The sequence below is a fragment of the Lissotriton vulgaris genome, chromosome 1_1, assembly GCF_964263255.1.
Source record: "Lissotriton vulgaris chromosome 1_1, aLisVul1.2, whole genome shotgun sequence".
Lineage (NCBI taxonomy): Eukaryota > Metazoa > Chordata > Amphibia > Caudata > Salamandridae > Lissotriton > Lissotriton vulgaris.
The window spans coordinates 1,294,279,989-1,294,424,167 of NC_141685.1; the positions used below are offsets into that span (position 1 = coordinate 1,294,279,989).

Here is a 144,179-nt window from a genome sequence, read left to right on the forward strand (position 1 = left end):
AGCACAGCAGAAGAGAACAGGGAGTAAAAGAAGGATTTGGGGTGGAAGAGAGCAGCAGATCCACACAGGATAAGAGAACAGGGAGTTAAAAAGGAAGCGGGTGGAAGAGAGCAGCCGGTCAGCAGAGGGCTAAAAGAAGAGAACAGGGAGTTAGAGAATGAGGCGGTGTAATAGAGCAGTAGATTAGTACGGGAGAATAGAAGAGAACAGGGAATTAGAGAAGGAGGTGGATGGAACAGAGCATCAGATCAGCACAGCGAAAGAGAACAGGGAGTTAAAGAAGAAGATTGGGTGGAAGAGAGCATCAGATTAGCAAAGGAGAAGAGAACAGTGAGTTAGAGAAGGATGCGATGTGGAAGAGAGCAGCAGATTAGCATAAGAGAACAGGGAGTTAAAGAAGGAGGTGGGGTGGAAAAGAGCAGCAGAACAGCAGAGGGCTAAAACAAAAGAACAGGGAGTTAGAGAAGGAGGTGGGTGGAAGAGAGCAGCATATCAGCATAGCATAAGAGAACAGGGAGTTACAGAAGGAGGTGGGTGGAAGAGAGCATCAGATCAGCATAGCATAAGAGAACAGGGAGTTCCAGAAGGAGGTGGGTGGAAGAGAGCAGCAGATTAGCACAGGTGAAGAGAACATGGAGTTAAAGAAGGAGGTGGTGTTGAAGAGAGCAGCAGAAAAGGACGGGAGAAGAGAACAGGGAGGTAGAGAAGGAGGCGGGTTGAGGAGAGCAGCAGATCAGCACAGGAGAAGATAAAAGGGAGGTACAAAGGAGGCGGGTGGAAGAGAACAGCAGATCGGCACAGGAGAAGAGAACAGGGAGTTAGAGAAAGAGGCGGGTGGAAGAGAACAGCAGATTAGCACAGGAGAAGAAAATAGGGAGTTAAAGAAGGAGGCGGGATGGAAGAGAGCAGTAAATCAGCACATGAGAAGAGAACAGGGAGTTAAAAAGGAGGCGGTGGAAGAGAGCAGCAGATCAGCACAGTAGAATAGAACAGGGAGTTTGAGAAAGAGGCGAGTGGAAGAGAACAGCAGATTAGCATAGGAGAAGAAAACAGGGAGTTAAAGAAGGAGGCGGGTTGGAAGAGAGCAGTAAATCAACACATGAGAAGAGAAGCGAACATGGAGTTAGAGAAGGAGGCAGGGTGGATGAGATCAGCAGTTCTGCACGTGAGAAGAGAAGACAACAAGGAGTTGGAGTTTGTTGAAAGAGAGAAACAGATCAGCATAGCAGAAGAGAACAGGGAGTTAAAGAAGGAGGTGGGGTGGAAGAGAGCAGCAGATCAGCACAGGAGAAGAGAATAGAATAGGGAGTTAGAGAAGGAGGTGTGGTGAAAGTGAGCATCAGATCAGCAGAAGTTAACAGAGTTAAATTGCAATGCAATATGTTTCTCATTTAGAAAGTTTAAGCTATTGCTATTGTAAATGACCAATTTTATTTTAATGTTTTGTTGTGGAAAGTAGTGAAAGTAATTGCTTTGTCATTTACAACGCTAATAGTTATAACTTTTGCAAATGTGACACCTATAGCATTTGTAATGCAATATGTGTTATATTTATGTGACTTACATGTATTGATATTACAAACACTGGTTTGGATTTGGAGGGTGGAGTTGGATTTGGAGGGTGGATTTGGAGGGTGGAGTTGGAGGGTGGAGTTGGAGGGTGGAGTTGGAGAGTGGAGAGTGGAGTTGGAGCTTGGAGTTGGAGCGTGGAGTTGGAGGGTGGAGTTGGCTTTTGATTTGGAGGGTGGAGTTGGCTTTTGATTTGGAGGGTGGAGTTGGAGGGTAGAGTTGGATGGTGGATTTGGATGTAGGATTTGGATTTGGAGGGTGGAGTTGGAGGGTGGATTTGGAGGGTGGAGTTGCATTTTGAGTTTGAGGGTGGAGATGCCTTTTGAGTTTGAGGGTGGAGTTGCATTTTGAGTTTGAGGGTGGAGTTTGAGGGTGGAGTTGGAGTTGGAGGGTGGAGTTGTAGGGTGGAGTTGGAGTTGTAGGGTGGAGTTGGAGTTGGAGGGTGGAGTTGGAGTTGGAGGGTGGAGTTGGAGGGTGGAGTTGGAGTGTGGAGTTGGAGGGTGGAGTTGCATTTCGAGTTTGAGGGTGGAGTTGGAGTTTGAGGGTGGAGTTGCATTTTGAGTTTAAGGGTCGAGTTGGAGTTTGAGGGTGGAGTTGCATTTTGAGTTTGAGGGTGGAGTTGGAGTTTGAGGGTGGAGTTGCATTTTGAGTTTGAGGGTGGAGTTGCATTTTGAGTTTGAGGGTCGAGTTGGAGTTTGAGGGTGGAGTTGGAAGGTGGAGTTGGAGTTTGAGGGTGGAGTTGCATTTTGAGTTTGAGGGTGGAGTTGGAGTTTGAGGGTGGAGTTGCATTTTGAGTTTGAGGGTGGAGTTGCATTTTGAGTTTGAGGGTGGAGTTTGAGGGTGGAGTTGGAGGGTGGAGTTGGAGGGTGGAGTTGGATTTGGAGGGTGGAGTAGGATTTGGAAGGTGGAGTTGGATTTGGAGGGTGGAGTTGGATTTGGAGGGTGTATTTGGAGGATGTATTTGGAGGGTGTATTTGGAGGGTGGAGTTGGAGGGTGGAGGGTGGAGTTGGATTTGGAGGGTGGAGTTGGATTTGGAGGATGTATTTGGAGGATGTATTTGAAGGGTGTATTTGGAGGGTGGAGGTGGAGTTGGAGGGTGGAGTTGGAGGGTGGAGTAGGACGGTGGAGTTGGAGGATGGAGTTGGAGGGTGGAGTTGGATTTGGAGGGTGGATTTGGATTTGGAGGGTAGATTTAGAGAGTGGTTTTGGAGGGTGGAGTTGGATTTGGAGGGCGGATTTGGAGGGTGTATTTGGAGGGTGGAGTTGGAGTTGGATGGTGGATTTAGATTGTGGAGTTGGATTTGGAGTGTGGATTTAGAGGGTGGTTTTGGACGGGTGGAGTTGGATTTGGAGGGCGGATTTGGAGGGTGTACTTGGAAGGTGGAGTTGGAGGGTGGAGTTGGATTTGGAGGATGTATTTGGAGGATGTTTTTTGGGGGTGTATTTGGAGGGTGTATTTGGAGGGTGGATCTGGAGGGTGGATCTGGAGGGTGGAGTTGGAGGGTGGAGTTGGAGTTGAAGGGTGGAGTTGGAGTTTGAGTTTGAGGGTGGAGTTGCATTTTGAGTTTGAGGGTGGAGTTGGAGTTTGAGGGTGGAGTTGGAAGGTGGAGTTGGAGTTTGAGGGTGGAGTTGCATTTTGAGTTTGAGGGTGGAGTTGGAGTTTGAGGGTGGAGTTGCATTTTGAGTTTGAGGGTGGAGTTGCATTTTGAGTTTGAGGGTGGAGTTTGAGGGTGGAGTTGGAGGGTGGAGTTGGAGGGTGGAGTTGGATTTGGAGGGTGGAGTAGGATTTGGAAGGTGGAGTTGGATTTGGAGGGTGGAGTTGGATTTGGAGGGTGTATTTGGAGGATGTATTTGGAGGGTGTATTTGGAGGGTGGAGTTGGAGGGTGGAGGGTGGAGTTGGATTTGGAGGGTGGAGTTGGATTTGGAGGATGTATTTGGAGGATGTATTTGAAGGGTGTATTTGGAGGGTGGAGTTGGAGGGTGGAGTTGGAGGGTGGAGTTGGAGGGTGGAGTAGGACGGTGGAGTTGGAGGATGGAGTTGGAGGGTGGAGTTGGATTTGGAGGGTGGATTTGGATTTGGAGGGTAGATTTAGAGAGTGGTTTTGGAGGGTGGAGTTGGATTTGGAGGGCGGATTTGGAGGGTGTATTTGGAGGGTGGAGTTGGAGTTGGATGGTGGATTTAGATTGTGGAGTTGGATTTGGAGTGTGGATTTAGAGGGTGGTTTTGGACGGGTGGAGTTGGATTTGGAGGGCGGATTTGGAGGGTGTACTTGGAAGGTGGAGTTGGAGGGTGGAGTTGGATTTGGAGGATGTATTTGGAGGATGTTTTTTGGGGGTGTATTTGGAGGGTGTATTTGGAGGGTGGATCTGGAGGGTGGATCTGGAGGGTGGAGTTGGAGGGTGGAGTTGGAGTTGAAGGGTGGAGTTGGAGTTTGAGGGTGGAATTGGATTTGGAGGATGGAGTTGGATTTGGAGGGTGGAGTTGGATTTGGAGGGTGGAGTTGGATTTGGAGGGTGGAGTTGGATTTGGAGGGTGGAGTTGGAGAGTCATTTTGGATGGTGGATTTTGAGGGTGGAGTTGGAGTTTGAGGGTGGAGTTGCATTTTGAGTTTGAGGGTGGAGTTGGAGTTTGAGGGTGGAGTTGCATTTTGAGTTTGAGGGTGGAGTTGCATTTTGAGTTTGAGGGTGGAGTTGGAGTTTGAGGGTGGAGTTGGAGGGTGGAGTTGGAGTTTGAGGGTGGAGTTGCATTTTGAGTTTGAGGGTGGAGTTGGAGTTGGAGTTTGAGGGTGGAGTTGCATTTTGAGTTTGAGGGTGGAGTTGCATTTTGAGTTTGAGGGTGGAGTTTGAGGGTGGAGTTGGATTTGGAGGGTGGAGTAGGATTTGGAGGGTGGAGTTGGATTTGGAGGGTGTATTTGGAGGATGTATTTGGAGGGTGTATTTGGAGGGTGGAGTTGGAGGGTGGAGTTGGAGGGTGGAGGGTGGAGTTGGATTTGGAGGGTGGAATTGGATTTGGAGGATGTATTTGGAGGATGTATTTGAAGGGTGGATTTGGAGGGTGGATTTGGAGGGTGGAGTTGGAGGGTGGAGTTGGAGGATGGAGTTGGAGGGTGGAGTAGGACGGTGGAGTAGGACGGTGGAGTTGGAGGGTGGAGTTGGATTTGGAGGGTGGATTTGGATTTGGAGGGTAGATTTAGAGGGTGGTTTTGGAGGGTGGAGTTGGATTTGGAGGGCGGATTTGGAGGGTGTATTTGGAGGGTGGAGTTGGAGTTGGATGGTGGATTTAGATTGTGGAGTTGGGTTTGAAGTGTGGATTTAGAGGGTGGTTTTGGACAGGTGGAGTTGGATTTGGAGGGCGGATTTGGAGGGTGTACTTGGAGGGTGGAGTTGGATTTGGAGGGTGGAGTTGGATTTGGAGGATGTATTTGGAGGATGTATTTGGGGGTGTATTTGGAGGGTGTATTTGGAGGGTGGATCTGGAGGGTGGATCTGGAGGGTGGAGTCGGAGGGTGGAGTTGGAGGGTGGAGTTGGAGTTGGAGGTTGGAGTTGGAGTTGAAGGGTGGAGTTGGAGTTTGAGGGTGGAGTTGGATTTGGAGGATGGAATTGGATTTGGAGGGTGGAGTTGGATTTGGAGGGTGGAGTTGGAGGGTCGTTTTGGATGGTGGATTTTGAGGGTGGAGTTGGAGTTTGAGGGTGGAGTTGCATTTTGAGTTTGAGGGTGGAGTTGGAGTTGGAGTTTGAGGGCGGAGTTGCATTTTGAGTTTGAGGGTGGAGTTGCATTTTGAGTTTGAGGGTGGAGTTTGAGGATGGGGTTTGAGGGTGGAGTTTGAGGGTGGAGTTGGAGGGTGGAGTTTGAAGGTGGAGTTTGAGGGTGGAGTTGGAGGGTGGAGTTGGAGGGTGGAGTTAGAGAAAGAGGCGGGTGGAAGAGAACAGCAGATTAGCACAGGAGAAGAAAACAGGGAGTTAAAAAGGAGGCGGGTGGAAAAGAGCAGCAGATCAGCACAGTAGAATAGAACAGGGAGTTTGAGAAAGAGGCGAGTGGAAGAGAACAGCAGATTAGCATAGGAGAAGAAAACAGGGAGTTATAGAAGGAAGCGGGTTGGAAGAGAGCAGCAGATCAGCACATGAGAAGAGAAGAGAACATGGAGTTAGAGAAGGAGGCAGGGTGGATGAGATCAGCAGTTCTGCACGTGAGAAGAGAAGACAACAGGGAGTTGGAGTTTGTTGAAAGAGAGGAACAGATCAGCACAGCAGAAGAGAACAGGGAGTTAAAGAAGGAGGTGGGGTGGAAGAGAGCAGCAGATCAGCACAGGAGAAGAGAATAGAATAGGGAGTTAGAGAAGGAGGTGTGGTGAAAGTGAGCATCAGATCAGCAGAAGTTAACAGAGTTAAAATGCAATGCAATATGTTTCTCATTTGGAACGTTTAAGCTATTGCTATTGTAAATGACCAATTTTATTTTAATGTTTTGTTGTGGAAAGTAGTGAAAGTAATTGCTTTGTCATTTACAACGCTAATACTTATAACTTTTGCAAATGTGACACCTATAGCATTTGTAATGCAATATGTGTTGTATTTATGTGACTTACATGTATTGATATTACAAACACTGGTTTGGATTTGGAGGGTGGAGTTGGATTTGGAGGGTGGAGTTGGATTTGGAGGGTGGAGTTGGATTTGGAGGGTGGAGTTGGAGCGGGGAGTTGGAGCTTGGAGTTGGAGCGTGGAGTTGGAGCGTGGAGTTGGAGGGTGGAGTTGGCTTTTGATTTGGAGGGTGGAGTTGGCTTTTGATTTGGAGGGTAGAGTTGGATGGTGGATTTGGATGTAGGATTTGGAGGGTGGAGTTGGAGGGTGGAGTTGGAGGGTGGATTTGGAGGGTGGATTTGGAGGGTGGAGTTGCATTTTGAGTTTGAGGGTGGAGTTGCATTTTGAGTTTGAGGGTGGAGTTTGAGGGTGGAGTTAGAGTTGGAGGGTGTAGTTGGAGTTGGAGGGTGGAGTTGCATTTCGAGTTTGAGGGTGGAGTTGGAGTTTGAGGGTGGAGTTGCATTTTGAGTTTAAGGGTGGAGTTGGAGTTTGAGGGTGGAGTTGCATTTTGAGTTTGAGGGTGGAGTTGGAGTTTGAGGGTGGAGTTGCATTTTGAGTTTGAGGGTGGAGTTGCATTTTGAGTTTGAGGGTGGAGTTGGAGTTTGAGGGTGGAGCTGCATTTTGAGTTTGAGGGTGGAGTTGCATTTTGAGTTTGAGGGTGGAGTTGCATTTTGAGTTTGAGGGTGGAGTTTGAGGGTGGAGTTTGAGGGTGGAGTTGGAGGGTGGAGTTGAATTTGGAGGGTGGAGTTGGATTTGGAGGGTGGAGTCGGATTTGGAGGGTGGAGTCGGATTTGGAGGATGTATTTGGAGGATGTATTTTGAGGGTGTATTTGGAGGGTGGAGTTGGAGGGTGGAGGGTGGAGTTGGATTTGGAGGGTGGAGTTGGATTTGGAGTATGTATTTGGAGGATGTATTTGGAGAGTGTATTTGGAGGGTGGATCTGGAGGGTGGATTTGGAGGGTGGAGTAGAAGGGTGGAGTTGAAGGGTGGAGTTGGAGGGTGGGGTTGGAGGGTGGAGTTGGATTTGGAGGGTGGATTTAGATTTGGAGGGTGGATTTAGAGGGTAGTTTTGGAGGGTGGAGTTGGATTCTGGCTCCCCGATGTTAGCTTTTCACACTGTAATGAACATTACACTATTACTACTACTATTATTACTACTATTGTCACAACAGACACCCATGTTGTTTTCTGCAGGGAGCTCCTTCCACCATCAACAAATATTAATGAGGAAAAACAGAGCTGAGCAGCCGGCACAGCAGTGCCCCTCATGCTTCAGATGAGGGGGTCACTGCACTATACAAAAGTCTGCCCCCTTGCGAGGTCTGCCAGCCTGACACGCAGGTCTCACATCTGGCTACTTACAGCTGCTGAAAAACTTCTAAAAAGAAAAAAGTCCAAGTTTCGTGATTTCTGCCGGGTGCCCTGTGCTTGTCTAGTGTTTTATGAAATACAAGTCTCAATTTTGGAAAGTTTTGAAAATTGTTATATTTTCAGTAACGTATGACGTTTTATTTCTATGCCAAGTATTTTATTTCTGTGGATAAAAGCGAGATCTGATTAATATTCTCGGGCTCTAGAAGTGACAGGTGCTATAATCTTCTCCCTGGTAGAGTCAGACCGCTGCACAGAGTAACTCTTTTTTTTGCTTGAAAGGGCTAATCCTCTCCTAATGAACAATAAATTACGATTGATCATGAAGTGTCCAGATATTGTCAACCACGGCGAAAACTGCCTGCAGATGGCAGAGTAGTAAAGGGATGGGGGAAGCATAAACAGGAGGGAGGGGGAAAAGCGAGACACAGCCTGGCGGCCATGAGAAGAGTGAAGTAGGGGGCAGGGGGAGTGGATGCCTGAAGTGAAGCTGCTGGCGGCACCACCCTGGGGAAGCAATAGATGGCTGGCTTTGATGTGGTGATGCAATGGGGAAGCCTGTGGGGAAATGTGTGTGCTTGTGTGCTTGTCTTCACGTGAACTGTTAGATATCTGCCTGAAATTCTCCGATGGTTTGAGAACTTTTTTGGCCACTTGAATTCTCCCCTATTTACATTCCTGCGGAATGTCAGAGGCTCGACCTAAAAAGGCTTAGCACAGGGGGGATAAAGGCCTAGCAGCGAGTACATAAATTCCAGTTTGATCTAAATAACTTAACCTAATTGTTCTAATCAGCAATAACAATAAATTACTTCACATTCACGAATAGTTAAAACCAACAATAAAAATTACCCAAATATTCAATATTAAATCACATCCAAATAAAACTATAAAACATTATAGTTTTATTTGGATGTGATTTAACATTGAATATTTGTGCAATTTTTACTGTTGGTTTTAACTATTCCTGAATGTTGAGTAATTTATTGTTCTTGCTGCTTAGAACAATTAGATTAAGTGATTTAGATCAAAACGGAATTGATGTACTTTGATATCTAAACATTCTATTCGTTTTTTTAATGCAAAATTTAAAGTTTTTTCATATCTAGTATAAGCCTATTTTGTAACTCTGAAGAGAATGAATTAGATTTTTTTACATTATACAGTGTTTGGTGTTTAGCAACAACACATACATGTTTTGTGGCAAAAAAGGTTTAACTTTTTCAATAGAAACTATACTGTACGGATGGTATGACTCACTGAATGAGTGTTAAGAAAAGGGAGCTTTTCCATTAGGGAAGCTACCCAAATTCCTGACACACTCTATGGCCACGGACTGCTGGCAGGCCCGGACTGGCCGTTGAGGGCACCGGGCAATCCCCCGGCGTGCCGCAAGGGTGGTGGCCGGTTTTGAGCCCCTGGGGGCCGTTTTTGTTACAGGGCCGTTTTTGCAGTGTTGCTGCAAAAACCGCCCTGTAATAAAAATCGGCGGAAAACTGGCCCTGGCAAAGAGCGCGGTCGCACTCCCATTCCCCCGGTGGGGTCGGTGGAGGGTTTGGGGGGTCACGGGGGGCTCTGCGGGGATTAAAGGGGGAAAAGTCAGTTCAAAGCTATAAGGCTTCAAGAGTAAATATATTGTTTTTGTCAACTATTGGTGTCATCATCTAATGAGTCAACTAAGATGTGATGGCTAGTTATAATTTTCGTATGTGATCATTTAATGTCTGTGGCTTAAACAATACTTTTAAACGCAGGCGAGTGCTGCCTGAAATTCGATTGATCCAGCCGGATAATATTTGTCTCCAGGAGACTCATATTCCATGGGCGAACAGGAAGGTTTTGATGGATTTTGGGCATATAGTATTGGCGGCCTCACAACAATCCACTATGAATCGGGGGTAGCTATATTGGGGCGGCAGTCGATTGCTACAACGGGAAAGACTAAAGTTGATAGCTTAGGACGATGGGCAATTGTTGAGTGCATTATAGGGAATGTTGTTGCTACGATATGCACGGTATAGGGTTCAAATATTGACGATACCGCCGTTATGGAGTTTTTTTAATGTTGAGCTGGCTCTCTGGGGTACACCGCTATTCTTACTTGGTGACTTTAATATTCATGGTGAGGTGATCACTTGGGACTCTAAATTTAGTGGCTATGTGGGTAGGAAGCCGAAGGTATTTAGAGAGCTACGGCAATTATTGCTTCAACATGGGCTGATAGACGGGTGGCCCTTGGCAAATGCAAGGGATCCAGGCTTTATTTTTTTTTCTTCCTCCCATAAAAAATGTGTGCGGCTAGAGTACATTTGTATACCTATTTATCTTGCGGTGGGTCCTCGGATGTCTGTAATGCCACGTATTATATCTGATCATGCCCCGGTTGTTATAGACATGCCTTTGCTTAAAATCCAGCGTATGCAACGGACATTCTCATTTAATAAGAAACTCCTTTCGGATGAAACTTATGTGCGTCAAGGTTTAGATTGGGCCCAGCAGTTTTTGGATTTTAATAGGGGCTCTGCCTCTTATGCAATGGTATGGGACTGCTTCAAGGCAGGGTTACGTGGGGAAACATGTAGCTATGACTGGACTCAACAACGCAAACAAAAAAACATAACTGAGCAACTTCTACTTGGTTTAACAAATGCAGAGCGCGAATTGATACTGGATATTAGCATGCATCGGGATAGTAGTGCATCACAACATAAAGTTTCAAGATGCAAGGCAAAGATTAATGGGGTGTGGAGCCATGATATAGCATGCCAATATGAAATTCACCGCGCTGAGAGATATGAGTATGGGGAGACTGTGGGAAGATGTCTAGCCCAAAGAATGCGGGGGCGTCAGACTGCACAGCGTATAGCGTCTGTAGAAAATAGCCAAGGTGTTCTAGTTAAGTCATCGGAGGGTATTCTCCAGGTATTTCACGATTATTATACAGAACTTTATACCCAAGAAGTCCTTTCTCTTGATTCGATTGATCAGTTTGTTGATAAATTTGACCTACCTCAGCTGGACTCCATATATAAAGAAGAGCTAGATGCGCCTATTACAATGCAAGATTTACAAAAAGGGGGTGGTGATGAACAGAGTGTCTGAGTTAAACAGACCACTCTTACCCAGTCCAAAGATCAGGGCTTGATCCATCACCGTTATTTATCTCACTGCCCCATCCCAGCTCAGAACCTGGCTATATGCAAATCAGTCTGTCCCTGGCCCAGTGCATCATGGGAACAGGGCAGACTAAACTACCAAGCCAATTCTTCACCAGAAAGGAGACAAGCTACCGGGGACCGGTTTCTGGCATTTCAGCCTTCTTCGGCCCGGCTTGCTTGAATCCTGATGGAGCAGTGAGAAAGGGACTCATGTCTGAGTATACCCTGCCACACCTATAGTGGCCAAAAACGATTTACAAAAAGGGGGTGGTGATGAACAGAGTGTCTGAGTTAAACAGACCACTCTTACCCAGTCCAAAGATCAGGGCTTGATCCATCACCGTTATTTATCTCACTGCCCCATCCCAGCTCAGAACCTGGCTATATGCAAATCAGTCTGTCCCTGGCCCAGTGCATCATGGGAACAGGGCAGACTAAACTACCAAGCCAATTCTTCACCAGAAAGGAGACAAGCTACCGGGGACCGGTTTCTGGCATTTCAGCCTTCTTCGGCCCGGCTTGCTTGAATCCTGATGGAGCAGTGAGAAAGGGACTCATGTCTGAGTATACCCTGCCACACCTATAGTGGCCAAAAACGATTTACAAAAAGGGGGTGGTGATGAACAGAGTGTCTGAGTTAAACAGACCACTCTTACCCAGTCCAAAGATCAGGGCTTGATCCATCACCGTTATTTATCTCACTGCCCCATCCCAGCTCAGAACCTGGCTATATGCAAATCAGTCTGTCCCTGGCCCAGTGCATCATGGGAACAGGGCAGACTAAACTACCAAGCCAATTCTTCACCAGAAAGGAGACAAGCTACCGGGGACCGGTTTCTGGCATTTCAGCCTTCTTCGGCCCGGCTTGCTTGAATCCTGATGGAGCAGTGAGAAAGGGACTCATGTCTGAGTATACCCTGCCACACCTATAGTGGCCAAAAACGATTTACAAAAAGGGGGTGGTGATGAACAGAGTGTCTGAGTTAAACAGACCACTCTTACCCAGTCCAAAGATCAGGGCTTGATCCATCACCGTTATTTATCTCACTGCCCCATCCCAGCTCAGAACCTGGCTATATGCAAATCAGTCTGTCCCTGGCCCAGTGCATCATGGGAACAGGGCAGACTAAACTACCAAGCCAATTCTTCACCAGAAAGGAGACAAGCTACCGGGGACCGGTTTCTGGCATTTCAGCCTTCTTCGGCCCGGCTTGCTTGAATCCTGATGGAGCAGTGAGAAAGGGACTCATGTCTGAGTATACCCTGCCACACCTATAGTGGCCAAAAACGATTTACAAAAAGGGGGTGGTGATGAACAGAGTGTCTGAGTTAAACAGACCACTCTTACCCAGTCCAAAGATCAGGGCTTGATCCATCACCGTTATTTATCTCACTGCCCCATCCCAGCTCAGAACCTGGCTATATGCAAATCAGTCTGTCCCTGGCCCAGTGCATCATGGGAACAGGGCAGACTAAACTACCAAGCCAATTCTTCACCAGAAAGGAGACAAGCTACCGGGGACCGGTTTCTGGCATTTCAGCCTTCTTCGGCCCGGCTTGCTTGAATCCTGATGGAGCAGTGAGAAAGGGACTCATGTCTGAGTATACCCTGCCACACCTATAGTGGCCAAAAACGATTTACAAAAAGGGGGTGGTGATGAACAGAGTGTCTGAGTTAAACAGACCACTCTTACCCAGTCCAAAGATCAGGGCTTGATCCATCACCGTTATTTATCTCACTGCCCCATCCCAGCTCAGAACCTGGCTATATGCAAATCAGTCTGTCCCTGGCCCAGTGCATCATGGGAACAGGGCAGACTAAACTACCAAGCCAATTCTTCACCAGAAAGGAGACAAGCTACCGGGGACCGGTTTCTGGCATTTCAGCCTTCTTCGGCCCGGCTTGCTTGAATCCTGATGGAGCAGTGAGAAAGGGACTCATGTCTGAGTATACCCTGCCACACCTATAGTGGCCAAAAACGATTTACAAAAAGGGGGTGGTGATGAACAGAGTGTCTGAGTTAAACAGACCACTCTTACCCAGTCCAAAGATCAGGGCTTGATCCATCACCGTTATTTATCTCACTGCCCCATCCCAGCTCAGAACCTGGCTATAAGCAAACCGGGCCGAAGACGGCTGTAATGCCAGAAACCGGTCCCCGGGAGCTTGTTTCCTTCCCAGTGTAAGAATTGGCTTTTGTAGTTTGGTTGCCCTGTTCCCATCATGCACTGGGACAGGAACAGACTAATTTACATACAGCCAGGTTCTGAAACTGGGATGGTGCAGTGAGCTAAAAAACGGTGTTGGATCTAGCCCTGATCTCTTGACTGGGTGAGAGCTTTCTGTTTAATTCAGAGACTCTGCCCCTCACCACCCCTTGTTGTAAATATTACAATGCAAGGGCTTGAGACTGCACTTAAGGACTTGGCTCTTGGGAAAGCTTCTGGCCCCGATAAACTTCCTTTAGAGATATATCATTTGTTATTTCCTATTATTAAAGCTGATATGTTGGCGACATTTATTGCCGCTCAAGCCGGACACCCCCTCCACCGTGGGATGATGCAAGCATAATTGTATTTAAAAAAAAAGACAAGCCCCCGCATCTTCCTGGGTCTTACCGACCTATTTCACTTATCAATGTAGATGCGAAATTATACTCTAAAATCCTTGCGAACCGGCTGATTCAGGTCGTACCTGCATTAGTCTCTGATCAACAACATGGCTTTCTCCCTGGTCGTGGTACGATCAACCATATACAGCGAGTTATCGCAGCTTTGGATTATGCTGCTGCAACTCGTGGGAACGTTGGTTTGTTGTTTTTAGACGCCAAAAAAGCGTTTGATCGCGTCGCATGGGCATTTTTATGGGCAATTATGGATAAAATGGGGTTTGGACCCCGATTTATACACGCTATACAAGTTATGTACAGACGCCCCAGGACCAAGATCTGTTTGTCAGGCCAGGAATCAGCATTTGTTAATATTACTCGGGGTACACAGCAGGGCTGCCCATGTTCGCTGTTATTGTTCGCTATGTATATCGAACCACTTCTACAGATGTTGGCGACATCTCAGCATATACAATCTATAGTGCTGCCTGGGGGCAGTATATGTGTGCTAGCATATGCTGATGATGTTGCTGTTATATCATCTGATCCAGAATCAGCATTACGCGAGATTGAAAATTTAACACAAGAGTTTGGTAACGTGTCGGGGTACAAACTTAAAATTTTGAAAACACAGGTCATTTGCTCTACAGGACTTTTCCACAATGACTGTCGTGTTACCCCCGAGGCTAAATACCTTGGCATTAAAATCAGGCTGCCGCTTCAAGTGCTGGTTATGGTGAATTGGACAGATATACTGCAATCTGTTAAAAACCAGCTAGAGAAACTTGAATGTTTACATCTGTCGCTGGTTGGGAGACGCAATGTCTTAAAAATGTCTATTCTGCCTAAAGTGCTGTACTATTTCGGAAAATTATTTCTTTGGGACGTATCAATTTCTATACTCCCTGTGACTCTACAGAACTGTTTCCTCCAATATTTTGGGATCGTACGATGCGTACATGGGGGGGAGAAAGGCATGGTGTCTCTTGGTTCTATGGTTAAAGATGGTACAATGGCTACATTTCATGAGTTGAAAGATAAATATACTGTTTCTCAGCACGACTTTTTAAAGTATTTACAACTACGTGATTGTGAGAAGTTGGCCTGGTATATGATTCTCACTAGTTCTAGTGATCACCTTGTACCATGCCAAGCAACCCTTATGATGATTGGTTGTAAGTCAACCTTATAGACCAGCTATCCTAGAGGTAGCGTGGACAAAGCAGTCTTAGGCTAAACCCTGTAAAGGCATGTGAAGCAAGCTGTTTTACCATATACAATCCCCTTGAATACCAAATGAAAGGACACCACACAGATATATATTGAAAATATATATATAAATATATATATATTTATTTACTACAAATATCCCCTATACTCTTTATGAGCACGGAAGCAAATGCGTTAAAACAAAACACTGTTTAAATACACAAAAGTTGCACAATATGGATAGGCCCTAGGGGCCACCTAAACCATATACTAAAATAGTGGTATAAGTATCACTAATCAAAAAGGAAGTAGGCCGAGGGCCTTGGGAATGGCTGGAGCTGTTCGGGACTAGCAGTGACTAAGTCGGGAAAGGCCTGCGGGACTCGGGTGCAGCGCTTAAAGCACACGCATGCACCAATGCAAAGGTAATGGTGCGTAAAAAGTACAAAGTTACTGAAAAGGGAACCTTCCGGATGACCTAGAACCTAGCAACTTGGAACATAGACACTAGAGGTGTATTGCTACACAGGAGCACCGGAGTACCAGGGTTACCTCACCCACAGGAAGCGGGTGCATATGTCTCAAAGTGTGTCGGGTTTCGTCGCGCTGGTCTATGGAGCCTGTAGATGAAGATGCTGCAGGCGGGTCGTCGAGGAGAGTACCGGTGGATCCAAGGGTGGATCTGAAGAGGTGAACCTGAAAGCAGAGGGGACAATGTTCAAAGTCACTAGCCAGTGACTACTGTGGAACCAGGATGGAACCAGGCGATGCCGGGTGCAACCAGGCGAAGAAGTGAAGATTGTCTCTGCAGCCACATGGACACGAAGAGGTCGAGGACTTCCAGGCGTCGGTCACAAGCTGTCCCACGAAGGCTCTAGCTGATGGCGGTGTCGGCTTCTTGATCGGAGCAAACAGTCCTTGGCTAATGCAAGCCACGCAGGAAACGATGCAAGCTTCTCACTCGGACCAGCAAGGTGAGAGGGGCCGCTCCTTTTTACAGGAGCGAGGGCCAGTCTGGAGCAACCAGACCAGTGGTGTTGATTTCGGATTTCGTCGCCAAGATGGCCACTAGCCAATGGGCCAGTAACCGGGATGATGCATCGAGTGGCAAAATGCAAAAGGGCCCCACACAGATCGTGGAGATGCTGGGGGGCTGATCTTCGGTGCAGATGCTGCTCGGTGGTGGGGCTTCTCAAACTTCAAAGCACAGCGTCGAGGGTGCCTCGTATGCTGCGCAGTCAGCTTCTCGTGAATCTTCCAAGATGGCCGGTCCCACGTCTCTCGGTGCCTCCACGGGTCTCCTCTTTTCAGGGACTGTGGATCGGGCTCTGAGATGTCTGGGGATCCGGGTCTTGTCGGGCTCTGGGCTCGGGCTCCGGCGGGAGGCAGCAGCAAAGCAGACATCGAGTTGCTGAATGGTGCCTGTATTCACAGGGTGGTCACTCCTTGGCCACAAGGGAGATGCTCTTCAGTCTTCTGTGCAGCAGAATGTCGAAGTACAGTTTTTTTCTTAGTTTCAAGTCGAGTTCAGGATGATCTGAAGTCTTGGGACACAGCTCCTACTCTTATTCCAATTCTAGGGGCTGGATCACCTCCTAGGTCCCTCCTCTGGGTGGGACCAGGAAGGGGGTGGTTACACCCCCTTTCCTTTGTCCAGCTCCGCGCCAGGAATGGGGCTGGAAAGCCCCAGCACCGGTTTGGACTGGCTTATGCACAGGGACACCTTGTGTGCCCCAGGCATGTCTCATTCTATTCAGCCCTGTCCTACCCAATACACAAAATCCTGTCTGGGGTGGTGCTCGCACCTCCCAATGCAGGAAACCCTTTGTCCAAGCCTCCCTTGCTGGAAGGACTCCCAGCAGCAGGAGGTCAGACTTGTGTCTGTGGTGGCAGCATCCATTTTGTGATGCTGAGGCTCGAGTTAACTTTAACCGGGGTTCAGGTTATGTACATGTCGTGTCCCTCTAGAAGGGTCGAATGCTACCCCCGTCGCCAGACTTGGAAAGGGGGTAGTATCCCAATTCGTATGACACCTTACTCGACATGTTTTGATAAAGCCAAACCAAAGTTAGCAAGTAACCGCGAGGATTATAATGCACTTAAGAGTATATGGTATGGCAATATCCCGGAACAGCTAAGGGAGTTGTTCCCGACAGCTGCAGACAGGCTCAGCTCATGCCAGAGCACCATCTCACATGAAACCAAGCACTCTGCCTCCAGGATTGTCGAGTCCTTTCATAGGAGTGGCTTGTAGGTTAACATGTGTCCAGATAGGTTAGATATAGGTATACTATATCTAAGTAAGAGGTGATTACACTAACTTACCCCAGCTGATTGATCAGCCAGTTGTGTCAAATATGGAGGCCAGGCCAGGGGTGGCATAATACATGCTGCAGCCCCTGGTAGGCCTTGGATACACCTATGCCCTGGGTACCTGGGGTACACTGTTACAGGGGCCTATAAGGTGAACCAGATCCAATTCTTAATGCACCTAGAGTGCATTGGCATTAATCTAGAGAGGGAACAGCAGGCTGTGGGTCTGATTAGCAGGCCCACAGCCACATTAAGTCATAAACCAGTGAAGCAAAAAGCAAACATTTGGGGTGACCATAGGATAGCAGACCCTACTCTCCTACACAACCCCCCCCCCCCAAACACAGGGACATTAGACTAACCTTGACCAGTTGTGTCTTCATGTTCTAAGTGGAAGTACCTGGAGAGACCATCTGCATTACCATGGTCAGTCCCTGGGTGGTCCTCCACTGTAAAGTCCATCCCCTGTAGGGAAATGGACCACCTGAGTAGTTTGGGGTTTTCATCCTTCATCTGATTAAGCCATAAGAGGGGCTTATGGTCGGTCTGAATCTTGAAGTGAGTGCCAAACAAGTATGGTCTCAACTTCTTCAGGGCCCACACCACAGCAAAGGCCCCCCTCTCAATGGCTGACCAACCTTTCTCCCTGGGGTCAGCCTTCTGCTAATAAAAGCAATGGGCTGGTCTTGATCATCTACATTAAGTTATGAAAGCACAGCTCCCACTCCCAACTCAGAAGCATCTGTTTGGACAATGAACTCTCTTGAGTAGTCAGGCCTCTTCAGGATAGGTGCAGAGCACATGGCCTTCTTCAGGTCATCAAATGCCTTTTGACAGTTTACTGTCCACTAAACCTTTTTGGGCATCTTTTTGGATGTCCGATCATTAAGAGGAGTCACAATGGACCCATAGTTCTTAACAAACTTCCTGTAGTACCCAGTCAGGCCCAAGAAAGCTCTGACCTGAGTCTGGGTAGTTGGAGGGGACCAGTCCTTGATGGTCTGGATCTTACTCTCCAGGTGTTGAACGTGGCCTCCGCCTACAAGGTGGCCCAAGTACACAACCTTACTCTGTCCTATCTGGCACTTTTTGGCCTTGATAGTGAGGCCGGCCTTTTTCAGAGCCTCTAGCACTTCCTTCAGATGGACCAGGTGATCCTCCCAGGTGGAGCTGAAGACAGCAATATCATCCAGATAAGCTGCACAAAAGTCATCCAACCCAGCAAGGTTTAGGTTTAGGTTTGTTTATTGTACAGTTAATAAAAACTCAAAATTATAAAACGTACAAATTTTAAAAGGTCAGTATCTTCATTAAAACAAGTAAAGTGCAGTAGTTCAAATGTAAAAAGTCTCAGCTTTAGTTGTATATGAATCTGTGGAGTTTTCGTGGCCTTAATACTTCCACTTTGATGACCATGATAGCCAGGGGTATTTGTTTTGTTATTATTTGACTTTTGCTAGAGAAGACCCTCTGGTTTTTTCGTTTAGTCTTTTGGCCACTATCTCAAAGTATTTTGTTATTCTGCAGTTTAGCTGAGTTTCGTCAGGGTTGAAACAGAGCATCACGGCCTGCCTGCAGCTCGTTATGCCCTTCTGGTTCCATAATGCTCGTAGCAGGGTGCGCCTTATGTCCAGGAGGTTTGTGCAAATGCAGATTATGTGTGTAAGGTCCTCTTTCGCAGAAAGACAGAGGCGGCATTGATTTGCGGGGTTTTCCCTTGCCCATGGCGCCAGGTGCGGAGCTATAGGAATTCTGCCCATGCACATGTTAAGAAACTTCTTTTTTGTCTTTTGTGTGAGGCCCATCGTTAGGTAGTCTTGTGGTTTTAGAGCGCTGTAACCTTTCAGCACCACCCAACCGTGCGCTCTCTTAGCTAGGGTGGCTTTGTCCTCGATTAGTGAAACCATCTTAGTGACTTTTGACACCACTTTTTTGAAGGTACGAGGGTCAGTTGCCGACTCCCATAGGTCTGTAAGTCCTAAGACCTTCAGTGAATCCATTAAGTAGGTCCTTGCAGGTGAGTTGTCTCTAATCGATAGTTCCGTCCATAGATGGGCGTTTAAGGACCCTTGGTCCGCATCTCTGATTTTCCGCCAGCTTTTTAGGTATGCGCCTCTTCTCTCGACCGCTTGTTTCTGCAGACCGAATTCTAGCCGAATTTGTGCTGGTGATGAGTTGTTGGGGAGATGGAATATTGCCCTGTATGCTCGACTGATGGTATTGTCTAGTGTTGTTGCGTCTTTTCCTCTCATGGCCTCGCTGCCGTAGGTGAGCATGGGCTGTAAGCGAGCTTTTAATACCTGTAGGAGAGGGCCCAGGGACCGGTCTGGGAGTACTTTCTGCAAAGGTCTTATCGATAGATGGAATGTCGTGCCCTTTCGGCGAATGGCATCTAGTTGTTGTTTGAAGGAGCCATTGCCGTCTATTATGACTCCTAGGTATTTGTAGAAGGTTACCTGGTCTAACCTCTGTCCGTTCAGGAACCATGCAGGTTTCCGTTTTTTATGGTAGTTTATTGTCATTACTTTTGTTTTGTTTAAGTTGATAGTTAATGAGTTGGTTTTTGAAAATGCATTGGTTTTATTGAGGAGGTGTTGAAGACCGATAGGGGACCGACTGATGAGGACTAGGTCGTCAGCATATAGATTTGAAAGCGTGATGTTGCCTAGTCTTGGGGCGTGGGATTTGACTGTCTCCAGTTCGTCGGGGAGGTCTGCGAGAAAAAGGTTAAACATCGTGGGAGCTAGGACGCAGCCCTGTTTCAGGCCTTTACTGGCCTTGATTTGTCTCGAAAGATGCGTGCCAGAACCCAGCTTGATCCTGACCCAGGTGTCGGTATATAGCATTATCAGCTGTTGTAAGAGTGGGCCTGGAATTCCCCATCTGTCCAACTTCCGCCAGAGTTTTTGCCGATCCACATGGTCGAACGCGGCACTGTAGTCAATGAAGCACGTGAAGAGTGCCCCCTTAGAGGTTTTTGCAGCGTCGGACAAAAGGGTTAGCGCCATGATGTTGGTTGAGGTGCCCTGGCCGCTGCAGAATCCAGTTTGGGTTGCTGCGATGATGTTTTTTTCTGTTGCCCAAGATGTTAATTCCTCCAAAATGAGGCCTGCATAGTATTTGGCCTCTGTATCGATGAGGGCAATAAGACGATAGCTACTTGGGTCGTTCCTGGCTCCCTTTTTGTAGATCGGGCTTATTATTGAGCCTCTCCAGGATGTTGGTATGCTGGCCATTCCTCTTATTGCGTGAAATACTGGTATCAGAGTATTGCACCAGAAGGCTGGGTCTTGCTTGTATAGGATCGGCGGTATCCCGTTGGGACCGGGGGCCCCCTCGAGTTTGCCTTTCAGGATTAGTTTCATTAACCTGTCTGGTTTGACCTGGGGTAATACTTCTTCTCCGTGCGCAGTTGGGTCCAGTATGGGTGAATGACCTCTAGCCTCGACTGGGTTTTGGTCCTTGATTGGTTTAGACCTGCCAGCTTGGTTCTCATTGTGGGGGAATGTGCCCAGTTTGTTGAGGCTCTGATACCCTGCGTCTGACCTCTCTCCCCCTTTTGGCTTCACCACTGCTGGATCCGCTGTGTTGAAGTGAGCTGATAGATGAGTAGCCCAGTCAGATTCGGAGATGTTGGAGTCAATGCCTTTGTGGCCTGGTTGTTGGAGACTATGGATGATCTTCCAGAAGCCGGAACTATTCTTCTGTTTGGAGTTGTGGAGGATTTTTTCCCAAAGGTCCTCATTTAGTTGCCTTTTTCTTTCCCAGGTCTTCTTTTTTAGCAGTGCTTTTAGGTTGCGGAGGTGCTTTTGGGTGCCCTCGATGTTAGGATATTTTCGGAGTTCTTTGAGGGTCTTTTTTATTTCTTTCTTTATGTTTTTTGTCTCTGCAGTTGTTATTTTGCCGTATGTGATCCTGGCGATGTTATTGCCTTTTTGGGTTTTTATCTCTGTTGCGTGTTTGACTCCTATTTTTTGTTTGAACTGGATGTCTGATGTAGGATTATTTTAGCGCTATTTAGCAGTTCCTCGGGCTCGGTGGGTTTACATCTTATTCTTCTGTAGTTGGTGGTGTATTCTGTAGCAAAGTATCTTCTTGGAACTGCTTTATTCATGCTGGTCAATTCAAGAGTGGATTCTAGCGGCAGGTGGTCGCTTTGGGTGCTGTATCCTATCTTGAACGAGCTTATCTTCTCGTACAGTGGGAGAGATACGAGCATGAAGTCGAGGTGTGAAAAGGTGCTTGATGAGAAATAAGTCGGTGCTGGAGGAATGTCCTCAGTGAGTCGTCCGTTGAGCACTCTCAGGTTTAATTGCTCGAGATCTTGTACAAACTGGGTTGCGGTTTTGGTGTATCTGTTTCGGGGGGGGGGGGAGGGGGGGAGATTGGCTTGGGATTTTCCAGATGGTATCCATTTCCTTTGTCATATCGTCCGTGGTTTTTTCTCTGAAAAGGTTAAGGTTAAAATCTCCTGCCACAAGTACGTTTTCCATGTCCCCCTCGGCCATGAGCCTTGTCAGTTCTTTGATGAGTTCCCTTGACCCTGATTTTTTGTGCTTTGGATGAATGTATGTGTTTATGACGTGTAGCTGTTGAATGACCTGTTCGTTTTTAACTGCAAATGATATACACTGTATTCGGTTTGGTGGGGTGATGTTTGCTCTTTTTATTTCCGTTGCGCCGATGGTAGGTATTGAGGAGAGTATTGCGAGTCCTCCTGAGCATCGGCCATAATGGGAGCCTCTGGTTGCCGGATGGGTCAGAGTTGTATAGCCTTGTAAAGGGATGTCATTTTGTTCCCATGTTTCCTGAAGTAGGATCAGGTCAAAACTGTCTAAGTAATTTTGTGTGCCTGGGTCGTCCAGTTTGATTGAGAGGCCATTAATGTTGCAACTGCATATTTTGATTTTAGTGAGGGTGGCCGTTGGGTCGGGTGCTAAGGGTGGCACTTTTTGTCAGATGGAGTCTCCTCCAGGTATAGTACGTTTGATTTTAAGACTGCGTGATGTTGTTTGCTGAGTGGAGGGCTTGTGAGAAAACGGCGAATATTTGTCAAACCCTGGGGAATGACTAAGCGCTCCTTTTAGTATTGATTTGGCCGGTTGAGTGAGTTCTTGATTCCTTTCTTCAAGGAGCAGAGTGGGGTAGGGTGGCTTTTTTTCTGCTTCGAGTTTGATTCCCCACTGTGAAAAAATGGGAGATTCTTCCATAATTAGGTTTTCTACCTCCCTTGTTGACCATGTGGTCTTTGTTGTTTTGTTTCCTTGTGGGTGGGGGGCTGATTGAAATTCGAGTGTTAGCAGATCGGAGGTTTTTATGTTTTTTAGTTTCTCGATTGAATTAATGAGCTTTAAAATATTGCCCCTGTTTAGAGTGTCCACTCTTCCTCTGGAGATGAATTCTGGAATGAATAAGATTGTGTCCGTGTCCTTTTCCCCCAGGGGAGATGTTTGCTGATGCTTTTGTTGCTCGGTTTGGGTGTTACCGTGTGGTTTATGAATGTACGCTGTTGTTGTTCTGCTATTCAATGTCCCACCCTCCGGTTTCTCCTTTATCTGGCTGCTTAACGAGATGTCAACACTTATTGATCGGCGGTTCTGTGTTGTTTCACTGGTGCCGGTCTCATGTTTGTTACAGGTGCATTTTTCATGTTTGTTACAGGTGCATTTTTCTGAGGAATTTTTTGATGTAGCTTCGGTTTGGGTTGGATTGGGGTCCTCTCGGGGCTGTCTGCTTGCTTCCGGGGTTGATTGTGTTGTTACCGCTTGATAGGCCCGTTGCTCTTTTTGTTCCTGTCCTGGTGGGTTTCCGGTTGTCGGTTTAAATGGTTGGCCGACAGGGTTCTGTTCTAAGTAGGGGCTGGGGGCCTCTTTTACAAGCGCGAGGGATCCTATTCCTACTTCTGCTGGTGTCTTTGTTTGTAATGAATTTATGGGTGGTAATGGGAGATTTATAGGTTCCTTTTGGTGCTTGCTGTCACCTGGCTGCTCCTTGTCCCTCGGTGTGGTGAGTTGACTGGGCTCTTCTCTACTTTTCAATTCTGTTGTTTTCTTGTTCCGGCCCTTTCTTTTTTGCTTACGTCGGGCCCGTGCGTTAGGTGGGATCTCCAGTTCTTCAGCTTGTCCTCTTTTGAAGATGTTCCGAGGCAGTTCTTCAGGTGAGCTTGTTATGGGTGGGGGCAGGCACCACTGCGTGATTGTTTTTATTTTGTGTGGTTCTTTGCTGTTTTCTGTTGCCCCTTTGAGGTGAGGGTTATGGGGCCATCTCGTTGGTGATGGAGATTTCGCTGAAATTGGTTTTGTTACTGACTTATCATGCCTTTCGATTATTGAGGGGGGCTTTGTGATATTTGTTTTTATGTCCTCCAGAAGGTTTCCCAGCATCGTAGGTAGAGATGATAGTTTGTCAATGATTGGGGAGCAGATGCAGTTGGTTCTTTCAATTTGAATAAGGTTAGCTGACTCCTGTCCTCTTTTTATTAGGCCGTTAAGGTCAGCTAGTTTTCTGTCGATCCCCATAGTGGCCTCTGCTAAGCTTTGTAGGACTGACAGTTGTAGATCGAGTTTATCTGATTGATACTGAAGTGCCGTTGAGGTTAGCTGTGCTGTATTGAGTAGGGTTGCCCAGAAGAGGTTAGGGGGATCTCCGGTCCCCTCTGTTGGGAGATGGGAGTTTTCTTCGCTGTTACCATTGGTGGGTCCTGTGACGTTGTATGTTGCCACTAACTCGCTCCATTCTTGAGATACCAGGAAAGACATGTCCCTATCTGGGGAGCTTTGATCCCCTCTTACTATGTGTGGTGGCGGGTTTGCAGGGTCAGGTTTTGGTCCCGGTGTGTCGGGAGCCTCAGTGTGGTTTTGAATTATTTGTGCTGTATGGGCGATGGGTGCTAGTGGAGGTACTGATTCTTGAGTTGTTGGTACTTCTGCCGCCCCTTGGTGTGTGTGTGGGGAGGAATTATTTGGAGATAGGTGCTTTTTGTTGCTATCCGGCCCCAAGGGCCCTGGCAGCTCTGACAGGTGTTTCCTTGGTGTGTCCTCCTTTAGTGAGGGATTTATTTGTCCATCACTGCTTACGTCCATCACTGCTTCCCTTAATTAGTTCCTCTGATAGGGGGGCTTGGCTGGTGGTGCCTACTAGTGACTCCTGCCTTCTGGTTTCTATTTCCCCATTGTCCCCTATGCCTGCTTCGCCTCCTACGTCATTCATTCTTTCCCTTTGGGTCGGAGCGTTGTGAATTTCTGCTACTGAGTAGCTCGTAGTTTGTGAAAAGGCGTTATTTGCCTTGGCGGGTTGTAATGGGGATTGGAGGCCTGTTATGGAGTCATTCGAGGAGAAGATGACATTTCCTGGATTTTTTAGGAAGGCAAATTTAGTGTAGATTTTCGGCTGAAAATTGTGTTTTGTCCCTGTTTGCTGACCCGCTACATTGAGTAATTGGTGGGTGTTTTTCCTTTTGTTACTTCTGGGTTGTTCTGGAAGTTGGATTGGGCTGTGATTGTTGTCCTTATCGGATTGTTGACAACCGGTTTGCGGACCGTCGTTTATGGTAGTGTTGAATTCATTCCTTGTTGTTTTGTCTTTTTCTTTTTTACTGTTGGTAGCTCGCTTATTTTTTTCCGGTGATGCTGAGCTTGTAGTTGTGTTGTTTCTTTTTCTTTTGGCTGGTTGCTTTGTTGGAGGTCTCCGTTCCCTGCCCGACCTCATGGTAATCCAGTGAGTTCCTTCCAGGGGCTCAGGAAGTCACTCTGTCTCTCTGTGCCTCCATGTCTTTGGCGCCGAGACTGTGGTGCTGCTGCTTCTGCTGCTATGGACCGATGTTCTGGTGCCCGTTGGCGCTGCAATGGTTTTGCGTGAGTTGCAGCGTTTCAGGCTTCTTGGGCTTCTCTGCTGCTGGTCTGAGACGCTTGCTATAGGTGGGCTGTTTGCGTGATGTTGTGAGGGCAGTTGACTGTGGTCTATTGCCTTCTCCAGCAGCTAATTGCAATGCTTCAAATGCTCAGCCTTGGGGAGGTGGGGCAGAGGAGTCTATTACAGGTGCCTGCCGCTTTGGAGCCTCAGCTTCCAACCTCCTGCCTGTTGTCTCCTCGCTCGCTCTCACTGTTCTTTGCTGGCTTCTCTTGCTCTCGCTGTCTGGTGGGCGCCTTTAAGGGGGGAGTGTGGTGGGGTGCGGGAGAAGAGTGAGGATGGAGGTAAAGGAAAAAGTTATTGCGTACTCACTCTCTCCACCGTGGTCGCGCTCACCGCTGCCAGTGGTCGTCAGATTGGTCCCCCGGATGATTTCCAAAAATTCCCTGGAACTCCAAGACCAAGTTGTACTCTCAGCCGCCCGCCTTTACTCGCGGGCAGATAGGTTATGTCAGCTCTGCACTTAATGTTGGCTGCTGTTTTAGATGGCAGATAGCAGATGGTGCTCAGCTACTCTGCTTCACTGAATTCCAGGTCAATCCTCTGCTCTGGCTCTCTGCTGCTCTGCTGCTCACGCTCACGCTGGCTCTGTTGCTGGTTGCTGCCTGTCTCGGTTTGCTCGCCTCTTGCTTTACGTGGCTCGAGATTCACAGCAGTAGGAGAGCTGAGGCAGGGGGCAGGGCGGGTATACCAGGCTGGGCTGCTGGACTGCCAGCAGCTGGCTGCTAAACGCGGGCCGCCTCGAACTCGTGCCCCCCGCCTGCCTGCTCCTTCGCTGCCTGGCGCTTGCCGCTTGCTGGGAGCTGGGAGCTGGAAGCCAGGCCAACAGCCTGAGGTTACTCCGGGTGTCCCGAGCCCCCAGGTGCGCGAGGTGAAGGTTCCCTGTCACTTGCTCGGGTGCCGGCTCCTGGTGCGGCTCTCCCTTTCAGCGCTCCCCCTTCAGCGCTCGGGGGCCAGGTTTCCACTTCCCCTCTCAGTGTTTCCACGGCCTCGGCAGCAAAACGGCCCGGCAAAACGGCCAGGGGACTCACCAGGGGGGCAGCGTGGATGCGGACGAGGCGTCAGTTCAATCCTGCTGCGCCCCCACTATCCCGTCTTGCTGAGCACCGGGAGCCTTTTACCGGGTTACGGGGTGCCGGTCCGGGCCGGGAGGGACCTTGAGGGAACTCTGGGCGAGGGTTCTTCTCGCTGCTGCTGAGTATGGCGACTGGCGTTCTGCTCGCTTCTGGAACTGCTCTCTGCTGCTCTCTGCTGGCCGACAATGGACTTGATTCACCAACCTTTGGAAGGTGGCAGGTGCATTTTTCAAACCAAAGGGCATCACCACAAATTGGTAATGTCCTCCTGGGGTAGAAAATGCAGTTTTGGCCTTGGATTCCTCAGCTAACCTGATTTGCCAATAACCAGCTGTCAGATCAAATGTGCTCAAATATTTGGCAGAAGCCAACTTGTCTAGGAGCTCATCTGCCCTTGGAATAGGGTGTGCATCTGTCCTGGTGACAACATTGAGTCCTCTGTATTCCACACAGAACCTCATCTCTCTCTTTCCATCTTTGGTGTGAGGTTTGGGGACCAGAACCACAGGGCTAGCCCTCTGAAGGCTCAATAACACCTAAGTCCAGCATCTTTTGCACCTCAGTCTTTATACAGTCCCTGACATGGTCAGGTTGCCTGTAAATCTTGCTTTTCACAGGAAAACTGTCACCAGTGTCCACCACATGGGTACACCAGTTAGTCTGACTGGGTGTCAAGGAAAACATATGCCTATATGACTGTAAAACTTGTCTCCAGTCATTTTGCTGATGTTCAGTGAGGCTGCCATCTAAGGCCACGCCATCAACTGAGCCATCTTCAGGGTTCTGAGTTAACAGGTCTGGGAGAGGGTCACTCTCTTCCTCCTGCCCCTCATCTGTAGCCATGAGCAAGCCCATGTCTGCCCTGTCAACATATGCCTTCAATCTGTTGACATGGAGCACCCTGTGGGGGTTCCTGGGAGTTCCTAGGTCCACCAAGTAGGTAACCTCTCCCTTCTTTTCAACAATGGTATGGGGTCCTGACCATTTGCCCTGGGGTGCTGCTGGGGCCACTGGCTCCAACACCCATACTTTCTGTCAAGGCTGGTACTCAGTCAAGACAGCATTTTGGTCATGCCAAGCTTTTTGTAATTCTTGGCTGGCCTCAAGGTTTTTGGATGCCTTCTCCATATACTCAGCCATCCTGGAGCGGAGACCAAGTACATAGTCCACTATGTCTTGCTTGGGCTTTCTGAGAGGTACCTCCCATCCTTCCCTCACCAAACATAGGGGTCCTCTTACAGGGTGCTCAAACAACAATTCAAAGGGGCTGAAGCCAACCCCCTTTTGTGGGACCTCTCTGGTAGCAAACAGAAGGCAGGGTAGAAGGATGTCCCATCTTCGCCTGAGCTTTTCAGGTAATCCTTTGATCATACCCTTCAGGGTCTTGTTGAACCTTTCAACAAGCCCATTGCATTGTGGATGATAAGGAGTGGTGAACTTGTAGTTGACACCGCATTCCTTCCACATAGCTGTTAAGTATCCTGACATGAAGTTGGCACCTCTATCAGATACTGCCTCCCTTGGAAACCCCACTCTGGAGAAAACTCCAAGTAAGGCCCTGGCCACAACAGGAGCTGTTGTGGTCCTAAGGGGAATTGCCTCTGGGTACCTGGTGGCATGGTCCACCACCACCATTATGAATCTGTGCCCAGATGCTGTAGGGGGATCCATTGGACCTAATTATCAATCCCCACTCTTTCAAAGGGAACCCCCACCACAGCTAGTGGTATCAGGGGGGCCTTTGTTGTGCCACCTGCTTTGCCACTGGCTTGGCAGGTTACACAGGAGCGACAACACTCCTTGGTATCTTCAGACATGTGAGGCCAGTGAAAGTGAGGGACAAGCCTGTCCCAAGACTTATTCTGGCCTAGGTGTCCAGCTAAAGGAATATCATGGGCCAAGGTTAGAAGGTAGCCCCTAAATTGCCGAGGTATAACCAACCTCCTGGTTGTACCAGGCTTGGGGTCTCTACTCTCTGAATAAAGGAGCCCATCATCCCAATACACTTTATATGTACTTTGAGCATTCCCAGCAGCCTCAGCAGCAGTCTGCTGTCTGAGGGGTTCAAGGCGAAGGACAGGTTAACTAAGCCTGCCCCAAGTCTGCCCTAGAAGGTCCCCCTGTCCCCAGAAACTCAACCTGATCAGGTTCAAGTTCTTCAGGGACAGTTCCTTCAGGGGTCTCAAGATCATCTTCCTGGGAAGGCTGATCCTCACTTGTAGGCAGGTGGGAAGGCACAGCCTTTACCCTCCTGTTCTTCTTCTTGGGAGGTGCTTGGTCCATTGTTCCAGGATCGAAGACCTGAGGTTCAGAGAGGCACTTTTTGGCCTGTGACCTAGTCACAACAAGGACATGTGATAATATCCCTAACATCTCTGCATGAGTCCTGTACTCTACTTCTGACCATAGAGAGCTCTCCAGGTCATTGCCCAACAAACATTCAACTGGGAGATCTGCACTAACCACAACTCCTTTTAGGCCAGTTACCCCTCCCCAGGAGGAATTAACAATTGCCACACTATGTGTAGTAGTGACATTGCTGGCATTGGTCACCAGGTAATTATCACCTGGTATGTATTGTCCAGGGTCCACAAAGCTAGGTGTCACCATAGTGACACTGGCACATGTGTCCCTGAATGCTTGAGACACTTTTTCATTAATCAAAGGTGTCTGTCTGTACTTGCCCAGATTACTGGGGCTTATAGTAGGGGGCAAATCTATGTCCCCATCAGAACAGCCTGTGTAGGGGTTCTGACGAGGCCAGACTCTCCCTCAGTTCCCAAGGTGATACCCACTACCCCCTTAGTTTGTGGACCAACACTGCCAACTGTACTAGTGGGTGCAGGTGCCTTAGGGGCTGCAGTGTTGGGGGCTCCACCCTTTTTACACTCACTGGTCCAGTGAGAGGTGTTTTTACAGGTACTACACCAGGGTTTTCTTTGACCTTCTTTCTTCTTCTTCTTTGAAGTTTGGGACCCACCCTCTGTATTAGTTTGGGGCCCTGTTGAAGACTTCTGGTCTTTAGCTTTCTGCTCCCCACCCTTCTGGTCTGTTTTCGTTTGGTCACAACCGTGGTTCTGGTTCTTTTGCTTAACCCTGGTTCTAACCCATTTGTCTGCCCTCTTTCCCAATTCTTGGGGAGAGGTCAGATCTGAGTCAACCAGGTGCTGATGCAGCTGCTGGCCAGGTCAGGGGTGGCATAATACATGCTGCAGCCCCTGGTTGGCCTTGGATACACCGATGCCCTGGGTACCTGGGGTACACTGTTACAGGGGCCTATAAGGTGAACCAGATCCAATTCGTAATGCACCTAGACTGTATTGGCATTAATTTAGAGAGAGAACAGCAGGCTGTGGGTCTGATTAGCAGGCCTACAGCCACATTAAGTCATAAACCAGTGAAGCAAAAAGCAAAAATTTGGGGTGACCATACAGACCCTACTCTCCTACAGTGATTTCATCTTTAAGCACCAAAGTATCCTACCTCTATGTCCTAACGACTTTATTGAAATTCTAAAAAAGCCATCACGGATAGGGACTCTATATAATTATCTGTTGAATACACAGCAGGACGATATGGGGTTACAGGAGTCTAAATGGTGTATTAGATTGGGTATTCCTGTAGTACCCTTTCAAGATTCTATTAACACGGCTGCTAAAATCATTTTGTCTGCCAATTTACGATCACAGCATTACAAAACTTTATTTAATCTTTATTATACACCTTCTAAAATGCTGAAATGGGGCAATGCCTATAATGGGAAATGCTTTAGGTGTCAATCGGACTTGGCAGATATTGTGCATATTTTTTCAGATTGCTCAGTGTTAAAACCTTTTTGTACATCTACTGAAAAATTTCTGTCAAATATTATAAACTGTGATGTGGTAATCTCCAGAGAGCTGATTATGTTTGGTTTATCTAATGACACTGATTTTTTTTTAGGATATTATAAAAATAGATATCTCCTATTTATGGCTATGGCTGAAACCAGAAGCACCGGTATATGAGATGTGGCGGGCAAAGTTCTATAATGTTTTTTATTTAGAATATAACCTATATCGTACCAAATCCCTTAGGAAAATGCAAAGGGGGATTAAAATTTGGCAGGCAATGATTGATCATTTGGGCCCGTTAGAGTGACTATCTGTCCGATTGTTTAGGATGGTATTGTATCTTTTATTGTATTACTTTTTCTTCTTTTTTGTTTATTTGTACCATAAGTCTTAATGTATTGATGTCCTGTTATGCTCTAGCGTATTTTGTATTTGGCTTTGAACTGAACTAATAAAAAAATAAAAAATAAATTTTTTTAAAAAACTATACTGTACGGATGGTAAGAGTCACTGAATGAGTGTTAAGAAAAGGGAGCTTTTCCATTAGGGAAGCTACCCAAATTGCTAACACACTCTATGGCCAGGGACTGCTGGCAGGCCCGGACTGGCCGTTGCGGGCACCGGGCAATCCCCCGGTGCGCCGCAAGGGTGGGGGCCGGTTTTGAGCCCATGGGGGCCGTTTTTGTTACAGGGCCGTTTTTTCAGTGTTGCTGCAAAAACTGCCCTGTAATAAAATCGGCTGAAAACTGGCCCTGGCAAAGAGCGCGGTCGCACTCCCATTCCCCCGGGGGGTGGGGGGGCCGGCCGAGCACTTTGCCAGGGCCGGTTTTGGTTCCCAGTCCGGCCCTGACTGCCGGAGGACCCCCACCCTTCCATTTACCAACATTATTAACCAGGACATGAGAGGGATTTCTTTGGAGGCGGGGGAGGGGGGGGGGGGGGGGGGGGGTCATACAACCCCCCGGCCGTATTTATTAAAACATACAAATAAATCAAAAATTTAAATAAACAAGATTTACACAATTACGCAGAAAACGTTCCATGGCATTCAATTGCAATTGAATATATACAGATATCAGATGGATAACCTCAACATACTTCTAGTACAAGGTAGTTCCTATCCGAATCTAACGCAACAGTCACATACAATATTTGTTTTTTGCGTATCCTATTTGGGCCTACGGCAAGGTCACTAACTGGTGTCAGATCCTTATCACTTAAACCACGCCCTCCTGTCAGAGTGCGCATGCGGAGAGGGCCCGTTTACAGAGGGGGTACACCCCCTCCCGATTACCCCCGTACGCCCTATTAACCAGGCCCTTCTGTTGAAGTGCGCATGCGCAGAGGGCCCGCTTACCGTGAGGGTACTTCCGCCCCCCGGTTACCCCCGTACGCTCTATTAACTCCATTAAACGAGGCCCTTCCATCTCTGCGCCGTTTACTGGCGTCATTGTGCACGTGCGGAGTGGCCAACCAGCCTAGAGAAAGCGTGACTCTCCCCTACCCTGCACCCATGTAGCCAACAGGCTGTAACTGCCCCTGGAGTTCTAGGAGAGACCACTTGTCCCTCCCTTTGGGCGACCCCATTCGAGAATGGCGCCGCCCCCTTAGGACCTTAAATTAAGTGCTCGCCAATTATGACCTTACCGCCTGACCAAGGAATAGCAATAAATACAACTATTGATGACCTGTAAACAGGAGAAAGTTCTAAGGAACAAAATGTATTCGTCAGACACTCTTGTAATCCCCAAACATTTGTAACAAAATGTGAAAACCTTCATTACACACAATAACAATCATCTGCTTCAGGGGATGGTGGGTGGGGAAAAAGAATTACAGCCTCCTAGAGTCTGGAAGGGCAGGCCGTGGCGCGCGGGAGTCAAAGAGGCAGACTCTCGCGCTCCACAGCTTTTTAACCCTTCATCTGCCAGGCCAGATCTAACGGGTCTGACGTTTGTTCCCTAGTGACCCGGAAGTGACTCAATCACTTCCGGGTCATCAGGAGACCTGGGGTCCAATACAAGCTGAGGTGTGCCCACCGCATCATGGTGACGCGATGGGGGCGCGCCCCAAAAGCCAGTGCGGGTAGCGGGTGTGGGTCGATGCGCCCGCCATAACTGCGGCGGGGCTGATGTCAGCCCCGCCTTTCCCTATGGCCAAGGACTGCCGGAGGACCCCCACTCTTCCGTTAACAACATTATTAACCAGGACATGAGAGGGATTTCTTTGGAGGCGGGGGGACATACAACCCCCCGGCCGTATTTATTAAAACATACAAATAAATCAAAAATTGAAATAAACAATATTTACACAATTACGCAGAAAACGTTCCATGACATTCAATTACAATTGAATATATACAGATATCAGATGGCTAACCTTAACATACTTCTAGTGCAAGGTAGTTCCTATCTGAATCTAACGTAATAGTCACATTATACAATATTTGTTTTCTGCGTATCCTATTTGGGCCTACGGCAAGGTCACTAACTGGTGTCATATCCTTATCACTTAAACCACGCCCTCCTGTCAGAGAGCGCATGCGCCGAGGGCCTGTTTACCGTGGGGATACACCCCCTCCCCGGTTACCCCCGTACGCCCTATTAACCACACCCTCCTGTCAGAGTGTGCATGCGCAGAGGGCCCGTTTACCGTGGGGGTGCACCCCCTCCCCGGCTACCCCTGTACACCCTATTAACCGCGCCCTTCCGTCGAAGTGCGCATGCGCAGAGGGCCCGCTTACCGTGAGGGTACTTCCACCCCCTGTTACCCCCGTACGCTCTATTAACTCCATTAAAGGGGGCCCTTGCATCTCTGCGCCGTTTACTGGCATCATTGTGCACGTGTGGCGGTGGCCAACCAGCCTAGAGAAAGAGTCACTCTCCCCTCCCCGCGCCCATGTAGCCAACAGGCTGTAACTGCCCCTGGAGTTCTAGGAGAAACCATGTGTCCCTCCCTTTGGGCGACCCCATTTGAGAATGGCGCCGCCCCCTAAGGTCCGTCAATTAACTGCTCACCAATCATGACCTTACCGCCTCAGGCCAGCGTAGTTGACCGACTATCTGGCCTTTCCCTACCCTTCAATACTGAAAGGTCATGCCCTGTCCTTAAAATTACCTAACCTAGCCTACTCACTGCAAGTCCTGCCCTGTCCCTATACACCACTTACTAGGCAAGAAGATTCTTTGAGACAATTCCATCCCCTGATGTGGACAAATGGACTCCTTCTTTTAAGAAGCACGGCTCCTCCGAGAATGCACCCCTGAGCTATATTCTGTAAGTATCAAGCCCTAGCTAGTCTCAGTAGTTTGTTACCAGGTAGATGTTCCCATTGGCCCCATGGCCTTACAGACTCGCACCCTCCCCTTGGAAGCTCTGGATCAGTCATTACCCCCCCTCAAGTGCAGGATAGAGATGCTAGGGTTGTCAGACTCAGGAAGAGTGGACATACCGCCATGTGGTCACTAATACCGCCATGGGGCCACTAAATGGGCTCAATTGATGGCATCACGCTGTGCCCGATAAGACACGTCACCCCAGCCACTGACACTCATTGTCGGTGTAATTGGCAGGCTACCCAGGGAACCAAAGGCCCCAGGATCTCCTATAAGCATATTACGGAGTCATCGAACCACCTACACCTGCCCCCTATGCCCAGGGAAATGTTCTGCATATGCCTACCTCTTTATCACGGCATATCCTACTGTGTATGCTACAATGGCACCCGGGAGTTCCGATGCAGTAGCGGCAGAATACTGAAGCACGTGAAGCAGCGTACTTGCTATATTACTGTGGCTGACACCACCAATGGTTAACACACCTAATAAACAACCAATACAGTGCTGGCCCCTCTTGAGACCTTGAGTGATCGCCCATCACCTTGATGCCGTCGCTTGCCGCTCACGTTCCGCATCTACCAGTCCCCTTGGTTGTCCACCTCTTTCAGTTGTTGCGGTGTGGAGCACTACCCAGGTATCTGCCATGGATCCAATAATACATATGTGAAAAACAAAGAAATGATTAGTGCCTTTTTGTATGTAGATGACCATCACAATTCGCGAGTCAGCACTACTTCTGTGCCGTTACTGTATGATGCCACAAGGATGCCTTAATCCTGCATGATATTGGACCCGAATCCAGTCTGTTTGACAACATAGTCACCCAAAGTGCACCAGCCCCAGGAGGAGTTGGTCCAATGCGACACAGCCCGGGAATAACCTGCCTAGTTGTAGAGGCCCAAAGACGTAAACAATTGCGTGACCCCACACGTATAAGTGTACAGGCACCAGAGTGCATAGATGGAGCATGACAAAACCTTCTGCAACTAATGCCCCATTGTACCCGTACATGGGTGCAACAGTACCTTGCGATGCCACACGGACATCCATGGTACAAGTGCACAGGCTCTCTAAATGATTGTGCCCATTCCCATGAATACCCTTGAGTGTGAGACAAGAAGGCCTGAGATGTACTGTGACGCCGTAAGCGTCAAAAGTATACTTGAGAGAATCCTCACAGAGGATCGTACCAAGTAAGCCTGACCTCCAAACCATGCAATAACTATCCTAACTCCCCCATTAAGTAATTTGGCCCCATGTCAAATCCTGGATCCTACTCTAGAGGTAACATATGTAAAGAAGAAGCTTTGGCCAACCTGGCAATTTATCAATTGTGTGTGCAGACCCTATAGTGATAGGTCTGACATAAGTACCTGTCTCCCCCTGCGAGTGGAACAAACCGGTGGTGCAAGGCCAATAGTAGTAGTTAGCTAACCGGCTCAGACACACCCGTGTAGTTCCAAGCGACTTATCAGTAAATCTGCTAAGTCAACCAGAAGACACCTGGCCAACGCCACAATTTCCACAGTGGCCATATGCCTTAATGAGTGCTTACCATAGCGCCAGTTACCCTATCATGTGACGTTTTGTCCAGTAAGAAGACTAAAGGCCGGAAGCGTGATCCGAAGGCTAAATGTGGCTATCAAAACCAGGTGGCATGGCCCTGTCCTCGGTTGCAAACTGAACAACCTAGCGCCTGCGCCATAAGTACTAGAGTTATTACCCGACAGCACTGGGAACATATAAACTCCCTTTAAATTAAGGCATTCGTTGCAATAGCATCTCACTAGCAACTGAGAGCGCCTCGCCCAGCCTACTGGCCCCCTTTTGTGAACAGATTAACAATTCTATTAAAAAGAACAGGCATTTTTTTATGCAATGTACCCCCAACAGAGCAACTCGACAACGTTTGCAAGTGGCATTTGCTTAGCTGCTTGGAGTCCCTGGTAATAACCAGCATCCTACTTAAAAAAACACCAGAATGGCTCAGTGTCTTGTGGGGTTGTCGGTGACGAATTTGGAGTCATCCCAGGTATTTAAACTATTGCCGGTGAATTTATCCCCTATACTCTTAAGACTTTACTTTGAGCAATAGATAAAAGACCCTTCGTGGCTAGGATCATGAAATAGAAGTCAGCCCGCCCACCCTACCAAGGGAAAGTGTACCGTATACTTGCAGAAGCCTCAGTATCTAGACAGTCTTTAGGAGTAACCCAGTATAAAAAGCCCCTGTACTACAGTGCCATGATAACGCAGCTCACAAGCAAATAAAGTCTTCCGTTTTAAAATTTCGACTGCTCATGCATAAACTTCAACCTTGCTCACCCACTACCACCAACAGGGGTTTCAGATATTATCACCATCAGCTATCAGCGCATGTTCACCTACGTTGTAACACAGCTGAGCAACCCGGGAAGCACATCACAGCTGATCACTTCTACCTTGGAGACACTGGTCCCCGCGCCGGCCCATCCGCTCTGCCTCCTTTATCCTCCAGTGGTCAAGAAACGGTGATATAGGTCTTTTCTGACAGGGCTGTGCACACCATGTTGAACCCAGTTGCTTGTAACCTAAAATACAGTAAGAAACAGGCGGGGTGATGCCTCCAGAGAGGCTGAGGAGCAATCGTGCCTCCCATGCTCCAGGAAAGATTGATTCACTAAGGGCAAACGCACCGTGGTCGGCCCTTGATGCCCTAATGAGCCTACAATATGGCTTGACATGTCCCTGGTGCACCAACATACACAAGCAGAATATGCACAGTTTTGTGTTCTTGTATCAAACATGTACAAGGACATTCTCTAAATTATAAATGTGTCTGTCCTGTGCCTAGTGAGCCCACACATCTTATCATTGCAAGGACACTCTGTACACTTTCCCCTTTGTATTTCATATTTGCTTGTCACACCTTAACCACTAGTCCATTGTAATTCCTTTCCTCAATAAGTGTAATCAAATGCCATCTGGCTTCTGAAGCGAGTCACACGTGATGAATGTCAAGGTTCATAACCTAGTATAAATCATGTCAGGGTGCTAGGTTGCAAAGGAAACTTGCGAAAAATTCTTATTAGCTTAGCAATGCCATGGCCCCTTCGCATTCAATATTGCCTTATGTATGCTTATGCTATGTCTTCTGCCTAACCCAAATCGCGAAGGAAGCGGAAAATCGTGGCAAACTCAGAGTAATGGAATGCCTGCCTGCACTGATAAACCTAAATCGGGGCACCCCCACCTCACTAGAAAAACAATGCCCCCATCGTGTGACCTCGGAACCCTGCCCTCAAGACGGGTAATTAACACAAATTTGCTTTGAGACCATCGCGATATATTAATGCAAGATGCGCATAAACAAGACATCAAACTGGTGTGACTGCCGTCTCTGAAGGGGTATAGGTGGTCATGTGACCGAAGGCACCAGTACTGCTCATATTTGCATTATATTTGCATATTTGCATTATTCAGTGGTGCATCACACCCCTCATTGTGAATATTATATATTAGGGAGACCGTGTTCGGATTCCGAGGAACGGAGGAAAGTAGATCTGAGAAGAGGTTTATTGACATCCTGTCAAAAATGCTATTGTGAAGCTCAAACCCATTGCAGCCGTTGCATAAGGCAAAATAATACCCCCCCCCCTCGGAATATGAAGAGCGCACTCCGAGTCTCCCACTCCCATATCTAACATTTTAGTTGGCTTTGGGCTGAATGAGGGACCCCTGAAGACTTCCCCCCCCCTCCCCCCCCACCACAGGGGCCTGTGTTATACACCCGCTATGCAACCCAACAAAAGGGTAGGCGTTCGTTTCTCTTCCAGAGCAGGCTTGCTTGCAGCTGGCTTGCTGCAGTCTCTACTGGAACTTCTCCCTGTAGCTTGCTTGTGTTGCTAGTGTTCTGTGGCAGAGACTTCCCTTAACAAAAATATTGTTCGGTCTATGTATATTTACTGGCACAGGAACTTGTGTCGATTTCAAACTTTCAACATTAGGAATATTTTGAAAAACTTGACATCATAAAAAGACTCAGACAAGAAAAAGCAGATTCAATTAAAAAATGATCACGGCATGCTCAGGCAAGTCACAGCAACCAACGGCAGTACCTCTGAACACACTAGATAGCACTGCTTCCCTCATGCCTATAAAGAGCGCTGAATCCCGTAATGCCACAAAAAGAGCACGAACACACAACGCTTAGCGCCGGAATCACTGTCCCATTGCACAGGGCAGCTTGCTGCTTCCAAATAACAGTGCATGTTTAAAATCCCCCTGCTATACTACCAATAGTACTCAGAGCACGATCATACAACGCTTGGAGCCTGAATCGCACTTGCCCCATTGCACAAAGCAGCTTACCCCTTCCAATAGAAAGCCTGCGTTTAAATCCCCCTGGTATACGTAACCTTGCATACTGGTTATTCATACAGTCGCACTTCTGCCAGAATCCACACGAAAGCCGCCACGATTCCTCCGCTCAAATGTTCTGATCGAACGCCGCAACCCCCCTTGTGCTCTCATGACCATGAGCGCGCTGCTTCTTTGTCGTACCACCGCTCTCCTGCCGAAATCCACACAAAACAGCCACGATTCTCTGTCCAATTGTTCCTTTCGATTGCTGGAACCCCTTCGCGATCTCGTGAACTGGGGGAGGAAGTAAAAAAAAGCAATTACAGCCTCCTAGAGGCTGGAAGGGCAGGCCGTGGTGCGCAGGAGTCAAAGAGGCAGACTCTCGCACTCCACGGCCTTTTAACGCCCAGTCCTGCCAAGCGTCACGCAACAGGTGTGACACTCACGCATTTCAGTGCGGTGATCCGCATCACCGCACTGAATGCATTTGTCACGCATTTTAGCCACCTGTGCCAGCGCGCCAGCAGCTCTTGTGCCCGGGCTCTCCACTGTTCTGAGAGTGCTGCTCTCAGCCCGACTAGTGCCTAAACAGTTAACTAGACTGCAGCTGAGCACTCTGAGCTCGGGAGCGGCGCCGCGCTACAATGTATCTCTCTGCTCTGCCAGTCCGTACGACTAGTCTGTTGCCCTGGAAACTAATGCGAAATGGTGCAGTCTGCAGGGGGGCAGGCCCGGGCTGCCCGCTCAGTCGATACAGCCTCAGAGCTGTCAATCACGGTGGCTGCACCACAGGGGCCAGGATTAATCCGGATGTGACGGCCTGGGATAGGGCCATCTCGTCCAGAGGAAGCAGGAAGTGCAGAAGCGGCAGGAGATTAGAGTGCAGGCTGCGGCGCACGAGACCCAGTCTCTCATCATCATGGCCACCCGCCGCGGGCCCCTGTGCAGCCCCGGCGCTACTCAAAGAAGGGGGTTGCTGCACTGTTCCTCAAAAAGGAGAAAGATTAGGAGAAGCTGACGTGACCTAAGGTGTGGGTAGTACACCTTTGGGCATCCATTTAGTTGGATGTATTTGCCTCACACACCCCAAAGGGTGTCATGCTTCATCATCGGCGGTTGCTCCTCGTCGGGGGGGCGGTGCAATCCCCAACGGGCTCACCTCTAGGAGGGGCTCTTTAGCGGAGATCTTTTATATCCAACAGCCCTATGGTGAAGTGAGGGTATGTGGGCAGAGTATCAGATGGACTCGGTGTAGTGATTAAAATGCAGTAGGGGATGCCGGAAACAACTTTATTCTGGGGGTCCCCCTACTACAATTAAAACCAGTGGAGAAAGGCAAATTGCTAGGGGTAACCTAAATTAGGTAAAGTAATCCTAGAGAGGCCTTAGAAAACAGTGGGTCAACATGTTTCTCGCATTCGGTTAATCACCTGCGATTCATCAGGACCTTTAGAAGTGGAGTGCAAAAGAAATATTAACATGCGAGTGTCATGTCTGCGGTGTAGGTGTATATTACCTTGGTGGAAAGTCCTATGCCTATATAATGAGACAAAACAAAACATTATAAATAATATTTTTCCTTCATCAACAGCATGAACTGGGTCAGCGTCAGCAAGTACAGAAAGGTGAGGCATGCTCCAAGTGGTGTTGGGGGGGAGTACCCAACATAAACATGCCAAGTGGAAAGCAGCGTGCAGTGCAAAGATCACACGCACACTGTATTGGTGAATGAAAAGCATTCGTATAAAAACCAGTGTTTAAAAGCAGCAGTATTATCTAAAAAACACCATCCATTTAGTGCAGTGTCAATATATATCAGAGATATAATATCGTATTATCATACAGAAGGTAAACCAAGCAACTGCAGACTGGTGGCTCACCTAAGGGTCAAGGTCTAAGAGCCACATGAGTGCTCGGCGGGTCGGTTCAACGAGGGCAAGCCTTCAGGTGTGGCTGTAATGTATAAAGGATGTCAGACGAGGGACCCCAAACTAGCGAGGTAAAGTACTGGCTAGCACGGACTGGGTGGGCCCTGGTAATCTTAAGTAGCTCCGCCTTACCTTACTCGTCCCGAGACCGCGTGGGTGCACCTACCCATCTCCGCCGAGTTCGGATAGATGGGTAGGTATGGCGGTGTTTGTTGTTATAGGGACCCGGCGGGGAGGAGCCTCGTTACTGGCGCCCTTCCGTGTAGGTCACATGACCGGGGTCGTTTCTATAGCGGCCATGATAGAGAGGTAAAGTTAAAGTGGCGGTTTAAGTGAATCTTAATTCAGGGCAACAATTAGATAGTGGGCAGGTGTTAATAGATCGATTGCCCATTAGAATCGAGTTGCACACGTTGTGTGGATTAGCGGGGTGTCTGGCCATACATATAATATTGGAATGGCTCGATCACTACAGTGAGTTGATTTAAGTTTAGCCAATAACTGTTCCATGGTGTTGGGAACTGCCAAGCCTACCCCCCGGTTGTACAGTGTTGTATTTTATGTGCAAAGTCAAAACGAGCCTTGGGAAGGTCGCGTGATGAATTTATTGTACGTGTCGGCCATGTTGGATAGGGCAAGGCTCTGAAAGAAAACCAGCCGATGAGGGGTTCTCACATGAAACCCATGGATATGTGGGTAGTGTCACTGCTGAGGTATGAGTGAGTATTGAAAAAATGTCATCCGATTGCTCACAGTGTGCCTGGTCATATATTCTTTGTAACTTATGAACAAAACAGGAGACACCACCCCACTGGTTATAATAGGGACCCCATCCATTACCTGCAGAGTAAATAACACTCAAGCTGGTTATATAATATAACCAACCAGATGCCATCGAGGATCCAGCGTATATATCTGGTCAAGTGCACAGAGGGTGTCCCTGATGTGTGTATTCCGAGCCAAACCAATTTAGATTAAAAATAGGCTTGGGCAATATCAGTAAGGGGCCATGAATGAAGAATGACTTATAGCGAATGCCAGGGGATATCTTCATTCAAACCTTGGCTGTCAGAAGATAAACGATGGACCCATCTCTGCTCCTTCCTAAAAAGTGCATTCTTTGGGGAGTTCGGGCTGGATTCCAAAATAACCCAGTGAAGAGACTCTTCAGTGTGGTTGCATTCCACATAATGTTTGCACATTTTTGTGTTTGTTTTCTTACAGCGAAAATTGCTGCAGTGCTCAATAATGCGGGTTTTAATGGGGCGGGTGGTCATCCCAATGTATTGCAAGTTGCAGGGGCAAGTCAGTAGGTAGATGCAATGTGAGGTATTGCAATTTGTGTGTTGCCTGAGTTCCCAATTGAAGGTCTCTGAAAGTTTGATGGTTTTCACTATTGAGGTGTATTTACAAACACCGCAGGAACCGCAAGGGTAGTGGCCCCTGACTGGAGGTAACTGCCAAAGGGTCTGTTGTGTCTCTTTTCTGACTTTCTTTGGCCTGGTATTAATCAGAATATCCTTCAGGTTCTGTGATCTCCTGAAAGCAAACCTAGGCTGTTCCATATCTAGGTCACCTGTATTGAGGATACCCCAATGGCGTTTGATGGTCTGTTTGATTTTATTGGAACGCGGGGTAAAGGTGGTAACACAGGTCATTGGTTGGTCCTCTATCGGTGTGTTATCACGTCTCTCTAATAGAGCCTCTCTGTTGTTATTCCGAGCCCGTTTTCTGGCTTTGTACACATCGCTTTTAGGATAGCCTCTGTCCATGAGGTTCCTAGACAGTATTAAGGATTCCTTCTTGTAGTCATCTACATCACTGCAGTTGCGCCTTATCCGGAGGAATTGTCCGAATGGTAAGTTTGAGCGCAATGCCTTCGGGTGGTGACTTGTGTAGTGAAGTAAACTGTTACGATCTGTGGGTTTTCTATACAGGGATGTACTGAGAGAACCATCCTCCAATTTGATGGTAAGATCAAGGAAGGCAATTTCCTTGGGTGAAGAGGACATCGTAAAGTGTAAGAAGGGGTTCAGAGTATTCACCCATTCAAAGAACTCCTCGTGGGTAGTTGTGGGGCCTGACCAGAGTATTAAGATGTCATCGATGAAGCGTCTCCATACTAGAATATTCTCTAGGAAGGGGTTGGACTGGTGATGTATATGTCTGTCTTCAAACTCTGCCATATAGAGACAGGCCACCGAAGGAGCAAAGGTACTGCCCATAGAGGTCCCTTGGGTCTGATGATAATATTGCCCCTTGTACTCAAAGTAGTTCTCAGTGAGTGCTAGCGTGGCGCACTCCATGATGAAAGTTTGCGGAGTGTTAGAGTTCCAGGTTTGTTGCCCCAATCTTTCTTCTACTACTTCTAGGGTGGCCCTCTGTGGTATATTCGTATAGAGGGCCTCCACATCTAGAGTGATCAGAAGATCAATTTGTGTGGTGTCCTGAATAGAATTCAAAATACGTAGGACATCAGTAGTGTCCTGAACGTAAGAAGGAATGCATTTGACCAGTGGTTGTAAAAAGTGGTCACAAAATTGTGAGAGTGGCTCTAGGATAGAATTAATCCCTGACACGATTGGTCTTCCTGGTACTGGTCTCGTGCCCTTGTGAATCTTGGGCAGTATATAGAAGTAGGGTACCCGGGGGTCACTTTGAACTAGGAACTCTGCCTCTTTTTTGGAGATCCATTCCTCACTTTCAGCACCCATCACCATCCCTGTGATAATGGTCTGCAGGCGCCTGGTTGGGTCACCGGGGATAGGTGTATAGTACCTGTGATCATTTAGCTGTCTGGTACATTCCAGGTCATAATCAGTAGTATTCATCAGGACTGTTGCTCCACCCTTATCAGCCTGTTTAATGGTGATAAGAGGGTCTTCTGCCAGTGATTTTATGATCAACATTTCGTTATTGGAAATGTTAGAGTGACGAGTCTGTCTGTCCAACCGGTTAATATCTTTGAGAACTGCCTGTTCAAAGGTCAAAACTTCGTTTGGAACCATGCCATTATGTGGTGTAAATGTGGAAGGGTTATGTAAACCAGAGTCTTCAATAGGGTCACGAGTTTTACCATCAAAGAAGGCTTTAAGTCTTATTTTTCGGAAAAAGGATTTGATTTCCCTAGTCTGCTGGAATAAGTCCAGTCTCGGGGTAGGGACAAAGCCTAACCCTTTTTGAAGGGCTTGTTCCTCTCCCTCAGTAAGGATACGATCTGACAGATTGACCACTAGACTCATTTTGGTCCTGACCGGGTCGTGTTCCTGGTGTCCATTCCTTGGGGGCGTGTGTCCTCCCATTGTACCCTCTTTTCTGGCGCGTTCCCTCTCCTTCGCCCTCGCCCTCTGCCCCAACCTCTGCCTAAAAAAGGTGGGTTTGACGAATTTGGAGTCATCCCAGGTATTTAAACTATTGCCGGTGTATTTATCCCCTATACTCTTAAGACTTTACTTTGAGCAATAGATAAAAGACCCTTCGTGGCTAGGATCATGAAATAGAAGTCAGACCGCCCACCCTACCAAGGGAAAGTGTACCGTATACTTGCAGAAGCCTCAGTATCTAGACAGTCTTTAGGAGTAACCCAGTATAAAAAGCCCCTGTACTACAGTGCCATGATAACGCAGCTCACAAGCAAATAAAGTCTTCCGTTTTAAAATTTCGACTGCTCATGCATAAACTTCAACCTTGCTCACCCACTACCACCAACAGGGGTTTCAGATATTATCACCATCAGCTATCAGCGCATGTTCACCTACGTTGTAACACAGCTGAGCAACCCGGGAAGCACATCACAGCTGATCACTTCTACCTTGGAGACACTGGTCCCCGCGCCGGCCCATCCGCTCTGCCTCCTTTATCCTCCAGTGGTCAAGAAACGGTGATATAGGTCTTTTCTGACAGGGCTGTGCACACCATGTTGAACCCAGTTGCTTGTAACCTAAAATACAGTAAGAAACAGGCGGGGTGATGCCTCCAGAAAGGCTGAGGAGCAATCGTGCCTCCCATGCTCCAGGAAAGATTGATTCACTAAGGGCAAACGCACCGTGGTCGGCCCTTGATGCCCTAATGAGCCTACAATATGGCTTGACATGTCCCTGGTGCACCAACATACACAAGCAGAATATGCACAGTTTTGTGTTCTTGTATCAAACATGTACAAGGACATTCTCTAAATTATAAATGTGTCTGTCCTGTGCCTAGTGAGCCCACACATCTTATCATTGCAAGGACACTCTGTACACTTTCCCCTTTGTATTTCATATTTGCTTGTCACACCTTAACCACTAGTCCATTGTAATTCCTTTCCTCAATAAGTGTAATCAAATGCCATCTGGCTTCTGAAGCGAGTCACACGTGATGAATGTCAAGGTTCATAACCTAGTATAAATCATGTCAGGGTGCTAGGTTGCAAAGGAAACTTGCGAAAAATTCTTATTAGCTTAGCAATGCCATGGCCCCTTCGCATTCAATATTGCCTTATGTATGCTTATGCTATGTCTTCTGCCTAACCCAAATCGCGAAGGAAGCGGAAAATCGTGGCAAACTCAGAGTAATGGAATGCCTGCCTGCACTGATAAACCTAAATCGGGGCACCCCCACCTCACTAGAAAAACAATGCCCCCATCGTGTGACCTCGGAACCCTGCCCTCAAGACGGGTAATTAACACAAATTTGCTTTGAGACCATCGCGATATATTAATGCAAGATGCGCATAAACAAGACATCAAACTGGTGTGACTGCCGTCTCTGAAGGGGTATAGGTGGTCATGTGACCGAAGGCACCAGTACTGCTCATATTTGCATTATATTTGCATATTTGCATTATTCAGTGGTGCATCACACCCCTCATTGTGAATATTATATATTAGGGAGACCGTGTTCGGATTCCGAGGAACGGAGGAAAGTAGATCTGAGAAGAGGTTTATTGACATCCTGTCAAAAATGCTATTGTGAAGCTCAAACCCATTGCAGCCGTTGCATAAGGCAAAATAATACCCCCCCCCCTCGGAATATGAAGAGCGCACTCCGAGTCTCCCACTCCCATATCTAACATTTTAGTTGGCTTTGGGCTGAATGAGGGACCCCTGAAGACTCCCCCCCCCCCCCTCCCCCCCCCCCCACCACAGGGGCCTGTGTTATACACCCGCTATGCAACCCAACAAAAGGGTAGGCGTTCGTTTCTCTTCCAGAGCAGGCTTGCTTGCAGCTGGCTTGCTGCAGTCTCTACTGGAACTTCTCCCTGTAGCTTGCTTGTGTTGCTAGTGTTCTGTGGCAGAGACTTCCCTTAACAAAAATATTGTTCGGTCTATGTATGTTTACTGGCACAGGAACTTGTGTCGATTTCAAACTTTCAACATTAGGAATATTTTGAAAAACTTGACATCATAAAAAGACTCAGACAAGAAAAAGCAGATTCAATTAAAAAATGATCACGGCATGCTCAGGCAAGTCACAGCAACCAACGGCAGTACCTCTGAACACACTAGATAGCACTGCTTCCCTCATGCCTATAAAGAGCGCTGAATCCCGTAATGCCACAAAAAGAGCACGAACACACAACGCTTAGCGCCGGAATCACTGTCCCATTGCACAGGGCAGCTTGCTGCTTCCAAATAACAGTGCATGTTTAAAATCCCCCTGCTATACTACCAATAGTACTCAGAGCACGATCATACAACGCTTGGAGCCTGAATCGCACTTGCCCCATTGCACAAAGCAGCTTACCCCTTCCAATAGAAAGCCTGCGTTTAAATCCCCCTGGTATACGTAACCTTGCATACTGGTTATTCATACAGTCGCACTTCTGCCAGAATCCACACGAAAGCCGCCACGATTCCTCCGCTCAAATGTTCTGATCGAACGCCGCAACCCCCCTTGTGCTCTCATGACCATGAGCGCGCTGCTTCTTTGTCGTACCACCGCTCTCCTGCCGAAATCCACACAAAACAGCCACGATTCTCTGTCCAATTGTTCCTTTCGATTGCTGGAACCCCTTCGCGATCTCGTGAACTGGGGGAGGAAGTAAAAAAAAGCAATTACAGCCTCCTAGAGGCTGGAAGGGCAGGCCGTGGTGCGCAGGAGTCAAAGAGGCAGACTCTCGCACTCCACGGCCTTTTAACGCCCAGTCCTGCCAAGCGTCACGCAACAGGTGTGACACTCACGCATTTCAGTGCGGTGATCCGCATCACCGCACTGAATGCATTTGTCACGCATTTTAGCCACCTGTGCCAGCGCGCCAGCAGCTCTTGTGCCCGGGCTCTCCACTGTTCTGAGAGTGCTGCTCTCAGCCCGACTAGTGCCTAAACAGTTAACTAGACTGCAGCTGAGCACTCTGAGCTCGGGAGCGGCGCCGCGCTACAATGTATCTCTCTGCTCTGCCAGTCCGTACGACTAGTCTGTTGCCCTGGAAACTAATGCGAAATGGTGCAGTCTGCAGGGGGGCAGGCCCGGGCTGCCCGCTCAGTCGATACAGCCTCAGAGCTGTCAATCACGGTGGCTGCACCACAGGGGCCAGGATTAATCCGGATGTGACGGCCTGGGATAGGGCCATCTCGTCCAGAGGAAGCAGGAAGTGCAGAAGCGGCAGGAGATTAGAGTGCAGGCTGCGGCGCACGAGACCCAGTCTCTCATCATCATGGCCACCCGCCGCGGGCCCCTGTGCAGCCCCGGCGCTAAACACAGCTGCAGGCTGCAGCGCACCTTGACCACCACTGTGGCAGCTCAGCTGAGCCGGCGAAGCTCTGGCCACCAGGAAAGCTGCGAGCGCGGCCGCGCCGGGCCCGGGGGGCCGGCGCCCCACGGCGGCAGCAGAGCCCAGCCCAGCCCGAGGCCAGCCGAGTGAGTGTCCGTCGGCCAGTCGTGCGGGACAGACAGTGGAGTGGACCATCGACAAATCGTGGCTGGGTGCCGTGGCCGTGGGCAGCAGCAGGTCACTACCAACTTAATTAAACTCGTGTCAGCGCTGCTTGCAGTATGATAAACACAATGGTTATTTCATAAAACAGAAAACGGGCCGACCAGCAGCTCCGCTAAGACCCCTGCCCAGACCGAGGCAACCATTGGAGTTGCTGAGCCACACCATCATGCCCAGGCCGGTGTTTGCTGCTGCGGGAGTCATTAGGCAAGGTGCGGCCGTATGAATAATCGTGTCCCAAAGTTTGTAAGTAGTGCGTCGTGAGTATCTCTCTATGCTGCAAATTGTTTTATTAATAGCGCGCCGAGGTGCTGCCGGTCCACTACATGCTTGTACTAATGATTGAGCTTGGATAATAATTTAAACTACCTGCACCAATAGAGCAGGTCTAGGAAAAACGAGGCCGTAAGAGTAACCATTCGCCCTCTGCCTCAAGAATGCAGCAGTAGGGGGGTGCAAGAAGGTCTGCATTCAGCAGGGGTTGCTTACGCCTCATCTGCCAGGCCTGATCTAACTGGCCTGGCCTTTTTTCCCTAGTGACCCAGAAGTGACTCAATCACTTCCGTGTCATCAGGAGACCTGGGGTCCAATACAGGCTGAGACGCGCCCGCCGCATCATGGTGACGCGATGAGGGCACGCCCCAAAAGCCAGTGCGAGTAGCGGGTGGGGGCTGGTGCACCCCGCCATAACTGCGGCGGGCCGATGTCGGCCCTGCCTTTCCCATCTCTTGAATCCGCGAAGTACCCCTGAGAAAAGGGAAATAAGAGGAAAAGCATAGAACAGCCCCATTGGCCACCTGATAGAAATAGCGTCTGTTGCCCATGCCCAAGTCTCCTTATTCTCTGTACAAAAAAGGTGGAGTAGGGCACTGGACATCAAGGCAAAAAGACCCAACCGTTGTACAGCCCTCACCACCTGATAAATGCTTCCTTACCCAGGTGAAAGTTGTTGTTTTTTTAAAATATTTGTTATTGTCATTTTACTTCTACAAACAGCCACAAAACAAAGAAAAAGCAGATGTGTGTGGGCAGGAGGGCATAAACCCATTTATGTGCTGAATATGGTCATAATGAGCGAACAGAGAAGCAATTCAAACAAGTACCTCACAATCTTGCCATTTAGTTAAACACTAGCGCAACAGCTCTCGGACCAGAGCTGGCCCAAGGGTGGCACCAAAACCATGACTCGAGGGAGAGTTGTGGTGGCACTCCATCCCGCTCAGCCCCAAACACTCAGGCAACAGTTTACTACCATTCACTCAGCAGAGGCCTCAGTCATCTGGACCTCAGCAACCATGGCAGTGGATGCCAGCGTTGGCTCTACCTCCAGCAAAGGTGTAAAAGAAAGAGCCACTTCATGCAAAAACCTCCACTGGGTATCCAGCTTTGGGCAAACCATTAGTATTGCATCCCATCAAGGTAATATCAGGCCTCTATGTCCCTAGCCTCCTCCCTTCGAAGCGACTCTTTCTCATAATCTACCCAACTCCTTACTCTATTTAACTAGATCAGGCCCAGTGGCTAACTTCCAGCTCACTGTGAGTAGCTGTTTGGCAAGTATCAGTGCTAGATCCGTAAACCTGCCCGTCGCCTTCTGAGCTGCCCTTCCAGCATGCAAGCCCAATAAACACAGCTGTGAGGAACAATCAAAGTGTCTGTTGGTGGCTCGACACACTACCTGCAGTACTGTAGCCTGGTATGGAGCTAGCATCTAACAAGACCACACCATATAAAAAAACCCTGCCTCAGTCGCATGTCACCAGGGGCACTCCGACAAGGCCCCAGGGAACATGGTTTGAAGTTGCCACGGGGTGAGATAGACCCGGAGTAAGAAATATATTTGAATGAGTTTAAATCAAGCATTTCAGGACACCTTAGTAAAAGCCATGATTTTCTTCCAGGCAGACCCACTTAGCATTGGTCCTAGGTCTGTGGCCCAGCAATGTCGCAGTTGCGAAAGATCCATTTCAACCGGATACAATAAAGTAACATGACCACCTTTGGCCCCGTGATGAGGAACAGGTAAAGGAGTCATGCTCCAGGGGCTCAGCGGCACCAACCCACCACCAGGTATGGATCCTGCCTATCAAGCCTCCATGCAATAGGACATTTCCAGCCAGGATGTCATACGTCTCCCTCAAATCTAGGAAGGAGCCCATGATGGTGAGCCCCGCCTTGGGACACATGCTTAGACCGGCCCAACCTCCAGGGTGCTGCCAGTATCCAGCAATCAATAGAGGGAGCTCACAGGTATGTGGGCCCCTGGTGTGGGTTCTTTGCAGAGCACTCACCCACAAATAGCGAGCAGTCCGTACTAGCACGTTCTCACAACACACTTTTGTGGCAGGGGTAGGTCACAGTACAATTCGGTTGACAAGAGTCCTGGAGGAAGTTCCAAGCTCTTGGGTGCCCACCGCCTCCCAGAGCGCCAACCACCATCGAGCGACCCACTGCAACTTAGCAGTAAGATAATATATTTAGAAATCTTGGGCAGCTATACCGCCCTCGCCCACAGGCAAGCACTTTCTTTAGGGCCACCCTGTATCTGGAGTTACACCGATAAACCATGACCAGGACGCTATCTATATCTCGAAAGAATGCCTTAAGGATTTCAGCTGGCAGCATTGCAAATAAAGGAAGTGCGAAAGCAGGACCATCTTGAATATGGCTACCAGTCCACTGTGGGAAATGGGCAAGGTGCTCCAGAAAGCAACCAGCCACCATGCAGCAGAGTGAGCATGGGTGAAGTTACCCTCAAAGAGCAACTCCGGATTCTATACACATCCCCTATGGAGACATGTTCCCCATATAATGCCAGCAAAGCTGCAAGGGGAGGTCTTCCCATGGGCCAGGTTGTAGGGGATAGGCACTGGACTAGTGCTAGTTAACCTCCAGGCAGACAGCTGCTCAAGGGCCGACAAGGCTGCCTCCAATTCAGAGAGCCCTATACAAATGTATAGAAGCATGTCGTCTGCATATAGTGATATATAGACAAGGTCTCCAGACACCTGCAGCACCTTACAGTATCTACAGGTGGCAAGATCCGACTTGCCAATATCTTACTCAGAATTATGAGTCCACAAGGACAGAGATGTAGTCGGAACCTCACTCAAGGAGGGTTGGAGCAGGGCGAGCTCCAACGCTCTGTTATAAATTTCCTCTCGCTTAGGGGCAATCGTGGATTGAGAATGTGGAGTCAAATTCTACGGGCAGCCCATCTGACCCTGGGACATTGCCCCATGCCAACTCCTTGATAGATCCCCAAACATTCCACACAGTAACCTCCGCTCTCAGCCGTTCAGCTATGTCCGGGCCAAGAACTGGAGGGGAAGAATCCCGAACGTAATGCAGTACGTCCGGCCTATTAGTCTTTGCGCCCACTGTTTACAGTGTACAATAGTGGTTTAGAAACACCTCATTAATGTCCTCCTGTGTGAACACTCGTCAGTCCTCAGAATCTTTATTCTGGAGAGTGGTGTGCCCCCTTGACTCTCCCCTAAGGAGCCTGGCTAGCATGTTCCCTGATTTGTTCCTCTACGCATGGGCCTTTCCAGAATATGCCCTATAATCATCTAGCCAAAAATCAGTGATTCACGTGCTGAGTGTTGACTGGAACACCGGCTTCTTGCGCAGGATCTGATCTAACCACCAAGTTGGACTGCAGGTTTTACAGGGGTAATAGGAGAGGGCAATGATCAGAGTACATCAGTGCCAAGTATTCAGCATCCATCACTTTATCCAACAAATTTCCAAATCGTGCAAACCGGAGCAATACGAATACACAGAGGCCTCTGTTTTTCACATTCTTCAGCAATCCACCAGGAGCCAGTGCTGCATCAAAGCGCCGAAAGCAGCCGCTAATTTATACGCAGGTACCAAGCGCAAGGGCGGTAGGATCTGTCCATATTAACATCAGTCACATAATTAAAGTCTCCGCCCATTATACGCATGTATGGAAGCATAGCTGGCAAGAGAAGTACCAGGCGATCCAAAAATGACAGGTGGTCAGTATTTGGGGCATAAACATTAAGTAACGCGATTTCTCTACCATCCAACCATCCCATTATCAGGACATATTGCCCCTCCCAATTAATAATTGTCTTACATAAGTGGAAGAGAACCCCAGGCTAATCCATAGAAGGGCCCCCCTAAAATGTAAGGTAAGTAGCGCAATTGTACTCACCACCTCCTGCGGGGCCCTGCCCTCAGTGTCTACCAAGTGTGTTGTTTTATGGTTACTACTTCTTCAGTAAGACTGTGCATTTGGGAAGCATAAACATCAAAATGTTGTAGGCTGAGTCTGCGCATACCATCAGAATATGTTAACCTAATTCCGGCCAGCTCATAGAGCGCCATCTGGGCCCCATAACTGACAGGGTACAGGATGGTGTCTGCAACCTCAGAGCATGACCACCCTAATCCCCCCAAGGAAATGGCGGAAACAAGTCTTGACCATTCTTTTGTAACTCAGGCATACCCAAAGAGGTACACGAGAAATACACAAGTGGTGTTTCAAATATTTATTGAGGCAACTGAAATCTTGTGTCAAATATATGTGCTGCAATGATTAATAGTATGAAGTAAACCAATGTCACCAGTACGACAAGAATGGTGAACAGTAGGAGTATTTCAACCATTGTGCAATTGTATTAGATGATATGAAGACACATAATTGTACTCCTACCTAGCTTTGCCTATCCTAATAATCACAGGTGTGCTAATCTGGCAGATCCACCAGAGTGGTCACATTCTCCATTTACCTGTCTGCGTGTATCATCCGACAGCCAGGTCTGGTGTAGAACAGGCCTAAGTCCTTCTCAGGATAGGGAAGGAATCCAGCTGGGTCAGAATTCAGGCACAGAGTGACCATGACAATCCTGCAGCAATGCTATTCTGCCTAACAAAGGGCTCATGTAGTTTATATATTAAACTAAACCCCCACATTCAATGCCTGAGCTCGGGACCGGGCACATCTTGTTTATTCCACCCACCCAGGGCTGTCACTTAACAGCCAACAATCCATAACATAGTTTGCGCAGAGTACCGGGGACCTTGTACAGAGTGTTCTAAGAGACGATAATATGGATATGAGGAAATTTACATGTAAGCAATTATTTTCTGAGTATACGGATGTGCAAGCAAAATGTGTTGCAAAGGTCACTGTTTAACAAGATGTCAAGTTTAAACGTGAATATGTAAAATGGAGTTATTTGTGCCGAAGGCCTATGGAACTACACAAAACGTACTCCTTGTCTATAAGATGACTAAATACCGAGGCTAAATATGAAAAAAACATCCTTAAACAGACACAATATATATTACACAACGTAAAGCCTAAAAACATAAGTATAAGTCGACTCAAAGACTGGGGACATTATGTAATCAACCAGCGTTTGATAGATGGGACATCATTGGTATCACCACCATAGGCCATCTATGGAAAAAAAAGGAAAATGTACAATTCACACAACTGAAAGAAGAATATAACCTGGCCCAGGGGGAGGTCTTCCGGTACTTACAAATCTGACATGCCCTTACGGCTGGGCTCCCTGAGAATGGGGATATACCGGAGTTGTCCCCCCTAGAGGATAGGCTACTCACTGAACCCCTGCCGAAAAAAGCTATATTGCGGACTTATCGCAAGTTAAGCATTAATCTGCCCGATCCAATTCAGAGCCTCCGCAAAAATGGCAAGATGATTTAGGACCAATCATGGACGAAGATTGGCAAACTGCACTAATGTCCCCAAGGGAAGCAGCTATCCCTCTTAAACTTCGCCTCATCCAACTAAAGGTATTACACAGAAAGTATTTCACCGGGGCCACTCTTGAAAAGATTGGGCACAGAGAAGATGCACTTTGTCTGCGTCGGTGTCCCGAGGAGGCCACTTTTTACCACACCATATGGGAATGCACTCACACAAAGGCTCTATGGGAAACAGCTACACGACACATGCACACAGCTATCAGTAAGGATATTTAAATGACACCAAGATTGGGGCTCCTAAATATATGGGATGCAACAGACCTTACAGTAGTAGAACAGCAATGGGTCACCCTGGGCTACACATTGGTGAAGCACACTATAGTGATGCACTGGGGAGGAACTGAGGTGGTAACCTCTGGTAGATGGGCTAAGGAGTTGGATAAAGGCATGATTGCCGAAAAAGAAGTATTTAAATCCAGAGGGTGCCCCAAGAAGTGGGGCATATAGAACACTTACTGGGGGAAATATGTACCTCTCCCACCATGGAGATGGAGCTAAGAGAGCTGTGATGGAACGGACATTTATGATTCTGTGTGAAGCCATTGTGCTACAAATGTATTTCATTTTAATATGTGTTTTATGTTGGAAAGAATCCGAAATGACTGTGGCCGTTAATGTTTCTTTAAAACAATAAAAAAACTTTTAATAAAACATAAGTATAATTTCAATGATAAAAAGTCTAAAGATTCAAATTACTAAAAAGCCAATTAAATATGCAATGCATTTCTGCATTTTAAAAAATGGCATTTTAAAAGCATGCCGAATTAAAAAGTGCACAAACTTCATGATTGTTAAAAAAGTTCTGGGAGTCAGTAGGAACACTATTGTTCCAAGCATCCGCAGACGATATTTCTGACGGCACCCCAGGGACAAGTTCTAAAGAACAAACATGGTCATGTCCAACCCCTACAGCAGCCGCTGAAGGTGTGGCAGCTAGTAGTGTTCCCAATGACGAGGAGCCAGGTTCCGCATTCATTGATGGCTCATAATATGCATTCTTTAACAAAGGTAATCTCCTCTGACAGGCGCAGGTGAATTCTTAACGGGCCCATCAGCAATTCTACATCCGTAGATTTGGCAGTTCTTTAACCAGGCATACATCCATTACACACTCGAAGGTGCACAATTTGCAGCGGAACATGGGATGTAAGCAATGTAGCCTTAGAGGTTGAAAGGACAGAGACCAATTCTCGTTCAGTTCCTGAAGCAAGCGTGCACCAAAATACTGTATCATTTCAACCCAACACAGGAGCACATGTAGAAGTGCCATTCTCATTTGGCCGTAAGGTGGAACATCCATTGTGGAGCAGCAAAAATAGAACCAAAATGCCAGGAAGCAGACATAGAACGAGTGGCAAACCTCGGAGTGTATAAAAGATCGAATTACTCAGAAGATAGTCTGGAACCTACTGACAAACCAAATCCCAATTGCTTTAAAAAAGTGTACTAGTCCAGCAGTAGTACTTGCATTAAATATGTGATGCAAACCATCTCTAAAATGTTGTGTGAGGTCGGTGCATAGGAGTGATTGTATTTCAGGAGAAGACCTTGCAACCTGGAGATCAACAGTTTCTCTTGCAGATGTTAATAAAACTTCTTTCTGAAACAATAAGGCTTTCATTTGGCTGAAACCACCATAGTTCACAGCAAAAATAGCAATTTGAGGCCAAATTGTCACTCCCCTTTCTGTGCGGGCTAGTGCAAATAAAACATTGCATAACTGGTCACAATCCGGGAAACAGTAACCACATAGGACACTCCCGGTTTCATCCCACAGCAACTTTGGTCATTCAACATCAAATAACTTCCATTAGAAAGCAATCTAAATGTCGGACTATTACTGCAGCTGTAGAACCTTTGGGATAACAGGCTAAGTTCACCTTGAACTAATTACAAGACCAATGAAGTGTCTACAACTACCTGCAAACTAATGAACGGCCGAAAGTGTTCTTGCAGTCTGGACCGCTTAGAAATTCCTCAGATTCCCCATTTTTACACCAGTACTCAAAAGGTAGGAACCATTTCACATGCGCAAATTTCTCCCCTAACACCTCACTTCTGCTAGCCCGAAAATGTTTCAAACAGCCTGTGAAGTGAAATATTAGTATCTGTAGAGATACAATGCCATTCATTATCAAATCAGCTGATTCTGTTTCTGCCACAGTGAATGGTAACTTCTCTAAATGCTATATGTGTAACATGGTGCGTCTTTCTTAACCATTGTTTTCTGCTCCTTATTCAAAATACAGGGCGAAAAGTAATCAGTAATGCTCAAATGCCGCCATGGCATACTCCAGCTAAAGTTCACAAGTGTGACGGATGCATTGGTTCTGAGTTGGGGAGATCGCTCAGGTAGATCACATAGAAGAGTTAGAGATAAAAGCCATCTTGTCTCTGCTGGAACAGAAGCCCCACATCATTGTTCATGAGCTGTGTGCCATTGTGCTGGCTCTCAAGGCCTTGTTGCTTTACACCAAACCCTGTGCTAGCTCTGAAAGACAAGGCCACCATGTACAGCAGCAAACAGTGCGCTGGCAGTGCTTAATTAGAGCCGGTCGTTACCGATGGGGGCACTGGCACATTTCTTTCTGCATTATTTTATACTTAGCAAAACAGAGGAAAATTATATATATTGTAAAGATGGAGAAAGAGTAAGACGGCAAAACCATCACAAACAGAGAAAGCTGGAACCTGGAGGAGTGATCTAAAGGGGGAGGAAGTATCTCATACATGATTAAAGGGGCATGAGGTGGTTTTAAAATGACCAGCTATGGTATTCTGTGCACCAACGTGTATTTGCCCTGGCCGCTGGAGCAGAATTCCGGGCACCGGTCTCTTTCTGTCACAAATTAAGCAGTAACTGGGGTTTTTATTTGCTGTTCTAAGAGACGCTGAGGCTGTGGTACTGGCTGAACCTTCAAGGAATTTGCTTGACTTTCAACCATCTGGCAGGGGCTCTAAAAGCCAGGAGGAAAAGCTCAGAAAACATCATCTCGTCAACAATAAGTGGTGTCTTCACCCGAATGGTAGAATAAGGAGCAGGTCCCCACTAGGGCTTGGAAATGTTCGCTGTCAAGTCTTTTGATCTCTATAATTTCCACCTTACGACACACTGGGTTCCTCCTTCTGTGATACTCCAGCCTCTGTTATGCATTCCTGCCTCTGCCACTTTTTCCAACAGCAGATTCCTCACCTTATGAATAACCTCAGACGTCAAACTGGGGCTACATTTCAATCCAATTTGATACTGGATCAAAAGAACAATAAATATGAGGGGAATACTGAGGAGTAAAGATAATAAAAAGGAATATATTATAAAATAATACAACAAATACCATCTCTGTAGGAGAACATGGAGGTCCTTTAGGGAGCTCCCGAGCTCTCTAGGCAGACTCAACTGCGAAACAGAATGAGTGCTTTGTTTGAATGAGGAAAATCCTAGGTTATTCGCATTAAGACTCATAATACGGTAATTGGGCCGAGAATTTACCAAATATCGGGAGGCGCCTCCATGCGGGATTAGAATTGAGCGGACCCTTGCTTTGGGTGCATGGGTGCATGGAGAGTTCCTCGGGGCTGCGTAGCTATGACAGCTGTGTGGGCAGAGGAAGCAGTGGCGCTGCAGTGGAGCCGGCGAGCTGCCGCCCGGGTCTCCTTCGAGGGTCCTTCAGGAAGCTGTGACAATTACAGGCCAGACACCAGCAGCCCTGTGGTTCGATGTAGCAGCTAGGAGGTGCGAAAGCCAGGAGCCACGTGTATGACTCGGGTAAGGGGCCGTGGAGGGGGGAGGAAAACTAAATAGGCCCCCCACAGCTCCGTCAACATTTGGTAAAGAAACAAAGGGCAGTAAACAAACATTCTCAACAGATGTAGACCAAGACCACAGGGAAAAGCAGGGCATTTGATACAGCTTGAGAAACAGGACTTGTACTACAGGAAACATAGTATCAGAAAACACACGCAGAAGCCCTGTTATTGTGCCTGTAGTTAATAACCATTTGGGGAAACAGAGGGCACCAAGCCAGAACTTGGAAATACACTCTATACCAGCATGAAGCAAGCAAGGAGGAACAAAAATAAAAATTACACCCTCCCTATGCTCCTTTTTCAAAGTCCAAGCCAAACAGGATTCTTCAAACACACATGCCAGGGGCTCACAGAAGGAGTGCAGAAACAGTCAAATAACTGGCGCAGACATGCAGAACGAGGAAATGTTGACAGGAGGGGGGTTGCTGTCAGTAATACATTTCAAACCTTGGCATTAAAAGAACCAGAGGCTACGTTACTACTAAAGGAGGAAGTACCACAAAGAGAGCTTCAAGATGAGGCACAACAACTTCTAACACAAGGACAAACAGAGCACCAGAAAGGGGGAAATTGATTGAAACCTTAATAGCAGAGATGAAGGTAAACATCGCTACATCTGAGAAAAACTAAGGAACAATAGAAGGGACGTGTGAGGCACTTGAAGTAAAAATCAATACTCTAATGGATCTGGTATCAGTGATAGAAACCTCCCTAGATAAACTTGGGAGAGAAGTAGATGCAAGTCAAGAAGAATTACAGACCCTGAAAACAAACTAGAAGATCCTAAGAGACAAAATTGACAGCAAGCGCCAACTGCGTCTCATCCTAACGCTTCCCCAGGCGACCGCCCGTCCCTGAGCGTCGGCAGTCTAAGTCAAGCGCATCCCTGCTCCTGTCTGCAGATGCCACAGGTGAAAATCAGCACTGAGTACCCACCCTCAGACCGCCTCAAGATGGAGTCGGCAGTGGCCCCACAACAGGCAAGAGAGGATCCCCACACTCTACCTGTCAAGCCGCCACAGACACTTCACCTCAGCATGGCGGAGGCACATGGCTGCCAAGTCTCTCCGGACATCCAAGACTCCCACCAAGTCACCAACACCTGTCATCCAGAGTCACTACATGGCTGGCAACCACCATCACCCCAGCCATCAGCACCTGCGCCAAACAACACCACTGCCAGAGATCGGCAGAGTGGACTGGCAAGAAGTTCGAGAAGTTCAAATAAGACGTGGTCCGCGAACATTGACCAACAAACTTCAACATCATCAAGAACCAGAAGTAAGACTATCAACAGAAGAAGGTCGCGGCGGCCGGTCCAGTCACAGAGTGGAAAGAAGACAGTGTCCTAGAGCCAGGACAAGACCAGAGGGAAACAGGCCGAGTGCACGCCGCTCAGAGAATCCTGGTCAGGAGAACAAGAGCAGCAAGATGACCGGACCGCATCGCGAAGAAGAAAAGAAGAAAGAAATCGAAGGGCATGGTGCCACCAGAAACAACAACGTCCAGGAAGATGTGAAGAGGTGTGGCAAGCCAACACGCACCAGAAGAGAAGGTGACACGCGCCACATCGAGTACAAGGACATACATGTCCAGGGGAACATCGGTAGCACCAGGAGAAGAACAGGCATCTACTTACAAGTCCTCTGACAACCTGTCGGCTGCAGGAATGAACAGGATGGACCATTAGCAACACCCACCTTTGGGATTGAGCGGAAGTCTGGATGGGGAGAGCGCTCAGACGTCCGGCAGAAGGAGAACTGACCACTCCACACCAGCCCGTGGATATCCAAGGGGCAAAGGCCTCAGGGACACCAGTGGCTGAGGGTCCCGACAAGAGAGATGGATACACCGCCGTCTATCCTGCACGTCCCAGGAACAAGAGGAACTTGTGCGCAAAGGCAGGAGTCAACAACCACCCTCCAGGTGGAGCTACGGACTTTGAGGTAGTACTCTCATCGTCTCCTTCATTCACACGCAGACTGTGGACTGGAGCAACGCTGCGGAGAACACCCGGCCCAGTGGAAACCTGATGAAGAGGGCCTCCAGAATATCTTGTGGCAGAAGAATACCCGCGAGAGGGGCGTCCTAGTGAGAAGGATGTCTTTCAACTACTCCCTCCTTTGCAAAGTGAAGCCCTGCTGCCGCCAGTAAAGAAACCAGACGGACTAGTAGAGAACAATACCCATCAGATCTACCATCTGGGCATCTGTCTGTCGTCACCACAAGAGCGAGGCTGGAAGTCCAGAAAGGCACATCCACGGAGCATCAGGACAGCATGCCCATGTGAACTAGTAGTTCCAGCTGCAAGTTTCCACGTCGTCATCGTCAAGCAGCCGTAGAGACTTTTGTAAAATTGTGACAACAGTATATTGTGTGTTTCTTTCCTCCCGCAGGTTCGGACTTTGTTCCTTTAATTTTTAAGTTTGGGAGGAATGTAGTGTCCTGCTAGGCACGTTCTAGTCTTTCAGAAATTGTACCCACACTATACACCCACCCACCATCGGCGTCACGAGTCAGGTGACCTCATCAATAAAGGGGGCCGAGTGGACGTGCTCGAGGCCAGTTACAGTCCAGTAACATGCTGTGTCTGCGTCACTTATTTGCTGTCATGTGGGCCTGAGGCCCAACACGACATAGAGCTTTGAAACTTGAGAGTGCTGGTTGTCACTTTTTAATCATCATCTTTAAATTACTTGCTGCCTCGTTTCCTTTTCATGCTGCGGTTTTCTCACTGTTGCTTTTGCGTCACTACCCACAGTTTGGTTGTCACATGTCCTTATTAGACAGCCACTTATGCCCGTAGCCTACTGCTCATTTCTCCCTCACACGTCTACGATTTCCAGGGTCGGGATGTGAGTGAATAGGCCCCCATTGATAAATTAGAAAGCTAAAGAAGAAGTGTCACATATTTGCAATTATGTGCAGTTTTGAACTTGCATAAACCACCCTGTGTGAGAGTTTTTTTAAAGTATGGAATACGAATACATCACGGATTTGAGCTTCCTGCAGCCAATGTCTCACGCTAAAGCTCTCTCCCCTCTACCTAGTTATTTTCCGCACTATGTATCTTTGTCTTAATAAGCAACCAAAAGCAAGTACGTTACCCACCAATAGTAAAAAAAAAACAGTCTCTGTCGAAGTTGTTCTTTGCTAGCCAGGCGCTTCCTTAAAAATCACTAACGGTATTAAGGTTGTCACATCACAAGGCCGGCGCTGACAGAGCCATCCACCAATAGCCCATCAATAGCTGCCTTCTTCTAACGCGTGGGCGGGATTACGTAGTCTCCAACTGTCGTCGCTTGTGCAGGTTCCACGCCGAAATACGTGTTGCGTCCGCCATCTTGCATTAAAGAGCAGGTAATCAGTGCGCGCGCTGCTTCTGATTTTGCGGAGGTTGTTGACGTCAGCTGCTTAGCTATAAAAAAAAACGAGCTTGCGAGCCTTTCCCGCTTTCTTGCAAGGACGAGTACAGGTTTCGAAATGGGTCCAATCGGCCAAGGAAAGGTGTGTTTTAATCTCAAGGTGTTGCGTTGCCAAAGTACGTCTAGGAAGAGGTCTCTATAGTTCTAGTTAACTGGTGGCTACAAACGAGACGCTGCTGTAGCTTTTATTTTAAGTAATTCCTTGTTTGCTTCTTGTACCTGGTTTTGGAGACTTCTATTAAAACTTGTTTCTCATATATAATGATTGCAAATTGATTTTAAAATTACATGATTACCCTTACCAAGTGGTCTGCAAACCGTGTTTTAAAGCCTGTCTTTTACGTGTGCTTTGCACCATGTGATTTGTTTGCAAGAAATAATTTGGTATTTTAAGTGACTCTCCGACACCGGTGCAAATGAACTGCAGACACAGACATTGAGCAAAAGCCTCCTTTGAACCGAACTACGCAGAAATAGTAACATTGGCTGTACCTTTCCTCTGTATAGTCTTGGGTTATAGTAAATCTGGTCTGTCATCGCACTTTAGAGTTTCCCAGATCAGTTGAATAGTTGGACTTTAATAGAGCTAGAATAAGTAACTGCCGCCAGCAGCTGCTAGTGGGGCTGTGTTAACCAGATCCACCGCGGCCTGGAAAAAAACCGCAGGGCACATTATTTCTTTCTTTAATTTAATCTGACTAAACCAGACTAGTTCAGCTGCGTTTCTTGATGGGCAAAGCCTAGCTTTCTACGCAAAGAAGGGGATTCCCTAATTAATCTTTCCCTGTCCTTTCCCAGAATGAGAGCTTTGACAATGAGGCTTCAGCTGCCCTCAGCTGGGTTTTCATGGACGACTCCGATGACGAACGCAACAGGACGTTTTTGGGGTTTTCAGCTGATGATCTGACTGGGCTTGAACAGGTAACATGGTGGAGGTTAAGTTAGGGTATAGTGTGGTAAAATATGGAGTAATACTGTTTATTTATTTTAATTTGCTTAGGATTTTAAAGTGGCAGTGAATTATGTGCTGGTGCTAACTATTATCTTCTTTCTGTTTTGTACCTTGTCTATTGCCATATTGCTGTACTGAGCACAAGTTCACTTGGTAAGACGTATCATTTATAATCTGTCTATGGCCTGACAAAAGGAGTGTGCAGTCAAATTCAGCCTGGTAACTCACTGTGGTCTACTTAAACATCCATAAGAAAAAAGAAAGTGCTATGTATTTTATTTTGGCACGTTTCTCATCCACCTATGATTTTATCTTCATTGAGGCATAAGACCTTAGGTTCAGCAAAAGGTTCTTATACTTGGTTTTACTAATGATAGACTTTTGACAGTAGTCCAGGGTCCAAATTAAAAGTAATTGTATACAGTACATATTTGATTAAAAGACAGGAGCTGAAAAGACTGTCACGTGTATCAGGAGACATTGATTATTTTTATATCACTTCTATAGTAAATTGGATCCTTAATTAAATAAACATTGCTCTGGGTTTGAGGGGCGGCGGGGTCGGATCAAGATATGCCAGTTAAAAAAGGGAGCAGGGTGGTCGCACTTAAAACCTGATTTAAAAAAAATATGTAGACCATTGAAAATGTTTATAAGTGGGCAACTGCTACGCCCCTTTTCAGTACACCAAGGAAAAGGCACTCTTATTACTTAAGTATGTGATTTAAAAAAAAAAAATCCCTGTCCCTAATCAACAGCGAACCATGTCTTTTACCTTTTCGTATGTGTGTTTGTGTGTATAATATATATATTTTTTTGTTAGTTTTTGGAGCCAGACTTCAGGAGCATGAATCTCTCAGAATCCAATGCGGAAGACAAAGCGACTGCACCAAAGCAGGAGTCCAGAAAAACTTCCAAATATTCTCTCCGGGTTGTCTTCAAAGTGCCCAAGAAGTCCAACCATAGTAACAGCGACGAAGAGGAAAAAGACCGAGAAATTACTCTTCCTCAGTCAAGCTCAGTCATCCCATCCATAGAAACAAGTGCACCTGAAAGCTCAGATTCAGAGGAAGAAAAGAGCGTTAACTTCCTTGAGAAGAGAGAGAAGAATATCCAAGCTAATAAAGCTATGGTATCCTATTTGATATTAATTTCTTCTTTTTTTTTCCTTTCACTTATGTAATCACATCCATCAGTCATTTATACTTACTTGTAGTGATGAATAGGAAATCTTTATTTCAGTGGGAAGGTTGAATGACCGATCAATGTGGCTCTGTTTAAATTCTTGTAGTGGCCACTTTATTGCACTAGGGGAATCCCTTGGGCAATATTATAGCAGTCACGCTGGATTTACAGTCAGTTACTATAGTGAGCACTGAGTATCCATGGAAGTGTTGGAAGAAGCAAGGATGTGTATCAGGGTTTCCTGTTACTTGGTATGTACTACGAGTGATATGCCTACTATTCCATCCTAAAGGCATGTGTAATTTGAGGCTAAATTACCTGGTTACATTTTCCTGTTGGCTTTGTTGGGTATCCGTGCAGGTGTGACTTTGAGGGAGTGTGATACCTGTTGGGTGTTACTCATAGCAACAAATGTGCCTGGATTGGTGTAGTACAAGTGGGACCGCTCTGGTAAGATGGCGAGATTCCTGCAGTTTACGTTGTAAAGATATTTAGTTAATTTGGTTGGTAGAAGGTTGCTGGGTTGTTTAGAGTATCTGGTGCTATTATTCACCCACTCTTCCCCCAATGTATTGTATTCCTTTCTTTGGTTCTTGCCTTCTCTTCATGGCTGGAACCAGGGCATCCAAGAGTACTACAGAGAATTCAGTTTGTCTGAGCAATTGGAAGAAATTCTATAAAGGTATTTAAAGGCCTCGTGTCCTTTGGTTGACGATACAGGCCGCCCACTTAGGTTTCAGTGGATTGTTCTTAATGCAAATTGTAAGAACCTGTCAAAACGTTTTAAGGAACGTGTTATAGAGGAGATAATCTTATTTTAAAAGATGCAACACTCCATGTTTATTAAAGTTTAACTTCGCAAAACAATTTAACATTTGATTAAAGCACTCTGATCTGGAATAGGGGTATGGTGTGGCAGGGATTTGTAAAAACAAAACTGTTTCAGTCCCCCCTCTCCCCCCACCCCCCACAAGAGGGGCTTATAAGGCTTTTTTCCTGAAAAGTATTTTTTCTAAAATTAAAGTGAAATCTTGACAATTTGCTTGTTCTCAATATGAACTGCAAGCATAACTATGGCAGAGGACCATCCAGGGAAGAAAATGGGTAAAGAGGAAAGGGTAGAGGGTGCATAGTGACTGGAGAGTTCAAGGGAAGGAGATTAAGTCCAATACCGGACTCTGAAACATCTGAGGTTAAAAGGAATCTGAGGACCAACTAGGAGTATGGTTGGAAATTAGTAAATTTCATTGAAGGTTGGGTCTTGATTTGAATGGGTGAGGGTAATTTAGGGGACCCCCGGTGCAAACCAAGCAGATGAAAATAAGAATAGTAGGATTGTTATAAGAAAAATAAGGTAGTAACATGTGCAATTCTCCTTCCCTGGATCATCTACACTCGCAGACATCAGGACTCCATACCTAATGCAGTTCTTCATAAACGTGACCCTTTTTGTAATCTGGTGCCATCATACATCCTCCTGTGACAGTATGCTGCACCAGATTACGAAAAGGGTCATGTTTATTGGCGTGCACAAACTTTAACTTTTCTAGTTGAGGCCTTTTGTTGCCTACCTGGTAAGTATTTGCTTTAGGTACTGGTATTATTACTGTGGTGCCAGAGCCTATATAGAATTGAACTTAATGAAAAAAAAATCTATTTAACTCGGCGGATATCTAGGTCATGCCGTTGAGTACAGTGACCAGTGGTTTTGAATTTGCCTTCTGTCAGTAATTGCACTCCATAAACTCCCAACAGAACAGACATACAATGAGTATGGACGAGCTTGAGAGCTTGTTTCTCTTGGGCTTTAAGAGCGTGCTTGTCAAACTGCAGCATTGAGTGAGGTGGTGCAAGCGAGGTGAGGGCCTGTAGGTCCCATTAAAGTTGCAGCCTCCTCGAACCAGACAGACTATTATGCATGAGTATTCAGAACAGTGCCTTCCTTCTATTACATGCTGCCACCCTGTACCTCCACAGAAGCAACACTTTGCAGGGACAGTTACCATCAGCTTTATGTATTTCCGTTGCTCAGCCTGCTTCACTACCAGTGGCTGGTTCTTGACTGTGGACCTTAAATTCACCAATTTGAATTAATAATCTGTGGCCAAAGACAGATGGGTGCATTTCTCCAAATACTGAGACTGTAGAGTAAGAAGAGGGCACGATTCAATCTTCAGCTCAGTGCTGAACAATATCTCCTCCACCCCCCCTAAACACACACACACTTGTGCTCTCCTGGCAGTTCAGGGGCAGGTGGAAGAGGCACACATGATGTCCCACAGTGATAACCACGGAGAAACACCCCAGCAATGGACCTTGCACACCTATATAGTGTGGGTTATTGAGAACAAAATGTACTGGGATCTATGGTACGTTTGGAGTACTGTTAATTTTGGTGCACATTTCTTGAAAACATCTATCCTTCACCTTCCAGAGGGTATACAGATCCACTTCTCTAGCGGATGTCCTTAGTTGCTGCTTCAGCCATGCTGTCCTTAACCTCCTGTCAGTGTTGGGCGGGTGGGACCTTAGACTTGCGCCAACCCTCACACTGTTTGCAACAGTTAGTTCTGGTCCCTTATTTCCAGGGACAACTCTTGTGCAAGTGGAGGCAGTGGCTTGGATTCCTTTACGGCGAAGCATATGATTATCAAAATGCTTGATGGAGAGAGGGGCTGCACTTTTGCCAGTCTGTCAGGATCATTACGCCCATAGGACCGAATGGTCTTGAGACTATGGAATGTGGAGGCTCCAGTTCCCATCATTCTAGAGTTCACAAATATGGGTCAAATCAAGGTTTAGGCCCATAGGATCGAACGGCCCTTGCTAAAGGGCAGAAGTAATAGGCGCACATACCTGGTCTTCAAAGGTTTAAGTCAAGACTTTATGTATGGTCCTACTGTCCTGCCAACAAGAAATGGTTTTGGAATCAAATGGGAGTGAACAGAGCTTTCACAGGTGCACCAGTGTAATGTATTGAGACAGATCTAAATCTTTTTGCCCCTGTCACAGTTTAGATGGCTAATGTCTGTTATAGCTTTGGTTTAGCTTAGTATGGATTTTCTCGGAAGTGCTCTTGGTATATTGGAGTTATGTGGAGGTGCCTGTTTGGGTATGGGCAAGATTTCCAATGACCTTAAGTGGGGAGCAAACCTAGAGGGATTTCTTTACTGCTGAAATGACATAAGTTAGCATACCCAGAGATGGGAATTGGGTTTTCCGGAGTTTACTAGTGGGCGAGCAGGAAGATGGGTTAAATCTCACAAAAAATACCACCCAAGAACTGAAGCACTTTATACTGATCCGAAGCAACAGATCTTGGGAGATGGTAATAATCATATTGGGGCCTTGACATAGTGTGTGCACCTTGAGAGAAACCCACAGGTCCAGGCATGTCCACTAGCTAATTAAGCTAGTAGATTAAATGCACCAGTGTCCCATTGCCTTTTCCACTGTAAGGCCACTAGGGCTCAGATGTGAGACCAGAGTATATCAGTTCCTTGGATAGTGTTCAGTTGTTTAGATTGCCCAGTGGGTGCAATTGGACCTGTCCCCGTGATGGATTCTATTTGTGGATCATCCAGATGTACATTAACGGTCCCATCAGATGTTTGCAAGACTGTGATCACTGCATGTGCACAAGGTTTCCACAAGTCATGGCAGTCTCCTTCATAGTACAGTTTAAAACACCCATGCCTACTATTGTAAGGAATTTAACTGTACCCTGTGGTTAACACGTCTAGTAAGATACACCAACGGTACCAATGGCTAGGTATGCTATTATGGGTACGTGACAACATGCTTTAGATCAGTAGGTAGACTGGCTGGGTGGCATCAGCACCCACCTGAAGTTAGAATTACTGACTTATTCAGTGCAATAACTGTAGCCAGGTCTTGTTAGCATCTCAGTGAATCTAGCCCTCGTTACAGCAGTTTGCATGCTGTAGTTATGCAGAAAGGAATACCTCTTGGGGTATATTTTTATGGATTAATTTCTTAAGGGAATATGAACAGTTTCAACCAATCAGTGAGAAAACGAACACTACTAACTTGGTACTTTTGTTCATCTGTCACTGCCATTTCCAGATCCCTCCGCCTTCTCTTGCTGACTAAATGATTACCTTGAATGAACCTGTAGAGGATAAAGCCACATTTAAGTAACACCCTTAAAACTTCCTTACGTTTTAAAGCGATCTCCCTTCCACCATTAGCCTCAGCATGTTGTATAAAAGAGGGATGTTCGTGAATATCCTTTTTGTTTTAATGCATCGACAACCAAAATGTTTTTGTTTTAGCTGGGACTTTGAATATGTTAGTTGGAGGGCGTTGTGACCCAGTTTAATAGACCTGAAAGGGATCTATGCCCTTCTGATAGGCATCCCATTGTGCTTCCGTTTGTCTTTTAACAGGCTTCTTGTTCTTCATAGCTATCTAAACTCATGGCGGATTTAGAAAAACTACCAGGGCACCTGATTCCCAAGGATGCAGATTTGAGAGGTAGTGGTAAGGTGAGTCCTGGTGCATGCAATTTACCACAGTGTGGATAGTTGGATGTGGGATTAAGGTTGAGCTCTTGGTGATACCATTCACACTTCTACATGTCATTTTAGTTAAAGTTGCTTGGTATAAATAGTGAATGCTCAAATTTGTCCTTTTTTTATTATATGTGCCCCTTTTGGCATCTAAGGTGTCCAGCATGCTTCTTGTCCCAAGCCCTCAAATGTTTGGCTAATCAATCTTGAAACTGAGATGTTATGAAAGTATCGGAGTTGTGCCTAATCAAGCTTTTGTTGCTCTCTACGTAGCTGAGAGCTTGGTTTACAGCAGCCAGCAGATGTACCCATACCTGTGCACATTTAAGCACTATAGACATTAATTTGTGTGTTGCTTTCAGTATTGTAGTGGTATAGTTTTCTGGGAAGTGATGCTCTTTTCCCTTCCACCTGCAACCATCTAACAGTTGCTTCTCGGAAGCATTTCTTTTTGTTAAATGGAACATTGGGAATCAGTGCAACACAGCGACACAACCACACCAAAAATAGCACATGATATTAGTTATGTAGGTAAAATGGGAAGCCGCCTGGGCCAGTGGCTCTTAGTTTTAAAGTCACATTTGTTTAGTTTCTCTATACAGACTTAGCCACATGAGCTCACTTTATTTTTCAGACTGTGCAGAAATGTAGATGATAACCATGCACAGTTAGCTTTCTAATTTTTGTTTTCCAGGGATTTTGTAGGTAGAACTAGCAGAAACCATAGTTTTATCTGTACAGTGATGACAAAAGTTTGAAATATTTTGGACTGGTGGCAGTTTTGTCGCCTGGTGCTCAAAGTACAGTGGTCAGCCAAGTAACTGGTGTCCAAAGGGCCTGGATACTCTGGTTTCCTGTGTTTACCAAAGTTTGAAATGGTCTTAAATGCAACACAAGGCAGACACATGATAAATTGAATTCAAGCATTAAGGCTTCTAACAATTTAATCTATGGATATCTGCAACCGCCACAATGACCAGCGGGGGCTTGCAACTTAGAAGTAAAGACTCTACCTGAAGGCATTCTTTCTGTTGACCTTATTGTGGTCCCGCCCAACTGCTGCTTCCTTTTCCCATAGGAAGTGCACGCCATGCCCCTTGCTGCCACAGCAAGTGTTCTTGCTGATACCACACTAGATCCTTCTGTGGCGTCTGCTCAGCCTTTTTGAGTGTTCTGAATGGGATGTTTGCTGTGTAGGCTGAGTGGAATGCTTGGGTGACTGAATGAGAGGTGACAGTTGACGGATGGGGCTGAGCAGCTAGCAGGCTGCTCCCGGTTGGGTTTGCTAGGACTTGTACCTGGACTTATTCTACCTGTGTACCTGAATAAACCTACATTGACATAACTTCAGTGTGGTCTCAGGATTACTACACTTAATTTTGTCGACGAGGTTAAGAAGTGTCCACGCTCCAGTGGTTCAAGACAAGTAATACTTCAAGATGCTTCCTACATCAAGCTTGAATGGAGTCCCTACTTGGAGAAGCCGTCTAACGCAAGCGACCGGTACAAGATGGAAAAGGCAAGAGTTTCGAAAGGACACACAACAGTGTCACTCTGTCTACAGACATTAAGCTACAAAGACAAAATGTGAAACTGGTACTGCAACAGCACGCAGTACAGCCCCACCGGTGCCCATTACATCGGTCAGCCCCCAAACAAGCGTGCTGTACTCCATCTCAAGAGGCTACTACAACAAGTTGCGTCATGAGTGCTGCTCAGAGTGAACCTACAAGTACGTGAAGTCTCTTCACACACTTTAGTGATGTTGCGCAGAGTGAGCCATTTACAGTAAGCCAGTTACTTTGCTTCATTGGTATTGTGCAGAGTGTGTGCCTGATAACTGCCGGCGTTGGAACAGACCTTTACTACAATGACGCTGCCCTGATTGTGTACTTGATTTATGCCTACATTGGATCTGACCTCCCTACACACTGGGCAAAAACCAGACTCCCTCATCTCATCTGGTTGTGCCTGGAAAAGTGAAGACTGGTGACGAAGTATTTGGGGGCACACAGCTGTGGTGGTTCTCGAGCCGCTGCGGGCGGTGTGAGTTGAGATGGACTTTGCACAACGGTGTTATATTGGCTAAGTTACATTTTAAATGTCCACAACTTGGACAGCCTTTTGTTGGAAATCTGTTTTAATGGCTCATCTGGAATTCGATCTATATGCTGTTGAAGCTGGGCGTGTATGGTGAGGCTATTTTAGTCTTTTTCACGGTTTTATTCTGTTTATTCTCAACCCACTACAATGCTCATTTTAACTCACTTTGAACTTCAAAAATTGTAAGCGAGCCACATGTCACGCGTGAGGCTAACCTGTTTGTGACAGGTGTGAGAATCTACACCGGAGATCTTCCTGATGTCGATAAATAAAGGTGCTGCTCAGTAATGCGTTTTGCGCACAGGCGTGCTGGGAGCCACCTGACAGCGTGATTAGTGTGCCGCCATTTTATCTTTATTTCTACTAGGGATTATGATCCTGCTTCCAGGACATTTTGCCAACACTGCTTCCAGCACCTTTTGCCAACCATGTACATTCTGCAAGAGTGGTTTCAATAAAGTTTATTGAAGCTTTGAGATCACAGAACAATGGCCGAGAGGTTTGTCGGAGTTTTGGGCTCTTAACATCATGTTCTGTATAATTTTTCTTAGTGGTGGTTCTAAGCATTTTTCCTGTTTTTTCGAGTGCAGCGTAGAATTGTGAAACCTTGTTTACATGAATTTCTTTATTCACTGCTTAGTGTTTTGCTGCCACCTAGTGTTAAGTTGGAATGAGATTTTCCTATAGTAAAAAAATGTCCAGTACATTTAAATTAAATCTAGCAACTCGGGTGAGAGGTCGCTCACCGGAGAGGGTTTATGTTTATTATCTTGATAATATATTATGCATTTGTTCTGAAAGTTTTTGCTGCATAACAATTTGTGGTACATTTTGGATGCTAAATTTAGTAAAAAATTGAAGCACTGTAGTTTCTCGTAGGAGTTTATTTGTGCTGCATGTAGTTTGCTTCTGTACGTGATTAGTCACGTTGTGACTCATATATGTCTGTGTATAGGTGGTGTCGGTCCCACCTATGTATTTAGTATACTGTGCATAGGTGGTGTCAGTCCCACCTATGTATTTAGTATTGGGGTTTAGTCCCATATACTCAGTGTTTAAGGGGTGTTAGTCCCACCTATGTTTCTAGAAATGGGTATTCGTCCCATAGTAATGGGGTCAGTACCACCTATGTTATAAGTAATTGTAGCAGGGGTGAGTCCCTGTGTGCATAAGACGCCTTGCGCGGCACGAGTTGTTGTTGCAGGGATGGGTCCCTGTGTGCATAAGACGCATTGCGCTGCACAGGTTTTGTTGCAGGGTCTTTACCTTGCTTGCCTCATATTGGAGAGCTTTGACGTTTTGTCACTGGTTGTTCCTTAGTTACTAGTGGGGGCAGGACTTTGGGTGTTGTCCCTTTTTGTTGTCCATACATAATGATTTTACATTTGGTGTCCCTTATTTTAGCTTGGGGCAGGACAGTGGGTTTGTCCCTCTAGTACACATTTACCCGTTTAGGGTGGGGGCAGGACGTTGGGTACTAGTCCCTTTGGTCCACATTGACTTTTCTCCTTACATGGAGAAATAAAATTTTTATGTCTACTCATTTATTTTCTTCATTCGAGGAGGGAATGGATATTATTGTATCCGTCTTTCTTTAGTCTTCTGTTCTTTCCCTTTAAAGATGCGTTTTCTGCCATCCCTGGGCTTTAGATTACCCTTTATTAGTTCTTTTCCCTTTGCAATGTTTTTCCTCATCCTTTTTTATTCTTGCTGCAATTGAATGTTTATAGTTTTACGCGGTTTTTATTTTTCATGCTTTGTTTACGTTCTATCAATCTTCTGTCATTTGGGAAGAGTTGTGTTGTAGCCTTATGTTGTGCATTGCCTCTCCCATGTTTCCCTGTCTGCTCAGCCTGTGAGTGTTCTGAATGGGAAGTTTGCTGTGTGGGCTAGGAGTGGAATGCTTGGGTGACTGAATGAGAGATGACCGTTGATGGATGGGGCTGAGCAGCTAGCAGGCTGCGCCAGGTGAGGTTTGCTACGACTTATACCTGGACTTATTTTACCTGTATACCTGCTTCCCTGATACCTGAATAAACCTATGTTGACATCACTCCAGTGTAGTCTTCTGATTATTACACCTTCCCTGCCCATCTCCCCAGCAATATGTTCCCTGCATGCAGACTCCTGTAACATTCCTAACTACAATACATGACTTTGCTTTTTTGTTTCGGTGGTGAGCAGGCAAATGTGGCTGCCACCACGCTCACAGCCTCCCTCCTGGGTAATGTTGGGCCCACCCATGCTTAAGATGAAACACCTGGCTGAATGAGGTCTTCCTGCCCACTTCAGTTAACAATTAAATCGGCCCTTACTGCCCTCCCCCAGTTGCTCATCATGCATTCTTTTAGCAGAATCCAGTATAATACTTTTATTAAAAGAATATATGATAGAAAATGGAGCCTAACCACTAACCTGCCACAGGACCACAGCATACTTAGCTGGGACCAAAACTGGTTTAACCAGTCTAATTGATACCCAAGCTTCACCCTGGGGACCTCCAGCTAATCGAAGGCCAGCTATATCCTGGATTATGCCACTCACCCTAAGCAACCCAGGGGTGGGCATTCTTAACAGCACCCCCCAGGAGCTCACATTGTTACACAGCTATATGCGGAGAGGGATTTTAAAACTTCATTCTCGGAGATGATGGCGTATTGGCAGAATTGTCACATTCGAAACAATGAGACCTGGTGTACTGGTTTTTAACTTTTTTTTTATCAACACTGGTTTAGTATAAATATGGTAATCCCAGTTAAGTGCTCTATTTTTAACTAGCCATTTGTGGTCTGCATATGGCATCTAGAGACAATTGAGTTTCTTTTATAGGGGCATTACCACAATTAATATTTAGGTTTATCCAGAGCAAACAGTGCTCCATGACATTCCTCACACATACAAGACATTTAGAAAAAATAAAGCTTCATAGCTTAGTTGCAGCACCTACATTGCAGTAAATTGCTTGAATAGAAGTATCATTTCTCTTTGGAAAGTCTTATGTATTCACAATTTAAATTTTAACTGAGTCTAGGACCTTTTAGTTAATATAAACATTCCTGACCACATTGAGCCTTGTACTCTGGAGAACCTCCCTTGCTTCTGTCTATGTATGCATGTCCGCAAGTCCAATCGGGCATTACACCTACTGCTTTTGTAGCTGCTGTAGACAAAAAAATGATTACCACTCCACCCAAATTTCAGTTTTAATGGACATCTCCTTTGCATCTTCTAAATCGAGGGTTAAATGGTTCTTGTCAATAACCGGTTATAAACTGATAATTCTCTCTTATCGATCCACTCCCTGGGGCGATATATGAATTACTCAAAGTATTTTCTAGCGCATATGTCTGTGGCAGTCTACCAGTTTACTCTGTACTCTTATGCTACTGAGATGGATGTCACCATTTGTTTAATGAACAATGACTGATAATTGTAGTTATGTAATTATTCCTTGTCCAGCAGATATTTTGTCTAGGAATGGTGGAGTGAATAGCAGGAATTTAATAGAAACCGCCTTGTTTCCTTCATCCGTGCCTCCTTGTGCTCTTATTTAGTTTATGGGACTAATAGATGGCAGGTTTCAGTGGCTTCACCATTGCTGTTTCAAAGTCAACTAGGCCATCCATGGGGCAGGTGGATGGGTACAGGATAGAACATTACTTTTTTTCCCCCTTCGAACAAAGAACATTATGTTCCAGAATTACATCCACAGCTTCCATTGGCTCCGATAATTTCACAGCAAATAAATACTCCATTTTGCGTTGTGTACCTAAATGTGTCCTACCTTTCTAATTTATTTTAGACTGCTGTCTGATAAAGGGTGGGTGAGCATCTTAAAGAAAATAATTTAGAGCTCTGCAGGGAAATGTTGCTTCCAGTCACTATACTTAATTTCATAATTTGAAGTGCCCAGTTAAGTTAATGCCTTGTTTACTTCTAGAGAATTTCAGTCTGTGCCTGTTGGCAGTCCTATCTAGCGGTGACCCCTGTCCTCCTCATCTTACCCTCTTTAGCCTGTATACTGTTGGAGTTCTTCTCAATATGCGTGATCTCTGTCCATGAAGTTGTAGTTTTAATCAAACGGCTTGCTATGTGGCAAAGAGTTCCCCACCTCTCGTGTGCCAGTCAATGATAGGATGGTTGGAAAAACTTCTAGCAATAAGATAATTGTTATGGAGCATTGTTATTGATCACGGTACAGACAAAAACGAATTGCTGTAGTTTTTGGGACCTTTTGTCCTAGCCCGCCTTGTAGAGCAAAATAGTGTTAAATAGAATTCTATTTTTTTATGTTTTTTTAGACCGTATTTAGATTTGTTATGAGGGAGGTAAGCATGGAATGTCACTTTGTGAACGCAATCCAGTTTCCTGCAGTTCTTGTGGGAATGTCGGAATAAGGCGGGGGGTACAATTCTTGGTATCTTTGCAAGGTCATGTTCTGTTTCTTAGGGACTATGATTATCTGTTTCAGAAACCTAAGCGCCCACCTAGAGCCTCGTTGGCCAATCAAGAAGTGCGGAAGAACCCAGAGCGTGCCAGTAGGCGCCAGACCAGATCAATGGGTGGAGTCGAGCCATTGTCTCCTGAAAAGGTCCAGAGGCAGAGGCTCATGAAGAGTCTAGAGTATGATCTACTGGAAGAGGTATATCTAGATGGCCATTGGGCGGGGAAAGTCCGAGAGGGAATTTTAAGCTCCCTGAAAGGGTAGCTTTAGAAATGAGACCAGTCATAAACCAACAAATTGTCCTTCGATACATTGGGCAGTTCAGTGCATTTAAATTGACAACCCATTAAGTCTCTAAACATTTTTGATCAAAATTAACATGCTTGTTCATTTGGATATAGGCAAATGCTGAAGTTTTTTTTATGTAGTTGAGAATGAAGATGTCCTCTTTAGAAAACCTGAAGAGTGTGATTTCCATCCTATTCTCAAACAGGAAGAAGCACCAAAGAAGAGAAGGTCTATCAGGCCTAGTGCTCTGACTATACCACACGTGGTGAGGCCAGTGTCGGAAATTACACAAGAAGAGCTAGATAATATTGCTTCTTCAGTGCGAGACAAAATCTACCACAGTGTTCATGTGAGTAAATGCAGCCCATGTCATCCTGCAAGTGTACTTTCACCCATCACAGAGTCTGTCTATGGTGTACCTGGTTCAAGAGAATCCTGAATACTTTATTAAGCACTAACCATGCACTGACTTGAGGCAGAAGAGCAGTTCATGTTGGGTGTTGGTTGGAATCTACATGTAGACTTTGAATTGAGCGCCTAATGGGTAGAATCCATTGTTCTATTAGCTTCAATATTTCAATACTTTAATTGTGATCTGCTCTTGTAATAAAACGTTTGCACCCTTGAGGTAATTTAAGCATCTGGTAGGTTTCACATGGTGTGGTGGTAAATGGAGGAAAAGAAAATTGAAAAAATAGTGACTGAATTGAGTCGAAGTAGTACAGGTCTGTCTAGTTAATTGCAGTCTGCCCCCCCTGCTGTTTTTCTGTGCAGCATCCTGTTTGGTCACTTTTGGTTTTGTTCTTACAAGATGGAACGAGGTGTATTGTGTGCCTGCTAATCTCATTTGGTGTCGCTCACCAGGCCCTTTTGTCTTGTTTTGGTCCCTACTGTCCTGTAGGGTTCCACCTGCCATCAGTGCCGTCAGAAGACCACCGACACCAAAACCAACTGTAGGAACCAAGAATGTCAGGGCATACGGGGCCAGTTCTGCGCTCCTTGCCTGCGAAATCGTTATGGTGAAGAGGTGCGGGATGCTCTCCTCAATCCAGTGAGTAATTTTCTGCTCTATGTTGTGTACTCCAATTTAGGCCCAGTGTTCTACCTTTATGATAATGTAATTAAACAATTATGCCAATGACACTTACACAGGATGCAGCTCTTGTCAGTTCAATGTGCGCAACCAGCATTTACGCAAACTGTGTCCAAGTTTGTGATACAAAGGGTACTAGAGTGGCTTTTTAACAGTATGTAACTCCTTTTTACACCATTGACTAGTGAGCACGCATGCAATCAATGCTACTTATTTGTGGTTATGTACTCTTATTCACTTTTACTTTAGCAGTTGGTCAGCAGCAGTGAACTGCAAGAGGGGCAACTCCTACAATGAAGTGGTGTCTAGTACAATTCCAGTGAGGCCAGATTCATGCAGAGTGTTAATTGATCTGCATAATGGAAATTTCCCTAGCTGTAGTAAAGGTAAGTTTCTCAAGTCTAGGTGAGGATTTCCGATGAACATTAGAAAAATAGTTTTAGGAGCAGTCCTTTCATGCTGTCTGCACTCCAGATCCCAGATGTTCCTTCAACGCTGTATATTCTTACTCTTTCATTGCGCAAATCATTCCTTGTCAGACATCACGCCTCTTGTTTGGGTTCATTGTTTCTTGAAAAAATAGGCATTGTCAGAGAACCATACTGGAACGAGTTGTTGCAGAATAACACCAGAACGCACTACATTTACGACCATAGCCGGTAAATAAGCATGCACCACATTTTAAGTAAACTCTTGAATCCATTACTTGCACCAAAACGTGGCGGGTCCACGTCTTCAGAGGTCATTGGGCGGGATAATCCTCTCCTCTGTCCTTAATAGAACTGAAACTTATCTTTACCTCAGCTAGGCAAATTTTCATTCTATGTCTGGACCGGAGGCTCAGATTATGTCAGTTCAATGCTTATCAACCACCAACTGAGCTACTTCTAGCACTGGCCGTAAAATAAAACCTCTTAAAGGTAGTCTGGAAGACCTAAGGCAAGCAACCGATTGGTCCTCAAACGTGCTCCGAGAGAACGCCTTTGAGGCCATCGCCCCTCTTGCTGAGTGGGTGCCTAACTTCTTGTTATCGATCCCCGCCTCCTGCATCACTCAACAGCCCCATCTGGCTATGGTTGGGATAAGATGTGTCCGTAGAGCAATGAGCAGTTGCGTCTTGCTGACTCTTCAGTATAATTTTCATAAGCTCGGCGGCACCCCCGGGAAAACTCTGTAGCCGAACAGGCGAATCCCCCTGAGGAGCCTACACACAAACTGGTGTGCCCCCTGTGTCCCTACCCCCGCCCCCCCCCCCCCCCCCCAACCGCAGTTGGAGCACTGTGAGCGGGGGAATGGCCCACTGAAATCGGTGAACAGAAAGTATTGATGGAACAGTAGGCCAAGCCGTCCTCCGCTAAACCCGCTAGGAAATTAAGGATGTGGACTGCATCTGATCCTACGGGATCAACACTTCGTCACATAAACAGACCATGTAGATCCATGCCGACCGGTATCTCTTGGTCGTGCCGTCTGCCCATGCTATGGCGAGTAACGTCTCCGCCTGTCCCGAAAGGCCTGGGTGCAATGGAGATCTGCCAGGCCATCATTCAACATTCCTTCCACGATCAGCCGATGAGGATCGAGATCTGGATTGAGGAGTATGTGAGGAAAGTGGGGGAGTAGGATTGGAGAATCCCAAGAAAGTTCCAGAAGAATGGGAAACCACACTTGAGATTTCTACGGAGGTGTGATCAGCACAATTGGTCTGTTGGCGACGAAGGAGGGCAGACACCTGCGTGATCATCAAAGGGAGAAAAGGCAAAACCCTGCTCCCGCTGCAAGTCCTGGAGAAACAAACGTCCCCTTCGCCTGAGGATCTGGCCTCCAACTGAAATACCTCTGCAACTGATGATCCAGCCTTGATGCAAATAGGTCGACTGAAAAGGGGCCCCATCTCTCCGCCAGCAGAGAGAATACCTGCGGGTCCAACTTCCACATGCTGGAATCCAGGAGGTGGCAAGGGTGCCAGTCTGCCACTTCGCTTGCTTGACCTGGCAGGCATTCCACTGTAACTGACACCTAGTGCTCTAGCAAACCTAGCCAAGGACTTTTTTTTCGATCTGGTAACACCTAGGTGGTTGATGTCCCGGACTGCAGAGAGTCCTTTTTGAGAAGGAGACACGATTGAACCCTGTCCTTTGTCCAGCACTAGACCGCAAAGGACCATGCCAGAAGTTCAAGGCAGTTGATGTGCAATGACTGTTTATGTGGACCAGGTGCCACCTGTGGAGAACTCTTTGCACCTGGCACCCCAGCCTGAGCCGAAGATCGCTTTTCCCATTCCTCGCCTCCCATGTGTGTGAGCCACCAAACCAGCTCGCCCGCACCTCTGCTGTAAGCGGAGCAGATTGGGTATAGGTCATCCCCCTCCTTTGGTGGTGCACCTTGAGGCGTTGCAGCACACTATAGTGCAAGGGGCTGGGAAAAATGGCCTGAATCTGAGGAGAGGAGGCCTACAGGCGAGCCAGCTGATGCAGTGAAATGCGTGACCACCAAAGTTTGGCAATTCGTTCCTGATTTTTGCCATTTTCCGGGCTGGAAGACTCATGGTCGATGAAACGTAATCTATTGTGAAACCTAAAGGTTGCGCACTGGATTGGGGCTAAGAGGATTTCTTCTTGTTTGTCTCCAAGTGGCTGGCCAGCCTTCTAGGACACATCCTGGAACAGCATATTGTCTCGGTAGACTATCATCCAGATGCCCTGGGCTGTTAAACTCCACTGCTGGCTTGAGGACCTTTTGTGAAGCACCACAGAGCCAAGGATAGCCCGAAAGGCAGTGTGGTGAACTCTCAAACCTGGCCTTCCATTCTGAACTGGAGTAAACTTCGAAGAGGGTAGATGGGGGACTGTCGGATATGCGTCCTTTAAGTCCAGTGGACCATCCAATTGTGTGGCCTCAGTATGTCCCTGAGGAGGTGGATGCCCTCCATTTTGAAGTGGCGATACACACCCACTCGTTAATCTCAAGTTATAACTGTTCTCCGACCCCCATCGGCTTTGTCAACCAGGAAAATGTTGCTGAGAACCACCAGGGTACTCCTCTGCACAACTAATATCTACTTTCTGGATAAGGGCTGAGACCCCCTCGCGTATCCGCTCTGTGTCTCATTGGGAAAACTAAATGGGGTGGGCCGGGGTCACCTGATGCAGACTGCATGGAACTCCAGCTGGAAGGCTTGCACAGTCTGTAGCGCCCAAGCATCACACATGAGTGAAGCCCAGGCCGGGAAGAAGAGCGCTAAGCAACCGCCACACCAAGCGCAGGCGCGATGATGGGAGTGCTCTCACCTTTTCCAAACTTCTGTCCTCTGGTGGGGTAGTAAGTGTTGTAACAGGAGTGGTCCTGATACTGCCCACGTCCGGAGCCTTGTCCCTGGTCCGGATTGGAGGAGAACCGGCTGGCCAAGCAGCCCCTGCCACGACCAGCATCCTCAAACCCAAGGGGTGAAGACTCTCCGAATATTGTACTGGGCCTTGTCCAGTGAGGTGAATGTCGCCACAAAGTTGCCACGTCCCTTGAACGGATCCCCGAACAAGCCACCCTGGGCCTCCGAGGAAGCCGGCCCCCCAATTTGGGGTATCCCTTTATCAAGTGAGAATGCAGTCTCTTGATCGAGAGCACACAATTAGCGCTCCCCAAGAACACAATGCCTCGCTGACCCCAGCCTGAAAGTACCTCTGGGGAAATCAATGAGCCTTAGGCCTTCACCTATTCAGCCATATCTAGGATTTTAGTCACCGGACCTACTGCGACCAAAAGCTTGTCCTGGCCAGGGGATTCTCCAGTGTCCAGGGTGTTAGGGGAGGCAGTACGTGGCAGGGTCCAGGAACTGTCAGCAAGGGCCATGGGGGAGCCTGCGCCAGGAAAACCGGTTTTCAAACAATTGAACATGTCCACCCATGGTTACACTTTCTTTTTTGTGTGGGGGGGGGGGGGCGTCATCCTGGGATAAGTGGGGGGGACTTTATGTGAGCTGGCGTGGGATTAGCCCATTTGGCACACTCCTTCGCAATCTGCACCGAGAGGCACTGTGCCAAGGCTTGATTTACAGCCCTATAAATGGAGTCCTCCACTTCCTGATAAGTCCTCGTCCCAAGGGAGGTAGGCCAAAGGGTCCTCCTCCTGGAACTGATCCTGCTCTGATTGCATGGCCCTGAGACCTTCAGGAAACCCACTGGACTTAAGAGGCAGGGTAGTGCTGGGAAGCACTAATTCACACACCGTGTCACCAAATTCAGCTGGGAGGGAACCCAGACCTATTTGGATGGCCAAAGGCGCACAATTTGTGGGCAGATCCCTCGGATACAGCAACCCTATACAATCAATGGGCAGCCACCCGAACCAATGTCTCACACATCACCATTAGGCGCCTGTACGACCCCTTGGTGTTCACAGATGCAATACAGACTCCTACAGGGGTGTATAATGTAAAACTGGAAATACAGACCAACTTAGGGTGTTGCTAGGGTGGCAGGGGGCAAGGCTGGACTCTGAAGGGCAGCGCTCGTCAGGACTCACCAGTGCCTGAGTCTCGCTGCCCATAGAGCACAATGCCCTTGGGGATGGGAGGACCTCACTGCTCTGCTAATTGGGCAAATAAGTTGTTTCGCATAAGGTACACAAATGTGTCTCGACTTATAAGGGGATCTGTGAAAACAAATCATTACAAAGCGCAATACAAATGCAGCACTATCACAATTGCAACCCATACAGAGGAGAAACAAGAAAAATCTAATTTGCTGCTGAGTAGCGAAGGAAGAGTAGATAGTGTGGAAGGACCATCTGGGGTCTGGAGTGCAGACCGCGTGAAAGGACTGCTACTAAAACTTTTTTTCTCTGCTGTTCATGAGAAATGTAGTTTTGTTCTTTAAAAAATGGCTGCTGTGGAAAAAAAGCGAAGGAAGAAGTCAGAATCTGAGCTTCTGGTCCTGAAATAGAATCAAAATGTATATTCAATACACTTATGGGGAGCCTGTTAATATAGCTGGTGTTTATCCTTAAAATTCTGGCATTGATCTAGTCTTCATGAATCTGTGTTGAGCACATCTGTTAAGTGTTAATGTTATTGCTGACAGTTCCGAAGTGATATGACTAACCGGATGTAGTCAATGATGCTGTTCTAGATGTGGGTACAAGTGTGACTTAACTGGATGTGCATGAGTAAGTATTCCTGCGTTTTAATTATGATCTGACTCCTGTGTTATAAAATTCAGTGGCTATGTAGAAGAGTGCAACCGTGCTGTGAAGCTGCAGTGTGGTTGAACTTGTACTAGTGCCATACCATTGGCTGTTTTTAATGAGACTTATCAGTGCTGCTGCAACTGGGTAAGTCCCCAGAGATTTTGAATGGCCCACAAAATTCTCTCCCATTTAGCAGGTGGCACTTGCCACTCTGGTGGTAGAGTAGTTATAAAGCTATTGGAAGCCTACACAGCTATTTTGTGTGCTTGTTATGCTAGCTGAGCTTGATATTGCTATTGCTAACTGCTTCTAAATGTAGCTGTAAAGCTCGGGGGGGTCTCTGCTTTCCTTGCTGAATGCGATGTTTGTACACCTGTATTGTGGCATTTGTATTATACTTTACCCTTTCTGTATACCCCCTTACCTTAAAGAGCAATATGGGAGGGTGTCTAACAAACTAAGTAGGTACTTGGTGTTAGTTAATACTGTAGCCTAATAGCAGTAAATTTGCTGTGCGATTTGAAGTAGTGCTCCACATTGTAGATTTTTAAGCATAACCTAAATCTGGAAGCTAGCCGCATTTGCTTATACTTCCATACTTATGTTCTGGCGACTTGGTGAGGGGTTTCTTCAGTTAAGTGGATGTGTGTGCTGGTGACTTAGTTTAAATAGTGTGTGAAGATAGGAAGTATCCATTCTGCTAAGGGTAACAGAGTGGCAGGGCTCCACCCAGGGATAGCATTCAGGAGCTGGCATCTCGGAACTCTGAGGAAGTCCTTTACTTGCAAGTAGGAGGCGGGGGTGCTTTAGTCTCCATTCAGCTGTTGTGGAAGCCAACCAACAAGGGCTGTTGGGGTTCCGCCTTGGAAAGGTAAATGCTGCATACCCAACTAAATCAACCAGCACCGCTTATCCACGGGACTGTAGGGTTCATCCAGCGTCTATTCAGCAGCTCACCTGAGTGGATGATGCAAAGAACAAAAAAATGTATCTCAGAAATCGTGTTGAAAGAATGCAATTATCTTTTGGAACTATTGGGGGTAGGTGTGTAGGTCTAAGGAAAGCCTAAGTGGGACGGTAAGGGCAGGGTGCTGGCCTCAAACCCAAACATGGAAGGGTTCCACCTACCCACTCGGGAGTAGAAGGGTAATTAAGGAGCAAAGGGAGGGGTATGCTGTACTAAAGATGGTGATTCGGGAGAAGATGGTACCCATGTGCTCTGGATTAAGAAGCCAGTGCAGAGTGGTGGTATTCCACGTGAAAATACAAATGCCGGAAACTGACCAACACAAGCAGCAAATTAAACAAAATAGTAATGAAAGCAAAATAATTATAGGATTAAAACAATCAGACCTGTGGGACAGGCTGCTCAGGATTTCAATGAAGCATTTAGGCCCATATTACAAAGTGTCCCAGTGGCATCTTGGTATTACAGAAGGAACCGTGTGCAGGCCCTTTTTAATAGCTTGTGCTGAAACATGTAGCGTTGTGCCTGTCTCAGGGCTGTTCTCCTCTCCCTCAATTTGCATTGGGACATAGCCCCATGCAAATGAGCGACACTTTGTCTCTGACCGAGCTATAATCTGGAAATTGTCAGGGGGACCCCACATACACCCTCTATGCAAGCCGGTGTCACTCACCCCTCCTGTAGGTGGATCTGCTGCTTTTTAAAAGTGCAGGTCAGGTGTTGTCTACACGGTGGAAGCCTGAGGTGATGCTTCAGACTGCCTTTCACTTAATAGGCGGGCCCAGGGCAGCTGCAGAACCCCCCCCCCAGGCTACTGATTAAAAATGTTACCTCACTTGTGTGGTTGGGCCAAGTACCTGTGGCACGGAAGGGCCCCAAACCTATTGTGTAGACCTCAAATTTGCCAATTACAAAATGACCTTGCTTTGCAAGGGGGCACCTGGGTTTTTTGCCCTGGGCTCGGCAGCCATCTAAGGTAACCTACCAAACAAGACCTTTATGAATACTAGACACCCGGGAGTCCTGGGAGGTATATATTGATTGCTTGCATGGATCCCCCCAATGTTTTCCTACTCTTAAACCTCAAATTCAGCAAAAATAAATACGGAGTGGGATCACCATAGAATAACAAATTTCCTTCCAACTAGCGTTCTCCTTGGTCTCCCGAGTAAAACGATACTTTATTTGTGTGGGTGGTCTAAGGGCCAGCCACTGGGAAGAGCCCAAAACATAGGTATTAAGGGGATAGCACAGCAAATTCGAAGCGCAAAATTTTGTTAAATGCATTTTAGGCAATTCTGCATTGGACACCCACACAGGTGGGGTATCCTTTTTATCGAGAGATAAGGGGATTGCTGTGTGGTAGGACATGTGTGCTGGCACGGTGATCCCACGGAGAAATGTAAGAATGTTTTGTTTTTTTACTGTTAAGTTTGAGGTTTGCAGTGGATTCTGGGTAGGTGAACTTTGGGAGATCTACGCAAGCGATACCTCCTTGGAATCCTTCCCCACCCTGCCCCAATCTAGGCTTCGGAAAGGTCTGTTTGGTAGGCTTCCTGAGATGTCCACTGAGCCCGGGGCCAAAAACCCAGATGACCCCATTGCAAAGGCATGTCGTTTTGTGATACGTCATTTTAATGTCACCACAATACGTTTTGGTCTCTTGCCTGTTGCGGGTACTTGGCCAACCCACACGAGTGAGGTACCGTTTTTATAGAGCGACCTGTCGGCCCAGTGATCCCACAAATGTGGGCAATGGTGTTTTTGTTGCTAAAGTTGAGGTTTGTAGGGCGTTCTGGGTTAAACCTGTGATCCAAGCAAGTCATGCACCCCTGTATTCTCCTGGTTGTCGTCCATGTGAAGATTTGCCTAGGTGACGCCTGAACTAGGGCACAGAATCACCAGCTACCCATATTGACAAAGTTCTTACAAAAGGCCATATTACGGGGGGGAGGGTGGGTGTTATATAAGCTTCGAATATTTCAATTATAATAAACCAGTAACAAACTAGCTCTTGCAGTGGCGACTTAAAATATCCAAATAGTGACAGGAATAAGCTCGTAATAATTATAAGTAAGGAATATGAACTACGAGCTAGTAAATAATATAGACCTTAGAAAGGCAAAGATGGCTGCCACTTAAACAGTAGCATGAGACTATAATGAATAGCAAACTAGATAAGTAAGAGACCAATAGACCTTTAACAATATTGTGGTGAATCATAACAAAACGAGACATTATAAGCGCCCAATAAGTTTGAGTACAATTCCCCCAAACTGACATTCCAGATAATGAAAATAACGTGTAATATTTTTTTGCATCAAAAAGCAAAGAATATATGCTTGCCTCTTATGCTCGGTTTCTTTGGGCATTTCCTCGTAGTCTTCCTCATTGTTCCTGGGGTCGGTCCCATTTCTTTTGCTGTAGTGCCAGCTTCATTTAGTCTAATAAAACACTTGGCTCTTTGTTCTCTTTGATCACCTTCTCCTTCACGAACACTGGCATCTGTGGATGTTAATGACAGACTTCCTGTGTCAGCATCCAGACTTAAACCATAGTTATTTTTAAATCGGTCAAATTTCCGTGCATACATAAATAGGCGGTCTTCCTGGTAGTCCTCTTTATCTCTTTGGAATTTGGAATGTTTACGCATTTGAAGTTTCTTCATGCTTTCCTATGTAGTATTCAAGTTCTAATTTTAATTTTTTTAAGGACTGTATCCAGATCAATAGCTGACAGTTCTTTCTCTGTCTTTGAGTTTTGTGATTTTTTTTTTTTTCCCAATGCTATTTCAATGTGTCGAACCAAAATTTCCTTCAAACCTAATGAGGATTTGAGTCTGCTCTTTTGCGCATTGACAACTAAGGACTAACGGACTGACAGTCACAGGAAGGCAAGATGGCCGCTGACGGGTTGTGGTGAGGAGTCGCTCTTGACTACCTCCTGGCTATACCCCCTGTAGGCTAAATTTGTAGGATGAATCCCTGTTCCCCAGATGGCGCTTGAATTCTGGTGTCGCATAAGCCTGCTGGGATTATCCTTTATTAAAAAAGTGCTCAGTAGAAGATTTAGCTTCACTTGTCTGCAACTAAATGTAGCAAGTAGTCTGAGTGGAAATTACTCTGAATAAGATGCCGCTACCACCGCGTTCTTCGAACCCAGAGAAGGAGAAGGAAAAAAATAAACCGCAGCCGGACTCAGGCAAGCAGAAGCAGAATGCGGACCCTGGGAAGACTGAGGCAGGATCTGGGTCACAGAGGGCGCCGGGGGCCATACGAAAATCAACTGCCCCGGCCCCAGCCTCAACGCTGAAAGGAAAGAAAGCAGAGCTACGCTGTAAGGCGCCGGTAAAAGAAACATCTAAAAGCGGCCCCGCGGTAGTTACCAAGGAAAGTGCGAACAATGCGGAAAATCAGGCAGCGGGACCCTCGGGCAAGAATAGAGACATGGGTATGAGGCAGCCTACCGTGATTGAGGCGTTTACCCCAAAAAACTCTCTGCAGCTCGATGGTGGTTCAGTAGGCACCGGAGGCGTCCTCGAGGACGCTACAGAGGACGCTTCTGCAGACGCTGTTCTGGTCGCTAGGCAACAGTCACGCACTGAGGCAGACCGCGAGGATGGCGGCGAAGGCAGAAGCAGAGGCAAAGCTGGAGGTGACAGAGCGAGAGGGGAAAAGGATGGTGAGGCAGCTGTGGATCTCGAGCTAAACATACATGCTGGTAAGGGTCACAGCGTTGAACAGGCTGGATTGGCGATCAATCAACCCGATGATGTAGAACATATGGCTAAAGCTGCAGGGAATGCTGATATGCTTGAAGCCTTTATGCAGGTTGAGGCTGAAATGAAAGCTGGGAAGTCATGGAGCAGCACGGTCAGCCTGGCAAAAAAGGGCAAATCATCAGACAGTTGTTTCTGAAGGGGCAGAAGGCTCAGTTGAAGGAGACTGTTTTTTTTTTCAGTTAATGAAGACACGAATGAATCGTTAATGAGCGAGTCTGACACTGAGGAGGACGAAGAGACTACTTCAGGCATGAGCTCATCAGGGAAGGAAAGTACCCAAAAAAAAGAAGGGTAAAGGGAAGAAAGCATGGGCAAGGACAGGGATCCCCGGTGGGGGGAGGAAAGAAGCTTCTCTGGGACTACTCAGCAACGTCGCAGACGTATGTGGAAGAAAGAGACGCAGGCGGAGTCGCTTCCGATGTAACCCCACTTCCAGCACAGTTGCAAGCTCCCTTGGATATGATAACGAGTACATTAAAGCAAATACAGGGGGAGGCCAGAGCTGAAAGTAGAAGGGCAAGGCATGCAACGAAAAAAAGCCATAATACCTTAAAAAAAGTCAACAAACTTTATGATGGTATTGTAAGCCGAGTTACGGAGGTGGAGGAGAGGACAGATTAGAAGATGAGGTGGAAGCCTGGCAGGACCTTAAAGGTACTCAAGAAAAGATGGCGGAAGACTTGCTTTGGAAGATGGAGGAATGTGAAAACCGCCAGCGGAGGAATAATGTTCGCCTCTTGGGAGTGGAAGAAGGGGCAGAAGGGCAGAATGTTTTAAAGTTTGTGGTAAAACTCTTAAAAGGAGCATTCCCGGAGTCTGATTGGCAGTGGGAAAAGGAGGTTCAACGAGCCCACAGATTCCCATTCACAGTCAAGGAAGCCAGGGGTGGGGGGGGACAACCACCTCTACCCAGAGCTATTCTGATTTATGTAGGTAATTATCTCCTCAGAGAAGAACTTTTGGAAAAAGCAAGGCCAGATAATAGGCGGACATTTGAGGGGACTACCTTCTTCACTAGACCAGACTTTTGCCATGTGACGGTAGAGAGGAGATGGAGGTTGAGGGAGCTTATCAAACCGTTTCAGGCAGTAGGTGCTGAGGCGTATCTGTTATTTCCAGCAAGATTGAAGGTGGTCGTAAGAGGGAAGGTGCTAATGTTTTGGTCGGAGGTTAAGGCTCAGCAGTTCTTGGAGGAGCTTAAACAGAAGAAGAATGGTTGAAATTCTTAAAAGTATCTTATTGGCTTATACACTAAAAAGAAGCACAGAGCACTGTAACTGTAATTAAGAAAATAAGAATGGGAAAGGAGAGTATAGATATATGGGGGAAAAGACAGGGGAGTAGAGGGGGGGTTGTGGGGGGGTCAGGGGGTGGCTAGCGACAGCCACGATCTGCAGCGATCACACATAGGTCTTATGGACCTATTTGGCTGTAAAGGGGGGTAGGGGGGTGGGTCAGCAAGGGAGAAGGGGGGGACAGGGAGGGATAAGGGGGTTAAGGGGAAATAAAAAATGTAGAGGAAAAACGACACAATGTTTAGTACAACACAAGGGTGGACAGTGTAACACACACTTTATCTGGTTATTTCAGCACTTGAGTAAGAATAGTATGAATTTGAAGCAGCTGCTTATGTATGGTCTCATAGTCCCCGGGAAAAGTACGATATCCCTCAAATGAGCTGTAGAATTGCCACTATAAATGTTTGTGGTTTGAACGACTCTGCTAAAAGGCTAAGAGTGGCTGCACTTTTGAGATTGATGAGACTAGACTTAGTATGTCTGCAAGAAACACATGTGGAGGCATCTAAGAGTTACCTTTTGGGACAGCTAGGGGTTCATGGTTTTGGCCAATTCTAAACAAGGGTCTAGAAATAGGGGGGTAGCAGTTTTAGGCAGAAGTAGAGACGTGGTGGTAATGAGGAAGAAGGAGGATCAGTGGGGTCGGTGGGTGATTGTGGAGTTAAGTTTTAAAGGTGATAAATTTACCCTTGCAACAGTCTACGGGTCAACGGAAGATGATCCTGAGGTTTTTCATTACTTGGATGCAGAGCTAGCACATTGGTCAGAACCAATTATATTTTGTGGAGATTTAACATTCACGATCCCTCGAGTTCATTCTTACAGGCAGGGGGTCATTATGGAGGTAGGAAGAAGAAAACATATAGGGCTATAGTAGGGCTAGTTGCACATAACTCACTGACTGATCCATGGATTAAGATTCTCCCAAATAAAGATCCAAGCACATTCTATTCAGCTCCACATAGAGTGCTTGTCAGGCTAGAATATTTTCTCATCTCGGGTTCCTTGATCGGGGGGGGGCACAGATTGAAAAACAACCGCGAGTGGTGTCTGATCATAGCCCTGTTATTCTAACTATTAAGATGGGCCAAGGGGGGAGGAAGGAAGCACGATGGACATTTGAAAGAGCACTTTTGACGGATGAGGGGTATAGGAGGTATATGGAGGGTTGGATTGAGGGATTCTGGGACATTAACAGAGGTACGGCACCATCGGGAGTGGTTTGGGATGCCTTTATGGCAGGGGTTCGGGGAGAGACCCTAAGCTTCGTACTCATCTCAGAAGAAGGAAAAAGACAGGATTAAGGGGATAAATAGTGAATTACTGAAAGCAGAAGAGGAATTGGGAGTAGCTATAGAAGAACAGCTCTCATTGGAACAACATTTACTTAAAATCGTTTCATTAAAACCCTCAGCAATAGAACATATAGCTAAAAAAGCAGTAGATAACTATTTAAGAAAGAAGGAGCATATGAGCTCAGCGAGAAAGTGGGACATTTGCTAGCTGTCCGCACTAGGCAGAGATTGGCAGCTGCGGATATCATGGAAATTGGGGACGAACAGGGGGCTAATATCCAAGATACAGAAGGGGTGAGGGAGGTGTTCAGGCGATTTTATGCGCAGCTATACCAGGAGGACAGTCTAAGAGAGGTAGAAAAGATTGAAAGATATTTAAGCAGCATTATTCCGCCTTGTATGGTGGAGGAAGATAAGGAGGAGCTGGAATCACCCTTTCAGATGGAGGAGTTATCAATGGCATTGGGTGCTCTCTCTCCTGGAAAGGCTGCGGGCCTGGATCAGATTCCGGTGGAATTTTATCAAACTTTCTTTAGTGTTCTGGGCCCTGATATGTTTGGGGTTATGAAATTAGCTCAAATTGGAGAGGCCGTACCTGATTCATGGGGCGGAGCTGATATTATGGTTATTCTAAAAAAAAAAGGGAAACCCCCAATTCAACCTGGGTCATACAGACCGATTACGCTGATGAATGCGGACACTAAAGTCTACTCCAAAATGCTGGCTAAGAGATTAGCAGGGGTTGTTGAGAATCTTGTAGTTTGCTCACAGCATGGGTTTATACCAGGCAAAGGAACTACAGTGCATACAAGGCAGGTGATTACAATGTTCGACGCTGCTGGTATCCTGGGAGACCCTATGGCGGCATTGTTTTTGGATGCTGAGAAAGCTTTTGATAGGGTTTCCTGGGATTATTTATGGCAAACTTTAAGATGGGGTGGCATAGGGGAGCGGTTTATTAAAGCCCTGCAAACACTATATAAGAACCCTAGCGCCAGAATTAGGGTCAACAGAGGACACTCAGCGGCAGTGAAGATAGAAAGAGGAACCAGACAAGGCTGTCCCTCATCTCCTCTTCTTTTCGCAATATACTTAGATCCTTTTTTGCGTAGGTTGGAAGGAAATCAGGAGATCCCCCCCAATGAGATTGAAGGGCTGCGTGGCTAAAACCTTGGCTTACGCAGACGATGTGGCTGTGTTGACATCTAACCCAGAGGGAGCTATTAGAGAGGTTGAAGCTGAGGCTCTTAATTTTGGTCAGGTTTCAGGCTATAGGTTAAATAGGGCTAAAACCCAAATAGTCTGTTATCAACATGTTGTGGGATGTACGGATCAAAGGGTCACGGGGTCGGCGGTATATTTGGGGGTGATAATTTCAGCGGATCTTGGTACTGTGGTACAGAGGAATATGACCCCTTTGAGTAAGGTAAAGCTGGACTTGGAACGATTGAATAATCTGCATCTCTCTTTAGTGGGGTCTACGAATGTCATTAAAATGTTAATATTGCCCAAGTTTTTATATTTGTTTAGGGCAATACCCCTTTATTTTGAGGGACAATGGTTTAATATTCTGGAAGCTTTACTTAATAGATTTATATGGGCGCAGGGTAAGACCCGTAGAGCATATAGGTTCATGACCCTTCCTAGAGAGAGAGGTGGGTGAGGAGCACCTGATTTCAGGCTATATTATCTGGCAGCCGCAACTCAATACCTTCAACTGCTGATTGGAGGGGCAGGGCTTGATCAGAGAACGACGGATAGCTCTGATAGGGTTTATGCAGCAGTCTTGGGGGAGGAGGTGGAAAATTGTGTTTTATACTGTAGAGTTTGCTTATTATAAAAGAACTAGATTCAAGACTTTGGAAGCTGGAATTAAGATTTGGACTGCTCTTATGAAGAAAGTGGGTATAGGGAGGTTTAATTGGTATACTAGGTTGCTGAAAAATAGGTCTTTTCCATCTGAAATTTTTGGGGACAGGACAATGGAGGGTTGGGCAGCGAAAGGAGTTGTTCAGGTAGGAGATGTGATGAATTTAGGAGGCTTTTTACAGTTTACAGAGTTAATGGAGAGGTTCGGATTAGATAGACAGGATTTTTTTTAATTCCTGCAGATAAGGAGTTTTTTGGGGACGAAGCTAGGTGGACGGACCGGGTTTAATAGAGTGGATATTATGGAAAAGATTAGGTTAGGGGGAGATTGCTCAATACGTAGCTTTTATGCAAGCCTCGTTGAATTAAAGCAGGATGATAGTATGGTTGTAAGTGGGCAGAGAAATTGGATGGAGAAGTTGGATGGTTTCAGGAGGCACTGGACTTAGGAAGAACGATACTTTGCTCTGCGCCATTGCAGTCACAACAATATAAAACTCTGTACTTACTCTATCACACTCCAGCCAGAATAGCGAAAAGGGGCGGCATTACGGGGTTTTTCGTGCCCACGTTGTAATTCACTAGACGCTGACATAGTACATATGTTTGCCCTATGTCCTCAGCTTCATTCCTTAATTAAGGACATAGAGAGATTTTTTGAATCATCCCTAGATGTGAAAATTACCCTTACACCCGCCCAGATACTATTGGGAATAGTAGTGGAGGATACCTTTCGGGAGAGAGACTTTATATTTGTTGCCATGGCTGTATATAGACTCTGTATAGCAAGGGCATGGCTGGATATGAACCCACCTGGTATGCAAGTATGGCTTGCTAACTTATTGGCAGTGTATAATTTGGAAAAAGCTATATATGCAAGGAAAGGCAGGAGAGGAAGGCAATTGGGGTTAAGAATATGGGAACCTATTAGTAGGTGGCGGGCTGGATTCGGGATATGATAAGATATTATGTTGGGTAACTTCAGTAGGACGGTGCATGGTCTGAAGTACTGTAATGCGTATTAATTATAGTAGTAATTTTGATTGTCTTTATTCTTTAATTTCATTTTTTTTATTAATTTTTATCATTTAGGATTGTTATATGAAGTGCTGTAATGTTCTTTTTTCCAATGTTATGTTCAATACTCAGTTATTTTTTATGTTTGCTAATTGTGTTGCACTGTCTATGCATTATGTTTAATTGGAAAATAAAAAATATATTAAAAAAAAAAAAAAAACCTAATGAGGATTTGAGAATATATTCACTTAAGTCCTTGCTGGTATCCTGGCGGTTAGGCATAAGGTTAATCCGCAGTCCACGTGGAACCCGTTTTACCTCCAAGTATTTTTTTAAGGCTGCCGCTTCCCACCATTTATTTATTTCTTTTTTGGACCATTTCTCCCATGTTCGTAATTTGTTTTTAACATCTGGTTTGCGAGCCCCCGTTGTACCATTAGTATTGGTTTGTGCCCCTTCCTCAAACAAAGTTTCTATGACCGCGTTTGTCGGCTTCCCTTTTATCCATTGTGCGCTGGTTTTACAATATTGTAGCTGTATTTTTCAACCAAATGTTGCAATCTTCTTATTGTTGCCTTAATTCAGCCGATTCCAGGTGTGGGACTTATTGTTAGTTGATTAATATGCAAGATCTAGTTCGCAGAGCTCTGACTCGTGTATTCAAAACAACTTCCCACACGTGTTTGAAGCCAACCTGCACTGTTTCAGATAGTCAAATGGCAATGAATGAAGCTCGCTTACCTAACGAGGATACGGAGTTTCGCGTTCCCTCCGGTCCGCTTTCCCCGTTTCTCTTCGTCGGTCCGCTTCTGCTTTCCTGCCAAATTCTAATCCAACTCGTGACGCAGGTTTTCACTCGAGCCCGCAAACAATCGAATCCAAGTTTGGTCTGAATCGTGGCTCCCGAGCACTCAGGTGGTGCAGCAGAGCCTTGCTGCATTTCATAATTTCCGTTTTGCTAAAGCATTTTCACGCGCACTCCCGGCTTTTTACAATGACGACCAGCAATTCAAAGCAGTGCGTGTTATTTAATTTTCATAACCGCTTATACCAGCAGCACAATTGACAGGACATCGTCTGCTTTTTGGATATAGAGGTGTACATAGAAAATGGGGTATTAGCCACCAGGTTACATAGGAAACCGACAGCAGGCAACACTGTCCTCCATGCGGCCAGCCAGCACCCCCACCACCTGATGCGCAACATTTCCCTGAAAGGAATGCTGCGTATCGGGAGGATCTGCAGCACTGAACAGGAATGTTTTAGGGCGCAGGAAGCCAGTAGGAAGCGGTTTCAGGCCAGGGGATACTCGGAGGAGATCCTTTCTAAGGCAATTGATCGCTCTAGAGCCATTACTAAAACACAGGTTCTAACATCTAGAGCTTCTCATGAGGCAGATAACAAAGCTACTAAATCCGAGCAATCTAGGGCAATTGTTACATACAACCGACGGCATAGAGAATTCAGAAGGATTTTCTCTCTCAATTGGAATCTGGTGACGGGTGACCCTGTCATTGAAGGGTTGGTAGGGAAAAAACCAGAACTGACCTATAGAAAATCCATATCCATGTCGGACAAATTGGCGAACTACCTGGAGCCGCCAGTTTTAGGAACTTGGATGGCACTAAGCAGAGGATTTAAAAAGTGCCTGATCTGTAAAGCCTGCCGATATGGCTGTAACAAAACCCACTACCAGGTTCCATTGAAGGAGTTACCTGTACCCATAACCAAGCGACTCACCTGCAAATCAGAATTTGCGGTGTATGTGTTGCAATGCCCTTGTGAGCTACAGTATGTAGGGAGCACCCGACTACCAGCTCACAAGCGGATCTTGCAACACATAAGGGCCATCGTAACTAAAGATCAGACGTATCCGGTGGCCAGGCATTTCAAAAGTACCCATGACAGTGACCCAAGCATCTGCAATATTATGTCATAGATTGTGTGATGCCATTAAAACAGGGTGGCAATAGGGAGGTGCTACTGCGGGTCCTTGAAACCAGATGCATACTAGAGGTCGATAGTAGAACCCCTGGGGGCCTCAATGTGAGTGAGGATCTCTACACTTGCTTGTAGTCTCCCAGAAAGTCAACCTATTAGGGTGGGATGTATCAAGATAAATCAAAGGGCCATGCTGACTTTATTTCTGACACTTAACATCTGGAGTCGTAGTAAAATGAAACCGCATAGATTGCCAAAAGTAACATCAGTATGAACAAATACAAGCATAGGCAGCTCCTTTCTCATAATCAATTCTTTTTTTATATGCACTATACACTTTATGGCAAAATTTGTACTAATTCTGCACTACTGTTCTGCACTGAAGGATGAGGTACAAATAAATGTTTTACAAACTATAAGAACTTTGCACAGGCACTTTATTATAACCCACTTGGGTTATATGGCCATTCTTGAACTTGGAAATTAAAAAAAATGGCAATACAAACTAAAAAGACGGCAATGTGTACATATTGTTATAGTAAATTATTATGCATTTATTAACATTGCGTGATTTGCACATTTATTACATTGTTAAGTATGTAAGAGGTTGGAAGAAATTTTTAATGAAATGTTGGCTATTATAGATGTTAAATGGATTACCAGACGTAATCTTTATAGTTTCCATGTTGCCACTTTAAACAAAAAATGGTGGCAAGATAGCCCGCCTTTTATGTTCACTATAAGTACCTCCCTCTGACGTAACAAAACACATGTGATCAATCCTGTGGACACAGGCGAAACGCGTCATGGCGGACATGCTGGGAGTTGAAAGGCACTTATAAAGCACCTTTGTTTGGCACCAGATTGGGTTTCTACTCTTCGTCATTTCTTACCGGCAGGGAAGTTGGTAGCGCCGTTGGCGTCTGGCGAATTTGTTCATATATATATATCTATATCTTTATATCTCGAGTGATTTGTGTCATGCTCCTGGGGGGCAAATATCAGCTTTCAGGGAGACTGTATGTGTGTGTAAATGTGTTTATCTGTATGTAGTATGTAGTTTGTATCCACTAGTATTCAAAGGGATACAGCGGCACTCCTTGGTGAGTTTCAAAGTTTTTATTTAGCGCTCAAGATTGACTGTCCACTTGTTTCGATTGCTACTGGCAACCTTGTTCACGACCTGTTGCACCATCTTGTGTGCAGTTAAAAAAAATAACAGATACATAGAAAACCACTGGAGGTTACAGGGAAATTAAATGTGTTTTCATATTTTCAAAATGAGTTTATTTATGTGTTAAACAATATTGACATTTCTCAATCGGGAAGTGCCTAGTGACTGTATGATTACCCTGTTCACCTCCAAAAAAGTGCAGTGCTTTAAACATTAATTTCATTAAATAAGAACACAAGAACAGGTTGGACAACCCTTCAATATAGAGTGAATAAATGTCATTAAAGGCTAAAATACCATATTGTTGCCAGGTTTTAAATACATACATATATGAGACGTTTATTTTAAGCATAATAGCAAGTTTCCAACAGACAAATGGATAAAGCATATCTCTTAATTTCATATCCCAACGTAATGCTGGATAAAAAAGCATAAATAACATATATAGTGACCCCAAGAACAGAAGATAGATATGTAATATCCTATAACACACAGGTGTAAAGTTATTCATCCATGTTAAAACCTTTTTGGTTCTTTGCTGTCTAATTCCAAGATTGTCCATCATTCAAGTTTGCATAAATCTGTTGCCTCCTTTTTCTCTTGGACTTGGGTCACTATGATGATGGGGGTGGTCAAAGTGTCAGGCAATATGATAACTCTGGTCTTTGTTGTTGATTGCACTGATACGTTGCAATATCCTCTTATGTACCGGCAAAGTGGTACTTGGCACATACATTTTCTTGCAGAAACGCTTGAGGACAGGTACAACAAACTCCGATTTAACATGTCAAATTGACTCTTTGCTTAAGGGGATCACTCATGGAACAGTTCTCAGTTTTTGCAGGCCTTACTTGCATTTATTGCATTTTCTGAAGCCGACCTGTTTGGCTAACGCACAAAGTTATGTCTATAAGTGTATTGCATTTGCTCCTAACTAGGTAATCTTTCATAGATTTTGATTTCCTATTGGTGATCATTGGTCATTTTGGTATACGTTGGCCAGTGACTGTCTTTCCGTAATAGATGCCAATGTTTCTGCATAGCTTGTTGCACTTTCTGATGTTCCTGATTATATTATGAATCTATAAATGTGTGTGGTCTCCTTTAAGCTAGTCTTTGAAGGGTTGAATAGGGCTTTTTCTCTATCCTGTGTCCTTTTTTTACTTTCAGCATTTAATAATGTATTGGAATACCCTCCTTTTTAAATCTGACTAACCTACCCGTTTCTTTTTTATTATATGCCACCTGTGTGCTACATGCCCTTTTGGCTCTATAGAATTCCCCAAATAGAATACTCCTAATCAGAGGAGCAGGATGGAAGCTCGCCACATTTAATATGGTGTTTCCTGGGGTGGGTATTCTAAATAAATAGGTTTGCAGTTCTTCCAGCATGAAAGTTTAAATCTAGGAAGTCTAAATGTGTACAGAGCTTATTTAAGCTGTAAATTCAAGGATGAGGTCCTCAAACTCAATCACAAATTGTTTAGCTCCCGTTCTGTGCGCTGCCACAGCACAGAGGTAATCGATGTACCTCAGCCACAAGATGGTATGTTGTAACCAATGTTCCTTAGTGTGGCCCCGGAGCACCTGCCCCTCCCACCAGCTGATATGTAAATTAGCATAACTGAGGGTGAAGCAGTTGCCCATGGCTATCCCTCTGTTGCTGGTACAACTGGTTTGCAAAGAATGCTTTTGGTGAGACACCACTCAGTCATTTCTAGGAGCATAGTATTATGAATAGCATACCCTGATGGTCTCATGAGTAAAGTGTCGCACAGCTCTTAAGCCATCCCTATGGTGTATGGTTGTATACAATGTTGACATGTTTAATCATCTGAAGCATATTGGTATCCCATTTGACATCATAAATGTTTCAAATCTGTGAGGTATCAATGTGATGGTAAAGTGCGATCTGGTTTAAGAGGCCAATATATCTAGAAACCTTCTCGAAGGCTATTCTGGGCTGCAATTATTGGTCTACCTGGTGGTCTTTGTTTTTGTGAATTTTTGTTATCATATAAAAAGTAGGTGTGATCAGAAAATAGTTTTAAAAAAACGATATTCATCCGAGCTTAATAGCCTTGTGTGTCTAATGTCTGTAAAGTCATTACTACAATGTAATCTTCCATGGTTACAGGAAAATGACAATCCTGGTCACTTAATTGTGACCTAGCTTCATTCACATAAATCTCCTGATCCCTCAGTACTACTTTGCCTCCCTTTAGCTGAAGGTTTTACAATCCTTGTCAATATTTTTGAGTTTCTCTATGGTTTGAAAAATCTTTCTCTGGTTAAATTGGTCCCATTTGCGTTTGGTGGTTTCATTAATTTTGCAGTTCTCTAACGAGATTTTCTGAAAACACATCTAAATTGTCTTTTGACATACCAGGAGTAGATCTAGATCGGTCTAAATGTATCTTCCTTCAATGGGGGTTGTATGTCAAATTAGAACTAAGATTTGTGTGGCTTATAATTCAATAACCATTCCATCTTGCAAGGACAGACTATCCTCCAATCCCCTGTCTGCCACTGAAACTCTCTGCTCTTCTTCCCATTCTACAAATAGATAATTCTTTTAATGTGTGTACTTCAGTCAATTTTAGTTTCCTTATGAATTAAGATTAATTCTGGCTCCAGAATAATCAGTAGTTTTTATGGCAAACTCAAGAATGATCTTTTTCAGCTAGCACAGCAGAGCTCAAATTTGTAACTGCTTCGTTATTCGTGTCGATTTGCATTTCTTTTGATTCAGTGTGGTTTTCTCTGTAATTTCTTCTTGTGTTCTTGGCCACCCCTCCTTTGTTTCCTCCTGCTCCTGGGTCTTCCTCGCCCTCTCGTTGCTTTGAAATATTTGCATTTGGTCCTCTTGTAAAAAAAAAAAAAAAAAAAACTGTGCTCATCTGAAAGTAAACCTGTGTCACGCCCTTACTACTAGATGGATCTTCAGATTCTATTGCCGATCCTGTAATCATAACGGAAGTCCCTGTCTGAATGTTAATGGGATTGTGTCTTGTACCCTCTGCCGTCTCAAAGTATTTTGCAAAATTATGTATTTGCCCTCTCTGATCCAGGCGATCAGGTAAATGTAGTAGCCTTTCTTTCTTTACTTCTCAACTCATATTTATATTAACGTTCTTTCATTCTTTCTTAAGTGGCTTCTTTCTCTAGTAGGGTTCAATTCATTTATTTAATTTTTTTGTATGACCTATCTTTCTATTTTGGCATATTTAACTGCTGAATCATGCCCATAGAACTTTGTGCATTGTGTTCAGCCCACTCTTTGAGGAGATCTGGGGTAGGATTCTCATACGTTGGTGTGATTGTAATTCCCAAGCCCCTAAGTACATATCGCACTTGCACATTCTGCTTCAATGTTGCCCTTTCCCACCAGCGTGAATTCTTTTTTTATTTTTCAAAAATATACAAATTTCTTCTTAAATCGTTGCTAATTGGAATTGCTGCATTTCCTTAAGTTCTTTCAAAATCGATTTATGTGAAGTTTCAGAGCTTCCTGTTTTCTAGCAGCACACTTGTATTCGCTCTTTGTTTAAATGATTTTGCCTTGTTCAGCGCTACTTCGTGTACGCAGTTCGCTGTCCGGCGTCTACTGGAAGCGTGGACTCAGACTCCCACTTTGGCCCCCTTGTCACTTACCCGGAAGAGAAGTTCCCAAGCCTCTGGCATCCTCCAACTCCAGAGTTACATATATCCGCTCTCTCCGATGTTCAGGCAGCGTTATGCGACTACGCAGGGGGAACACCTGCCTTGTAACTACTTGTAGAACAGAGCGGCTTGCTGGTGTGTTTCCTGGTCGTCGGAAGGGCTGTCTTGTAACAGCTTGCTGCCAAGCCTTATAAATGTAGTGTTTGTATCAACCAGTATACAAAAGGATACGGAGTTACTCCTTAGAGTTTAAAAGTTTTTATTTAGTGCTCAGGAGTGACTGTGATATACACTGAGAGAGTGTCCCTATTGGGCTCTCACCCTCCGGTTTAAAAAATCTCAACTATGCAGCAGTAACACACTTTACTGCCTTTCATGTTACTTCAAAAACTCGAAGTTCTTTCAGTTTCATTTCCGAACTGAATCATTTTTAATATGCTATGCAACAAAGTCCTACTTGTTTATATATACTTTATGCATCTGGGGGCAGGTTGTGTGTGGGTGGTTTGTGGGTCTGTGTGTCGGTGTGGGTGGTTTGTGGGTCTGTGTCGGTGTGGGTGGTTTGTGGGTCCGTGTGTCGGTGTGGGTGGTTTGTGGGTCTGTGTGTCGGTGTGGGTGGTTTGTGGGTCTGTGTGTCAGTGTGGGTGGTTTGTGTGTCGGTGTGGGTGGTTTGTGTGTCGGTGTGGGTGGTTTGTGTGTCAGCCAGGGCAGCTGACTTCAGAGCACAGGGTTCACTTTTCGTCCCCGGCTCCGGCAGCAGCTCAGCACCATGTGACTCTGGGCAATAGCTAACTTAATATCCACGATGGCCCCCAGCGCCTTGAGACCCGTAAGGGTGTGTAGTTTGCGTTGAAATTTTATTTACATTTATTTGTTATATATTCTAGGTATGGCTTCACTGCAGGCCGATCGCGGTCCCCAGGAAAAGCACACATCTACATAACTTTTACAATTTTTTCCTTTTTTTAGCACGGGGGGGGGGGTGGATTGGCCACTGAGCAGAAGGGCCATCCCCACCTACCCATAATTTTGCCACCATTTTTTTTTAACTAGAGGGTCCGGTGATATGGATTTTAAAAAACACTATTTTTCACTACTGTTAGTAATCTGCAAGTCGTGGCTTAGGGTTAGCACCAACTAGTTACTTAAATGAATTGGGGCACCACAGGAGTGCCCTTATAGCCAATCCGGGGCCAATCTGGTCCAGCTGAACAGTTGCCTCTTGATTTAAGCAGTCTCCAGTCCTATTCAAAGTCCTGTGGGAGAACCTCCGAAGTTGATGTAGTGGTCCTGATGCAAGGGATGAAGCATGCTGAAAATGCTTAAGGAAGCGAACTGGAGTCTTCCTGCTTCTTGTCGCCACCCCGTTGTCCTTTAACACAGGGTTGGTGACTATAGTAAATTGTCTGTTCCTCAAAATGAATCCTGTCCAATCCATCACAAAACCAGTTGTGCCTGGTCTCTTGTTTACAGCGAAATTTAACAGTTCCCTTCAACTTACAGCACCTTCCATGCTTGGTGACCAAACTACCTTGAGACTCCTAGGTCCAGCAGACTCTGGTTCAAATTTTGAGGGTTAGGACTCTCCCAGGCTGCACCCTGATGTCCAGGGGTGATTAACCCCTTCGACGCTGATGACGAGCTGGGCTCGTCATGGCGTAGCCTCCTCGCACGCTGATGACGAGCCCAGCTCGTCATGTAAAGTGCGTTTTTTAAAAACCCAGCGTGCGAGCAGATAACGATAACGCTAGCGCGCATGCGGTTAAGCTTCTTGGTACTTGGTAAAGGGCGATGGCTTCTCAGCTTTCATGGCCATGTGGCTGTATCAGCGAGCCAATCAAACACACACTAGGGTCCCTGGATACAAATACTAGGAGGAAGCAGGGAGAAACTATAATCAAAAACAAGAACCTCCCCTAGAACACAATATACATTTAGGTACTAACTCCAATTTTATTCAAAAATAATCATTGTCCCACACAGAGAATTTTATTTGAAAGGCAAATGTCTATTATTTTTGTCATTAATAAATCCAAAAACAGTAGACCTAAATATATAAACTCTTTTTACATCTCTAAACATGTGTAACACAGCCCTCTCTCAACCTCAATACATCCAACACTCGCACCCATCCAGACTATCAGTCAAACCACTGAACAATTTACAAAAAACAATAATAAAAAATTACAAATAATTAGCAATATATATATATATATATATATATATATATATATATATATATATATATATATACAAAAGAAAAGCGCCAACGCCCGTTTGGGAACAGGACCGATATCCACGAATCCTTCGTCAGGGCGCAATAAATCAATATCATTTCTTCAGTATCTTCAACATAGGCAGTATACCAATAAATTCAGTTTGAGCAATTTCATGGAGCATAAATCAATATTGGGTCAGGGCTATATCTTCAAATCTTTACATTGAGTCCTTGTATAGTATCTGTAGGGACAATGAGACGGACTGTCGATAAGGCTGCTAATATACATGATTTTACTGCTGGGAAGCAACAACCAAGAAAAAAGATACACCAGAAATGGGGTGTAGCAGAAAAGAAGTGAGGAAAAAGCTGCAAAAATGTATACAGGAAATGAGATCAAAATATAAAGGTGTCTTAGGACCATCATAGACAAGAACGAAAAAAAACAGAATACCCCAAGAAAAAGAATAGATAGACTTTAAACCAACACATGTGAAAAAATGCACACACCACCGGAAACCAATATTTCCATGCATGTGATGTGTAAAAACAAATATCCAAAGAGCACATACCCCTAGATCAATACAGGAGACATAATCAAAAGTTCGAGTTCTGATACAAATATTCACAGATGTTTAGGAATGAGGTCTGTAAGGAGATATGGCCATTAAGTAGAAATCAAGGCCAACTTAAAAGAACGAGCGGCTCTACATATTCGATCACTAACATAAGTGTGAAGGTTCACACTTCGATAAAGGTGAACCTTCAGTGTCTCCACACATAGGTATTTAATGAGACAACCCTCTATACAAAGTCCCACCAGCCTTCTCCCTCTGTCCTAACTACAGTCTGTATTTTACCCATAAACCGAAGGCTGGAGAAATAAAGATAGACCCCGCTATCCAGTCCTATCTTGCCGGTTGCAGGGTTCAAATATCTGATTCCATACAAAAAAGATAGCAGAATAAAATCTATATATACACACCATGACTCCAACTAAGGTACAGGGTCAAAAAGTACTACTAACGCTCCTAATCGACCCTGAAGTAAAACAGAAACCTACCGTGAGAAATTAATCGCGGAGAATGGACACAAAGGCTCGCAATTGTAGGCAATAGTTCAAAGGAACCGGCGATGTAGATATGAGACCCAACTTCTTAAAAATATCTCCAGACGGTGTCCGTCCCCCATAAGTGTCTGTGGCTGAGTATAAGAAAAAGCAAATCCAGTAATGAATAGCTAAAAATACAATCGATGGGGCTTGCGCTTAGACATACAAACTGCTCTAAAGGGGAGGGAAGTAAATAACATTCAATGTCCTTACCGCGTAAAGATGGCGCGTCTTCCTTAAATATATCGCGACATGAATCCAGCGATCAAAAATAGCAAGGGCCAGAATCTTTGCAACAAGCCCTCTCGTATAAGTTCGAGGCATGTGGGCTGCTGAATTCATATCTGTGCATAGATCGCCGCCTAGTGTTGGGTCGGGATGATCGCACATTATTGTCCTGGAAGAGTCTTCGAAGTATCACGAGATAGGTGGCTCCTCCCCTGGACTACAGTGCGCATGGGCATTGACTCAATCCTCAGATTGTTTTTTTCCGCCATTGCGTTCGGATGTATATTGGTTTACTCTAGTCGGAATAGATATAAAACTTTCTTAAGGCCAAAAGGCCTTTAGGTTTTCGTCGGTATAGTCTTACGTTCGGTGCCCGATTCTTCCAGCTCAGTTTCGAGACGGATTCCAGAGAGCCGCGTGCTTTCGACGCTGAAGGCCCAGTCTACGCCAAAGACCTTATCGACGGACCATCATGGGACGGAGTCCGTTCAAGAGATGTCCCGTGTGCAACTCCAAGTATCCCCACATCGACGTCCACCCGGTGTGCAACAAGTGTCTGTCGCCAGAATATGATTAAGCCAGCTGCATGGCTTGTTCCCGATTTCGATCCAAGAAGACTCTTATGCATCGTCGCGCTGCGCGCCAGGAGGCCCAGCAGACTGCACCGGTGCCTGTGAACATATTCGACGACTGGGATGATGAGGGAGCTGACCGGGAAGTTAGTGAGAAACTGTTGAATCCCGCGTCTGAGGTCGACTACAACTACGACGCGGACGTTTAAATGCTCGAAGCGGAAGAAGTCGTCGACTAGGTAGGAGACTACTATGGGGCCTTTGGGGCCATGGAAGATAGCTCGAGCGAAGAGCTCACTCAAACTGACATTGGGCCGAAACGCTTCAAAAGGCTCAGGTCGAGGGATCGCCACTAGGCCTTACCCAAGATCTTCCAGTGGGTTCTACGGCCCCGCCTTCGGGCTCTGCTATGGACATTGCTATTGAGCCGCACCCTGCGAAACCGAAATTGAAGACACCGGTCTCGACGCAAGTGAAAGCACTGGTGTCCCCCTCGAAACCAAAAGTGCGTATTGCTTTGGTCGGCTCAAAGCCCTTGGACCTGTCGGCACCGACTAAGCAAAAGGGCGTTATCGACCCGGAGAAACTGCTCAAGGGCGTCGAGACTAAGTCTGACACACCGAAGACAAAGGTCAAGGCAGTCGAGCCGAGCAAATCGGCACCGAAGACGGTCAACACCGACAAAGAGTTTGGTGATCCGAAGGTTCTCGAGACTCCGCGTCACAAGGCCAAGAGCGGCCCGACCCACGAGTCTAGTGGTGCCTCGAAGGATTCAGTCGACTCTACGCAGCTGTCCGCCGCTTTCTCCAAGCAAGTGACAGACTCCCTGAAGCGCATCAAGGACAAGGCCTCAAGTGTCGGGCCAAAAGATCCTCCACCTTAGAAGCCTGTCGATAAACCTCAAATCGTCGACGCCAATTCACTTCACGTTGCCGCCGAAAGTGGTGCCAAAGGCTTTTGCCCCTAGGGTGGTCACCAACGTGCCCGATAAGGTGCCCTCGGTGCCGAAGTCTACGACAGTGGTCCCGGCCTCAAAGCATCGACCATCTTCGTTGGAGGAACAACAAGAACATTTTATCGATGCCGAAACAGGCAGGCTTTCCCTTCATAAGCGGAAAATTGCCCCGGAACAGCCAATGGACTCCTATAAAATTCCACTGAAGAGGAAGAAGGATTCCACTTCGACCCCTGTTCTTGTGGAACCAATTTCTCCACATGGCCATGTGTCACCCACTTATTCAGATGTGGACACTGGGGAAGGTGATGAGGAGTACAGCTATCCTGTCTACACGGAGCCAGATGCTACCAATGAACCCTGGGCAGCTGCTGCTGACCCAGGTGATCCTCACTCTACCCCAGACACTCAAATGTATGCTGTGAAAATGTCGCCTACAGAGGATTCAGCTGCGTTTAATGCCCTCATTGAAAGGGCAGCTAAAAATCATGACGCCCAGCTCCATGCTGACCCCATTGAAGTAGACTTTCTTTTTGACACCTTTTCCGTCTCAGAGAGGACTGTCAAGACTCTGCCTATGTTGAAGGGTGTCTTGAAGCATGCTGGGGAGATCTTTAAAGAGCCTACGAGAGCCAGGGTGATAAACCCTAGAATTGAGAAGAAGTATAAACCGGCACCTGGTGACCCTACTTACATCAAGGGACAGTTGCCTTTGGACTCTCATTGTTTCTAATGCCTGGAAGAGGGCTACTTCACAAACTGGTGATGCTCCTCCCCCAGATAAGGATACACAAGCACTTCTAGCAAGGTATGACAGGACACATTACGACACAATGGAGACCCTGTTACAGCATCTGCCAAACGAATACTAAGAGGCAGCTGAGATGCTCATCCAAGAGGGGAAGCTGATATCAAATGCTCCTATTAAATGTGCACTGGACGCGGCTGACACTGCGGCGAGTGCTATCAACACTAGTGTCATGCTGAGACGACATGCCTGGCTTAGAATCTCAGGATTCAAGCCGGAGATACAGACCACCATTCTCAATCAGGCAGTAAACCCTGATCATCTATTTGGCCCAGAGGTGGACACCACCTTGGAGAAAATCAAAAAGGACACAAACTGCTAAGTCCATGGGGGCTCTGCAGTCCCAGCAGTTCAGGGGTGGTTCATTTCGTCGCTCAAGCACTAGAGTGGTTTCCAGAGGCCAGCTCTCCCAAACCACACAGTACTATAGAGGCAACACGCAGACCACATACACCAAACCAAGTCGAGGTGGGTATCGTGGAAACCGCGCCAAAGGCAGAGGTCGTGGAAACAACAACTCCAGATCCTCCGCCACTAACCAACAGTGACGCCTTGTCACTGCCCCCTGACCACGCAACACCTGTCGGAGGGAGACTTCAACAGTTCCTGCCAGTCTGGAAGTCCATCACCAGACAGTTGGGTCACACAGCTTATACAGTACGGTTATTGTCTGGAGTTAACATCCACTCCACCCAACATACCCCCAAGACACCGTCCTATGTCCGCCGAGCATTTGCACTTATTGCAGCAGGAGGTCCTCGTCATGCTGCAAAAAGGGGCAATCGAGCTCGTGCCTGTGAAAGAAAGAGGCACGAGTTTACTCACTGTACTTAAGACCAAAAAAGGACGGGTCCCTCAGACCCATACTAGACCTCAGACCCCTCAATCAGTACATCCTATTGGTGCACTTTCACATGCTGACCCTGCAGCAAGTCCTACCGTTGCTCAATCAGAGGGATTTTCTCGCAACTTTAGATCTGAAGGATGCGTATTTTCATATTCCGCTCCACCCGTCACACAAAAAATACCTCCGGTTCACCATCCGCAACCAACATTACCAGTTCAAGGTTCTGCCTTTTGGGGTCACCACGGCACCCAGGGTGTTTACGAAGTGCCTGGGGACGGTGGCAGCACACCTAAGGAGACAAAACCCTCACGTCTACCCTTATCTGGACGACTGGCTCATCCAGTCAGTCGGCCCAGCAGTGTGCTGCCCACATGTCCCACACCATTCACCTTCAAGATCTGGGATTCTCACTGAATTACCTAAAGTCCCACCTGCAACCCACTCGCATACGGCCGTATCTGGGTGCGACAAACACTCTGACAGCCACAGCACAGCCGAATTCAGTGAGGGTCAGCAGCATTCAATCGCTGATACAAAAATTCAGACCTCAACACTCGCTTCCAGCACAAGTGTTCATGCAGTTGATAGGCATGAAGGCCTCCTGTATCTCCATAGTCCCGCACGCGAGACTACATATGCGTCCGCTTCAGGAGTGCTTAGTACGTCAGTGGACTCGGGCTCACAGGCAGTTGAAGGACCTAGTGTTGGTGAGTGGTCGGGCATACAACTCTCTGCATTGGTGGAATCCACGAAACCTTTGCAAGGGACGACCGTTCTGAGAGCGCCTGTGCCACAGATCATCCTGACGGACGCTTCTCTCCAGGGATGGGGAGCTCATATACTCCACTACTGTGCAGGGACTATGGACACCACAGCAAAGGAAGATGCACATCAATGTTCTAGAACTGATGGCGATCTTCCTGGCACTGAAAGCCTTCAAAGTACATCTGTGCAACAAGGTCGTGTTGATCCGGACGGACAACGTGACGGCCATGTACTACATTCAGAAGCCGGGAGGAACACTCTCCAGTTGTCATCTGGCTCGGAGCATGTGGAAGTGGGCCATTCAGAGAAACCTCTTCCTCATGGCAGAACACCTCCCAGGCGAGGACAATCAGATGGCGGACCTGCTCAGCAGGTACAGCCACCAAATGCACGAGTGGGAGATACATCCATCAGTACTCCACCCGTACTTCCAAAGGTGGGGTCATCCAGAGATAGACCTGTTCGCCACAAAGGAGAACGCAAAATGCCGAAGATTTGCCGCCAGGTTTCCACACCCACAAGGCAATGCGATATGGATGAACTGGTCAGGCAAATTTGCGTACGCTTTCCCCAGCACCTCTAATACCGCTGGTGGCACGCAAGCTGAAGCAGCACTCGATGAGAGTATGATGACTCTCATCCTGGTTGCTCCGACGTGGGCTCGCCAACCATGGTACACCACGTTTCTGGAACTGTCCGTGGTACCGCATCAAAGGCTGCGCCTCACACCCAGGCTTTTGACGCAGAGCCATGGCGACATGACATAAAAGAATAATACAAGTACTATCAAACTTAACCCTACACTGTATTTAAAAATGTTTAAAACAGACTGCCTCTTTAAGCAAATTGACATTGGTCCTACTTCAATGTTTAACCTACGTTTTAAAGAACTAACGAACCCACCCTCAATGCTGTGCATATGATTAAGAGGTGTGTTACCTCGAAACGCGTAATGCATTTCTGCCGAAATAAATGTATTTCAAGTACGCTGGTGTGGTCGGTTTCACGCTGCTGAGGTCTGCGCGTGGGTTTGGATGTATGTGTGTGTGTGTATATATATATATATATATATATATATATATATATATATATATATATATATATATATATATTAGTCTTTACTGTTTTTGGATTTATGAATGACAAACAAATAATAAATAGACATATGCCTTTCAAATGTCTTTTTGGGACAATGATATTTGGAAAAAAATTGGAGTTAGTACCTAAATGTTTATTGTGTTCTAGGGGAGGTTTTCTTGTTTTTGATTGTATCAGCGAGCCAGCCTAGGGACTCTTAGTCATTTTCTCTATATGGCGCTCATGGGCAACTTTGTCACGAGCGGGGCACCACAGGCACACCACTTTCTTTGCTAGCCCGGGGTGGAGGCCAATCATTGCTGGGTCCACGGAACAGCAGGTCAGTCTGTACTTCAGTCCTTTAGTGCAGATCAGACCTGAGGCCTGAATGTCACTTTTATGCCGACAACTAGCTTTGAGAGATGTGACTATTAACTAGTCCATGGGCTTACTGGGTTCCTCCCACCCAATGACTACTTTGGTGTGAAGGGACATTTGGCTAGCCGAGATTGCCCTATTCTGCCCACTCCCAGCTTGGCCGAACCCTTCTTGGTGTGTGGAGCTCCCTAGCCCAACCTAGAGGTGGGGTTACACTCTAATCGGAAAATAAACGGTTTGGTGACCACTTCTTACCGTCTGCCCGAAATGCCAGAATGTCTGCTAAAAGGAAGGCAGCCCCTTATGTGACTATTGTTGCCCTTCAAAGTCCGCTTTCCCTTTGACGCTCGCTTTCTGAGCTCCCATTCACTCGATCTATTCTGCCAAGAGGATGTCAGCCTTCCTCTGCAGATCCTTTGTTTGTCTTCTTGAATCATTCTCATGTCTCCCCAGGACGGTAAGTAGGCTGTTTCGACCAGTGGATACTGGAGACCTAGGCAACCTAAATTTAGGCAATAGTTACATTAAATTCTACTTCATGCATGGGTTGTCTAAATTGTATGATAGCATTTTATTTATTTTTAATTGCTCCTTGGACTTGAGACGTCATGGAATGGGCCTTTTGAGAAATTTCAATTAAAATATATATTTCTACGTTTAATAGCAAGTCTAGTTTAATGCAATGATTTGTTCAACACCTTGAAGTACCGGTATTTGTCCCATTTAGAAGTTTACACTAAGTTGTTGGAATGTAAATACATACTCCAATGTGATTACTGGCCTTTCCACAGTAAAAACAATGCAGGGTTTTTGCCAGGACATGTAAAGTTATCACAACATATGTCCTTTTTTAATCTAATGCACCTTTCCCTTAGGAGTCAGTAAGCCTGCCTTAGGGGTGCCTTTTAGACATTAAAAAGACTTGGGCTTTGCCTTTGATTCAACTGGCAAAGTAGAGTTAGCAGTTTAAACTGCTCTGCCAGCTGGCAGTGGCGGGTTGGGAGCCATGCTTTGCCACAATCGTGGGGACACAGTAAGTGCTGAAGTCCACAAGGGACACAACTTATAAGCCCCTTGTGTATGGTACCAGGGCCTGTAAGTTAATTAGAGATACTTGTGCGTAAACCAATAAGACATACACATATCCACGATCAGAGCACTGGCACTGAGGCCTGTTTGGATTGTTGCTGATTTTGAGACCCTGCAGGTTCACAGTCCTGCCAGAGGTTTGAGATAATCATGCTAAAAAGAGGCATTTCCTTACTTTATCAGCGTTTGGATGCACAGTACTGATGACTCTTGCACTGGTATGCAGACTATTGCTAAATGCTTCTATGTTGAATCTGGCTGTTTACCTACTTCCATATGGTTTAGTTTGGCATGTTTATACATCACTGAGGCTTTAAGTTTATAGCTTCAAGCTAAAGGAGGTTCAAATTATAGTGGTGAATGTAGTTGATTATTAGGGGCATGTAACAACTGTTAAGGGATGGCATCGTCTTGGAGGGCAGTAGGCAATGCACATGTCGTATCGCCATCCTTGCATGTTGGATACGCATGTTAAGTACTTTAACAATAAGAGCTCAAAGAGAAAATTGCATTGAGGGGCAAGTTGGGAGGTATGAAATAGTCTTGGGTGAGAGGAAGGTTTGAGATGTTCTTAGACCGTTTCTGAATTCCACCTCTGATTGAATAAGTCTGACGTGCTGAGAAATCCCCAGCCTGGCGGTGAACTAACAGTGCTTGCACTACTAGACTCTTTAAATGTAGTGACAATCTAGACTGGTTTTTCCCAAGTTCTGCGTATAGCATGCAACAAACAGATAGTGGATTTTGGCCTAATGATTGAGCCAGTGTAGATTTTCAAGAAATGAAAGCTGTGCATGGGACTTGGTTTAGCTGCTGCATAACACTTTGGGGGGAGCAGAGAGGGGTTTGTGAAGCATGTCATGAACTGCTTGTCCTGGTCTTTCATTTGCTCGACAATGTATTAAGTGAATGAATAGCACTCTTAATGCCTGAAGAATTGCCGCTTGTATTAAATGTGAAAACTGCATGTGTATTAATAGTCTGTTAAAATTTGTCCTGCTTGTGGGATTGATGAAGCTGCACTTTTTCTGCAGGATTGGCAGTGCCCACCCTGTCGTGGAATATGTAACTGCAGCTTTTGTCGCCAGCGTGATGGCCGCTGTGCCACAGGCATACTTTTCCCTCTGGCACGGTACCACGGCTTCAAGGATGTTCACTCCTACCTGAAGAGGTGAGACAACATCTGGCTTAAGGTGTGGGTTACTGGACAGGTAATGCGACCCTTCAGCATAACGTGAGGGCAAGGATGGGCAGCACCCTCTTATCTCAAACTTTAAAGTGTAGATGTGTTTATTGTGAACTGGCCCAGTACAGTGCCTCTGATAACAATTTGGTGCAGGGAGGACTGCAGCCAGTAATAGCCCTTACCTCCTGCACGACTCCATGTTTTCCTATACCAGTTAGATTGCGGAGGCCAGTCCATTACCATCTGGACTTGGTTATCTTTTGAAAGAACTTGTACTCCCCATTGTTAAACATACCAAGAACCATGTCCTTCTGCTTGCTTTTGACAGTGCTTCATTCTTGTTTTTGATACTTCATTCTTCACCAATCCAGAGATTCTATTTCTCTAAAATGGCTGGCTATACATTTTCTATCCCAATGTGTCTAGACTGGAAAACTTCAGTTTACACTAATACTAACCAATGGTAGCTCATTCCCTTATAAAACGTAATGGGGTGATCAGGTGGGCACTCCAGAATGCCATTGGGCACAACCACAAAGCTCACAGTTGTGGTCTGTTATAAACCGTGTTTTTAACTTATGGATTTGAGACTGCAGGGAACGCAAGGTTCGAGGCATGTGGGCTGCTGAATTCATATCTGTGCATAGATCGCCGCCTAGTGTTGGGTCCGGATGATCGCACATTGTTGTCCTGGAAGAGTCTTCGAAGTATCACGAGATAGGTGGCTCCTCCCCTGGACTACAGTGCGCATGGGCATCGACTGATTGTTTTTTGCCGCCATTGGGTTCGGATGTATATTGGTTCCCTCTAGTCTGAATCGTTAAAAAAAACTTTTCTTAAGACCAAAAGGTCTTTAGTACACGTCGGTATTGTCTTGCGTTCGGTGCCTAACTCTTCCAGCTCGGTCCAAGGCCCAGTCAAAGCCACAGACCCTATCGACTACTCGTCATGGAACGGAGCCCGTTTAAGAGATGTCCTGTCTGAAACTACAAGTATCCCCACATCAACGTCCACCTGGTGTGCAACAAGTGTCTGTCGCTGGACCATGATGAAGCCAGTTGCATGGCTTGTTCCCGCTTCAGGTCCAAGAAGTCGCTTAAGCATCGACGCGCTGCGCGCCAGGAGGCCCAGCTCACTGCACCGGCGCCTGCGGACATTTTCGATGCCGGGGATGTCGAGGAAGAAGTTACCGGGGACATCGGTGACAACCTGTTGAATCCTGTGTCGGACGTAGACTAAGACTACTGACGCAGAAATGTTCGAAGCTGAATAAGTCGTCGACTAGGTAGGGGACGACGACGGGGCCATGGAGGATAGCTCTAACTAAGAGGGACCTCGCTCAGACACTGGGATCGTACCGATTCGTAAGGCTCGGGTCGAGGGATCGCCACTAGGCCTTACCCAAGATCTTACAATGGGTTCTACGGCCCTGCCTTCGGGCTCGGCCGAAGACATTGCTATTGAGCCGCACCCTGGTAAATCGAAAGCGAAACCTACGGTCTCGACACCAGAAACAGCGCAGGTGCCCGCCTCGAAACCGAAAGTGCGCGTCACTTTGGTCGGATCCAAGGCCTCTGAGCCCTCTGCACCGAAGAAGCAAAAGGGTGTTGTCGAGCCGAAGGCTCAAGTCAAGGGCATCGACTAAGTCTGCCGCGCCGAAGACTAAAGTCAAGGTGGTCGAGCCGATTCGGTCAGCGCCGAAGGCGGTCGACACCAACAAAGGACTCGGTGACCCGAAGAAAGGACTCGGCGACCCGAAAGTTCTAGAGACTCCGCGTCAACAGGACAAGGCCAAAAGCGGTTCACCCAGAGAGTCCACTCCTAGTGGGGCCTCGAAGGATCCCGTCGGCTCGGCGCGCCCCTTCCGCCGCGTTCACCAAGAAGGTGACTGACTCCCTACAGCGCATCAGGGAGAAGGCCTCGACGGTCGGACCAACAGATCCTCCACCTCCGATGCCAGTCGAGAAACCTCACAAGGCGTCGACGCCCATTCACTTAACGTTGCCGCCGAAGGCTTTCACCCCTAAAGCGGTCGCCAGCGTCCCAGAGAAGGTGTCCAAGGTGCCGAAGTCGTCAACGGGGGTGTCCACCCTGAAGCATCGACCATCTTCAGTGGACAAACAGGAACATTTTATTGATGCCGAAACGGGCAGACTTTCCCTCCACAAGCGGAAAATTGCCCCTAAACAACCAATGTGAGAAGTGTGGCTCACTGGTTAGAGCAGGCAGACCCTGAAGCAGAGGTCAGACCCGGGACAAGGGTTCAATTCCCGACGCGGCAGGGTCTTGAGCTCAAATGTCCATGGACTCGATAATTCTCGCTTCGGTGCCTGACCTAATCATGGGTTCACACTCTGCAACTCTGGGCATTAAGCTTGCTCAATCTCCACAACGCCCCCCGCGGCGGGATGCCTGGCTTTCACCTTGGGGATGCCCTGTAGGGGCTATCTCACAGGGAAAAGCCAGGACGGGTTCCCAAGGCAAGCGCGGAGATACCCCTTCGGGGGTCGAATCTGGCGCTATATAAGAACATAATAATAATGGAGTCCTACAAGATTCCCCTAAAGAGAAAGAAGGACTCTGCTTCCACTCCTGTCCTGGTGGAACCAATTTCTCCAGACTCAAGATGTCTCGCCCACTTACTCTGATGTGGACGCTGGGGAGGGCGATGATGAGTACAGCTATCCTGTCTATACAGACCCTGATGATACCAATGAACACTGGGCTGCTGGTGCTGACCCAGGTGATCCTCATTCTGGACAAGACACAACTTTATTCTGTGAAGAAGTCTCCTACAGAGGACTCTGCAGCATTCAATGCCCTCATTGAACGGGCGGTTAAAAATCACAACGTCCAGCTCCATGTTGACCCTATTGACGTCTATTTCCTTTTTGATACCTTTTCAGTCTCGGAAAGGACTGTCAAAACTCTACCTATGTTAAAAGGTGTCTTGAAACCTGCTGGAGAGATCTTTAAAGAGCCTACCAGAGCAAGGGTGATCAACCCTAGGATTGAGAAAGTATAAACCAGCGCCTATGGATCCTACATATATTAAAGGACAGTTGCCTCTGGACTCTCTTGTCGTCTCGAATGCCCGGAAGAGGGCTAATTCTCAGACAACGGGTGATGCTCCTTCCCCAGACAAGGAATCTAAGGTCTTTGAGGCATCAGGGAAAAGGGTGGCAGCACAAGCTGCCAATATCTGGCGCATTTCCAATACCCAGGCGCTTCTAGCGAGGTATGACAGGGCACACTATGACACACTGGAGACCCTGTTGCAACACCTGCCAGATGAATACAATGAGGCAGCTGAGATGCTTATTCAAGAGGGGAAGCTGATCTCTAATGCTTCGATTAGGTGTGCACTGGATGCGGCTGACACCGCAGCCAGGGCTGTCAACACTAGTGTTATGCTGAGACGACATGCCTGGCTGAGAATCTCCAGAGATACAGACCACCATCCTTAATCAAACAGTGAATCCAGATCACCTGTTTGGCCCAGAGGTTGACACCACCTTAGAAAAGATAAAAAAGGACACGGAAACTGCTAAGTCCATGGGTGCCTTACAGTCCCAGCAGTTCAGGGGTGGGTCTTTTCATCGCTCAAGCACTAGAGGCGTTTCCAGAGGCCAGCTCTCTCAATCAGCGCAGTACTACAAAGGCAACACAGTCCACCTACACCAACAAAAAACGAGGTGGATATCGTGGAAACAGCGCCAAGGGCAGGGGTCGTGGAAACCACTCCAGATCCTCTGCCACCCGCAAACAGTGACGCCTTGTCACTGCCCCCCGACCACACAACACCGGTCGGGGGGAGACTTCAGCAGTTCCTGCCGGTCTGGAGAACAATCACCACAGACCGGTGGGTCAGACAACTTGTACAGTACGGTTATTGTCTGGAGTTAACATCCACTCCACCCAACATACCCCCAAGACACCGTCCTATGTCCACCGAGCATTTGCACTTATTGCAGCAGGAGGTCCTCGTCATGCTACAGAAAGGGGCAATAGAGCTCGTGCCTGTGCAGGAAAGAGGCACAAGAGTTTACTCCCTGTACTTCTTAATACCAAAAAAGGACGGGTCCCTCAGACCCATACTAGACCTCAGACCCCTCAACCAGTACATCTTATCGGATTACTTCCATATGCTGACCCTGCAGCAGGTGCTCCCGTTGCTCAGTCAGGGGATTTTCTCGCAACTTTAGACCTAAAGGATGCGTATTTTCACATTCCGCTGCACCAGTCACACAGAAAATACCTCCGGTACACCATCCAAACCTAGCACTACCAGTTCAAGGTTTTGCATTTCGGAGTCACCACAGCACCCAGGGGTTTTACAAAGTGCCTGGCGACAGTGGCGGCGCACCTACAGAGACAGAACATTCACGTCTACCCTTATCTGGACGACTGGCTCATCCAGGCGAAGTCTGCCCAGCAGTGTGCTGCTCACGTGTCCCACACCATTCACCTCCTTCACGATCTGGGATTCTCACTGAATTACCCAAAGTCCCACCTGCAACCCACCCACATAAGGCAGTATCTGGGTGCGACGATAAACACTCTGGCAGCCACAGCACAGCCAAATTCAGTGAGGGTCAACAGCATTCAATCGCTGTTACAACGATTCAAACCCCAACACTCACTTCCAGCGTGAGTGTTCATGCAGTTGATAGGCATGATGGCCTCCTGCATCTCCATAGTACCGCACGCGAGACTACATATGCGTCCGCTTCAGGAGTGCTTAGCACGTCAGTGGACTCAGGCTCACAGGCAGTTGAAAGACCTAGTGTTGGTGAGCGGTCGGGCATACAACTCTCTGCATTGGTGGAATCCACGCAACCTTTGCAAGGGACGACCGTTCCAAGAGCCTGTGCCACAGATCATCCTAACAACGGACGCTTCTCTCCAGGGATGGGGAGCTCATGTACTCCATTACACTGTGCAGGGACTATGGACACAACAGCAACTGAAGATGCACATCAATGTTCTGGAACTGATGGCAATCTTCATGGCACTAAAGGCCTTCAAAGTACATCTGTGCAACAAGGTCGTATTTATCCGGACGGACAACATGACTGCCATGTACTACATTCAGAAGCAGGGAGGGACACACTCTCCACAGCTGTCTCATCTGGCTCAGAGCATGTGGAAGTGGGCCATTCAGAGAAACAGCTTTCTCATGGCTGAACACCTCCCGGGCAATGACAATCAGATGGCGGACCTGCTCAGCAGGTACAGCCACCAGATGCACGAGTGGGAGATACATCCATCAGTACTCCACCCGTACTTCCAAAGGTGGGGTCATCCAGAGATAGACCTGTTCGCCACAAAGGTGAACGCAAAATGCCAAAGCTTCGCCGCCAAGTTTCCACACCCACAGTCGCAGGGCAATGCGATATGGATGAACTGGTCAGGCAAATTTGCGTACGCTTCCCCCCAGCACCTCTGATACCGCTGGTGGCACGCAAGCTCAGGCAGCACTCGATGACTCTCATCCTGGTTGCTCCAACGTGGGCTCGCCAACCATGGTACACCACGTTTCTAGAACTATCCGTGGTAGCGCATCAGAGGCTATGCCTCACGCCCAGCATTCTGACGCAGTGCCATGGCGACATTCAGCATCCAGATCCGCAACAGCTCAACCTGGCGATCTGGCTCCTGAGGTCTTAGAGTTCGGCTACCTAAGCCTGCCTCCTGACTGTATGGACATCATCCGGGAGGCAAGGAAGCCCACCACAAGAGCATGCTATGCGGCTAAGTGGAAGCGGTTTGTCATTTATTGTGCAGACCACAACATTAACCCGCTGGATGGATCTATTCAGAACATCATTTGTTATCTTTTCCATCTATACAAATGAAATTTGGCTTATGCTTCCATTCGCATACATCTGTCCGAAATGGCTACTTATCTCCAAAACAGGCAGCACCTCACTTTTCAGGGTTCCTGCCATTAAAGCCTTTCTAGAAGGACTCAAGCGAGTCATTCCTCCGCAGACTCCGCCAGCTCCGGAGTGGAACCTCAATGTGGTCCTCACCAGGCTGATGGGTCCCCCCTTTGAACCACTGCATTCCTGCGAGATTCAATTCTTGACTTGGAAAGTAGCTTTCCTTATAGCGATTACATCGCGGCGAGTTAGTGAGCTCCAAGCACTAACTAGCCAAGAGCCATTTATTCAAATTCACTCTAACAGGGTGGTGCTTCGCACTAACCCTAAATTCCTTCCTAAAGTAGTGTCTCAATTCCATGTTAACTAAACTATTGAATTACCTGTGTTTTTCCAAAATCCTGAGTCATTGGCGGAGAGAATGCTCCACAAACTTGACGTCAAAAGGGCCCTGATGTATTACATTGATAGGACCAGGGATTTTAGGAAAACTAAACAACTCTTTGTTGCCTTTGCGCCACAGCACAAAGGTAACCCCATTTCCAAGGCTGGTATAGCTAGGTGGATCGTTAAATGTATTCAGATCTGCTATCTGAAAGCCAAGCGTACTCACCATTCCACCAAGGGCCCACTCCACCAGAAAGTTGGGGGCCTCCATGGCTTTCCTTGGAAATATTCCTTTGGAAGACATATGTAGAGCAGCCACAAGGTCTACCACACACGTTTACAAAGCATTATTGTGTTGATGTGCACACCAAACCGCAGGCAGCTGTAGGGCAGGCTGTTCTAAAACCACTTTTCCAAACTGCTGCAGCTGGCACGGGCGGCCACCGTTAATGGAGGGACTGCTATGTATTATATGCACAGAGATGAATTCAGCAGCCCACATGCCTCGAACCGAATATGCTACTTACCAGTATGCATCTGTTCTTGGCATGTAGGGCTGCTGACATTCATATCGCCCGCCCTCCTCCCCGGCGCCTGTAGCGGCTGCAGCACTCACACATACTTCTGGCATGGTCATCATTCACTTAGTTTCACTCCAACTTGGCCACAGTGGCTAAAAACAATCTGAGGATGGAGTCGATGCCCATGCGCACTGTAGTCCAGGGGAGGAGCCACCTATCTCGTGATACTTCGAAGACTCTTCCAGGACAACAATGTGCAATCATCCGGACCCAACACTAGGCGGCGATCTATGCACAGATATGAATGTCAGCAGCCCTACATGCCAAGAAGAGATGCATACTGGTAAGTAGCATATTCGTTTCTCTGGTTGGCTGGCAGTGTGAAAATAAATTTAACATTATGATAAATTAAAAGGAAAAAAAACATACATACAGAATCCAGTCTTCTCTGGTCCTGCAGTTTGGCAACAAGGGGTCTCTGAGCCAACTCCCCTAACCAATTCAGGTGCTGCTCTCATGCTGGCTTCCAGAGAGCAGCACTCGATTGCCTGAAGTGGGCTGGCTCAGCGATCCTACAGGCACTTGAGGCCTATGCATGCTCTCCACCTAGCCATTTAAGACCACTCTGGTGGAGAAGTTTGAAGAGCTCCTGTCCAGCTGGCTGTGCAAGACAGCCGGCCAAAGTGCTCACTTTAAATTTTACTTTTGCAGTTTCCAAATCCCCCCTGCTGCCAATCAGCAGTGCTGGCCTCAACCCAACCCTTGGGTCGGGTTGGCCAGCTACAGTGAAAAATTAAAACCAGTTTTATTTTTAATGTTGCTGTGCTGGCAGGAGGGAGGGCAATGCTCCTGCGCTCTTGTGAACTCACCGCTTCATCTCCCAATTCATGGTCCTATGATCTAGGACCATGAATAGGTCAAAACTAGGTCAAATCACAAAGGATGGGGACTGCCTACTTTCTGGATACAAATGTTTTCCTTCTGTTTCAGCTTACGGGATACAGTCGATTCTGATGAGTGAATAATTTCTGGATCACCATCCTGCTTCATGACTTGAACTAACCTGCTACACTGCGATTCAGGCCCACTCAACGAGCTGATCTTTTTGTTTGAAACCCTTTTTCGTGATGTTGGACTAACCGCACTGAATCTATCTTGACGGAGGAGTTAAATGCCAAACCTATTTTCTCTTCACAATGTGAGGCCTTTCAGAAATCCATAGGACGTGGACTTCTTGTTTGAATCACACATTGCAACACCAGCGTTATGACCTAACATTGCAGAATCTGAGAGCTGGGGCTGTTGGTTGATAGTAAGTGGATAGCATTACTGCTGGGGTAAGCCAGCATTGTTGGAACCAGCCGGTCTTGGACTATACCAGCATTTATAGCACTTTCAAGTTTTTAGTGTAACGTTTTTAATGTCCATTTTTTTTTTAGTGCTGCACATTGATAATAAAGATGTGTTGAATATGCTTGATCTTTCCCTGGACTGGTGATTTGTCAGAGTATACATTTTTTAATAGCCCACCCTAAATGGATATTCTCAAATAACTTTCGTCTTGGTCAAAGTGGTAACCTGTTTAGTCCTTTTGCTGGGGACCCAACAAATTATTAAGTGCTAGATAATGCATGTGGCTTAGACCAAACTGTTTAATGTTGCCATTTTATGTGATTAAAAGTAGGATAGAGCTGGCTCAGCTGCCATGTGCAATTAATACAGCACCCTTTTCATGTAGTACGGGCTTGCCTTCTGTACAGAGGAAGCACAAACTCTACAGACTTGCTGCAACACCAGAGATCAAAAGCTTTTTCTGGCACTATAAAACCTGTAGGAGTATACTTGTAGTCATCCACAGCAGAGACCTAACATTACAGATGTGTTTACCAGTCAGAATCTGATGCATGGTCCACTGAACATATTATTCTTTCACAGGTCCCACTCATTTGTTTTATCTGATATTGTAACACTTTCACTAAGTGTCTGATTACAAAGCTTCTATTATTGAGGAGTTAGAATATTTTTTCAAGAATTTATTTTTTAACGGTTATCAAGCATTGTTCAACAAGAACATTATCGAAATGTGTACGAGGTGGGCACACCCTCTAAGTCTAGGTACTTTCTAAGGCAACAAAGTTCAAGCATGATCCTAAACAATTTTGCTTGGAATTGTAACCTCCATTGCAACATCGGACCTCAAACCCTCGAGTGTGTAGGGTGTGGTGGATTTAAAGTATAGGCTCCCTGTGCAAGTGATGTAATTGGTGTGCACTATAAAAAGTTAGTCTGGCTTTGATCAATAAGGTACATAATGGTTGGCAAAACTTACCGGGCTACGCTCTAGGAAGAAAAAGCAGAGCAAATACACTGTTTTGTTACTGTATTAAATCGGTGCGGTTATGCAGTGATTGGGTGAGAGGCAGCTCCACCTCCTAGCAATGCGTCTCTTGGACAATAACTGCTGTTGGCTCTCACGGACCATTTTCATGGTCATTGTTTCAAAATGTTCCAGTCTTGAAAAAGAGTTTAGCTAGCAAAATAAGTCCCTAAGTATGGAGTGGGATGCAAGTCTCTGGCTCTGTTGCTTGGGGTTGCCCACAAGGGGGACATGAGGTTACAGCCAAAGCAAGTTGGAGTATTTTATAACCTAGTTCTGTCATTGTTAGATTTCATTTTGAATTGTTTCTGCGCCACATTTACACAATTGAACCTAAGACCTATCCCTTGCCCAGCCCCTGTGAGAATCGGTGACAGCCCGTCTTGCATTGAATTACTCGGAGTAACTCTAAAGTGCACAGTACGAGCAATAAATCCATGCCTATTAAAATACTACTTTCTTATAAAAGTATTTGATCTCTATATATTCAAAGTAATAACCTTCATTAGTATTAACTGAATCTGCTTGAGGTTGGGGCTCTAGTAGTTGCTGGACAAATCCCTGTTCCACCATCTCGTATAACTTGATTGGGTTTATTCTCCATTCACTGTTGGCTGCATGCTGGGAATCCTTACAAGTAGGCCATACTCAAGTTTTCCCTTTTGACTCCATAATAATTAGTCAAATGTTTCTAAGGTGCGCAGCATCGCTAGTCATGAGATCCTTGTGAACCCAAATATCCAGTTCCAGGCTTAACTTCACTGGTATGGAAGCATTCAGCAGTGCTGTGAGTGTGCCCTCTGAGGGTTCTATGGAGTCCTGATCCTGCTTGTTAGTCAGGCTGCTCGTGCTTCACACCGCAGCAAGCGCAGGCTCTCCTTCGAGCAGCACTGCCAGTTCGTTCCAGCTATCGAAGCTGCTCCCACTCTGCAAACAGTAGGTAAGTCACTCTTCCCCTCACAGTGGGGGGTGGTGGGGAACTAGATCTGCCAGCTCTTGACTGGAGCCAAGCAAGGGTGCAACATCTATTCCGGCATCCATTTTGATCTGCCGGGAAATTGGTCAGTGTGCAGTTTTGACCTGCTGGTCACAGCTGTAATCTTTCTGTCCAGGCAATGACCTGAACTCTTGGCCAGTGATATTGGCAGCCTCTAGGCGTACAGGGTTATCTTGATGCACGCAGGCTTTTTTTCGCAATCAATTTTGTTGACCGGCAAAATGAGCTCAGAAAGATCTAGGGCAATACATCGTATGTATAGCATGGCATTGGTTAAGATGGCAACTTTTTCAAAATATTTGTAGAGAAAATGAGGATATACAGGATTGAATCATTGAATCAAATGAAAGTGAACATCCTAAACCAAGAACAGTGTTGCAATGTCCAGGTTAACATTATCAGAAATTGACTCTGGTGGTTCTGGGGGCATCTTACAAATCTGAATTTCCAGCCCATGGAGAAATCAAGGCTTAGTTTCCATGCCCGAATAGAGGGCGGAGAAGTCTCCTTCCTAGCTTTGGTGATGTCACACTTCGTCAGGGTAAGCCCTAGAAATGGCAAGTGCCTTTTGGATCTATTACCTCTAGTCTTGTCGGTAATGTGAAGCATAGTTTAGCGTGGAGATCGTGGTATATCCCACCCCAAAAACTGAGACCAGACCGGACCCCTCGCCAAAACCAAGATAGCTCCGTACAGTCCCATGTCATGCGGAGGAAGGTGCCCTCAGCTGAGCTTTCAATAAAGTCCCAACCCACAAAGCTCTGAAGTACAAGCAATTGCGGGAGGTGGGCATTGTGCCCAAGAGGAGTCTCCGTAGTGAGCCGCTGTGCATTTTAGCCTGCCTGGAGGAGCAAGAGGACGCTGGAAGCAGAGGTACTTGTCCCAGGGGGCTCATCTACCGCCCGCACCTGTGCTGATTTTCATTGCTGGGGGCACTACTTAACTTCTTGCCGCTCCCGCTTTGCAGGAGCCCCTGCATTTCAACCTGCCTGGAGTAGCATGAGTATGCTGGAAGCAGAGGGACTGCAAGTTCCAGGGGGCTCATCTACCGCCCGCACCTATGCTGATTTTCCTTGCTGGGGGCCTATTTAATTCACGTCACACCCGCTGTGCCGAACGCGGCCGGGCCAGTCTGAGACTTGAGGAGGCTGGGCCGGGTCCACCAACCTCCCCCTCTAAGCCACTGCACTAAGTAAGGTCAGTCATCTTCACCCAGTTAGTCTTTGGCAAATGTTTTCTCTTCTACTGAAATTTCTTTCTTAATTTAGGATTCTAGTCTTCCATGATGAGAAGACTGGAAGGAAAGAGGCTGGGTCCCGTTCAGGGCATCAGTGTTGCTGGGAAGCTTGATCAGTTTATTCTAAGGGCCACCTCTGTTCTGGAGAAGGAGATCCAGATAACCGAGTTGCGGCTATCTTTCGATCTACAGTTTAACTAGAGAGCCAAGGGACAATCTTTTGTTGGTCTCCTCCCCATCCATTCAACTGACCGTACCGTCAACCCAGAACGGGGTGAGCAACGATGTACCTTCTCTCTGCTTTAATTGAAGATCCTGTAACTTCACCATCAATACAAACTATCGCTGTTAACACCTATTATCCAGTATTATGGGTGTCTTTCATAGATTCACATGCCTGAATCATACTCAGTCGTCTGGATGTGAGTCCCCGGTGCATATAGCAATTTCCTATAGACATGTATGTAGAAATGTAGGCCATGGGGCCTCACCTTAGTAATCTATCCATGTCCTTTTGTAAAAAGGATCAAATTGTAAAGAACAGCCAATCAGCTGCCACCTCCCTCTAGAACCTTCCTGTCAGGAGCCACAGTCCCTCAGATTTTCTACTGCACATGTTGCTAAGGGAGTCTCCACCGGAGTTCTGCTCAGGATGGTTTATTCAAAGCTTTTCTTCAACCTTTTGGATTTTTACCAGTCAAGTGAAAGCTGTATACTATGGCTGACACTCCTAAAAAGGGTCATTTTAGAGCTTGCAGCTCCTGTGGAAAAAAAAGGCTCCACATAGATGACCAGCACAAGGACTGCCTGTACCCTGATCATTCAGCTAAGGACTGCAAGGTATGTCGGACAATCTCAACAAAAACCACAGTGAAGGACGCCTTTTGATCGGGCTTCAAAGCCTTAAGGACAGACCATTTGGGATCATATGAGGGCTCTTCAGTCTCCTCAAAAGTCTCTTAAAAGACCAAGGGTAGCTTCCCCTAACCCTCTGAACGCTTCTCCAAAGACATCAAGAAAGTCTTCAAAGGCTATGTCAAGCTTCTGACAAGGAGGTTCACACCTTCAAGAAGCCTGCGCCGTCGACTACTTCACCAGCGTCCAGGAAAGCTGTGTCTCCTGTGCATATCCACGTCGACGACAGCATAGTCTTCCTTCTCATCGACGACTACTCCATCCTCGACAGCGGGTAAGACTTTATCGTCAACGATTGCCATTAAGAAGTCGACACCCAAGATCCCGTCGATGACTACCTCGCCGACGACGAGATCATCACCGTCGACATTGGTACCGTTGACAAAGGCTTCGTCGATGCCTGAGGTTTTCAGTAGCAGGCAGGCACTTCCAGTTTCGTGTCCTGCCTTTTGGTCTCAAATCGGCACCACGCATATTCACCAAATGTCTTTCCCCAGTGGCAGCATATTTCGGGCAAAACGGTCACCAAGTCTTCCCATATCGGGACGACTGGCTGGGAAAGGCACCATCCTTCACAGGTGCTTCCAGATCCTCCAACGCCTTATGCTCAACCGAGAGAAGTCCACTCTGCAGCCTTCCCAATCCATCACCTTTCTAGGGGCAACCTTGGACACAGGTTCTGCAAAAGCATTCCCATCTCAGGAGAGAAAGCACAAGCTCCTTTCTCTAGCCTCGACAGTGGCCTCAAACAGTGCTTACAGTTCGTCTCTTCAAGTCCCTATTAGGTATGATATCTTCGTGCATCCTGCTAATACCACATTGCCGCCTGAGGATGCGTCCTCTGCAAGAAGCACTGTCAAAACAGTGGACACAATGCATGGGGTCGTTCGACCGTATAAGGGTAACAGTGCAGATGGTCAAGGCCTTACGCTGGTGGATGTCACCGTGGAATCTGCCTCAAGGATTGACGTTCCTCCTTCCGGCAGCTCCTCATGTCATAACAACGGACGCCTCCTTGGACAGTTGGGGAGCCTTCTTACAGGAATTGCAGATAAGCGGCAAATGGTCCGTTTCAGAGAAAAAGCTTCACATCAACCTTCTCAAACTGAGAGCAGTCTTCCTGGCCCTACAGTCATTCCTGCCAAGGATCAAAACTCCCTAGTGCTCGTCAGGACAGACAACACTACGACGATGCACTACCTGAACAAACAGGGAGGGACGCGCTCGCTCACACTCTCTCGCGAGTCGCAAAAAAATCTGGAATTGGCTCATGCTCCACAATGTAATCCTAAGGGTGGAATATGTTCCAGGCACGGACAATGTCCTCGCCGACGTGTTGAGCAGGCAAAAGACATCGTCGCATGAGTGGGAGCTAGATCAACAAGTTATCGACCATCTTCTCCAGGTGTGGCACGCTGCAAATCTACCTCTTTGCGACGAGATGGAACGCCAAATGCCCACACTTCGCAAGTTCGCATCCCCAGTCAGGATCTCGAGGGAATGCATTTTCCATCGCATGGCGCAACGGCTTTGCGTACGCCTTTCCGCCATTCCCGATGCTTCCCCGAGTCCTCAGGAAGATGAAGGTGGAGCCTTGTACTTTGATTCTGATAGCCCCAACTTGGCTGAGGCAACATTAGTTCAGAGCTCCACCACCTATCCCTAGAGCGGTCAATATGCCTGCGGCAGGTTCCAACTTTGCTCACAATGAACAAGCAGGTTCAACATTCGGATCTGAAGTCTCTCTGGTTAGCCGCTTGGCTACTGAGTTCTGAGAGTTCCACAATCTGAATATTCCACAAGACTGTAGAGATTCTGGCGAAAGCAAAGGCAAATAGCACAACCAAAACTTATTCCCTCAAATGGAAGCGCTTTTGTGTGTGGTGTGCAGATCAAGGAATTCGGCTGTTCTCCTCTTCACCGGAGCAGATCTTACCTTTTACAACTGGCACAGTCGGGCCTAGCCCACTCATCCATTAAAGTGCACTTGGCAGCAATTTCTCGTTTTAAAATAACCTTTACGGGTCCATCTCTCTGGTCAAACAGGCCGATTAAGCTGTTTTTAAAGGGATTATACAGATCTTTCCCGCCAATGAGGATGCTGCCACCTACCTGGCATCTCAATGTGGTTCTTGACCAGCTCATGAAGCGTCCGTTTGAGCCAGTACACAGAGCTGACCTTAAATATGTTTCCTGGAAGACAGCACTCCTCCTGGCGCTCACATCTGCAAGGAGGGTCAGTGAACTACAAGCATTTTCAATCCAAGATCCTTTTCTACAGTTCAAAAACGACAGAGTAATCCTAAGAATCAACCCTAGGTTCATCCCAAGTTCCATCGGATTTCCACCTAAATGAACCTGCAGTTCTGCGTTCTTTCTTTCCAAACCCAAGCACAGCAGCTGAGAGCGCTCCATTCTTTAGATCTCAAACGATGCTTGAAATTTTACATTGACAAAACAAAAGCATTCAGAAAATCTAACCAGCTCTTCGTAGTTTACAGCAGACCTAGGAAGGGTCTACCGCTTACCAAGCAGAGCATTTCCTGATGGATTTCGGCGCCCATTGCTTTCTGTCATGACCAAGCTGGACGGTGGCCATTGCTTTCTGTCATGACCAAGCTGGACGGTGGCCATTGCTTTCTGTCATGACCAAGCTGGACGGCCATTACGTTCCAAAGTGAGAGCGCACTCCACTAGAGCTATCTCCACTTCTATGGCACTTTTTGCAGGTGTGCTGGTCATTGACCTTTGCAGGGCGGCAACGTGGAAGTCTCTGCATACCTTCACTAGGCACTACTGCCTGGATACAGAGCTGATGAAGGATGCAGCAGTGGGACAAGCAGTGTTACGCCATCTATTCCAGTAAGGTGAGCCTTCCTCCAGCCTACTCTGGTATACAAATTTCTTTACTAATACTATTACTGATGTTGCTTGATGGTTCATAGTCGCCTGATATGTATTATCTAAGGACTGGTATTTGCTGTTCCATCAGAAATGTGCTTTTGGTATTGCTTGCTACTCTGATTCAGGTATGTGAATCTATGAAAGACACCCATAATACTGGATAAGAAATGCGTTACTTACCTGTAACTGCAGTTAACCAGTATTGGTGTCTTTCATAGATTCACATGCAACCCTCCCGCCTTTCCTGGAAGGACTCACCTAATTCTGTCACGCCTACTTAGTTTTGTGCGTACAAAAATCTGAGGGACTGAGGCTCCTGACAGGAAGGTGGCAGCTGATTGGCTGTTCTCTACAATTTGGTCCTTTTTACTAAAGGACATGGATGTTACTAAGGTGAGGCCTCTAGGCCTACTTTTCTACATATATGTCTATAGGACATTGCTATTTTATGTACCGGAGACTCCCATCCCGACCACGGGGAACGATTCAGGCATGTGAATCTATGAAAGACACCAATACTGGATAACTTCAGTTACAGGTAAGTAACAAATTTCTTACCAATAGTTTGACTAGGATAGAGGAGCGATTGCCTAATTATGAAATCCTGGCTAAGACTGGTTTTGCTACACTCAAGGGACTTTTTAACCATTCAAAAACACTTGGCCCAAATACAAAAAGATTAGAAGGAAGGGTGAGCAACCCAATATACCCTTGCAGGCTTGGGCAGAGAGTATGTTCAAACAAATTGGGCCAGCAAGGGGTTTGTTTGGAATTCTAAGTGTCAGCAAATGCGGGACTATAGTTGATTGGGAACCCACACTACTACTAGTTAGTGGCTGAATATGATTTCTCTAGTACAAGTCAATAATGTTACCACACTAACAAAATGAATAAATAAAATAACCAGGTTTTTTTATGTCAAACATTATTTTCTTTACGACAGAGAAATTAAATCTGTGATTAAAACAGGGTACAGAAAAATGCATATGGGATATAGGAGTGTCTTATATGCTCCTATAATACTTCACAGGGTAGGTCTAAACTGCTGACAATAACACAATGACTTCAGATCACAAAGTAAATGAAAATCAATGGTAAATAATGAATAACGAGCAGAATTAGACTTGGTAGTCTACGTTTTGGTCTTTGGGAGACTGTATCATAATACCATCATCAGGACATGGGCTTTGTGCATTAGGATTGGTGACCCTTGGGAAAAATTGGAGTTCTGAAACATACACTTCCCGGTGGGGTCAGTGATGCTGATGAAGGTGAATCGGTAGACAACAAAAACTGTCAATTATTGGGACAGGAGCTTTAAGGCAAAGGATGCTTGAAAATAAATTTCTAACATGCAGCGGAAGGAAATCAGGTGAATATTACTTCAGTGGCAGCTGATGAGAAGTCATGATTTGTAGGATCAAAGATACGGAGCAACAAAGTTGTCTACGTGGGCAGCGGCAGCGCTTTTGGTTAACACAGCTGTGCATTTTTCGGTACCCTGTTTTAATCACTGATTTAATTTCTCTGTCTTAAAGAAAATTAATAATTTTTTTGACATAAAAAACCTGGTTATTGTATTTATTCATTTTGTTAGTGTGGTAACATTATTGACTTGTACTAGAGGAATATCCTATTCAGCCACTAACTAGTAGTAGTGTGGGTTCCCAATCCACTATAGTCCCGCATTTGCTGACACTTAAAATTCCAAACAAACCCCTTGCTGGCCCAATTCTTTTTAACCAAATACAGAAAGCCAGCAAGGGAGTATGGTTTCTTCCATTAAAGTACAGAACACCCATTCATCACAGAACCGCTCCGAAATTAAAAGTGCTAAGGGTTGCAACAAATACAGCTGGAGTACCATCTAAAAAGCCAGCATGGGCACACAGGCCCGATGATGACCTGGGAAATCAATCCAGTGAATTTGCTCAATCTATAGTGTCTACCCGTTCGATGGCAGGGACATGATCGCACAAGTGTCAAGGGGGTTTAAGAGTTTTAACAATCACTCTATGGGTACCCAGGCCAACTGTATCGCTGGGAGTGGAGGGACCTGGAGAAGTGACAGTGACACTACAATGATCCCTCCGGTATTCAATTTGCCTCCAGCATCTACTCCTTTAGTAGTTTAAAAAAAAATGTCTTCCTCTACCTGAAACCAGAGACCAATTATTGTGTAAAGTCTTGCACTGGTTGAATAATTGTCTTGGGGAGGCGGGTTTCTGGTACGAGGGTATGGATAAACACAATTATGATCAGACGTATACCGTAGATTGGACCAACTATGAAGGAAGGAACTGGGGACTGTGTTGTCTATTTTAACAATATGCATGCAACATTCTACCCAGATTATCAAGCAAAAAGTTTGTCTCATAGGCAGGGTATCTATACTGCCGTTAGGGTACTTTTACAAATCAGTGTATAACTCTATCAACGCCTTGCATTGTCTGGGGAGGGGTAGGCGACCCATGTAGCCTTTTGACATGTAAACCAATTTCAGGAGGTTCACCTGTCCAATAGATTTGCTCCACTATCCAGCCTAGATTTATGTGATTGACAACTACCATTTACCCCGGTACAGGCACCTTGTTGTTCTTATTTCCCCCCCCCCCGAGGTAAAAGCAGAAAGTGGTATTGTCTGTGGTGAGCCCGGGAATCTGCCTGTGACTGGGCAACCTGTCCAAGTGGATTCTGGGATCCCGCATCCCTCAGTAATTTCTGTGATTTCCTTGAATATAGAAGGTCTACTCAACAAGATGATTGCCTTGGTCAAGCTTTGTAGAGGGGTTTGAGGTTATCTTCCAGGAGACCTAGTCATTAGACACAATTTGCTGTCCCGGATACTTGACTTGTGCTAAAGCAGCTATTGCAAACAAGAAGGGTAGACCCAGTGGGGGTTTGACAATATGGATAAAGCAACAGTCTTCCTATCAAACTATGGAATTATCCATAGATAGTCCAGATATTATTCCTATTAAAATCTCCTCTAAGGGCAAGTTGGATCTGATATCAATCAACATCTATTCGAGAGGGATAGCGGGTGGGAAAGCTTCAACAACTATTGCCCTCTTAGATACATTTCTGGACGGTCTGTCATGTTCAGGATGCTGTGGTCTTAGCGGGAGACTTTAACTGTACCTTCGAACCTCTGGGATTGGATGACTGCAGCCTTAGCATGGAGGAGGACCAAACATGGGGGATACCGTCCCTCTCGTTGGCACCAGTCAAAAAATGGTTTGAGGCAGCGCTCCAACTGAAAAGCTTATCTCTAGGCTGGGGGATTAGAGCTACCAATTGGAGAACTCACTGAGATTTGAAAGGCTGTTCTACCTACCTGAATAGGATCAGGAGTAGTAAGATTGATTATATACTCAAAGCTTAGAGCTCTGGTCTAGATTAGTGGATTTGGTGGTATTTCACAGAGCGGAGAGTGATCATGATCCCTTACTACTGACCCTAAACAGGACTGGATTAGATCCCTCAATTGTTGATATTGCTTCAATTCTAGGAGAAGTTAATGTTCCAAGACTGCCGCCGGTTAAAATGGGTGGTGGTCTTGGAGATCTTATAAAGCAGATTAGAATATCCACAGAAGAGACTGTAGCATTGATGGGGTTGCAGGTGACAAAAGATATTTGCTCTAAGGATCTTATGAAGGCCCATGAGGGGCATTACGCCAATCTAAAGCTTTTACTTAAAAAAAGCTAAGAAGCCTTTCAAGCCCCCCCCCCCCCCCCCCCCCCCCCCCCCCAGTCGGCCAAGTGGTATAACGAGGAATGTGGAGTTGTGTTCGGCACCTTTCTAATGCAATTAGGCTGGTAGACTCTGCAGATGTGAAAGTAGCAAAGGAAAATTACAAGAAAGCCCATATTAAGGCAAAAAAGATTTTGATGGGCTAGTCTAGCTAATGCCAGTAAAGAAAAGAATTGGATTCTGGCAATTGGTTTAGTGGGTTAATAGCACAACAGGAACCTCTCCAATTAATAATGTTCCTCCAGAACTCTGGGTCCAGTATTTTCAAAGCCAATTTGCCAACTCTCACAGCACTGGTACTAAGCACTCAGAGGTTATCTCCGAGGTAGCTGTACAATTCACCAAAGGGGAGATTGATAGTGCTTGACAGGGCCCCTGCAGGGAGGGCCCCTGGCCCAGACTGTATCCCGGCAGACCTCTATAAAAAGGATAGGAAGATATGGATTGAGTATATTTTCAGTGTCTTAAATGCCATAGCCAATGGTGCGCCAGTTCTCGAAACGTTGTATGGGGCGTACATTTTTCCCCTATATAAAAAGGGATACCGTGCCAGTCCCAGCAATTATAGGCCAATAAGCCTAATAGACACTTTACAAAAAATTGATGCAAGACTTGTGCTAGGTAGAGTCAACAAATGGATTATAGATCAGGATATTCTAACTACCTATCAAGCTGGCTTCAGACCCCATGTCAGCGCCATTGATCAACTCTTCAGATTTACGATCTATTGGATCACGGAACACTTTATGCAGCATTTGTTGATTTAAAATTAGCATTTGATTTAGTACCCCGACACAAGCTGTGGGATTCATTAAAGGAGGCTGGGTGCCTAAGGAAATTCTCAGCTTCATCATTAAATTGCACAAGGCAAATTATGCTCCAGTTAGTTGAGGGCAGCAGGGTGAATTAACAGATTCTTTCCCAGTTAAGAGGGGAGTGCGGCAAGGGTTTGTCCTTGCCCCTACCCTATTTTCCCTATTCATAAACAAGGTGCTTACTATTATTCTGATTTTCCTACCGATGCACCATCTCTTGCCAGTTCAAGGGTACCATTATTGTTTGCGGACGATATGTTAATTTTATCTAAAACTCAGTTGGGTCTGCAACGTGCCCTTGACAATCCTTTTTGTTTTTTGCAATTTCCATGAGCTTGTGGTAAACCCAGACAAAACAAAGTTCATGATATTGCATAGGCACAAATGTGTCACTGGTAGGGTAGCATTGGACAATGCATCAATGGAACAGACTGATACTTTCACCTATTTAGGGGTAACTATGGGAAGGAAGATTAACTGGGCTTCCCATTTAGATGGCATAGTTTTAAGGCACAACCAGCTGGCTGGCGCAATACTAAAGGAACATAGATTGTCCCATACAAAACCTATAGGGCCAGCAGTGGATATCTATAAAATGGGGAAATTAAAGCTTCCATCATTTATGGTGCTGAAGTCTGGGGGTTCGAAAAGCTTTTACCCCTAGTACAATCGCAAAACAAGTTTTTGAGATCCCTGACTGCTCTCCCTCATTCAACATCTATGAAGCCTTTACTTTTAGATTTGGGCTGCACTTCCCTAGACTAGGTTGCAGGCTTCAGACCCCTAGCCTTCTGGAGGAGGCTCTGGACCACCCCTGAATTGGCATTGTATGCTTGAGCATTAATGCTCATAAGGAGTGCTGATCTATCTTCAAAAATCAAATGGTTGGAGAAGATCAAGCACAATTTACGGGAAATGGGGCTTGGACAATTGTGGGATGATCCAATTGGCAACATTTGTCCCAACAAAAAAGATTTTAAAACCCTTTATTGGGACATGGTCACAAGAAAGACCCTGTCAGCAGTGGATAGTACCTCGCTCACAGGCATCGTTAGATCATAAAGTTTGCATCGAAAGCAGAACTATACTGGAACTTGATCACAAAGAAAAATTATAGGAAACTATTCCATCAATTCCGAGTTGTTTCCCTTCCTTTTAAGATCCTTTGTTGCTAAATGGAAACAGCCCATGAATGCCGTCCGTTTTGCCATATTCAGGAAGACAATAACTCACGTTCTCTTTGTATGTCCTGCTTACAAAGGCCCACACTCTAGGTGGCTGAAGCCTCTATGTTCCAATCTTGGCACTAGATCTTGTATTACGGTTAAAAAAAAGTCTGCCCAACAACCTGGTCCCGCGCAGTTCTTGTTGCCAGATCACAAAAACAGACCGGGTTGCGGGTGTTAACAGCTGGAGTGTTGCGCAAGAGTGTAGAATCGTGTGAAGATTTAGAATCCATTAGCCAACACTCAACCGCGTGGGCAGGGTCATGTCAATCGCCATACCACCACTCGTTTATGATCCGGAGATGGGGCGATGCATGGTAAGCCTGGATATTTGGGGTGCAATACGTGGATTGAAAGCACGTTCGTATTGCGACCTGCACGGAGCCCCCACCCCAAAAGGAGTGGCTAAGGACAGAGTTTAATTGCCGGAACCACGTATGTGGTATTGGATAAGGATGGTTTTGGAGTTGATAGTCGGTAAGGCAGTGAGACCATTTTAGAGATGGGCGATCTGCCAAACGGTGTCAGAGGCAAATGTGACCAAGAGCCCACCTGTTTGATATGAGGCAGCAGAGGGGCCATATTGTTAGTCCAGGAGCTGGGTTGGGACAATGACCAGAACACCACAAGGTACTTAAAGCCATCTGGTACCACCGTCACCTCTTGTGTCCAAGTCCCAAACTGATCCACCCCCGCACAGAGGCCACAGGAAAGACTTGCGAGCGTTCATATAGAGACCGGCGTTTTGGCCGACTATTTCAATTATTCGAAGCAGACATGCGCCAAATCCATTTGGGCGTGTGAAAAAGAATACAACATCAGCGTAGAGCGCTATTCGATCGGAAACCTCGCGCAATCACTTAAAGCCATATTCCTGGGCATCTATTCGCACCCACGCCTAGAGTGGCTCCATGGCGAGCGTGAACAAATGGGTAGGGGGCATCCCTGCCTAGTGCCTCTTCCAATGCGGAACGGCTGCGAGGTTGAGTCAGGGATCTGGATCGAGGCAGTGATGTCCATATAAAGGAGACCAATAAGTCTAGGACCAATTTTTAGCGGTCCAAGAGTGCAAAAACATAGCTTTAGCTGAGGGAATCAAAGGCTTTATCTGTACCTGCGAGAAGGAGCGCAGCTGGCTCATTCAGCCAATCCACGGAGGCAATAGTGTTATGTGCGTGACTATGTGTTGGGTGGTGCGGTTGGGCATAATGACCTCCTGGTCAGGATAGACTAGTGTTGTAATGTGTGGAACAATACATTTTACTCTGGGAAGTGGCCATCCTCCACAGCAGCATGGAGAGCTGCCAAATAATATGTAGATAGTTTGGATGAGTATTTCTTGTAAAACTTGCATGGAAACCCGTTTGGGCCCTGTTCTTTACCTGAGCGCATATCCGCAAGGGCCCTATGAACCCCTTATGTCGTAATTGGCTCATCTAGGTTGTCGCGCACAGTCTGACCGTGACTACAGGGGCAGATCGGGCAAAAAACTGTCAATGGTGGCCACAGGGAGAGTCTCCCGCAGGGCGTACAGGCCCATGTAGTAATCAGCGAAGCTGGTGGCGATGCGAGCAGGGTCCGTAAGTACCTCACCTGTCGGTTCCTGGATATTGGGAAGAAATACAGTTTTGGAGTAGACTTTTTCCGTGCAATTGCCCTCACTATGACGGTCCTTTCTGGTCATAAGCGTTTGCCATTAAAATCTGACAGCCTTGTTGCTTTTGACCAAATATGTTCAACGGTGGCCCCTTCTGGCTTACGGGGTCACTGCAACAAGGCGGTATAGGCCAGACTTCCCAAATGGGCCTCCTTACACAGCTGCCTTCTCCTGGCAAATGGGGGTTGCCTGACCGTTACTGCACAGGAGTAATGGCTCAGTCAGTGCACAGCCATTCTCGTCCCACCTCGCTCAGTCCTCGCCGTGAGGCTCCCCACTGGACCTCGCCCCCATCAATTTCATCCTCTTTCTCACAGTGCACAAGGGTCTTGGAAAGCTGGTGCTCCAGGAAAGCTAGTCTTTCTTCCCTGTGTCACCTAGCCCAGCGGAGAGACTAGCAGGCTTTTGCCCCAGTCTTGGTCACAGGCAAAAATTAGCAGAGCTTCCTTTTCTTCTCACACAGCTCATCTGGCTGCTTGACAAATGGCAAGTTTTGGGGTCAGGGCCTCCTGTTCTAAAGCCTCTTTCCAGACACCAAATGTGATTTAGGATCCAAGTCTGAAGTTTTATGGTGCGGTTCTGCATCCTTTCTTTTCTTTCCCTAATCTTTCCTCTTGAAAGGCTCTCTGAGCAGGAAAGACTCTCGTTGATAGCCCATTAGCCAGGGTCATAGGAGTAACCAGAGTTGACACTTGAATGTCTGCTACAGTGATATGTGCATCAAAAGGTTATTGCTGGGCTCTCAGCTATACTCATTAATTCCCTCATCAGCCCTATCTCCTTCCTGAAATGTGTTCCTTCGTGTGATCTATCACTGAATCAAAGGGCAACCTTTTGAGGTGTAAAGGGGAGTCTCTTCCTTATTCCCTCCAGTGTCCCACCAAGCTACCTGGAATGCAGCAATACACATCAATGGGGGGGGATTCCTTTGCCCCCATATCTTCACCAGGCAGGCCTGGGCTTCCCAAAATGCATCCAAGGTTCCCCATTTATTGTAATCTTGCAGACACTTCCAGCCTGTACTTTCACAGTACACCTACACGTCTGTACTGTTACTGCCATGCACTGTGCCGCTACAGACGCACATATGTTCAGCACACATTCAGCCAGTGCACACTGTTCAGTTCTGCAGCTTTTCTGTATGTCCCAGACTGCTATTTTCAAATGCCCACTACCAGCTCACCTTATGGAATGTACAGCACTTCACCCTTTAAGTGTACTTCATGAATGTACACCCAGCTCATGCTTTCATTGCGAACACACTGCACAGCAGTACCTCTTATGTAATGTATTCCTTGCAGGCATACATACACCCAGCACATGCATGAACCACAAATACATTGCACAGTACTGCTTTAACATAAAGCACAGTCCCTACTCCTGCGCAGCACTCCATTTTAGCCTGATTTAGGCTGAGGGTGAGTTAAGCACACAGCAGCTGAACTTTAAGAGGTATGTTAGCCTGTAGGACTCACTCCAAGTAAATAGGACCTTTTCATTACCACTGATCACTTTGTGCAATGCTGCTGCCAACTAACACCTGCGTATTAACTCTTGGTGAATGCAGAAGCCTTCCACCACTGAGAGTAGCGCTTTGAGCGCCCCTCCTTGTCCTACAAGACTGCAGTCTGCGAGACAGGCCTATGCAGTAGCTTACATGTATGCTGTTTACCAATGACAAATCTGCATTAGATTCAGACAAACGTGGCAGAGGTGCAAGTCTCTTGCCATCAGAGGACTTTTCTGTCCCAACAGATGCCCCTCCCGGATCGGTTCCTTGAACCAACTCCTAACCTGGGGAGGTTGGGTGGTCAGATCAGGAAAACTTTGACTGTCTGCGCTCCACTACAATGACTAACCCTTGCAAAGAAATGGGACATCTCAGCAACGTTGTATTTTCTCCCTTCATAAACATCAACTGTTTCAGTGGCTATGATCTGTTTGCACCATAACCATAGTGCCAAACTAATATTCGCAAGGCCCACACTGTGACAAAACACTCCTCAATAGCTGCCCAGTTCTGCTCTATGGGTAGTAATCTCTTAATAAAAGCTATTGGGCGCTCAACTGATAAGTTTTTTCTTTCCCTGCTTGTAAATAAGCACATGCAGTTTGTTTCAAACTTCTGCTTGCAAATGCCACAATGTATTCAAGTATTTGGGTGTCCACTGTGTAAAAGAAGGTGCCTAATTCTATGGAGTTGGTTTCAACAACAACCTCAGTATGATACTTTTGGATCCAAGTATGCCATTTCAGTTGCTTTTGTAATAGCTTGTTTGATTTTCTTGAATCTTAGCTTGCATTCATGTGATCAATGAAATGAAACAACCTTTTTGTCAAGTTCCTGCATGGAGCACTTAGTGGCACAGAACAGCATCTGGCCGTGCCAAGGAATGAACGTAACATGGAAACATCTTGTGGGGGACTGGTGGTTAACAAGCTTGTGCTTTAGTTGCTCCGAGTGTCATGCCCCATCTCAAAAGATATGGCCAAAGAATTTTAGCTTTGTTTTATGGAACTCACAGTTCTCAGCATTCAAGCTTAGTCATCCGCAAGCAAACACTTGCATGAGCTTGATTGTGTCCCTTCTGTTTAGCTTTGAAAATTGTCATCACTCTATTTGAACGCAGAGTAAGACAGCACAGTGACTTACCCTGCTATGTCTTATATCTATAAAGCCATGCAGGTGGATTTGCACCGCCTCATAGTTATGCTTGAGACATTTGAGCCGCCGGAGCCTCAAAGATGCTCTTGCAATGCAAACCTCTCATAATTGAGCCCCAAAACATTCTGGATGTTTTTTTTTTTTTTTAGGGTTTTCACCATCCGAGAACTACATATAAAATAATGGTCCGCGTAAATGAAAAATACTTTTTAAAAATGTGTTACTCAGTGGGAAATTCACTGTAGTACATTATGAAACCTCTATTGGTTAATGCACTGCAGAGGTTTGTGTGTAACCAGAGAGCCACAGAATTAAATCTTGATTTGTGCAGTGGAGAATAGTGACGTGTACTTTTAGTGCTATGAAGTCATAGCATGTGACCTAAAGCACCGTGAATATGTAAGTCATTATTTTATACTTGCAGTATACAGAGTATAAGACTGCTACAACATGTGCAAAAAGTCTTGATTAAATGGTGCTTCCAAAATGTAGATTTTAGTAATGCCAGTACATATGTAATGCAATTGTTTTTTTCTTTTTTGTACATAACTATCCCTTCAACACCTCCAATGGGGTACGAAGGGCTGTGTAACTGCAATCACAAAAGCACACACATCACAGCCCAGTTAACTATTTGAACTACCACTTAATGAACCCAAATATTTGTCATCCCAAAGCTTGGAGTGATTGCATCAATTAAAGTCAGAACCACCTCCCAAGGACCCATTACACTTGCAGATTAACGAATAGTGCACATTTGCATTTTATTCCTGCAAGCAGGCATCATGGCAGGAAGGCTTTTCACACACAAGACAGTCAATTGATTAAACTTCATCTGATATCTATCTAAATTAGCCATCCCAGGACAGCTGCCTTTTTCTAAAAGGAAAGCAAACCTTTTCAATTGCAGGTACAAGTGAAGCTGGGGAATGTGGGTCACCCTTACCAGGACTCGACCCACCCCCTTGGTCGGTCACGCCCCACAGATTGAAGACCTCTGCTGTAGGGTCTCTACGAAGGTAAAGTTGCAGCCTGCTCACATGGAGCCACCGTCTTGGGTTCCTGTGTCCACCAAGTAGTTTCTCTGACACTTTTTGACCTACTTTTTATGGCCCACTCCATGTGCCCTCCAAAGCCCTGCGACAAATAGATTTCAACCCCAACACCCCGTGCCCTTCCTCATACCTAGTCACCATAGCATTCTGGTTGTAATATTCGTTCATCAGCGTGTGGCTAGCCTGAAGGTTTTCCATTGCTTGACTCTTGTAGTGCGCCATCAACTTCCTTAGGCCAATCACAAAGTTTCCACTGAAGGATGTAGTGGACTGAGTTTCCTATACACCTTGTGTTGTTAATTACACCAGGTGTCACACACAGGTTCAAAGAGGTTGTACCAGACTTCCTTCTGCTAAATCTCTCTGTAGGCAAACAAGATGCATAGCATTAGATCACACCACCTCTTGAGGTTCTTTGGTAGAGTTTCCATCATGTTTTGTTAAACTTGTAGACCAAACCTTTGGTTTGTGGTTAGTATGCCACGCCAGCATGCTCCCATGTATTTCTAATATAAGTTAATTCACCGGCCGGAAATGACTGTCCTTGGAAATCGGCACTAAAGCAAAATCCTAGGAGAGCTCTTGTTACCATCTTTGTCTTCTCGGAGGAACAGCTTCAGGGCACCTGGATGTGTGCTCCATACAGTCAAGAAGGCCGTGTTCCCGGAGTGTGAGGGGGGTGCCAAATTGACCAACTAGGTCTAATCTCACCCCTCACACCTACAACTGGTAGAGGCACTAATGCCTTAATCCTACCTCAAGTCTTAACACATCTGGCAGAATGGACTCTTTCTACAGAATATCTGTGAATCCCTGGCCAGTAAAATGGGGTCCAACCTATCCTGGGTTTTAAAAATTTTAAGTGTCTTGCTAATGGATCTTCATGGGCCAGTGACAACAGGAGGTTCCTCTGCAGTAATGGAACCACTTGCGTCTTGCTAGTTCCAGGTTGAAGATTTACCAGTTCACTATGGAGTAGATCATCATCCCAGCCAACCGTGTTTCATGACCACTCCTTTGCTTACCTGATCCTGGGCTTCCATCTGAAGTTACACAAGTGTAGTACACTCCAGTGCCTTGTAGAAATCTTCCTGAGTAGCCCCCGTAGCTAGCAAACCCTGCAGCTCTGGAAGACACCCCCCTTCTCCAGCAGATGGGCTGATCATCCTCCCCGGAGTAGAAGTGAGGATCTCCATGGCCACTGCCTTCTTGGAGTCCGTCTTTTCTGCAAACTACCATGTCCTGGTCCCCTGCACATTGGAGGCGATTTAAACCTCACACTGGAATGGATGTGCAGCCTGTACTTTGGGTAACACAGCTGTTGCACAAGCCATAAAGGCTTCTGCTCCTGACACCAAGCCAGAGGCAATCAAATCCTTGCCCAAGAGACATCCAAGTCCTTGCTTTCCCTTACTCCAACATGGCCGCTTTGCCATTGAGTTGGATTTCAACCCTTGCAAGTGGCTACTCCATGTTCACTCCACTGGCTACCAGTTCTGTATCTTTGGTTCCAGTGAGTATCTCCTTGGTCTTAAGGTGCTTCCTCTCAACCATACTGTGGAATGCTCCAGTATCCCTCCGGGTAGGCACTTTCCTCCCATTGCGCTTCAAAGCATAAGGGTCCATTTTCCCAAATGGCCTTTGAGCCCAACAGTCCTTCTCTAGTATCTTCACCCATGTGTAACATGCTTGCTATCACTGGTGTCGCTGGGTCCATTTTTTCTCTTTATAATAACTTGTAATGTTCTTCCTTGTGGTATTTAAAATATATATATCCACTTTGGGCTTAGAAAAGCTTCTATGCCTTCCCTTCTCATGCTACCTGGGCTTTTTTCGAGACCCATGAAAATTATCCTGGCCCTTACACTCCGGTTTGGAAATATTCTGTGGAGTATTGTTCTCACACTTTTGCTTGTGAACCCTGTTAGGCAACCACGTGTCAGCTTTTTTGGATCCCTCAGTCACATCTGACCGGTGTTGCCTAAGTGCAGTAGAGCACTCCTTGAGTCCCTCTGTTACTGTCAACTGGTTAATCAAGGGACTAAAAATCTTTGACCTGCATCTCTATCACCCACTCGTATCTTATAAAAAGCTTTTTTTGGCTACAAAAGTATAGCACAAGACACAAATGTCATATAAATTCTCAAACATTCTATTTTTCAGAGTGCATCAGACAATATGAATTGATAAAAGCAACAAATATATAAAATAACGTTTAGTGGGCAACATCCGATGAAATTAACTCAAGACAATTCGAGCCTCAATCGTGACCAGTTTACATGGTCCCCAATTCCCCATAGCATTGAAGACCGCACCCAAATAGGAAGAATCGTGGGTAGAAGCAACGGGGTGTCCTGGTAAGTAAACACTTCATATCTGTAGATGTTTGGGGCCACAGGCCATGGTAAATGTTTTAGACTGGTTGGTGGCAAGGCAAAGTGGCCCAATGAAGGAAAGGATGCAGTTGTACAGGGTCAAAATTTGGCACATACATTACAAGACAAATGGAGATTAAAATGCTATATAAATCTACAAATTCATCAGAAAGTCCTGACCCCTGATGAACGTTTGTCAGAATGGCCACACACCACTAAAAAGCCTGTGGCAAAAATATTTATTTCCTTTTTGCAATAGCACATATTAAAAAGGAGCAAATGCTGGTGCAAAGAGTGATAGAATTTAGCTGTTGTAAGTACACCAAGGCATCACCACATCTTTTGATTTCCCCAGTCCTTAATATAGGGATTAAAACAATTTTGGAAACCACGATTATAGAAAAAATTAAAGCAGTCTCTGGGTGGGGAGGAGGAGGAGAGAGATGGCTCATCACATGGGCAAATTAAGACTTTACAGGAGTCTAACTAGCCAAGGGGGAAGCCTAGATGCTGCCTCACAAATCCAAGTCCACGTCTGGTCAAAAGCAGCCTGTCCCAGGAACTATCCACCCATTCTAAATACGGTTCTAGCACCAAAGTGGTTCGGAGCTTCGAGTAGTCCCAGACAGTGATTTTTGCTATATTAATTTCCTCTCTGTCGGTATCTCCGTTTTCTTATCCCAAGCTAGGTCCTATTTGCAGAGGGACTTGAAAATAGTCTCTGCCTCCCCAAGTTAGACACTTTTGTCTTAATAAAACCAGGGAGCTTTCAGGCCTCTTTCACTTGTTAAACAGTCGAGAATGATCACCTGATTCAAACCAGCATTTGGGTTTGCCCTAAGGGCACACCACAGGGTATGGGGATGGGGGCAAATTGAATAGTTTCCTCCACTTGCTCAACACCAAGTTCTTGGTGTATAATATAGGTTGACCAGCAAATTCCTCCGCACCCTATTCTGTTCACCCTGGAGGGAGAAAGTATTTGAACAGCCCCATACTTAAGAACAGGGAGACCTTTGCTGTGTGCTTAATTTGAGCTGGTGGTTTCAGCACTGGCGCTTGAGCACCAGTTAAGGACGCATTCATTTTTGGAAGGCACAGGGAGATTCGTGGAGAGTCCCAGGATGTTGAGTCGACATCGAGACTCCAACCTGGTTCCCCAACTCTGAAGTCGACAGCTTTGGCCATTACACCACATCCTCTCCCCACTCGTAGAGTTTAATGGCTTCTGTTTTGGGCACTGCTAACAGGAGAAATTGTCTGGCAGAAGCTGCCTTCTGACAAGAGCCCCGGCACTTAATCTTTTACAAATTAACAACTGCATTTGGCCCTATATAGCTCCAGGGAGGGGCACTGGTTTACTTCCAATGTGGGAGGCTAAATTATAGATGTACCCTGCTGCACTTGGAAATCTGTGGGAGGTTTTAGGTTTACATTGTCCCCAATTCCCTGTAGCATCGAAGACCACACCCAAGTAGGAAGCATCCTGGGTAGAAGCAACGGAGTATCCTGGTAAGTGAACACTTCACATCTTGTGAGGTTTGGAGCCACATGTCATTGTAAATGTTTTACACAGATTGGTGGCAAGGCAAAGTTTCCCCCTGAAGCTGACAAAATCCTGGATCAAGGTGTTTAGGATGTTTTAAAGTTCTAGCAAGTAAAACTGCACCATTTGCGTAAAGTAATACAGGAACCATTTTCTTACCAATAAAAATGACTGCAAGAGTTTTCCCACTAAGATCTAAGCCTAGGCCATTTGTATGTAGGAGAAATGCAGGCGGAGCCAGAACTCATCCCTGGCGCACTCCCTTCTTCAAACTGTTGGTACCCTCACGTGAGGGACCAAATCTTAGATGCTGAAAGATCATAATTAAGGGACATAAAAAATCAACTAGGCCACCATCCACCTCCAGGTTTCCCACAGCTGGGATCTTAACACGCTATTGAAGGCGCAGGACAGTTCCTTGAATGCCAAGCGATTTAAGCCCTGCTTAATAATGGTATACTTGCAGATGAACAAGTGTTAGTTAAAAGATTGCTCTACTGTGCCCAGCCTGTACAGGAAACTGTACTGTACCTACAACAGCGTGCCTGATTGCCTGTACAAAGCAAAAGACGCTCCATCACAATCATTGCAGCAATATTTACAGCAAAATCCAGCAGGGAGATCATCTGGTAACCATGTGGGATCACCATTTTTTTTAAGATGAGGACAATGGTGGTAGTATGGCAAGAGGCTTGAAGACTCTCCTTGTCAAAGGCATTAAAGCGATTGGACAGAACCAGAGTAAATTTTAAGGCCTCAGCACTGGTATAGGTGATGATAAAATATTAAGTTGTCTTTATGGAAGTAATATTATTCACCACTACCCAAAAAGCCCTAGAATCTTTCTGCCTGCATGCCAACACTAACTTGACCCAGGAGGTCAATTGGGTTTTCTTGCGCCTGTAGTCTAGTGCAGCTTTATGGACTGCTCTACACTGTTGGACCTTATAGCTAAAGAAAGTAAAAAGGAGGCCCCCTTATCTGTCAACTTTGGGACAGGGGAGATATATTGAAAACCAAAATTGTCCCACAGATTTACCACTAAGTTGGTAAGGAGTGGAATAGTGGTACCTTATAAATTTTTTGATGTTTAGCAATACCAATCACACAATTCTATAAATTGCAGAGGTTCAGAAATATAGAACATAGGCCAACTAATGTACTCATGAGACCACCAAGAATTGTAAGCTTATTTCACTATGGCACACCATGCATCGTATAAAAACAAGATACAAATTGGAAAACCAGAAAGTATTTTTTTGGAAAAATATATATATACTTTGTATATTTATTCAGATGAAAAACATTTTATCACAGTGATAACAAATCATTAAAAAACATACATGTAGTATGTTAAACATTTCATAAAAAACATTTAAAATCACATGAAGTAAACATTAGTTAAAAGTTCAAAAGAACATGGGTCGACGCGGCGTTTCGGTTACAGGCAAACAATAGACAACCTTCTTCAGGACCAAGTTCTAAAAGGAAACCGAAAATTACTTTTTTGCAATTCCAATTTATCAGACAAAGCATTTTTCCAAAACAACACTATTGATTGGCTACATTGTTTGGCGGTTGACGCTATTTACAAAATGGGTGGCGGTTGACACTATTGGTATTGCTAAAGTACATCACATATTGTTAATAGTACCCTTTCATGGGTCCCAGTTTATATTTATGGGGAAGATTTCACTAATGTGGATATATTTATTATTCAAGTCTTAACTTTCAATTTACCTGTATTGTCTTAATAGCTCCCAGATAAATCCTGGAAAGCCGTGAGCCGGTTCTAGGATCCGGTCAGGAACTGATTATAAGTTCTCGCTGTTTTAACATACGCTTCAATGGTATCTATAAATGATAATAAAGTTTTGGATCAATGATTTGTGTGCTCTATTCTTGCTTAGCAGTGATACATTAATATAATACTTCACTACCTTAAGATTATTTAAGAATGGACCTCGCTCTGGTAGTAGGAGCCACCGATATTGGACTTCAGTTATGCTGTAAATAAATACACCTATTACCATTTTGTAGTCAAAGGAGTGATTGTCAAATCGGTTTTTAATTAGTTGTACTCACCCAGATTTAAATGACTGGCAGCTATATATTGTCACGAGCTTTTCAATAGGCTTGTGTATCAGTTTTAGCGTTCATATCATGGTGGGGGTTATACTGCCACTGTTTGATTCAGAAAAATATAAAACGTTTTGTTAAAATCCCAGTTTGTTTTATAACACGATTAAAGTTTATAGTAAACGACCTCCCTGTTAGTTTAGTCTTTAATATCAAGTTTAAAACTTTTTATTCTAGACAAGTATTATAGCTGATTTATTACCCCGATGGTTTGGTAACTCATATTTCTATATCTTTGCGTGGAGACATCTTCTACTCGAAGACAGCACCAGAGTCAGTATCATGCCCAAACGGTTAAACAACACGTCAGACTTCTAATTAAGTCTATGTAGCGAGTGGATCGTATTTAATATTCAAGCACCATGGAGGTCGCTGCAGTGCCTCTAGTGCGTTTGTGATTATTTTATCGCTAGGCATTTAAAGACCTCTCCGGTATAATTCGGTGAACCTTTGCCGAAAATGTAAATATTTCGAGCGCAAAAACATCCGACATGACGAGCGGATTGGATAAAGCGTGCAGCCGAGTATACCGGTAATAGAGTCGAGCACGCTCTCCTTACCTCAGGCTTAAAATTCGGCCTCCCTGCTCCTACTCCGTCAGCGTATTCCCGGGTCTCGTCAAAATGAAAGTATCCAGAGACCGAGGTATTTGCTCTATTTGTAGTACGAGGCCGCTGATTGGGCGGTTACCCTCACGCTTCCTTATTGGTTAATATATCACCTGATCTTACATGTATTGTTTATCAACACTCAAAAAAGGTGTGTGGGTTACCGCGGTTTACTCGTTTTAGTAAAGTGATTAACACAATACTATTTATTTTCATCATACCAATAGATGATTCTTCATTCACGATGAATACGATTAATAGTTTGATAACTAGCCGGTATTTTTTATGCAATGAAATGCAGTGATGGTAAGAAAACCGGCAAAAGAGCCCCTTGTTATTATTGGTCAAAACAGTGTCATCTCCCCTGTGGTGCTTGTATAAAGACATATACCAGAGATATTTTGTCTAACGCGATTCTCGCGTTGTGGTCAGATGAATGTGCAGGAATGATATATAATATTCCAGAAATAGTGGGAATTTTTGAATAAAGTTAAATTCGATTTTCTGTCAAATCCTCAGAGATTTAAAAGTAGTGAAATGCTGGAATATTAGGATACAGGATGAGGATTCTAAGTTTGTTGACATCCCTCTTGACTCTAATCTACAGATCAGGGGGGTTCGCGTATTAAATATATCTGGGTAAGTTAGAGATTACATGACCAATCAGTGTTAGACAAAATATCTCTGGTATTAATCGTATTCATCGTGAATGAAGAATCATCTATTGGTATGATGAAAATAAATAGTATTGTGTTAATCACTTTACTAAAACGAGTAAACCGCGGTAATCCACACACCTTTTTTGAGTGTTGATAAACAATACATGTAAGATCAGGTGATATCATATTAACCAATAAGGAAGCGTGAGGGTAACCGCCCAATCAGCGGCCTCGTACTACAAATAGAGCAAATACCTCGGTCTCTGGATACTTTCATTTTGACGAGACCCGGGAATACGCTGACGGAGTAGGAGCAGGGAGGCCGAATTTTAAGCCTGAGGTAAGGAGAGCGTGCTCGACTCTATTACCGGTATACTCGGCTGCACGCTTTATCCAATCCGCTCGTCATGTCGGATGTTTTTGCGCTCGAAATATTTACATTTTCGGCAAAGGTTCACCGAATTATACCGGAGAGGTCTTTAAATGCCTAGCGATAAAATAATCACAAACGCACTAGAGGCACTGCAGCGACCTCCATGGTGCTTGAATATTAAATACGATCCACACGCTACATAGACTTAATTAGAAGTCTGACGTGTTGTTTAACCGTTTGGGCATGATACTGACGCTGGGTGCTGTCTTCGAGTATAAGATGTCCCCACGCAAAGATATAGAAATATGAGTTACCAAAACATCGGGGTAATAAATCAGCTATAATACTTGCCTAGAATAAAAAGTTTTAAACTTGATATTAAAGACTAAACTAACAGGGAGGTCGTTTACTATAAACTTTATTCGTGTTATAAAACAAACTGGGATTTTAACAAAACGTTTTATATTTTTCTGAATCAAACAGTGGCAGTATAACCCCCACCATGATATGAACGCTAAAACTGATACACAAGCCTATTGAAAAGCTCGTGACAATATATAGCTGCCAGTCATTTAAATCTGGGTGAGTACAACTAATTAAAAACCGATTTGACATTTGACAATCACGCCTTTGACTACAATATGGTAATAGGTGTATTTATTTACAGCATAACTGAAGTCCAATATCGGTGGCTCCTACTACCAGAGCGAGGTCCATTCTTAAATAATCTCAAGGTAGTGAAGTATTATATTAATGTATCACTGCTAAGCAAGAATAGAGCACACAAATCATTGATCCAAAACTTTATTATCATTTATAGATACCATTGAAGCGTATGTTAAAACAGCGAGAACTTATAATCAGTTCCTGACCGGACCCTAGAACCGGCTCACGGCTTTCCAGGATTTATCTGGGAGCTATTAAGACAATACAGGTAAATTGAAAGTTAAGACTTGAATAATAAATATATCCACATTAGTGAAATCTTCCCCATAAATATAAACTGGGACCCATGAAAGGGTACTATTAACAATATGTGATGTACTTTAGCAATACCAATAGTGTCAACCGCCACCCATTTTGTAAATAGCGCCAACCACCAAACAATGTAGCCAATCAATAGTGTTGTTTTGGAAAAATGCTTTGTCTGATAAATTGGAATTGCAAAAAAGTAATTTTCTGTTTCCTTTTAGAACTTGGTCCTGAAGAAGGTTGTCTATTGTTTGCCTGTAACCGAAACACCGCGTCGACCCATGTTCTTTTGAACTTTTAACTAATGTTTACTTCATGTGATTTTAAATGTTTTTTATGAAATGTTTAACATACTACATGTATGTTTTTTAATGATTTGTTATCACTGTGATAAAATGTTTTTCATCTGAATAAATATACAAAGTATATATATATTTTTCCAAAAAACTACTTTCTGGTTTTCCAATTTGTATCTTGTTTTTATACGATGCATGGTGTGCCATAGTGAAATAAGCTTACAATTCTTGGTGATCTAATGAGTACATTAGTTGGCCTATGTTCTATATTTCTGAAGCTCTGCAATTTAAAGGACCTTATAGCTATCCCTTGGTGGCTCCTTCAGGGCCTGGTGTAGATCAGCAGAGGCTTTTCTGCAGGATGAGTCAAACCATTTTACATTGTGATTGGTAGAGCTAATTGGCTTCAAAAGCAGTTTACAAACTATTATGCCCAATTGGGAAAACTGGTTGGCTACAGCCCACAGGTCACCAGGGGGAGTAGGACAGTTAAGCAATGTGTTGAATTGATTGTCACATAGCTTTGAATTAAGGGCTGTTAGACCAGCATTGCTCCAGGTCAGTCAAAACCCCTGTGTCAGCTACTAGAAGTTCCATCGCAGCCCCTTTGATGTATCTTGTCCCCTTATTAATACTTAAGTCAAGACATATAGGGTTGAGAAAACTAAGCATACTTTCCTCTGTCCCGCCCTTCGAGACCTAACCTGGCAAGTCTCTAGAAACTAAAATATCCATAACGGCGCCATAGGTCCCCTAACTAAAGTGGCATTTGAATAATAAAAAGGGTCTAACAATTCACAGGCATTAATAAGATCACAAGAGTTAATGAGAAGAGAAAGAGCTTTGGCTTTCTGGTCCATAGGTGGACAAAAACACTGAGCTTAGTAAGTAACTCAAACATTTTAGAGACATTGACCATGCTGTGTAGAACCCAGTTCAGTGTTAAAATCAGTTCCAACAATGATTTGGAACCCTGTGTGCAAATGAGCAAATATAATATCCAGACCTAAAATAAAATCTACAAGCATAGCAAAGACCTAAATTCTGCTGGAAGCGAATTCCAAAATTGCGGGGCCAGGACCGCAAATCTGAGTCCCCCATGCTTTTTGCGTTTGAATGAGGGAGTGGTCAGCAAGTTCAGGTTGGAAGAACGCATTTCCCAAGAGGGTATTTAGCTCTAGATCCTAGAAGAGATTAATGCTTGACCATTCCCAGCAAGGGCTTTAAAGATGGTACATCCCAGCTTAAAGGCACAGCATTTAGCCACAGGAAGCCAATGTAGACTTCATCAGCGGTCTGACATGGTGCCATCTAGGCTGACGGAAAATTAACCTGGCCGCTTGGTTTTTGCACCAACTGCAAACAATGTAGTTGATATGCTGGGATGCCAACATATAGTGAGTTGGCGTAGTCAATGCGGGAAATTACCAGAGCTAAAATGACCAAAGTCAAAGCCTCAGTGGTCAAGAATCTACTAATCTTCCAGATTATTCGCAGGTGGAACAAAACAGGCAGAGACCACTGAGCCAATCTGGGCCTTTATGGACTGGTCATTACTGATCACAATCCCCAAGCTCTTAAGAGAGCCTGCTGGAAGTGGGGGACTGCCCAGCAAAGGAGGCCAAAAATTGGAGTTCCACAGG

At 46.0% G+C, this 144,179-nt stretch overlaps 1 protein-coding gene across 1 annotated transcript; it reads left to right on the plus strand.

The window, feature by feature from the left end:
* Positions 1-59,098: 59,098 nt before the first annotated feature.
* LOC147749023 (cell division cycle-associated protein 7-like) lies at positions 59,099-115,438 on the plus strand. Its single transcript, XM_086936520.1, has 9 exons — positions 59,099-59,233; positions 59,950-60,072; positions 60,927-61,235; positions 65,716-65,796; positions 72,395-72,565; positions 72,861-73,004; positions 73,557-73,706; positions 107,020-107,156; positions 114,955-115,438. Exons 1-9 carry the CDS (start codon positions 59,210-59,212, stop codon positions 114,983-114,985), a joined length of 1,170 nt encoding a protein of 389 aa, XP_086792646.1. The 5' UTR covers positions 59,099-59,209; the 3' UTR covers positions 114,986-115,438.
* The last annotated feature ends 28,741 nt before the right edge of the window (positions 115,439-144,179 follow it).

Bases quoted from the DNA above. Each gene is read 5' to 3' on its own strand.
- LOC147749023 (XM_086936520.1), top strand. From the start codon at position 59,210: ATGGGTCCAATCGGCCAAGGAAAG. The intron at 72,566-72,860 runs GTATATCTAGAT...ATTCTCAAACAG, and splicing joins AGTATGATCTACTGGAAGAG to GAAGAAGCACCAAAGAAGAG. The intron at 73,707-107,019 runs GTGAGTAATTTT...CTTTTTCTGCAG, and splicing joins GGGATGCTCTCCTCAATCCA to GATTGGCAGTGCCCACCCTG.